The following is a 144,179-nucleotide window of genomic DNA, read 5'->3' as shown; positions in this document are numbered from 1 at the left end:
GTTTGAGGCCTATGCTGGAAAAGGAATTATCTTCACATAAAAACTGAACAGAAGCATTCTCAGAAACTTCTTTGTGTTGAGTGCATTCAACTCACAGACTTGAACTTCCCTATAGAAAGAGCAGTTTTGAAACACTCTTTTGGTAAAATCTGCAAGTGGTTATTTGGAGCACTTCGAGGCCTGTGCTGGGATATGGAATATCTTCACCTAAAAACTACAGAGAAGCATTCTCAGAAAGTTCTTCACGATGCATTCATTCAACTCACAGAGTTGAACCTTCCTTTTGATAGAACAGTTTTGAAACAATCTTTTTGTAGAGTCTGCAAGAGGATATTTGGAGCATTCGGAGGCCTATGCTGGAAAAGGAAATATCTTCACATAAAAACTAGACAGAAGCATTCTCAGAAACTTCTTTGTGATGAGTGCATTCAACTCACAGACTTGAACGTTCCTCTCGAAAGAGCAGTTTTGAAACACTCCTTTTGTAGAATCTGCAAGTGTTTATTTGGAGCGCTTTGAGGCCTATGTTCGAAAAGGAAATATCTTCACATAAAAACTAGACAGAAGCATTCTCAGAAACTTCTTTGTGATGAGTGCATTCTACTCACAGTGTTGAAGCTTGCTTTTGATAGAGCAGTTTTGAAACACTCTTTTGGTAGAATCTGCAAGTGGATATTTGGAGCGCTTTGAGGCCTATGCTGGAAAAGGAAATGTCTTCACATAAAAACTAGACAGAAGCATTCCAGGAAACTTCTGTATGATAAGTGCATTCAACTCACAGACTTGAACGTTCCTTTTGATAGAACTCTTTTGAAACACTCCTTTTGTAGAATTTGCAAGTGTTCATTTGGAGCGCTTTGAGGCCTAAGCTGGAAAAGGAAATATCTTCACGTAAGAACTAGACAGAAGCATTCTCAGAAACTTCTTTCTGATGAGTGCATTCAACACACAGACTTGAACCTTGCTTTTGAAAGAGCAGCTTTGAAACACTCTTTTCGTAGAATCTGCAAGTGGATATTTGGAGGGCTTTGAGGCCTATGCTGGGAAATGAAATCTCTTCACCTAAAAACTAAACAGAAGCATTCTGAGAAACTTCTGTGTGATGAGTGCATTCAACTCACAGACTTGAACGTTCCCTTTGATAGAACAGTTTTGAAACACTCCTTTTGTAGAATCTGCATGTGTTTATTTGGAGCGCTTTGAGGCCTATGTTGGAAAAGGAAATATCTTCATATAGAAACTAGACAGAAGCATTCTCAGAAACTTCTTTGTGATGAATGCATTCAACTCACAGACTTGAAGCTTCCTTTTGAAAGAGCAGTTTGGAAACACTCTTCTTGTAGAATCTTCAAGTGGATATTTGGAGCGCTTTGAGGCCTATGCTGGGAAATGAAATCTCTTCACCTAAAAACTAGACAGAAGCATTCTGAGAAACTTCTGTGTGATGAGTGCATTCAACTCACAGACTTGAACGTTCCCTTTGATAGAACAGTTTTGAAACACTCCTTTTGTAGAATCTGCATGTGTTTATTTGGAGCGCTTTGTGGCCTATGTTGGAAAAGGAAATATCTTCATATAGAAACTAGACGGAAGCATTCTCAGAAACTTCTTTGTGATGAATGCATTCAACTCACAGACTTGAGGCTTCCTTTTGAAAGAGCAGTTTGGAAACACTCTTCTTATAGAATCTTCAAGTGGATATTTGGAGCGCTTTGAGGCCTATGCTGGGAAATGAAATCTCTTCACCTATAAACTAGACAGAAACATTCTGAGAAACTTCTTTGCAAAGGGTGCATTCAACTCACAGACTTGAACGTTCCTTTTGATAGAACAGTTTTGAAACATTACGTTTGTAGAATCTGCAAGTGTTTATTCGGAGCACCTTGAGGCCTATGTTGGAAAAGGAAATATCTTCACATAAAAACTAGAGAGAAGGATTCTCAGAAACTTCTTTGTGATGAGTTCATTCAACTCACAGAGTTGAACCTACCAATTGATAGAGAAGTTTGGAAACACTCTTTTTGTAGAATCTGCAAGTGGATATTTGGAGCCGTTTGAAGCCTATGCTGGAAAAGGAAATATCTTCACATAAAAACTGAACAGAAGCATTCTCAGAAACTTCTTTGTGTTGAGTGCATTCAACTCACAGACTTGAACTTCCCTATAGAAAGAGCAGTTTTGAAACACTCTTTTGGTAAAATCTGCAAGTGGTTATTTGGAGCACTTCGAGGCCCGTGCTGGGATATGGAATATCTTCACCTAAAAACTACAGAGAAGCATTCTCAGAAAGTTCTTCACGATGCATTCATTCAACTCACAGAGTTGAACCTTCCTTTTGATAGAACAGTTTTGAAACAATCTTTTTGTAGAATCTGCAAGAGGATATTTGGAGCGTTCGGAGGCCTATGCTGGAAAAGGAAATATCTTCACATAAAAACTAGACAGAAGCATTCTCAGAAACTTCTGTGTGATGAGTGCATTCAACTCACAGACTTGAACGTTCCTCTCGAAAGAGCAGTTTTGAAACACTCCTTTTGTAGAATCTGCAAGTGTTTATTTGGAGCGCTTTGAGGCCTATGTTCGAAAAGGAAATATCTTCACATAAAAACTAGACAGAAGCATTCTCAGAAACTTCTTTGTGATGAGTGCATTCTACTCACAGTGTTGAAGCTTGCTTTTGATAGAGCAGTTTTGAAACACTCTTTTGGTAGAATCTGCAAGTGGATATTTGGAGCGCTTTGAGGCCTATGCTGGAAAAGGAAATGTCTTCACATAAAAACTAGACAGAAGCATTCCAGGAAACTTCTGTATGATAAGTGCATTCAACTCACAGACTTGAACGTTCCTTTTGATAGAACTCTTTTGAAACACTCCTTTTGTAGAATTTGCAAGTGTTCATTTGGAGCGCTTTGAGGCCTAAGCTGGAAAAGGAAATATCTTCACGTAAGAACTAGACAGAAGCATTCTCAGAAACTTCTTTCTGATGAGTGCATTCAACACACAGACTTGAACCTTGCATTTGAAAGAGCAGCTTTGAAACACTCTTTTCGTAGAATCTGCAAGTGGATATTTGGAGGGCTTTGAGGCCTATGCTGGGAAATGAAATCTCTTCACCTAAAAACTAGACAGAAGCATTCTGAGAAACTTCTGTGTGATGAGTGCATTCAACTGAGAGACTTGAACGTTCCCTTTGATAGAACAGTTTTGAAACACTCCTTTTGTAGAATCTGCATGTGTTTATTTGGAGCGATTTGAGGCCTATGTTGGAAAAGGAAATATCTTCATATAGAAACTAGACGGAAGCATTCTCAGAAACTTCTTTGTGATGAATGCATTCAACTCACAGACTTGAGGCTGCCTTTTGAAAGAGCAGTTTGGAAACACTCTTCTTATAGAATCTTCAAGTGGATATTTGGAGCGCTTTGAGGCCTATGCTGGGAAATGAAATCTCTTCACCTAAAAACTAGACAGAAACATTCTGAGAAACTTCTTTGCAATGAGTGCATTCAACTCACAGACTTGAACGTTCCTTTTGATAGAACAGTTTTGAAACATTACGTTTGTAGAGTCTGCAAGTGTTTATTCGGAGCACCTTGAGGCCTGTGATGGAAAAGGAAATATCTTCACATAAAAACTAGAGAGAAGGATTCTCAGAAACTTCTTTGTGATGAGTTCATTCAACTCACAGAGTTGAACCTAACAATTGATAGAGAAGTTTGGAAACACTGTTTTTGTAGAATGTGCAAGTGGATAGTTGGAGCCGTTTGAGGCCTATGCTGGGAAAGGAAATATCTTCACATAAAAACTGAACAGAAGCATTCTCAGAAACTTCTTTGTGTTGAGTGCATTCAACTCACAGACTTGAACTTCCCTATAGAAAGAGGAGTTTTGAAACACTCTTTTGGTAAAATCTGCAAGTGGTTATTTGGAGCACTTCGAGGCCTGTGCTGGGATATGGAATATCTTCACCTAAAAACTACAGAGAAGCATTCTCAGAAAGTTCTTCACGATGCATTCATTCAATTCACAGAGTTGAACCTTCCTTTTGATAGAACAGTTTTGAAACACTCTTTTTGTAGAATCTGCAAGAGGATACTTGGAGCGAACGGAGGCCTATGCTGGAAAAGGAAATATCTTCACATAAAAACTGGACAGAAGCATTCTCAGAAACTTCTGTGTGATGAGTGCATTCAACTCACAGACTTGAACGTTCCTCTCAAAAGAGCAGTTTTGAAACACTCCTTTTGTAGAATCTGCAAGTGTTTATTTGGAGCGCTTTGAGGCCTATGTTGGAAAAGGAAATATCTGCACATAAAAACTAGACAGAAGCATTCTCAGAAACTTCTTTGTGATGAGTGCATTCTACTCACAGTGTTGAAGCTTGCTTTTGATAGAGCAGTTTTGAAACACTCTTTTGGTAGAATCTGCAAGTGGATATTTGGAGCGCTTTGAGGCCTATGCTGGAAAAAGAAATGTCTTCACATAAAAACTAGACAGAAGGATTCCAGGAAACTTCTGTATGATAAGTGCATTCAACTCACAGACTTGAACGTTCCTTTTGATAGAACTCTTTTGAAACACTCCTTTTGTAGAATTTGCAAGTGTTCATTTGGAGCGCTTTGAGGCCTAAGCTGGAAAAGGAAATATCTTCACGTAAGAACTAGACAGAAGCATTCTCAGAAACTTCTTTCTGATGAGTGCATTCAACACACAGACTTGAACCTTGCTTTTGAAAGAGCAGCTTTGAAACACTCTTTTCGTAGAATCTGCAAGTGGATATTTGGAGCGCTTTGAGGCCTATGCTGGGAAATGAAATCTCTTCACCTAAAAACTAGACAGAAGCATTCTGAGAAACTTCTGTGTGATGAGTGCATTCAACTCACAGACTTGAACGTTCCCTTTGATAGAACAGTTTTGAAACACTCCTTTTGTAGAATCTGCATGTGTTTATTTGGAGCGCTTTGAGGCCTATGTTGGAAAAGGAAATATCTTCATATAGAAACTAGACGGAAGCATTCTCAGAAACTTCTTTGTGATGAATGCATTCAACTCACAGACTTGAGGCTGCCTTTTGAAAGAGCAGTTTGGAAACACTCTTCTTATAGAATCTTCAAGTGGATATTTGGAGCGCTTTGAGGCCTATGCTGGGAAATGAAATCTCTTCACCTAAAAACTAGACAGAAACATTCTGAGAAACTTCTTTGCAATGAGTGCATTCAACTCACAGACTTGAACGTTCCTTTTGATAGAACAGTTTTGAAACATTACGTTTGTAGAGTCTGCAAGTGTTTATTCGGAGCACCTTGAGGCCTGTGATGGAAAAGGAAATATCTTCACATAAAAACTAGAGAGAAGGATTCTCAGAAACTTCTTTGTGATGAGTTCATTCAACTCACAGAGTTGAACCTACCAATTGATAGAGAAGTTTGGAAACACTCTTTTTGTAGAATGTGCAAGTGGATAGTTGGAGCCGTTTGAGGCCTATGCTGGGAAAGGAAATATCTTCACATAAAAACTGAACAGAAGCATTCTCAGAAACTTCTTTGTGTTGAGTGCATTCAACTCACAGACTTGAACTTCCCTATAGAAAGAACAGTTTTGAAACACTCTTTTGGTAAAATCTGCAAGTGGTTATTTGGAGCACTTCGAGGCCTGTGCTGGGATATGGAATATCTTCACCTAAAAACTACAGAGAAGCATTCTCAGAAAGTTCTTCACGATGCATTCATTCAATTCACAGAGTTGAACCTTCCTTTTGATAGAACAGTTTTGAAACACTCTTTTTGTAGAATCTGCAAGAGGATATTTGGAGCGAACGGAGGCCTATGCTGGAAAAGGAAATATCTTCACATAAAAACTGGACAGAAGCATTCTCAGAAACTTCTGTGTGATGAGTGCATTCAACTCACAGACTTGAACGTTCCTCTCGAAAGAGCAGTTTTGAAACACTCCTTTTGTAGAATCTGCAAGTGTTTATTTGGAGCGCTTTGAGGCCTATGTTGGAAAAGGAAATATCTGCACATAAAAACTAGACAGAAGCATTCTCAGAAACTTCTTTGTGATGAGTGCATTCTACTCACAGTGTTGAAGCTTGCTTTTGATAGAGCAGTTTTGAAACACTCTTTTGGTAGAATCTGCAAGTGGATATTTGGAGCGCTTTGAGGCCTATGCTGGAAAAGGAAATGTCTTCACATAAAAACTAGACAGAAGCATTCCAGGAAACTTCTGTATGATAAGTGCATTCAACTCACAGACTTGAACGTTCCTTTTGATAGAACTCTTTTGAAACACTCCTTTTGTAGAATTTGCAAGTGTTCATTTGGAGCGCTTTGAGGCCTAAGCTGGAAAAGGAAATATCTTCACGTAAGAACTAGACAGAAGCATTCTCAGAAACTTCTTTCTGATGAGTGCATTCAACACACAGACTTGAACCTTGCTTTTGAAAGAGCAGCTTTGAAACACTCTTTTCGTAGAATCTGCAAGTGGATATTTGGAGGGCTTTGAGGCCTATGCTGGGAAATGAAATCTCTTCACCTAAAAACTAAACAGAAGCATTCTGAGAAACTTCTGTGTGATGAGTGCATTCAACTCACAGACTTGAACGTTCCCTTTGATAGAACAGTTTTGAAACACTCCTTTTGTAGAATCTGCATGTGTTTATTTGGAGCGCTTTGAGGCCTATGTTGGAAAAGGAAATATCTTCATATAGAAACTAGACAGAAGCATTCTCAGAAACTTCTTTGTGATGAATGCATTCAACTCACAGACTTGAAGCTTCCTTTTGAAAGAGCAGTTTGGAAACACTCTTCTTGTAGAATCTTCAAGTGGATATTTGGAGCGCTTTGAGGCCTATGCTGGGAAATGAAATCTCTTCACCTAAAAACTAGACAGAAGCATTCTGAGAAACTTCTGTGTGATGAGTGCATTCAACTCACAGACTTGAACGTTCCCTTTGATAGAACAGTTTTGAAACACTCCTTTTGTAGAATCTGCATGTGTTTATTTGGAGCGCTTTGTGGCCTATGTTGGAAAAGGAAATATCTTCATATAGAAACTAGACGGAAGCATTCTCAGAAACTTCTTTGTGATGAATGCATTCAACTCACAGACTTGAGGCTTCCTTTTGAAAGAGCAGTTTGGAAACACTCTTCTTATAGAATCTTCAAGTGCATATTTGGAGCGCTTTGAGGCCTATGCTGGGAAATGAAATCTCTTCACCTATAAACTAGACAGAAACATTCTGAGAAACTTCTTTGCAAAGGGTGCATTCAACTCACAGACTTGAACGTTCCTTTTGATAGAACAGTTTTGAAACATTACGTTTCTAGAATCTGCAAGTGTTTATTCGGAGCACCTTGAGGCCTATGTTGGAAAAGGAAATATCTTCACATAAAAACTAGAGAGAAGGATTCTCAGAAACTTCTTTGTGATGAGTTCATTCAACTCACAGAGTTGAACCTACCAATTGATAGAGAAGTTTGGAAACACTCTTTTTGTAGAATCTGCAAGTGGATATTTGGAGCCGTTTGAGGCCTATGCTGGAAAAGGAAATATCTTCACATAAAAACTGAACAGAAGCATTCTCAGAAACTTCTTTGTGTTGAGTGCATTCAACTCACAGACTTGAACTTCCCTATAGAAAGAGCAGTTTTGAAACACTCTTTTGGTAAAATCTGCAAGTGGTTATTTGGAGCACTTCGAGGCCCGTGCTGGGATATGGAATATCTTCACCTAAAAACTACAGAGAAGCATTCTCAGAAAGTTCTTCACGATGCATTCATTCAACTCACAGAGTTGAACCTTCCTTTTGATAGAACAGTTTTGAAACAATCTTTTTGTAGAATCTGCAAGAGGATATTTGGAGCGTTCGGAGGCCTATGCTGGAAAAGGAAATATCTTCACATAAAAACTAGACAGAAGCATTCTCAGAAACTTCTGTGTGATGAGTGCATTCAACTCACAGACTTGAACGTTCCTCTCGAAAGAGCAGTTTTGAAACACTCCTTTTGTAGAATCTGCAAGTGTTTATTTGGAGCGCTTTGAGGCCTATGTTCGAAAAGGAAATATCTTCACATAAAAACTAGACAGAAGCATTCTCAGAAACTTCTTTGTGATGAGTGCATTCTACTCACAGTGTTGAAGCTTGCTTTTGATAGAGCAGTTTTGAAACACTCTTTTGGTAGAATCTGCAAGTGGATATTTGGAGCGCTTTGAGGCCTATGCTGGAAAAGGAAATGTCTTCACATAAAAACTAGACAGAAGCATTCCAGGAAACTTCTGTATGATAAGTGCATTCAACTCACAGACTTGAACGTTCCTTTTGATAGAACTCTTTTGAAACACTCCTTTTGTAGAATTTGCAAGTGTTCATTTGGAGCGCTTTGAGGCCTAAGCTGGAAAAGGAAATATCTTCACGTAAGAACTAGACAGAAGCATTCTCAGAAACTTCTTTCTGATGAGTGCATTCAACACACAGACTTAAACCTTGCATTTGAAAGAGCAGCTTTGAAACACTCTTTTCGTAGAATCTGCAAGTGGATATTTGGAGGGCTTTGAGGCCTATGCTGGGAAATGAAATCTCTTCACCTAAAAACTAGACAGAAGCATTCTGAGAAACTTCTGTGTGATGAGTGCATTCAACTGACAGACTTGAACGTTCCCTTTGATAGAACAGTTTTGAAACACTCCTTTTGTAGAATCTGCATGTGTTTATTTGGAGCGATTTGAGGCCTATGTTGGAAAAGGAAATATCTTCATATAGAAACTAGACGGAAGCATTCTCAGAAACTTCTTTGTGATGAATGCATTCAACTCACAGACTTGAGGCTGCCTTTTGAAAGAGCAGTTTGGAAACACTCTTCTTATAGAATCTTCAAGTGGATATTTGGAGCGCTTTGAAGCCTATGCTGGGAAATGAAATCTCTTCACCTAAAAACTAGACAGAAACATTCTGAGAAACTTCTTTGCAATGAGTGCATTCAACTCACAGACTTGAACGTTCCTTTTGATAGAACAGTTTTGAAACATTACGTTTGTAGAGTCTGCAAGTGTTTATTCGGAGCACCTTGAGGCCTGTGATGGAAAAGGAAATATCTTCACATAAAAACTAGAGAGAAGGATTCTCAGAAACTTCTTTGTGATGAGTTCATTCAACTCACAGAGTTGAACCTAACAATTGATAGAGAAGTTTGGAAACACTGTTTTTGTAGAATGTGCAAGTGGATAGTTGGAGCCGTTTGAGGCCTATGCTGGGAAAGGAAATATCTTCACATAAAAACTGAACAGAAGCATTCTCAGAAACTTCTTTGTGTTGAGTGCATTCAACTCACAGACTTGAACTTCCCTATAGAAAGAGGAGTTTTGAAACACTCTTTTGGTAAAATCTGCAAGTGGTTATTTGGAGCACTTCGAGGCCTGTGCTGGGATATGGAATATCTTCACCTAAAAACTACAGAGAAGCATTCTCAGAAAGTTCTTCACGATGCATTCATTCAATTCACAGAGTTGAACCTTCCTTTTGATAGAACAGTTTTGAAACACTCTTTTTGTAGAATCTGCAAGAGGATACTTGGAGCGAACGGAGGCCTATGCTGGAAAAGGAAATATCTTCACATAAAAACTGGACAGAAGCATTCTCAGAAACTTCTGTGTGATGAGTGCATTCAACTCACAGACTTGAACGTTCCTCTCAAAAGAGCAGTTTTGAAACACTCCTTTTGTAGAATCTGCAAGTGTTTATTTGGAGCGCTTTGAGGCCTATGTTGGAAAAGGAAATATCTGCACATAAAAACTAGACAGAAGCATTCTCAGAAACTTCTTTGTGATGAGTGCATTCTACTCACAGTGTTGAAGCTTGCTTTTGATAGAGCAGTTTTGAAACACTCTTTTGGTAGAATCTGCAAGTGGATATTTGGAGCGCTTTGAGGCCTATGCTGGAAAAAGAAATGTCTTCACATAAAAACTAGACAGAAGGATTCCAGGAAACTTCTGTATGATAAGTGCATTCAACTCACAGACTTGAACGTTCCTTTTGATAGAACTCTTTTGAAACACTCCTTTTGTAGAATTTGCAAGTGTTCATTTGGAGCGCTTTGAGGCCTAAGCTGGAAAAGGAAATATCTTCACGTAAGAACTAGACAGAAGCATTCTCAGAAACTTCTTTCTGATGAGTGCATTCAACACACAGACTTGAACCTTGCTTTTGAAAGAGCAGCTTTGAAACACTCTTTTCGTAGAATCTGCAAGTGGATATTTGGAGCGCTTTGAGGCCTATGCTGGGAAATGAAATCTCTTCACCTAAAAACTAGACAGAAGCATTCTGAGAAACTTCTGTGTGATGAGTGCATTCAACTCACAGACTTGAACGTTCCCTTTGATAGAACAGTTTTGAAACACTCCTTTTGTAGAATCTGCATGTGTTTATTTGGAGCGCTTTGAGGCCTATGTTGGAAAAGGAAATATCTTCATATAGAAACTAGACGGAAGCATTCTCAGAAACTTCTTTGTGATGAATGCATTCAACTCACAGACTTGAGGCTGCCTTTTGAAAGAGCAGTTTGGAAACACTCTTCTTATAGAATCTTCAAGTGGATATTTGGAGCGCTTTGAGGCCTATGCTGGGAAATGAAATCTCTTCACCTAAAAACTAGACAGAAACATTCTGAGAAACTTCTTTGCAATGAGTGCATTCAACTCACAGACTTGAACGTTCCTTTTGATAGAACAGTTTTGAAACATTACGTTTGTAGAGTCTGCAAGTGTTTATTCGGAGCACCTTGAGGCCTGTGATGGAAAAGGAAATATCTTCACATAAAAACTAGAGAGAAGGATTCTCAGAAACTTCTTTGTGATGAGTTCATTCAACTCACAGAGTTGAACCTACCAATTGATAGAGAAGTTTGGAAACACTCTTTTTGTAGAATGTGCAAGTGGATAGTTGGAGCCGTTTGAGGCCTATGCTGGGAAAGGAAATATCTTCACATAAAAACTGAACAGAAGCATTCTCAGAAACTTCTTTGTGTTGAGTGCATTCAACTCACAGACTTGAACTTCCCTATAGAAAGAACAGTTTTGAAACACTCTTTTGGTAATATCTGCAAGTGGTTATTTGGAGCACTTCGAGGCCTGTGCTGGGATATGGAATATCTTCACCTAAAAACTACAGAGAAGCATTCTCAGAAAGTTCTTCACGATGCATTCATTCAATTCACAGAGTTGAACCTTCCTTTTGATAGAACAGTTTTGAAACACTCTTTTTGTAGAATCTGCAAGAGGATATTTGGAGCGAACGGAGGCCTATGCTGGAAAAGGAAATATCTTCACATAAAAACTGGACAGAAGCATTCTCAGAAACTTCTGTGTGATGAGTGCATTCAACTCACAGACTTGAACGTTCCTCTCGAAAGAGCAGTTTTGAAACACTCCTTTTGTAGAATCTGCAAGTGTTTATTTGGAGCGCTTTGAGGCCTATGTTGGAAAAGGAAATATCTGCACATAAAAACTAGACAGAAGCATTCTCAGAAACTTCTTTGTGATGAGTGCATTCTACTCACAGTGTTGAAGCTTGCTTTAGATAGAGCAGTTTTGAAACACTCTTTTGGTAGAATCTGCAAGTGGATATTTGGAGCGCTTTGAGGCCTATGCTGGAAAAGGAAATGTCTTCACATAAAAACTAGACAGAAGCATTCCAGGAAACTTCTGTATGATAAGTGCATTCAATTCACAGACTTGAACGTTCCTTTTGATAGAACTCTTTTGAAACACTCCTTTTGTAGAATTTGCAAGTGTTCATTTGGAGCGCTTTGAGGCCTAAGCTGGAAAAGGAAATATCTTCACGTAAGAACTAGACAGAAGCATTCTCAGAAACTTCTTTCTGATGAGTGCATTCAACACACAGACTTGAACCTTGCTTTTGAAAGAGCAGCTTTGAAACACTCTTTTCGTAGAATCTGCAAGTGGATATTTGGAGCGCTTTGGGGCCTATGCTGGGAAATGAAATCTCTTCACCTAAAAACTAGACAGAAGCATTCTGAGAAACTTCTGTGTGATGAGTGCATTCAACTCACAGACTTGAACGTTCCCTTTGATAGAACAGTTTTGAAACACTCCTTTTGTAGAATCTGCATGTGTTTATTTGGAGCGCTTTGAGGCCTATGTTGGAAAAGGAAATATCTTCATATAGAAACTAGACGGAAGCATTCTCAGAAACTACTTTCTGATGAATGCATTCAACTCACAGACTTGAGGCTGCCATTTGAAAGAGCAGTTTGGAAACACTCTTCTTATAGAATCTTCAAGTGGATATTTGGAGCGCTTTGAGGCCTATGCTGGGAAATGAAATCTCTTCACCTAAAAACTAGACAGAAACATTCTGAGAAACTTCTTTGCAATGAGTGCATTCAACTCACAGACTTGAACGTTCCTTTTGATAGAACAGTTTTGAAACATTACGTTTGTAGAGTCTGCAAGTGTTTATTCGGAGCACCTTGAGGCCTGTGATGGAAAAGGAAATATCTTCACATAAAAACTAGAGAGAAGGATTCTCAGAAACTTCTTTGTGATGAGTTCATTCAACTCACAGAGTTGAACCTACCAATTGATAGAGAAGTTTGGAAACACTCTTTTTGTAGAATGTGCAAGTGGATAGTTGGAGCCGTTTGAGGCCTATGCTGGGAAAGGAAATATCTTCACATAAAAACTGAACAGAAGCATTCTCAGAAACTTCTTTGTGTTGAGTGCATTCAACTCACAGACTTGAACTTCCCTATAGAAAGAGCAGTTTTGAAACACTCTTTTGGTAAAATCTGCAAGTGGTTATTTGGAGCACTTCGAGGCCTGTGCTGGGATATGGAATATCTTCACCTAAAAACTACAGAGAAGCATTCTCAGAAAGTTCTTCACGATGCATTCATTCAATTCACAGAGTTGAACCTTCCTTTTGATAGAACAGTTTTGAAACACTCCTTTTGTAGAATCTGCAAGAGGATATTTGGAGCGAACGGAGGCCTATGCTGGAAAAGGAAATATCTTCACATAAAAACTGGACAGAAGCATTCTCAGAAACTTCTGTGTGATGAGTGCATTCAACTCAGAGACTTGAACGTTCCTCTCGAAAGAGCAGTTTTGAAACACTCCTTTTGTAGAATCTGCAAGTGTTTATTTGGAGCGCTTTGAGGCCTATGTTGGAAAAGGAAATATCTGCACATAAAAACTAGACAGAAGCATTCTCAGAAACTTCTTTGTGATGAGTGCATTCTACTCACAGTGTTGAAGCTTGCTTTTGATAGAGCAGTTTTGAAACACTCTTTTGGTAGAATCTGCAAGTGGATATTTGGAGCGCTTTGAGGCCTATGCTGGAAAAGGAAATGTCTTCACATAAAAACTAGACAGAAGCATTCCAGGAAACTTCTGTATGATAAGTGCATTCAACTCACAGACTTGAACGTTCCTTTTGATAGAACTCTTTTGAAACACTCCTTTTGTAGAATTTGCAAGTGTTCATTTGGAGCGCTTTGAGGCCTAAGCTGGAAAAGGAAATATCTTCACGTAAGAACTAGACAGAAGCATTCTCAGAAACTTCTTTCTGATGAGTGCATTCAACACAGAGACTTGAACCTTGCTTTTGAAAGAGCAGCTATGAAACACTCTTTTCGTAGAATCTGCAAGTGGATATTTGGAGCGCTTTGAGGCCTATGCTGGGAAATGAAATCTCTTCACCTAAAACCTAGACAGAAGCATTCTGAGAAACTTCTGTGTGATGAGTGCATTCAACTCACAGACTTGAACGTTCCCTTTGATAGAACAGTTTTGAAACACTCCTTTTGTAGAATCTGCATGTGTTTATTTGGAGCGCTTTGAGGCCTATGTTGGAAAAGGAAATATCTTCATATAGAAACTAGACGGAAGCATTCTCAGAAACTTCTTTGTGATGAATGCATTCAACTCACAGACTTGAGGCTGCCTTTTGAAAGAGCAGTTTGGAAACACTCTTCTTATAGAATCTTCAAGTGGATATTTGGAGCGCTTTGAGGCCTATGCTGGGAAATGAAATCTCTTCACCTAAAAACTAGACAGAAACATTCTGAGAAACTTCTTTGCAATGAGTGCATTCAACTCACAGACTTGAACGTTCCTTTTGATAGAACAGTTTTGAAACATTACGTTTGTAGAGTCTGCAAGTGTTTATTCGGAGCACCTTGAGGCCTGTGATGGAAAAGGAAATATCTTCACATAAAAACTAGAGAGAAGGATTCTCAGAAACTTCTTTGTGATGAGTTCATTCAACTCACAGAGCTGAACCTACCAATTGATAGAGAAGTTTGGAAACACTCTTTTTGTAGAATGTGCAAGTGGATATTTGGAGCCGTTTGAGGCCTATGCTGGAAAAGGAAATATCTTCACATAAAAACTGAACAGAAGCATTCTCAGAAACTTCTTTGTGTTGAGTGCATTCAACTCACGGACTTGAACTTCCCTAAAGAAAGAGCAGTTTTGAAACACTCTTTTGGTAAAATCTGCAAGTGGTTATTTGGAGCACTTCGAGGCCTGTGCTGGGATATGGAATATCTTCACCTAAAAACTACAGAGAAGCATTCTCAGAAAGTTCTTCACGATGCATTCATTCAACTCACAGAGTTGAACCTTCCTTTTGATAGAACAGTTTTGAAACACTCTTTTTGTAGAATCTGCAAGAGGATATTTGGAGCGTTCGGAGGCCTATGCTGGAAAAGGAAATATCTTCACATAAAAACTAGACAGAAGCATTCTCAGAAACTTCTGTGTGATGAGTGCATTCAACTCACAGACTTGAACGTTCCTCTCGAAAGAGCAGTTTTGAAACACTCCTTTTGTAGAATCTGCAAGTGTTTATTTGGAGCGCTTTGAGGCCTATGTTGGAAAAGGAAATATCTGCACATAAAAACTAGACAGAAGCATTCTCAGAAACTTCTTTGTGATGAGTGCATTCTACTCACACTGTTGAAGCTTGCTTTTGATAGAGCAGTTTTGAAACACTCTTTTGGTAGAATCTGCAAGTGGATATTTGGAGCGCTTTGAGGCCTATGCTGGAAAAGGAAATGTCTTCACATAAAAACTAGACAGAAGCATTTCAGGAAACTTCTGTATGATAAGTGCATTCAACTCACAGACTTGAACGTTCCTTTTGATAGAACTCTTTTGAAACACTCCTTTTGTAGAATTTGCAAGTGTTCATTTGGAGCGCCTTGAGGCCTAAGCTGGAAAAGGAAATATCTTCACGTAAGAACTAGACAGAAGCATTCTCAGAAACTTCTTTCTGATGAGTGCATTCAACACACAGACTTGAAGCTTCCTTTTGAAAGAGCAGTTTGGAAACACTCTTCTTATAGAATCTTCAAGTGGATATTTGGAGGGCTTTGAGGCCTATGCTGGGAAATGAAATCTCTTCACCTAAAAACAAGACAGAAACATTCTGAGAAACTTCTTTGCAATGAGTGCATTCAACTCACAGACTTGAACGTTCCTTTTGATAGAACAGTTTTGAAACATTACGTTTGTAGAATCTGCAAGTGTTTATTCGGAGCACCTTGAGGCCTATGTTGGAAAAGGAAATATCTTCACATAAAAACTAGAGAGAAGGATTCTCAGAAACTTCTTTGTGATGAGTTCATTCAACTCACAGAGTTGAACCTACCAATTGATAGAGAAGTTTGGAAACACTCTTTTTGTAGAATCTGCAAGTGGATATTTGGAGCCGTTTGAGGCCTATGCTGGGAAAGGAAATATCTTCACATAAAAACTGAACAGAAGCATTCTCAGAAACTTCTTTGTGTTGAGTGCATTCAACTCACAGACTTGAACTTCCCTATAGAAAGAGCAGTTTTGAAACACTCTTTTGGTAAAATCTGCAATTGGTTATTTGGAGCACTTCGAGGCCCGTGCTGGGATATGGAATATCTTCACCTAAAAACTACAGAGAAGCATTCTCAGAAAGTTCTTCACGATGCATTCATTCAACTCTCAGAGTTGAACCTTCCTTTTGATAGAACAGTTTTGAAACACTCTTTTTGTAGAATCTGCAAGAGGATATTTGGAGCGTTCGGAGGCCTATGCTGGAAAAGGAAATATCTTCACATAAAAACTAGGCAGAAGCATTCTCAGAAAATTCTGTGTGATGAGTGCATTCAACTCACAGACTTGAACGTTCCTCTCGAAAGAGCAGTTTTGAAACACTCCTTTTGTAGAATCTGCAAGTGTTTATTTGGAGCGCTTTGAGGCCTCTGTTGGAAATGGAAATATCTGCACATAAAAACTAGACAGAAACATTCTCAGAAACTTCTTTGTGATGAGTGCATTCTACTCACAGTGTTGAAGCTTGCTTTTGATAGAGCAGTTTTGAAACACTCTTTTGGTAGAATCTGCAAGTGGATATTTGGAGCGCTTTGAGGCCTATGCTGGAAAAGGAAATGTCTTCACATAAAAACTAGACAGAAGCATTCCAGGAAACTTCTGTATGATAAGTGCATTCAACTCACAGACTTGAACGTTCCTTTTGATAGAACTCTTTTGAAACACTCCTTTTGTAGAATTTGCAAGTGTTCATTTGGAGCGCTTTGAGGCCTAAGCTGGAAAAGGAAATATCTTCACGTAAGAACTAGACAGAAGCATTCTCAGAAACTTCTTTCTGATGAGTGCATTCAACACACAGACTTGAACCTTGCTTTTTAAAGAGCAGCTTTGAAACACTCTTTTCGTAGAATCTGCAAGTGGATATTTGGAGGGCTTTGAGGCCTATGCTGGGAAATGAAATCTCTTCCCCTAAAAACTAGACAGAAGCATTCTGAGAAACTTCTGTGTGATGAGTGCATTCAACTCACAGACTTGAACGTTCCCTTTGATAGAACAGTTTTGAAACACTCCTTTTGTAGAATCTGCATGTGTTTATTTGGAGCGCTTTGAGGCCTATGTTGGAAAAGGAAATATCTTCATATAGAAACTAGACGGAAGCATTCTCAGAAACTTCTTTGTGATGAATGCATTCAACTCACAGACTTGAAGCTTCCTTTTGAAAGAGCAGTTTGGAAACACTCTTCTTATAGAATCTTCAAGTGGATATTTGGAGCGCTTTGAGGCCTATGCTGGGAAATGAAATCTCTTCACCTAAAAACTAGACAGAAGCATTCTGAGAAACTTCTTTGCAATGAGTGCATTCAACTCACAGACTTGAACGTTCCTTTTGATAGAACCGTTTTGAAACATTACGTTTGTAGAATCTGCAAGTGTTTATTCGGAGCAACTTGAGGCCTATGTTGGAAAAGGAAATATCTTCACATAAAAACTAGAGAGAAGGATTCTCAGAAACTTCTTTGTGATGAGTTCATTCAACTGACAGAGTTGAACCTACCAATTGATAGAGAAGTTTGGAAACACTCTTTTTGTAGAATGTGCAAGTGGATATTTGGAGCCGTTTGAGGCCTATGCTGTGAAAGGAAATATCTTCACATAAAAACTGAACAGAAGCATTCTCAGAAACTTCTTTGTGTTGAGTGCATTCCACTCACAGACTTGAACTTCAATATAGAAAGAGCAGTTTTGAAGCACTCTTTTGGTAAAATTTGCAAGTGGTTATTTGGAGCACTTCGAGGCCCGTGCTGGGATATGGAATATCTTCACCTAAAAACTACAGAGAAGCATTCTCAGAAAGTTCTTCACGATGCATTCATTCAACTCTCAGAGTTGAACCTTCCTTTTGATAGAACAGTTTTGAAACACTCTTTTTGTAGAATCTGCAAGAGGATATTTGGAGCGTTCGGAGGCCTATGCTGGAAAAGGAAATATCTTCACATAAAAACTAGACAGAAGCATTCTCAGAAACTTCTGTGTGATGAGTGCATTCAACTCACAGACTTGAACGTTCCTCTCGAAAGAGCAGTTTTGAAACACTCCTTTTGTAGAATCTGCAAGTGTTTATTTGGAGCGCTTTGAGGCCTATGTTGGAAAAGGAAATATCTGCACATAAAAACTAGACAGAAGCATTCTCAGAAACTTCTTTGTGATGAGTGCATTCTACTCACAGTGTTGAAGCTTGCTTTAGATAGAGCAGTTTTGAAACACTCTTTTGGTAGAATCTGCAAGTGGATATTTGGAGCGCTTTGAGGCCTATGCTGGAAAAGGAAATGTCTTCACATAAAAACTAGACAGAAGCATTTCAGGAAACTTCTGTATGATAAGTGCATTCAACTCACAGACTTGAACGTTCCTTTTGATAGAACTCTTTTGAAACACTCCTTTTGTAGAATTTGCAAGTGTTCATTTGGAGCGCTTTGAGGCCTAAGCTGGAAAAGGAAATATCTTCACGTAAGAGCTAGACAGAAGCATTCTCAGAAACTTCTTTCTGATGAGTGCATTCAACACACAGACTTGAACCTTGCTTTTGAAAGAGCAGCTTTGAAACACTCTTTTCGTAGAATCTGCAAGTGGATATTTGGAGCGCTTTGAGGCCTATGCTGGGAAATGAAATCTCTTCACCTAAAACCTAGACAGAAGCATTCTGAGAAACTTCTGTGTGATGAGTGCATTCAACTCACAGACTTGAACGTTCCCTTTGATAGAACAGTTTTGAAACACTCCTTTTGTAGAATCTGCATGTGTTTATTTGGAGCGGTTTGAGGCCTATGTTGGAAAAGGAAATATCTTCATATAGAAACTAGACGGAAGCATTCTCAGAAACTTCTTTGTGATGAATGCATTCAACTCACAGACTTGAGGCTGCCTTTTGAAAGAGCAGTTTGGAAACACTCTTCTTATAGAATCTTCAAGTGCATATTTGGAGCGCTTTGAGGCCTATGCTGGGAAATGAAATCTCTTCACCTAAAAACTAGACAGAAACATTCTGAGAAACTTCTTTGCAATGATTGCATTCAACCCACAGACTTGAACGTTCCTTTTGATAGAACAGTTTTGAATCATTACGTTTGTAGAGTCTGCAAGTGTTTATTCGGAGCACCTTGAGGCCTGTGATGGAAAAGGAAATATCTTCACATAAAAACTAGAGAGAAGGATTCTCAGAAACTTCTTTGTGATGAGTTCATTCAACTCACAGAGTTGAACCTACCAATTGATAGAGAAGTTTGGAAACACTCTTTTTGTAGAATGTGCAAGTGGATAGTTGGAGCCGTTTGAAGCCTATGCTGGGAAAGGAAATATCTTCACATAAAAACTGAACAGAAGCATTCTCAGAAACTTCTTTGTGTTGAGTGCATTCAACTCACAGACTTGAACTTCCCTATAGAAAGAGCAGTTTTGAAACACTCTTTTGGTAAAATCTGCAAGTGGTTATTTGGAGCACTTCGAGGCCTGTGCTGGGATATGGAATATCTTCACCTAAAAACTACAGAGAAGCATTCTCAGAAAGTTCTTCACGATGCATTCATTCAATTCACAGAGTTGAACCTTCCTTTTGATAGAACAGTTTTGAAACACTCTTTTTGTAGAATCTGCAAGAGGATATTTGGAGCGTTCGGAGGCCTATGCTGGAAAAGGAAATATCTTCACATAAAAACTGGACAGAAGCATTCTCAGAAACTTCTGTGTGATGAGTGCATTCAACTCACAGACTTGAACGTTCCTCTCGAAAGAGCAGTTTTGAAACACTCCTTTTGTAGAATCTGCAAGTGTTTATTTGGAGCGCTTTGAGGCCTATGTTGGAAAAGGAAATATCTGCACATAAAAACTAGACAGAAGCATTCTCAGAAACTTCTTTGTGATGAGTGCATTCTACTCACAGTGTTGAAGCTTGCTTTTGATAGAGCAGTTTTGAAACACTCTTTTGGTAGAATCTGCAAGTGGATATTTGGAGCGCTTTGAGGCCTATGCTGGAAAAGGAAATGTCTTCACATAAAAACTAGACAGAAGCATTCCAGGAAACTTCTGTATGATAAGTGCATTCAACTCACAGACTTGAACGTTCCTTTTGATAGAACTCTTTTGAAACACTCCTTTTGTAGAATTTGCAAGTGTTCATTTGGAGCGCTTTGAGGCCTAAGCTGGAAAAGGAAATATCTTCACGTAAGAACTAGACAGAAGCATTCTCAGAAACTTCTTTCTGATGAGTGCATTCAACACACAGACTTGAACCTTGCTTTTGAAAGAGCAGCTTTGAAACACTCTTTTCGTAGAATCTGCAAGTGGATATTTGGAGCGCTTTGGGGCCTATGCTGGGAAATGAAATCTCTTCACCTAAAAACTAGACAGAAGCATTCTGAGAAACTTCTGTGTGATGAGTGCATTCAACTCACAGACTTGAACGTTCCCTTTGATAGAACAGTTTTGAAACACTCCTTTTGTAGAATCTGCATGTGTTTATTTGGAGCGCTTTGAGGCCTATGTTGGAAAAGGAAATATCTTCATATAGAAACTAGACGGAAGCATTCTCAGAAACTTCTTTGTGATGAATGCATTCAACTCACAGACTTGAGGCTGCCTTTTGAAAGAGCAGTTTGGAAACACTCTTCTTATAGAATCTTCAAGTGGATATTTGGAGCGCTTTGAGGCCTATGCTGGGAAATGAAATCTCTTCACCTAAAAACTAGACAGAAACATTCTGAGAAACTTCTTTGCAATGAGTGCATTCAACTCACAGACTTGAACGTTCCTTTTGATAGAACAGTTTTGAAACATTACGTTTGTAGAGTCTGCAAGTGTTTATTCGGAGCACCTTGAGGCCTGTGATGGAAAAGGAAATATCTTCACATAAAAACTAGAGAGAAGGATTCTCAGAAACTTCTTTGTGATGAGTTCATTCAACTCACAGAGTTGAACCTACCAATTGATAGAGAAGTTTGGAAACACTCTTTTTGTAGAATGTGCAAGTGGATTGTTGGAGCCGTTTGAGGCCTATACTGGGAAAGGAAATATCTTCACATAAAAACTGAACAGAAGCATTCTCAGAAACTTCTTTGTGTTGAGTGCATTCAACTCACAGACTTGAACTTCCCTATAGAAAGAGCAGTTTTGAAACACTCTTTTGGTAAAATCTGCAAGTGGTTATTTGGAGCACTTCGAGGCCTGTGCTGGGATATGGAATATCTTCACCTAAAAACTACAGAGAAGCATTCTCAGAAAGTTCTTCACGATGCATTCATTCAATTCACAGAGTTGAACCTTCCTTTTGATAGAACAGTTTTGAAACACTCTTTTTGTAGAATCTGCAAGAGGATATTTGGAGCGAACGGAGGCCTATGCTGGAAAAGGAAATATCTTCACATAAAAACTGGACAGAAGCATTCTCAGAAACTTCTGTGTGATGAGTGCATTCAACTCACAGACTTGAACGTTCCTCTCGAAAGAGCAGTTTTGAAACACTCCTTTTGTAGAATCTGCAAGTGTTTATTTGGAGCGCTTTGAGGCCTATGTTGGAAAAGGAAATATCTGCACATAAAAACTAGACAGAAGCATTCTCAGAAACTTCTTTGTGATGAGTGCATTCTACTCACAGTGTTGAAGCTTGCTTTTGATAGAGCAGTTTTGAAACACTCTTTTGGTAGAATCTGCAAGTGGATATTTGGAGCGCTTTGAGGCCTATGCTGGAAAAGGAAATGTCTTCACATAAAAACTAGACAGAAGCATTCCAGGAAACTGCTGTATGATAAGTGCATTCAACTCACAGACTTGAACGTTCCTTTTGATAGAACTCTTTTGAAACACTCCTTTTGTAGAATTTGCAAGTGTTCATTTGGAGCGCTTTGAGGCCTAAGCTGGAAAAGGAAATATCTTCACGTAAGAACTAGACAGAAGCATTCTCAGAAACTTCTTTCTGATGAGTGCATTCAACACACAGACTTGAACCTTGCTTTTGAAAGAGCAGCTTTGAAACACTCTTTTCGTAGAATCTGCAAGTGGATATTTGGAGCGCTTTGAGGCCTATGCTGGGAAATGAAATCTCTTCACCTAAAAACTAGACAGAAGCATTCTGAGAAACTTCTGTGTGATGAGTGCATTCAACTCACAGACTTGAACGTTCCCTTTGATAGAACAGTTTTGAAACACTCCTTTTGTAGAATCTGCATGTGTTTATTTGGAGCGCTTTGTGGCCTATGTTGGAAAAGGAAATATCTTCATATAGAAACTAGACGGAAGCATTCTCAGAAACTTCTTTGTGATGAATGCATTCAACTCACAGACTTGAAGCTTCCTTTTGAAAGAGCAGTTTGGAAACACTCTTCTTATAGAATCTTCAAGTGGATATTTGGAGCGCTTTGAGGCCTATGCTGGGAAATGAAATCTCTTCACCTAAAAACTAGACAGAAACATTCTGAGAAACTTCTTTGCAATGAGTGCATTCAACTCACAGACTTGAACGTTCCTTTTGATAGAACAGTTTTGAAACATTACGTTTGTAGAATCTGCAAGTGTTTATTCGGAGCACCTTGAGGCCTATGTTGGAAAAGGAAATATCTTCACATAAAAACTAGAGAGAAGGATTCTCAGAAACTTCTTTGTGATGAGTTCATTCAACTCACAGAGTTGAACCTACCAATTGATAGAGAAGTTTGGAAACACTCTTTTTGTAGAATGTGCAAGTGGATATTTGGAGCCGTTTGAGGCCTATGCTGGAAAAGGAAATATCTTCACATAAAAACTGAACAGAAGCATTCTCAGAAACTTCTTTGTGTTGAGTGCATTCAACTCACAGACTTGAACTTCCCTATAGAAAGAGCAGTTTTGAAACACTCTTTTGGTAAAATCTGCAAGTGGTTATTTGGAGCACTTCGAGGCCTGTGCTGGGATATGGAATATCTTCACCTAAAAACTACAGAGAAGCATTCTCAGAAAGTTCTTCACGATGCATTCATTCAACTCACAGAGTTGAACCTTCCTTTTGATAGAACAGTTTTGAAACACTCTTTTTGTAGAATCTGCAAGAGGATATTTGGAGCGTTCGGAGGCCTATGCTGGAAAAGGAAATATCTTCACATAAAAACTAGACAGAAGCATTCTCAGAAACTTCTGTGTGATGAGTGCATTCAACTCACAGACTTGAACGTTCCTCTCGAAAGAGCAGTTTTGAAACACTCCTTTTGTAGAATCTGCAAGTGTTTATTTGGAGCGCTTTGAGGCCTCTGTTGGAAATGGAAATATCTGCACATAAAAACTAGACAGAAGCATTCTCAGAAACTTCTTTGTGATGAGTGCATTCTACTCACAGTGTTGAAGCTTGCTTTTGATAGAGCAGATTTGAAACACTCTTTTGGTAGAATCTGCAAGTGGATATTTGGAGCGCTTTGAGGCCTATGCTGGAAAAGGAAATGTCTTCACATAAAAACTAGACAGAAACATTCCAGGAAACTTCTGTATGATAAGTGCATTCAACTCACAGACTTGAACGTTCCTTTTGATAGAACTCTTTTGAAACACTCCTTTTGTAGAGTTTGCAAGTGGTCATTTGGAGCGCTTTGAGGCCTAAGCTGGAAAAGGAAATATCTTCACGTAAGAACTAGACAGAAGCATTCCCAGAAACTTTTTTCTGATGAGTGCATTCAACACACAGACTTGAACCTTGCTTTTGAAAGAGCAGCTTTGAAACACTCTTTTCGTAGAATCTGCAAGTGGATATTTGGAGGGCTTTGAGGCCTATGCTGGGAAATGAAATCTCTTCACCTAAAAACTAGACAGAAGCATTCTGAGAAACTTCTGTGTGATGAGTGCATACAACTCACAGACTTGAACGTTCCCTTTGATAGAACAGTTTTGAAACACTCCTTTTGTAGAATCTGCATGTGTTTATTTGGAGCGCTTTGAGGCCTATGTTGGAAAAGGAAATATCTTCATATAGAAACTAGACGGAAGCATTCTCAGAAACTTCTTTGTGATGAATGCATTCAACTCACAGACTTGAGGCTGCCTTTTGAAAGAGCAGTTTGGAAACACTCTTCTTATAGAATCTTCAAGTGGATATTTGGAGCGCTTTGAGGCCTATGCTGGGAAATGAAATCTCTTCACCTAAAAACTAGACAGAAACATTCTGAGAAACTTCTTTGCAATGAGTGCATTCAACTCACAGACTTGAACGTTCCTTTTGATAGAACAGTTTTGAAACATTACGTTTGTAGAGTCTGCAAGTGTTTATTCGGAGCACCTTGTGGCCTGTGATGGAAAAGGAAATATCTTCACATAAAAAGTAGAGAGAAGGATTCTCAGAAACTTCTTTGTGATGAGTTCATTCAACTCACAGAGTTGAACCTACCAATTGATAGAGAAGTTTGGAAACACTCTTTTTGTAGAATCTGCAAGTGGATATTTGGAGCCGTTTGAGGCCTATGCTGGAAAAGGAAATATCTTCACATAAAAACTGAACAGAAGCATTCTCAGAAACTTCTTTGTGTTGAGTGCATTCAACTCACAGACTTGAACTTCCCTATAGAAAGAGCAGTTTTGAAACACACTTTTGGTAAAATCTGCAAGTGGTTATTTGGAGCACTTCGAGGCCTGTGCTGGGATATGGAATATCTTCACCTAAAAACTACAGAGAAAAATTCTCAGAAATTTCTTCACGATGCATTCATTCAACTCACAGAGTTGAACCTTCCTTTTGATAGAACAGTTTTGAAACACTCTTTTTGTAGAATCTGCAAGAGGATATTTGGAGCGTTCGGAGGCCTATGCTGGAAAAGGAAATATCTTCACATTAAAACTAGACAGAAGCATTCTCAGAAACTTCTGTGTGATGAGTGCATTCAATTCACAGACTTGAACGTTCCTCTCGAAAGAGCAGTTTTGAAACACTCCTTTTGTAGAATCTGCAAGTGTTTATTTGGAGCGCTTTGAGGCCTATATTGGAAAAGGAAATATCTGCACATAAAAACTAGACAGAAGCATTCTCAGAAACTTCTTTGTGATGAGTGCATTCTACTCACAGTGTTGAAGCTTGCTTTAGATAGAGCAGTTTTGAAACACTCTTTTGGTAGAATCTGCAAGTGGATATTTGGAGCGCTTTGAGGCCTATGCTGGAAAAGGAAATGTCTTCACATAAAAACTAGACAGAAGCATTCCAGGAAACTTCTGTATGATAAGTGCATTCAACTCACAGACTTGAACGTTCCTTTTGATAGAACTCTTTTGAAACACTCCTTTTGTAGAATTTGCAAGTGTTCATTTGGAGCGCTTTGAGGCCTAAGCTGGAAAAGGAAATATCTTCACGTAAGAACTAGACAGAAGCATTCTCAGAAACTTCTTTCTGATGAGTGCATTCAACACACAGACTTGAACCTTGCTTTTGAAAGAGCAGCTTTGAAACACTCTTTTCGTAGAATCTGCAAGTGGATATTTGGAGCGCTTTGAGGCCTATGCTGGGAAATGAAATCTCTTCACCTAAAAACTAGACAGAAGCATTCTGAGAAACTTCTGTGTGATGAGTGCATTCAACTCACAGACTTGAACGTTCCCTTTGATAGAACAGCTTTGAAACACTCCTTTTGTAGAATCTGCATGTGTTTATTTGGAGCGCTTTGAGGCCTATGTTGGAAAAGGAAATATCTTCATATAGAAACTAGACGGAAGCATTCTCAGAAACTTCTTTGTGATGAATGCATTCAACTCACAGACTTGAAGCTTCCTTTTGAAAGAGCAGTTTGGAAACACTCTTCTTATAGAATCTTCAAGTGGATATTTGGAGCGCTTTGAGGCCTATGCTGGGAAATGAAATCTCTTCACCTAAAAACTAGACAGAAACATTCTGAGAAACTTCTTTGCAATGAGTGCATTCAACTCACAGACTTGAACGTTCCTTTTGATAGAACAGTTTTGAAACCTTACGTTTGTAGAATCTGCAAGTGTTTATTCGGAGCACCTTGAGGCCTATGTTGGAAAAGGAAATATCTTCACATAAAAACTAGAGAGAAGGATTCTCAGAAACTTCTTTGTGATGAGTTCATTCAACTCACAGAGTTGAACCTACCAATTGATAGAGAAGTTTGGAAACACTCTTTTTGTAGAATCTGCAAGTGGATATTTGGAGCCGTTTGAGGCCTATGCTGGGAAAGGAAATATCTTCACATAAAAACTGAACAGAAGCATTCTCAGAAACTTCTTTGTGTTGAGTGCATTCAACTCACAGACTTGAACTTCCCTATAGAAAGAGCAGTTTTGAAACACTCTTTTGGTAAAATCTGCAAGTGGTTATCTGGAGCACTTCGAGGCCCGTGCTGGGATATGGAATATCTTCACCTAAAAACTACAGAGAAGCATTCTCAGAAATTTCTTCACGATGCATTCATTCAACTCTCAGAGTTGAACCTTCCTTTTGATAGAACAGTTTTGAAGCACTCTTTTTGTAGAATCTGCAAGAGGATATTTGGAGCGTTCGGAGGCCTATGCTGGAAAAGGAAATATCTTCACATAAAAACTAGGCAGAAGCATTCTCAGAAAATTCTGTGTGATGAGTGCATTCAACTCACAGACTTGAACGTTCCTCTCGAAAGAGCAGTTTTGAAACACTCCTTTTGTAGAATCTGCAAGTGTTTATTTGGAGCGCTTTGAGGCCTATGTTGGAAAAGGAAATATCTGCACATAAAAACTAGACAGAAGCATTCTCAGAAACTTCTTTGTGATGAGTGCATTCTACTCACAGTGTTGAAGCTTGCTTTTGATAGAGCAGTTTTGAAACACTCTTTTGGTAGAATCTGCAAGTGGATATTTGGAGCGCTTTGAGGCCTATGCTGGAAAAGGAAATGTCTTCACATAAAAACTAGACAGAAGCATTCCAGGAAACTTCTGTATGATAAGTGCATTCAACTCACAGACTTGAACGTTCCTTTTGATAGAACTCTTTTGAAACACTCCTTTTGTAGAATTTGCAAGTGGTCATTTGGAGCGCTTTGAGGCCTAAGCTGGAAAAGGAAATATCTTCACGTAAGAACTAGACAGAAGCATTCTCAGAAACTTCTTTCTGATGAGTGCATTCAACACAGAGACTTGAACCTTGCATTTGAAAGAGCAGCTTTGAAACACTCTTTTCGTAGAATCTGCAAGTGGATATTTGGAGGGCTTTGAGGCCTATGCTGGGAAATGAAATCTCTTCACCTAAAAACTAGACAGAAGCATTCTGAGAAACTTCTGTGTGATGAGTGCATTCAACTCACAGACTTGAACGTTCCCTTTGATAGAACAGTTTTGAAACACTCCTTTTGTAGAATCTGCATGTGTTTATTTGGAGCGCTTTGAGGCCTATGTTGGAAAAGGAAATATCTTCATATAGAAACTAGACGGAAGCATTCTCAGAAACTTCTTTGTGATGAATGCATTCAACTCACAGACTTGAAGCTTCCTTTTGAAAGAGCAGTTTGGAAACACTCTTCTTATAGAATCTTCAAGTGGATATTTGGAGCGCTTTGAGGCCTATGCTGGGAAATGAAATCTCTTCACCTAAAAACTAGACAGAAAAATTCTGAGAAACTTCTTTGCAATGAGTGCATTCAACTCACAGACTTGAACGTTCCTTTTGATAGAACAGTTTTGAAACATTACGTTTGTAGAATCTGCAAGTGTTTATTCGGAGCACCTTGAGGCCTGTGTTGGAAAAGGAAATATCTTCACATAAAAACTAGAGAGAAGGATTCTCAGAAACTTCTTTGTGATGAGTTCATTCAACTCACAGAGTTGAACCTACCAATTGATAGAGATGTTTGGAAACACTCTTTTTGTAGAATCTGCAAGTGGATATTTGGAGCCGTTTGAGGCCTATGCTGGAAAAGGAAATATCTTCACATAAAAACTGAACAGAAGCATTCTCAGAAACTTCTTTGTGTTGAGTGCATTCAACTCACAGACTTGAACTTCCCTATAGAAAGAGCAGTTTTGAAACACTGTTTTGGTAAAATCTGCAAGTGGTTATTTGGAGCACTTCGAGGCCTGTGCTGGGATATGGAATATCTTCACCTAAAAACTACAGAGAAGCATTCTCAGAAAGTTCTTCACGATGCATTCATTCAACTCACAGAGTTGAACCTTCCTTTTGATAGAACAGTTTTGAAACAATCTTTTTGTAGTATCTGCAAGAGGATATTTGGAGCATTCGGAGGCCTATGCTGGAAAAGGAAATATCTTCACATAAAAACTAGACAGAAGCATTCTCAGAAACTTCTGTGTGATGAGTGCATTCAACTCACAGACTTGAACGTTCCTCTCGAAAGAGCAGTTTTGAAACACTCCTTTTGTAGAATCTGCAAGTGTTTATTTGGAGCGCTTTGAGGCCTATGTTGGAAAAGGAAATATCTTCACATAAAAACTAGACAGAAGCATTCTCAGAAACTTCTTTGTGATGAGTGCATTCTACTCACAGTGTTGAAGCTTGCTTTTGATAGAGCAGTTTTGAAACACTCTTTTGGTAGAATCTGCAAGTGGATATTTGGAGCGCTTTGAGGCCTATGCTGGAAAAGGAAATGTCTTCACATAAAAACTAGACAGAAGCATTCCAGGAAACTTCTGTATGATAAGTGCATTCAACTCACAGACTTGAACGTTCCTTTTGATAGAACTCTTTTGAAACACTCCTTTTGTAGAATTTGCAAGTGGTCATTTGGAGCGCTTTGAGGCCTAAGCCGGAAAAGGAAATATCTTCACGTAAGAACTAGACAGAAGCATTCTCAGAAACTTCTTTCTGATGAGTGCATTCAACACACAGACTTGAACCTTGCTTTTGAAAGAGCAGCTTTGAAACACTCTTTTCGTAGAATCTGCAAGTGGATATTTGGAGCGCTTTGAGGCCTATACTGGGAAATGAAATCTCTTCACCTAAAAACTAGACAGAAGCATTCTGAGAAACTTCTGTGTGATGAGTGCATTCAACTCACAGACTTGAACGTTCCCTTTGATAGAACAGTTTTGAAACACTCCTTTTGTAGAATCTGCATGTGTTTATTTGGAGCGCTTTGAGGCCTATGTTGGAAAAGGAAATATCTTCATATAGAAACTAGACGGAAGCATTCTCAGAAACTTCTTTGTGATGAATGCATTCAACTCACAGACTTGAAGCTTCCTTTTGAAAGAGCAGTTTGGAAACACTCTTCTTATAGAATCTTCAAGTGGATATTTGGAGCGCTTTGAGGCCTATGCTGGGAAATGAAATCTCTTCACCTAAAAACTAGACAGAAAAATTCTGAGAAACTTCTTTGCAATGAGTGCATTCAACTCACAGACTTGAACGTTCCTTTTGATAGAACAGTTTTGAAACATTACGTTTGTAGAATCTGCAAGTGTTTATTCGGAGCACCTTGAGGCCTATGTTGGAAAAGGAAATATCTTCACATAAAAACTAGAGAGAAGGATTCTCAGAAACTTCTTTGTGATGAGTTCATTCAACTCACAGAGTTGAACCTACCAATTGATAGAGAAGTTTGGAAACACTCTTTTTGTAGAATCTGCAAGTGGATATTTGGAGCCGTTTGAGGCCTATGCTGGAAAAGGAAATATCTTCACATAAAAACTGAACAGAAGCATTCTCAGAAACTTCTTTGTGTTGAGTGCATTCAACTCACAGAGTTGAACTTCCCTATAGAAAGAGCAGTTTTGAAACACACTTTTGGTAAAATCTGCAAGTGGTTATTTGGAGCACTTCGAGGCCTGTGCTGGGATATGGAATATCTTCACCTAAAAACTACAGAGAAAAATTCTCAGAAATTTCTTCACGATGCATTCATTCAACTCACAGAGTTGAACCTTCCTTTTGATAGAACAGTTTTGAAACACTCTTTTTGTAGAATCTGCAAGAGGATATTTGGAGCGTTCGGAGGCCTATGCTGGAAAAGGAAATATCTTCACATTAAAACTAGACAGAAGCATTCTCAGAAACTTCTGTGTGATGAGTGCATTCAATTCACAGACTTGAACGTTCCTCTCGAAAGAGCAGTTTTGAAACACTCCTTTTGTAGAATCTGCAAGTGTTTATTTGGAGCGCTTTGAGGCCTATATTGGAAAAGGAAATATCTGCACATAAAAACTAGACAGAAGCATTCTCAGAAACTTCTTTGTGATGAGTGCATTCTACTCACAGTGTTGAAGCTTGCTTTAGATAGAGCAGTTTTGAAACACTCTTTTGGTAGAATCTGCAAGTGGATATTTGGAGCGCTTTGAGGCCTATGCTGGAAAAGGAAATGTCTTCACATAAAAACTAGACAGAAGCATTCCAGGAAACTTCTGTATGATAAGTGCATTCAACTCACAGACTTGAACGTTCCTTTTGATAGAACTCTTTTGAAACACTCCTTTTGTAGAATTTGCAAGTGTTCATTTGGAGCGCTTTGAGGCCTAAGCTGGAAAAGGAAATATCTTCACGTAAGAACTAGACAGAAGCATTCTCAGAAACTTCTTTCTGATGAGTGCATTCAACACACAGACTTGAACCTTGCTTTTGAAAGAGCAGCTTTGAAACACTCTTTTCGTAGAATCTGCAAGTGGATATTTGGAGCGCTTTGAGGCCTATGCTGGGAAATGAAATCTCTTCACCTAAAAACTAGACAGAAGCATTCTGAGAAACTTCTGTGTGATGAGTGCATTCAACTCACAGACTTGAACGTTCCCTTTGATAGAACAGCTTTGAAACACTTCTTTTGTAGAATCTGCATGTGTTTATTTGGAGCGCTTTGAGGCCTATGTTGGAAAAGGAAATATCTTCATATAGAAACTAGACGGAAGCATTCTCAGAAACTTCTTTGTGATGAATGCATTCAACTCACAGACTTGAACGTTCCTTTTGATAGAACAGTTTTGAAACATTACGTTTGTAGAATCTGCAAGTGTTTATTCGGAGCACCTTGAGGCCTATGTTGGAAAAGGAAATATCTTCACATAAAAACTAGAGAGAAGGATTCTCAGAAACTTCTTTGTGATGAGTTCATTCAACTCACAGAGTTGAACCTACCAATTGATAGAGAAATTTGGAAACACTCTTTTTGTAGAATGTGCAAGTGGATATTTGGAGCCGTTTGAGGCCTATGCTGGAAAAGGAAATATCTTCACATAAAAACTGAACAGAAGCATTCTCAGAAACTTCTTTGTGTTGAGTGCATTCAACTCACAGACTTGAACTTCCCTATAGAAAGAGCAGTTTTGAAACACTCTTTTGGTAAAATCTGCAAGTGGTTATTTGGAGCACTTCGAGGCCTGTGCTGGGATATGGAATATCTTCACCTAAAAACTACAGAGAAGCATTCTCAGAAAGTTCTTCACGATGCATTCATTCAATTCACAGAGTTGAACCTTCCTTTTGATAGAACAGCTTTGTAACACTCTTTTTGTAGAATCTGCAAGAGGATATTTGGAGCGAACGGAAGCCTATGCTGGAAAAGGAAATATCTTCACATAAAAACTGGACAGAAGCATTCTCAGAAACTTCTGTGTGATGAGTGCATTCAACTCACAGACTTGAACGTTCCTCTCGAAAGAGCAGTTTTGAAACACTCCTTTTGTAGAATCTGCAAGTGTTTATTTGGAGCGCTTGGAGGCCTATGTTGGAAAAGGAAATATCTTCACATAAAAACTAGACAGAAGCATCCTCGGAAACTTCTTTGTGATGAGTGTATTCTACTCACAGTGTTGAAGCTTGCTTTTGATAGAGCAGTTTCGAAACACTCTTTTGGTAGAATCTGCAAGTGGATATTTGGAGCGCTTTGAGGCCTATGCTGGAAAAGGAAATGTCTTCACATAAAAACTAGACAGAAGCATTCCAGGAAACTTCTGTATGATAAGTGCATTCAACTCACAGACTTGAACGTTCCTTTTGATAGAACTCTTTTGAAACACTCCTTTTGTAGAATTTGCAAGTGTTCATTTGGAGCGCTTTGAGGCCTAAGCTGGAAAAGGAAATATCTTCACGTAAGAACTAGACAGAAGCATTCTCAGAAACTTCTTTCTGATGAGTGCATTCAACACACAGACTTGAAGCTTCCTTTTGAAAGAGCAGTTTGGAAACACTCTTCTTATAGAATCTTCAAGTGGATATTTGGAGCGCTTTGAGGCCTATGCTGGGAAATGAAATCTCTTCACCTAAAAACTAGACAGAAGCATTCTGAGAAACTTCTTTGCAATGAGTGCATTCAACTCACAGAGTTGAACGTTCCTTTTGATAGAACAGTTTTGAAACATTACGTTTGTAGAGTCTGCAAGTGTTTATTCGGAGAACCTTGAGGCCTATGTTGGAAAAGGAAATATCTTCACATAAAAACTAGAGAGAAGGATTCTCAGAAACTTCTTTGTGATGAGTTCATTCAACTCACAGAGTTGAACCTACCAATTGATAGAGAAGTTTGGAAACACTCTTTTTGTAGAATCTGCAAGTGGATATTTGGAGCCGTTTGAGGCCTATGCTGGAAAAGGAAATATCTTCACATAAAAACTGAACAGAAGCATTCTCAGAAACTTCTTTGTGTTGAGTGCATTCAACTCACAGACTTGAACTTCCCTATAGAAAGAGCAGTTTTGAAACACTCTTTTGGTAAAATCTGCAAGTGGTTATTTGGAGCACTTCGAGGCCTGTGCTGGGATATGGAATATCTTCACCTAAAAACTACAGAGAAGCATTTTCAGAAAGTTCTTCACGATGCATTCATTCAACTCACAGAGTTGAACCTTCCTTTTGATAGAACAGTTTTGAAACAGTCTTTTTGTAGAATCTGCAAGAGGATATTTGGAGCATTCGGAGGCCTATGCTGGAAAAGGAAATATCTTCACATAAAAACTAGACAGAAGCATTCTCAGAAACTTCTGTGTGAGGAGTGCATTCAACTCACAGACTTGAACGTTCCTCTCGAAAGAGCAGTTTTGAAACACTCCTTTTGTAGAATCTGCAAGTGTTTATTTGGAGCGCTTTGAGGCCTATGTTGGAAAAGGAAATATCTGCACATAAAAACTAGACAGAAGCATTCTCAGAAACTTCTTTGTGATGAGTGCATTCTACTCACAGTGTTGAAGCTTGCTTTAGATAGACCAGTTTTGAAACACTCTTTTGGTAGAATCTGCAAGTGGATATTTGGAGCGCTTTGAGGCCTATGCTGGAAAAGGAAATGTCTTCACATAAAAACTAGACAGAAGCATTCCAGGAAACTTCTGTATGATAAGTGCATTCAACTCACAGACTTGAACGTTCCTTTTGATAGAACTCTTTTGAAACACTCCTTTTGTAGAATTTGCAAGTGTTCATTTGGAGCGCTTTGAGGCCTAAGCTGGAAAAGGAAATATCTTCACGTAAGAACTAGACAGAAGCATTCTCAGAAACTTCTTTCTGATGAGTGCATTCAACACACAGACTTGAACCTTGCTTTTGAAAGAGCACCTTTGAAACACTCTTTTCGTAGAATCTGCAAGTGGATATTTGGAGGGCTTTGAGGCCTATGCTGGGAAATGAAATCTCTTCACCTAAAAACTAGACAGAAGCATTCTGAGAAACTTCTGTGTGATGAGTGCATTCAACTCCCAGACTTGAACGTTCCCTTTGATAGAACAGTTTTGAAACACTCCTTTTGTAGAATCTGCATGTGTTTATTTGGAGCGCTTTGAGGCCTATGTTGGAAAAGGAAATATCTTCATATAGAAACTAGACGGAAGCATTCTCAGAAACTTCTTTGTGATGAATGCATTCAACTCACAGACTTGAAGCCTCCTTTTGAAAGAGCAGTTTGGAAACACTCTTCTTATAGAATCTTCAAGTGGATATTTGGAGCGCTTTGAGGCCTATGTTGGGAAATGAAATCTCTTCACCTAAAAACTAGACAGAAAAATTCTGAGAAACTTCTTTGCAATGAGTGCATTCAACTCACAGACTTGAACGTTCCTTTTGATAGAACAGTTTTGAAACATTACGTTTGTAGAATCTGCAAGTGTTTATTCGGAGCACCTTGAGGCCTATGTTGGAAAAGGAAATATCTTCACATAAAAACTAGAGAGAAGGATTCTCAGAAACTTCTTTGTGATGAGTTCATTCAACTCACAGAGTTGAACCTACCAATTGATGGAGAAGTTTGGAAACACTCTTTTTGTAGAATCTGCAAGTGGATATTTGGAGCCGTTTGAGGCCTATGCTGGGAAAGGAAATGTCTTCACATAAAAACTGAACAGAAGCATTCTCAGAAACTTCTTTGTGTTGAGTGCATTCAACTCACAGACTTGAACTTCCCTATAGAAAGAGCAGTTTTGAAACACTCTTTTGGTAAAATCTGCAAGTGGTTATTTGGAGCACTTCGAGGCCCGTGCTGGGATATGGAATATCTTCACCTAAAAACTACAGAGAAGCATTCTCAGAAAGTTCTTCACGATGCATTCATTCAACTCTCAGAGTTGAACCTTCCTTTTGATAGAACAGTTTTGAAACACTCTTTTTGTAGAATCTGCAAGAGGATATTTGGAGCGTTCGGAGGCCTATGCTGGAAAAGGAAATATCTTCACATAAAAACTAGACAGAAGCATTCTCAGAAACTTCTGTGTGATGAGTGCATTCAATTCACAGACTTGAACGTTCCTCTCGAAAGAGCAGTTTTGAAACACTCCTTTTGTAGAATCTGCAAGTGTTTATTTGGAGCGCTTTGAGGCCTATATTGGAAAAGGAAATATCTGCACATAAAAACTAGACAGAAGCATTCTCAGAAACTTCTTTGTGATGAGTGCATTCTACTCACAGTGTTGAAGCTTGCTTTAGATAGAGCAGTTTTGAAACACTCTTTTGGTAGAATCTGCAAGTGGATATTTGGAGCGCTTTGAGGCCTATGCTGGAAAAGGAAATGTCTTCACATAAAAACTAGACAGAAGCATTCCAGGAAACTTCTGTATGATAAGTGCATTCAACTCACAGACTTGAACGTTCCTTTTGATAGAACTCTTTTGAAACACTCCTTTTGTAGAATTTGCAAGTGTTCATTTGGAGCGCTTTGAGGCCTAAGCTGGAAAAGGAAATATCTTCACGTAAGAACTAGACAGAAGCATTCTCAGAAACTTCTTTCTGATGAGTGCATTCAACACACAGACTTGAACCTTGCTTTTGAAAGAGCAGCTTTGAAACACTCTTTTCGTAGAATCTGCAAGTGGATATTTGGAGCGCTTTGAGGCCTATGCTGGGAAATGAAATCTCTTCACCTAAAAACTAGACAGAAGCATTCTGAGAAACTTCTGTGTGATGAGTGCATTCAACTCACAGACTTGAACGTTCCCTTTGATAGAACAGCTTTGAAACACTCCTTTTGTAGAATCTGCATGTGTTTATTTGGAGCGCTTTGAGGCCTATGTTGGAAAAGGAAATATCTTCATATAGAAACTAGACGGAAGCATTCTCAGAAACTTCTTTGTGATGAATGCATTCAACTCACAGACTTGAACGTTCCCTTTGATAGAACAGTTTTGAAACATTACGTTTGTAGAATCTGCAAGTGTTTATTCGGAGCACCTTGAGGCCTATGTTGGAAAAGGAAATATCTTCACATAAAAACTAGAGAGAAGGATTCTCAGAAACTTCTTTGTGATGAGTTCATTCAACTCACAGAGTTGAACCTACCAATTGATAGAGAAATTTGGAAACACTCTTTTTGTAGAATGTGCAAGTGGATATTTGGAGCCGTTTGAGGCCTATGCTGGAAAAGGAAATATCTTCACATAAAAACTGAACAGAAGCATTCTCAGAAACTTCTTTGTGTTGAGTGCATTCAACTCACAGACTTGAACTTCCCTATAGAAAGAGCAGTTTTGAAACACTCTTTTGGTAAAATCTGCAAGTGGTTATTTGGAGCACTTCGAGGCCTGTGCTGGGATATGGAATATCTTCACCTAAAAACTACAGAGAAGCATTCTCAGAAAGTTCTTCACGATGCATTCATTCAATTCACAGAGTTGAACCTTCCTTTTGATAGAACAGCTTTGTAACACTCTTTTTGTAGAATCTGCAAGAGGATATTTGGAGCGAACGGAAGCCTATGCTGGAAAAGGAAATATCTTCACATAAAAACTGGACAGAAGCATTCTCAGAAACTTCTGTGTGATGAGTGCATTCAACTCACAGACTTGAACGTTCCTCTCGAAAGAGCAGTTTTGAAACACTCCTTTTGTAGAATCTGCAAGTGTTTATTTGGAGCGCTTGGAGGCCTATGTTGGAAAAGGAAATATCTTCACATAAAAACTAGACAGAAGCATCCTCGGAAACTTCTTTGTGATGAGTGCATTCTACTCACAGTGTTGAAGCTTGCTTTTGATAGAGCAGTTTCGAAACACTCTTTTGGTAGAATCTGCAAGTGGATATTTGGAGCGCTTTGAGGCCTATGCTGGAAAAGGAAATGTCTTCACATAAAAACTTGACAGAAGCATTCCAGGAAACTTCTGTATGATAAGTGCATTCAACTCACAGACTTGAACGTTCCTTTTGATAGAACTCTTTTGAAACACTCCTTTTGTAGAATTTGCAAGTGTTCATTTGGAGCGCTTTGAGGCCTAAGCTGGAGAAGGAAATATCTTCACGTAAGAACTAGACAGAAGCATTCTCAGAAACTTCTTTCTGATGAGTGCATTCAACACACAGACTTGAAGATTCCTTTTGAAAGAGCAGTTTGGAAACACTCTTCTTATAGAATCTTCAAGTGGATATTTGGAGCGCTTTGAGGCCTATGCTGGGAAATGAAATCTCTTCACCTAAAAACTAGACAGAAGCATTCTGAGAAACTTCTTTGCAATGAGTGCATTCAACTCACAGACTTGGACGTTCCTTTTGATAGAACAGTTTTGAAACATTACGTTTGTAGAGTCTGCAAGTGTTTATTCGGAGAACCTTGAGGCCTATGTTGGAAAAGGAAATATCTTCACATAAAAACTAGAGAGAAGGATTCTCAGAAACTTCTTTGTGATGAGTTCATTCAACTCACAGAGTTGAACCTACCAATTGATAGAGAAGTTTGGAAACACTCTTTTTGTAGAATCTGCAAGTGGATATTTGGAGCCGTTTGAGGCCTATGCTGGAAAAGGAAATATCTTCACATAAAAACTGAACAGAAGCATTCTCAGAAACTTCTTTGTGTTGAGTGCATTCAACTTACAGACTTGAACTTCCCTATAGAAAGAGCAGTTTTGAAACACTCTTTTGGTAAAATCTGCAAGTGGTTATTTGGAGCACTTCGAGGCCTGTGCTGGGATATGGAATATCTTCACCTAAAAACTACAGAGAAGCATTCTCAGAAAGTTCTTCACGATGCATTCATTCAACTCACAGAGTTGAACCTTCCTTTTGATAGAACAGTTTTGAAACAATCTTTTTGTAGAATCTGCAAGAGGATATTTGGAGCATTCGGAGGCCTATGCTGGAAAAGGAAATATCTTCACATAAAAACTAGACAGAAGCATTCTCAGAAACTTCTGTGTGATGAGTGCATTCAACTCACAGACTTGAACGTTCCTCTCGAAAGAGCAGTTTTGAAACACTCCTTTTGTAGAATCTGCAAGTGTTTATTTGGAGCGCTTTGAGGCCTATGTTGGAAAAGGAAATATCTGCACATAAAAACTAGACAGAAGCATTCTCAGAAACTTCTTTGTGATGAGTGCATTCTACTCACAGTGTTGAAGCTTGCTTTAGATAGACCAGTTTTGAAACACTCTTTTGGTAGAATCTGCAAGTGGATATTTGGAGCGCTTTGAGGCCTATGCTGGAAAAGGAAATGTCTTCACATAAAAACTAGACAGAAGCATTCCAGGAAACTACTGTATGATAAGTGCATTCAACTCACAGACTTGAACGTTCCTTTTGATAGAACTCTTTTGAAACACTCCTTTTGTAGAATTTGCAAGTGTTCATTTGGAGCGCTTTGAGGCCTAAGCTGGAAAAGGAAATATCTTCACGTAAGAACTAGACAGAAGCATTCTCAGAAACTTCTTTCTGATGAGTGCATTCAACACACAGACTTGAACCTTGCTTTTGAAAGAGCACCTTTGAAACACTCTTTTCGTAGAATCTGCAAGTGGATATTTGGAGGGCTTTGAGGCCTATGCTGGGAAATGAAATCTCTTCACCTAAAAACTAGACAGAAGCATTCTGAGAAACTTCTGTGTGATGAGTGCATTCAACTCCCAGACTTGAACGTTCCCTTTGATAGAACAGTTTTGAAACACTCCTTTTGTAGAATCTGCATGTGTTTATTTGGAGCGCTTTGAGGCCTATGTTGGAAAAGGAAATATCTTCATATAGAAACTAGACGGAAGCATTCTCAGAAACTTCTTTGTGATGAATGCATTCAACTCACAGACTTGAAGCCTCCTTTTGAAAGAGCAGTTTGGAAACACTCTTCTTATAGAATCTTCAAGTGGATATTTGGAGCGCTTTGAGGCCTATGTTGGGAAATGAAATCTCTTCACCTAAAAACTAGACAGAAAAATTCTGAGAAACTTCTTTGCAATGAGTGCATTCAACTCACAGACTTGAACGTTCCTTTTGATAGAACAGTTTTGAAACATTACGTTTGTAGAATCTGCAAGTGTTTATTCGGAGCACCTTGAGGCCTATGTTGGAAAAGGAAATATCTTCACATAAAAACTAGAGAGAAGGATTCTCAGAAACTTCTTTGTGATGAGTTCATTCAACTCACAGAGTTGAACCTACCAATTGATGGAGAAGTTTGGAAACACTCTTTTTGTAGAATCTGCAAGTGGATATTTGGAGCCGTTTGAGGCCTATGCTGGGAAAGGAAATGTCTTCACATAAAAACTGAACAGAAGCATTCTCAGAAACTTCTTTGTGTTGAGTGCATTCAACTCACAGACTTGAACTTCCCTATAGAAAGAGCAGTTTTGAAACACTCTTTTGGTAAAATCTGCAAGTGGTTATTTGGAGCACTTCGAGGCCCGTGCTGGGATATGGAATATCTTCACCTAAAAACTACAGAGAAGCATTCTCAGAAAGTTCTTCACGATGCATTCATTCAACTCTCAGAGTTGAACCTTCCTTTTGATAGAACAGTTTTGAAACACTCTTTTTGTAGAATCTGCAAGAGGATATTTGGAGCGTTCGGAGGCCTATGCTGGAAAAGGAAATATCTTCACATAAAAACTAGGCAGAAGCATTCTCAGAAACTTCTGTGTGATGAGTGCATTCAACTCACAGACTTGAACGTTCCTCTCGAAAGAGCAGTTTTGAAACACTCCTTTTGTAGAATCTGCAAGTGTTTATTTGGAGCGCTTTGAGGCCTATGTTGGAAAAGGAAATATCTGCACATAAAAACTAGACAGAAGCATTCTCAAAAACTTCTTTGTGATGAGTGCATTCTACTCACAGTGTTGAAGCTTGCTTTTGATAGAGCAGTTTTGAAACACTCTTTTGGTAGAATCTGCAAGTGGATATTTGGAGCGCTTTGAGGCCTATGCTGGAAAAGGAAATGTCTTCACATAAAAACTAGACAGAAGCATTCCAGGAAACTTCTGTATGATAAGTGCATTCAACTCACAGACTTGAACGTTCCTTTTGATAGAACTCTTTTGAAACACTCCTTTTGTAGAATTTGCAAGTGTTCATTTGGAGCGCTTTGAGGCCTAAGCTGGAGAAGGAAATATCTTCACGTAAGAACTAGACAGAAGCATTCTCAGAAACTTCTTTCTGATGAGTGCATTCAACACACAGACTTGAAGATTCCTTTTGAAAGAGCAGTTTGGAAACACTCTTCTTATAGAATCTTCAAGTGGATATTTGGAGCGCTTTGAGGCCTATGCTGGGAAATGAAATCTCTTCACCTAAAAACTAGACAGAAGCATTCTGAGAAACTTCTTTGCAATGAGTGCATTCAACTCACAGACTTGGACGTTCCTTTTGATAGAACAGTTTTGAAACATTACGTTTGTAGAGTCTGCAAGTGTTTATTCGGAGAACCTTGAGGCCTATGTTGGAAAAGGAAATATCTTCACATAAAAACTAGAGAGAAGGATTCTCAGAAACTTCTTTGTGATGAGTTCATTCAACTCACAGAGTTGAACCTACCAATTGATAGAGAAGTTTGGAAACACTCTTTTTGTAGAATCTGCAAGTGGATATTTGGAGCCGTTTGAGGCCTATGCTGGAAAAGGAAATATCTTCACATAAAAACTGAACAGAAGCATTCTCAGAAACTTCTTTGTGTTGAGTGCATTCAACTTACAGACTTGAACTTCCCTATAGAAAGAGCAGTTTTGAAACACTCTTTTGGTAAAATCTGCAAGTGGTTATTTGGAGCACTTCGAGGCCTGTGCTGGGATATGGAATATCTTCACCTAAAAACTACAGAGAAGCATTCTCAGAAAGTTCTTCACGATGCATTCATTCAACTCACAGAGTTGAACCTTCCTTTTGATAGAACAGTTTTGAAACAATCTTTTTGTAGAATCTGCAAGAGGATATTTGGAGCATTCGGAGGCCTATGCTGGAAAAGGAAATATCTTCACATAAAAACTAGACAGAAGCATTCTCAGAAACTTCTGTGTGATGAGTGCATTCAACTCACAGACTTGAACGTTCCTCTCGAAAGAGCAGTTTTGAAACACTCCTTTTGTAGAATCTGCAAGTGTTTATTTGGAGCGCTTTGAGGCCTATGTTGGAAAAGGAAATATCTGCACATAAAAACTAGACAGAAGCATTCTCAGAAACTTCTTTGTGATGAGTGCATTCTACTCACAGTGTTGAAGCTTGCTTTAGATAGACCAGTTTTGAAACACTCTTTTGGTAGAATCTGCAAGTGGATATTTGGAGCGCTTTGAGGCCTATGCTGGAAAAGGAAATGTCTTCACATAAAAACTAGACAGAAGCATTCCAGGAAACTACTGTATGATAAGTGCATTCAACTCACAGACTTGAACGTTCCTTTTGATAGAACTCTTTTGAAACACTCCTTTTGTAGAATTTGCAAGTGTTCATTTGGAGCGCTTTGAGGCCTAAGCTGGAAAAGGAAATATCTTCACGTAAGAACTAGACAGAAGCATTCTCAGAAACTTCTTTCTGATGAGTGCATTCAACACACAGACTTGAACCTTGCTTTTGAAAGAGCACCTTTGAAACACTCTTTTCGTAGAATCTGCAAGTGGATATTTGGAGGGCTTTGAGGCCTATGCTGGGAAATGAAATCTCTTCACCTAAAAACTAGACAGAAGCATTCTGAGAAACTTCTGTGTGATGAGTGCATTCAACTCCCAGACTTGAACGTTCCCTTTGATAGAACAGTTTTGAAACACTCCTTTTGTAGAATCTGCATGTGTTTATTTGGAGCGCTTTGAGGCCTATGTTGGAAAAGGAAATATCTTCATATAGAAACTAGACGGAAGCATTCTCAGAAACTTCTTTGTGATGAATGCATTCAACTCACAGACTTGAAGCCTCCTTTTGAAAGAGCAGTTTGGAAACACTCTTCTTATAGAATCTTCAAGTGGATATTTGGAGCGCTTTGAGGCCTATGTTGGGAAATGAAATCTCTTCACCTAAAAACTAGACAGAAAAATTCTGAGAAACTTCTTTGCAATGAGTGCATTCAACTCACAGACTTGAACGTTCCTTTTGATAGAACAGTTTTGAAACATTACGTTTGTAGAATCTGCAAGTGTTTATTCGGAGCACCTTGAGGCCTATGTTGGAAAAGGAAATATCTTCACATAAAAACTAGAGAGAAGGATTCTCAGAAACTTCTTTGTGATGAGTTCATTCAACTCACAGAGTTGAACCTACCAATTGATGGAGAAGTTTGGAAACACTCTTTTTGTAGAATCTGCAAGTGGATATTTGGAGCCGTTTGAGGCCTATGCTGGGAAAGGAAATGTCTTCACATAAAAACTGAACAGAAGCATTCTCAGAAACTTCTTTGTGTTGAGTGCATTCAACTCACAGACTTGAACTTCCCTATAGAAAGAGCAGTTTTGAAACACTCTTTTGGTAAAATCTGCAAGTGGTTATTTGGAGCACTTCGAGGCCCGTGCTGGGATATGGAATATCTTCACCTAAAAACTACAGAGAAGCATTCTCAGAAAGTTCTTCACGATGCATTCATTCAACTCTCAGAGTTGAACCTTCCTTTTGATAGAACAGTTTTGAAACACTCTTTTTGTAGAATCTGCAAGAGGATATTTGGAGCGTTCGGAGGCCTATGCTGGAAAAGGAAATATCTTCACATAAAAACTAGGCAGAAGCATTCTCAGAAACTTCTGTGTGATGAGTGCATTCAACTCACAGACTTGAACGTTCCTCTCGAAAGAGCAGTTTTGAAACACTCCTTTTGTAGAATCTGCAAGTGTTTATTTGGAGCGCTTTGAGGCCTATGTTGGAAAAGGAAATATCTGCACATAAAAACTAGACAGAAGCATTCTCAAAAACTTCTTTGTGATGAGTGCATTCTACTCACAGTGTTGAAGCTTGCTTTTGATAGAGCAGTTTTGAAACACTCTTTTGGTAGAATCTGCAAGTGGATATTTGGAGCGCTTTGAGGCCTATGCTGGAAAAGGAAATGTCTTCACATAAAAACTAGACAGAAGCATTCCAGGAAACTTCTGTATGATAAGTGCATTCAACTCACAGACTTGAACGTTCCTTTTGATAGAACTCTTTTGAAACACTCCTTTTGTAGAATTTGCAAGTGTTCATTTGGAGCGCTTTGAGGCCTAAGCTGGAAAAGGAAATATCTTCACGTAAGAACTAGACAGAAGCATTCTCAGAAACTTCTTTCTGATGAGTGCATTCAACACACAGAGTTGAACCTTGCTTTTGAAAGAGCAGCTTTGAAACACTCTTTTCATAGAATCTGCAAGTGGATATTTGGAGCGCTTTGAGGCCTATGCTGGGAAATGAAATCTCTTCACCTAAAAACTAGACAGAAGCATTCTGAGAAACTTCTGTGTGATGAGTGCATTCAACTCACAGACTTGAACGTTCCCTTTGATAGAACAGTTTTGAAACACTCCTTTTGTAGAATCTGCATGTGTTTATTTGGAGCGCTTTGAGGCCTATGTTGGAAAAGGAAATATCTTCATATAGAAACTAGACGGAAGCATTCTCAGAAACTTCTTTGTGATGAATGCATTCAACTCACAGACTTGAACGTTCCCTTTGATAGAACAGTTTTGAAACATTACGTTTGTAGAATCTGCAAGTGTTTATTCGGAGCACCTTGAGGCCTATGTTGGAAAAGGAAATATCTTCACATAAAAACTAGAGAGAGGGATTCTCAGAAACTTCTTTGTGATGAGTTCATTCAACTCACAGAGTTGAACCTACCAATTGATAGAGAAATTTGGAAACACTCTTTTTGTAGAATGTGCAAGTGGATATTTGGAGCCGTTTGAGGCCTATGCTGGAAAAGGAAATATCTTCACATAAAAACTGAACAGAAGCATTCTCAGAAACTTCTTTGTGTTGAGTGCATTCAACTCACAGACTTGAACTTCCCTATAGAAAGAGCAGTTTTGAAACACTCTTTTGGTAAAATCTGCAAGTGGTTATTTGGAGCACTTCGAGGCCTGTGCTGGGATATGGAATATCTTCACCTAAAAACTACAGAGAAGCATTCTCAGAAAGTTCTTCACGATGCATTCATTCAATTCACAGAGTTGAACCTTCCTTTTGATAGAACAGCTTTGTAACACTCTTTTTGTAGAATCTGCAAGAGGATATTTGGAGCGAACGGAAGCCTATGCTGGAAAAGGAAATATCTTCACATAAAAACTGGACAGAAGCATTCTCAGAAACTTCTGTGTGATGAGTGCATTCAACTCACAGACTTGAACGTTCCTCTCGAAAGAGCAGTTTTGAAACACTCCTTTTGTAGAATCTGCAAGTGTTTATTTGGAGCGCTTTGAGGCCTATGTTGGAAAAGGAAATATCTTCACATAAAAACTAGACAGAAGCATCCTCGGAAACCTCTTTGTGATGAGTGCATTCTACTCACAGTGTTGAAGCTTGCTTTTGATAGAGCAGTTTCGAAACACTCTTTTGGTAGAATCTGCAAGTGGATATTTGGAGCGCTTTGAGGCCTATGCTGGAAAAGGAAATGTCTTCAAATAAAAACTAGACAGAAGCATTCCAGGAAACTTCTGTATGATAAGTGCATTCAACTCACAGACTTGAACGTTCCTTTTGATAGAACTCTTTTGAAACACTCCTTTTGTAGAATTTGCAAGTGTTCATTTGGAGTGCTTTGAGGCCTAAGCTGGAAAAGGAAATATCTTCACGTAAGAACTAGACAGAAGCCTTCTCAGAAACTTCTTTCTGATGAGTGCATTCAACACACAGACTTGAACGTTGCTTTTGAAAGAGCAGCTTTCAAACACTCTTTCGTAGAATCTGCAAGTGGATATTTGGAGCGCTTTGAGGCCTATGCTGGGAAATGAAATCTCTTCACCTAAAAACTAGACAGAAGCATTCTGAGAAACTTCTGTGTGATGAGTGCATTCAACTCACAGACTTGAACGTTCCCTTTGATAGAACAGTTTTGAAACACTCCTTTTGTAGAATCTGCATGTGTTTATTTGGAGCGCTTTGAGGCCTATGTTGGAAAAGGAAATATCTTCATATAGAAACTAGACGGAAGCATTCTCAGAAACTTCTTTGTGATGAATGCATTCAACTCACAGACTTTAAGCTTCCTTTTGAAAGAGCAGTTTGGAAACACTCTTCTTATAGAATCTTCAAGTGGATATTTGGAGCGCTTTGAGGCCTATGCTGGAAAAGGAAATGTCTTCACATAAAAACTAGACAGAAGCATTCCAGGAAACTTCTGTATGATAAGTGCATTCAACTCACAGACTTGAACGTTCCTTTTGATAGAACTCTTTTGAAACACTCCTTTTGTAGAATTTGCAAGTGTTCATTTGGAGCGCTTTGAGGCCTAAGATGGAAAAGGAAATACCTTCACGTAAGAACTAGACAGAAGCATTCTCAGAAACTTCTTTCTGATGAGTGCATTCAACACAAAGACTTGAAGCTTCCTTTTGAAAGAGCAGTTTGGAAACACTCTTCTTATAGAATCTTCAAGTGGATATTTGGAGCGCTTTGAGGCCTATGCTGGGAAATGAAATCTCTTCACCTAAAAACTAGACAGAAACGTTCTGAGAAACTTCTTTGCAATGAGTTCATTCAACTCACAGACTTGAACGTTCCTTTTGATAGAACAGTTTTGAAACATTACGTTTGTAGAATCTGCAAGTGTTTATTCGGAGCACCTTGAGGCCTATGTTGGAAAAGGAAATATCTTCACATAAAAACTAGAGAGAAGGATTCTCAGAAACTTCTTTGTGATGAGTTCATTCAACTCACAGAGTTGAACCAACCAATTGATAGAGAAGTTTGGAAACACTCTTTTTGTAGAATCTGCAAGTGGATATTTGGAGCCGTTTGAGGCCTATGCTGGAAAAGGAAATATCTTCACATAAAAACTGAACAGAAGCATTCTCAGAAGCTTCTTTGTGTTGAGTGCATTCAACTCACAGACTTGAACTTCCCTATAGAAAGAGCAGTTTTGAAACACTCTTTTGGTAAAATCTGCAAGTGGTTATTTGGAGCACTTCGAGGCCTGTGCTGGGATATGGAATATCTTCACCTAAAAACTACAGAGAAGCATTCTCAGAAAGTTCTTCACGATGCATTCATTCAACTCACAGAGTTGAACCTTCCTTTTGGTAGAACAGTTTTGAAACACTCTTTTTGTAGAATCTGCAAGAGGATATTTGGAGCGTTCGGAGGCCTATGCTGGAAAAGGAAATATCTTCACATAAAAACTAGACAGAAGCATTCTCAGAAACTTCTGTGTGATGAGTGCATTCAACTCACAGACTTGAACGTTCCCCTCGAAAGAGCAGTTTTGAAACACTCCTTTTGTAGAATCTGCATGTGTTTATATGGAGCGCTTTGAGGCCTCTGTTGGAAATGGAAATATCTGCACATAAAAACTAGACAGAAGCATTCTCAGAAACTTCTTTGTGATGAGTGCATTCTACTCACAGTGTTGAAGCTTGCTTTTGATAGAGCAGTTTTGAAACACTCTTTTGGTAGAATCTGCAAGTGGATATTTGGAGCGCTTTGAGGCCTATGCTGGAAAAGGAAATGTCTTCACATAAAAACTAGACAGAAACATTCCAGGAAACTTCTGTATGATAAGTGCATTCAACTCACAGACTTGAACGTTCCTTTTGATAGAACTCTTTTGAAACACTCCTTTTGTAGAATTTGCAAGTGTTCATTTGGAGCGCTTTGAGGCCTAAGCTGGAAAAGGAAATATCTTCACGTAAGAACTAGACAGAACCATTCTCAGAAACTTCTTTCTGATGAGTGCATTCAACACACAGACTTGAACCTTGCTTTTGAAAGAGCAGCTTTGAAACACTCTTTTCATAGAATCTGCAAGTGGATATTTGGAGCGCTTTGAGGCCTATGCTGGGAAATGAAATCTCTTCACCTAAAAACTAGACAGAAGCATTCTGAGAAACTTCTTTGCAATGAGTGCATTCAACTCACAGACTTGAACGTTCCTTTTGATAGAACAGTTTTGAAACATTACGTTTGTAGAATCTGCAAGTGTTTATTCGGAGCACCTTGAGGCCTATGTTGGAAAAGGAAATATCTTCACATAAAAACTAGAGAGAAGGATTCTCAGAAACTTCTTTGTGATGAGTTCATTCAACTCACAGAGTTGAACCTACCAATTGATAGAGAAGTTTGGAAACACTCTTTTTGTAGTATCTGCAAGTGGATATTTGGAGCCGTTTGAGGCCTATGCTGGGAAAGGAAATATCTTCACATAAAAACTGAACAGAAGCATTCTCAGAAACTTCTTTGTGTTGAGTGCATTCAACTCACAGACTTGAACTTCCCTATAGAAAGAGCAGTTTTGAAACACTCTTTTGGTAAAATCTGCAATTGGTTATTTGGAGCACTTCGAGGCCCGTGCTGGGATATGGAATATCTTCACCTAAAAACTACAGAGAAGCATTCTCAGAAAGTGCTTCACGATGCATTCATTCAGCTCTCAGAGTTGAACCTTCCTTTTGATAGAACAGTTTTGAAACACTCTTTTTGTAGAATCTGCAAGAGGATATTTGGAGCGTTCGGAGGCCTATGCTGGAAAAGGAAATATCTTCACATAAAACTAGGCAGAAGCATTCTCAGAAACTTCTGTGTGATGAGTGCATTCAACTCACAGACTTGAACGTTCCTCTCGAAAGAGCAGTTTTGAAACACTCCTTTTGTAGAATCTGCAAGTGTTTATTTGGAGCGCTTTGAGGCCTATGTTGGAAAAGGAAATATCTGCACATAAAAACTAGACAGAAGCATTCTCAGAAACTTCTTTGTGATGAGTGCATTCTACTCACAGTGTTGAAGCTTGCTTTATATAGAGCAGTTTTGAAACACTCTTTTGGTAGAATCTGCAAGTGGATATTTGGAGCGCTTTGAGGCCTATGCTGGAAAAGGAAATGTCTTCACATAAAAACTAGACAGAAGCATTCCAGGAAACTTCTGTATGATAAGTGCATTCAACTCACAGACTTGAACGTTCCTTTTGATAGAACTCTTTTGAAACACTCCTTTTGTAGAATTTGCAAGTGTTCATTTGGAGCGCTTTGAGGCCTAAGATGGAAAAGGAAATATCTTCACGTAAGAACTAGACAGAAGCATTCTCAGAAACTTCTTTCTGATGAGCGCATTCAACACACAGACTTGAACCTTGCTTTTGAAAGAGCAGCTTTGAAACACTCTTTTCGTAGAATCTGCAAGTGCATATTTGGAGGGCTTTGAGGCCTATGCTGGGAAATGAAATCTCTTCACCTAAAAACTAGACAGAAGCATTCTGAGAAACTTCTGTGTGATGAGTGCATTCAACTCACAGACTTGAACGTTCCCTTTGATAGAACAGTTTTGAAACACTCCTTTTGTAGAATCTGCATGTGTTTATTTGGAGCGCTTTGAGGCCTATGTTGGAAAAGGAAATATCTTCATATAGAAACTAGACGGAAGCATTCTCAGAAACTTCTTTGTGATGAATGCATTCAACTCACAGACTTGAGGCTGCCTTTTGAAAGAGCAGTTTGGAAACACTCTTCTTATAGAATCTTCAAGTGGATATTTGGAGCGCCTTGAGGCCTATGCTGGGAAATGAAATCTCTTCACCTAAAAACTAGACAGAAACATTCTGAGAAACTTCTTTGCAATGAGTGCATTCAACTCACAGACTTGAACGTTCCTTTTGATAGAACTGTTTTGAAACATTACGTTTGTAGACTCTGCAAGTGTTTATTCGGAGCACCTTGAGGCCTATGTTGGAAAAGGAAATATCTTCACATAAAAACTAGAGAGAAGGATTCTCAGAAACTTCTTTGTGATGAGTTCATTCAACTCACAGAGTTGAACCTACCAATTGATAGAGAAGTTTGGAAACACTCTTTTTGTAGAATCTGCAAGTGGATATTTGGAGCCGTTTGAGGCCTATGCTGGAAAAGGAAATATCTTCACATAAAAACTGAACAGAAGCATTCTCAGAAACTTCTTTGTGTTGAGTGCATTCAACTCACAGACTTGAACTTCCCTATAGAAAGAGCAGTTTTGAAACACTCTTTGGGTAAAATCTGCAAGTGGTTATTTGGATCACTTCGAGGCCTGTGCTGGGATATGGAATATCTTCACCTAAAAACTACAGAGAAGCATTCTCAGAAAGTTCTTCACGATGCATTCGTTCAACTCACAGAGTTGAACCTTCCTTTTGATAGAACAGTTTTGAAACACTCTTTTTGTAGAATCTGCAAGAGGATATTTGGAGCGTTCGGAGGCCTATGCTGGAAAAGGAAATATCTTCACATAAAAACTAGACAGAAGCATTCTCAGAAACTTCTGTGTGATGAGTGCATTCAACTCACAGACTTGAACGTTCCTCTCGAAAGAGCAGTTTTGAAACACTCCTTTTGTAGAATCTGCAAGTGTTTATTTGGAGCGCTTTGAGGCCTATGTTGGAAAAGGAAATATCTGCACATAAAAACTAGACAGAAGCATTCTCAGAAACTTCTTTGTGATGAGTGCATTCTACTCACAGTGTTGAAGCTTGCTTTTGATAGAGCAGTTTTGAAACACTCTTTTGGTAGAATCTGCAAGTGGATATTTGGAGCGCTTTGAGGCCTATGCTGGAAAAGGAAATGTCTTCACATAAAAACTAGACAGAAGCATTCCAGGTAACTTCTGTATGATAAGTGCATTCAACTCACAGACTTGAACGTTCCTTTTGATAGAACTCTATTGAAACACTCCTTTTGTAGAATTTGCAAGTGTTCATTTGGAGCGCTTTGAGGCCTAAGCTGGAAAAGGAAATATCTTCACGTAAGAACTAGACAGAAGCATTCTCAGAAACTTCTTTCTGATGAGTGCATTCAAGACACAGACTTGAACCTTGCTTTTGAAAGAGCAGCTTTGAAACACTCTTTTCGTAGAATCTGCAAGTGGATATTTGGAGGGCTTTGAGGCCTATGCTGGGAAATGAAATCTCTTCACCTAAAAACTAGACAGAAGCATTCTGAGAAACTTCTGTGTGATGAGTGCATTCAACTCACAGACTTGAACGTTCCCTTTGATAGAACAGTTTTGAAACACTCCTTTTGTAGAATCTGCATGTGTTTATTTGGAGCGCTTTGAGGCCTATGTTGGAAAAGGAAATATCTTCATATAGAAACTAGACGGACGCATTCTCAGAAACTTCTTTGTGATGAATGCATTCAACTCACAGACTTGAAGCTTCCTTTTGAAAGAGCAGTTTGGAAACACTCTTCTTATAGAATCTTCAAGTGGATATTTGGAGCGCTTTGAGGCCTGTGCTGGGAAATGAAATCTCTTCACCTAAAAACTAGACAGAAACATTCTGAGAAACTTCTTTGCAATGAGTGCATTCAACTCACAGACTTGAACGTTCCTTTTGATAGAACAGTTTTGAAACATTACGTTTGTAGAGTCTGCAAGTGTTTATTCGGAGCACCTTGAGGCCTATGTTGGAAAAGGAAATATCTTCACATAAAAACTAGAGAGAAGGATTCTCAGAAACTTCTTTGTGATGAGTTCATTCAACTCACAGAGTTGAACCTACCAATTGATAGAGAAGTTTGGAAACACTCTTTTTGTAGAATCTGCAAGTGGATATTTGGAGCCGTTTGAGGCCTATGCTGGAAAAGGAAATATCTTCACATAAAAACTGAACAGAAGCATTCTCAGAAACTTCTTTGTGTTGAGTGCATTCAACTCACAGACTTGAACTTCCCTATAGAAAGAGCAGTTTTGAAACACTCTTTTGGTAAAATCTGCAAGTGGTTATTTGGAGCACTTCGAGGCCTGTGCTGGGATATGGAATATCTTCACCTAAAAACTACAGAGAAGCATTCTCAGAAAATTCTTCACGATGCATTCATTCAACTCACAGAGTTGAAACTTCCTTTTGATAGAATAGTTTTGAAACACTCTTTTTGTAGAATCTGCAAGAGGATATTTGGAGCGTTCGGAGGCCTATGCTGGAAAAGGAAATATCTTCACATAAAAACTAGACAGAAGCATTCTCACAAACTTCTGTGTGATGAGTGCATTCAACTCACAGACTTGAACGTTCCTCTCGAAAGAGCAGTTTTGAAACACTCCTTTTGTAGAATCTGCAAGTGTTTATTTGGAGCGCTTTGAGGCCTCTGTTGGAAAAGGAAATATCTGCACATAAAAACTAGACAGAAGCATTCTCAGAAACTTCTTTGTGATGAGTGCATTCTACTCACAGTGTTGAAGCTTGCTTTTGATAGAGCAGTTTTGAAACACTCTTTTGGTAGAGTCTGCAAGTGGATATTTGGAGCGCTTTGAGGCCTATGCTGGAAAAGGAAATGTCTTCACATAAAAACTAGACAGAAGCATTCCAGGAAACTTCTGTATGATAAGTGCATTCAACTCACAGACTTGAACGTTCCTTTTGATAGAACTCTTTTGAAACACTCCTTTTGTAGAATTTGCAAGTGTTCATTTGGAGCGCTTTGAGGCCTAAGCTGGAAAAGGAAATATCTTCACGTAAGAACTAGACAGAAGCATTCTCAGAAACTTCTTTCTGATGAGTGCATTCAACACACAGACTTGAACCTTGCTTTTGAAAGAGCAGCTTTGAAACACTCTTTTCGTAGAATCTGCAAGTGGATATTTGGAGGGCTTTGAGGCCTATGCTGGGAAATGAAATCTCTTCACCTAAAAACTAGACAGAAGCATTCTGAGAAACTTCTGTGTGATGAGTGCATTCAACTCACAGACTTGAACGTTCCCTTTGATAGAACAGTTTTGAAACACTCCTTTTGTAGAATCTGCATGTGTTTATTTGGAGCGCTTTGAGGCCTATGTTGGAAAAGGAAATATCTTCATATAGAAACTAGACGGAAGCATTCTCAGAAACTTCTTTGTGATGAATGCATTCAACTCACAGACTTGAGGCTGCCTTTTGAAAGAGCAGTTTGGAAACACTCTTCTTATAGAATCTTCAAGTGGATATTTGGAGCGCTTTGAGGCCTGTGCTGGGAAATGAAATCTCTTCACCTAAAAACTAGACAGAAACATTCTGAGAAACTTCTTTGCAATGAGTGCATTCAACTCACAGACTTGAACGTTCCTTTTGATAGAACAGTTTTGAAACATTACGTTTGTAGAATCTGCAAGTGTTTATTCGGAGCACCTTGAGGCCTATGTTGGAAAAGGAAATATCTTCACATAAAAACTAGAGAGAATGATTCTCAGAAACTTCTTTTTGATGAGTTCATTCAACTCACAGAGTTGAACCTACCAATTGATAGAGAAGTTTGGAAACACTCTTTTTGTAGAATCTGCAAGTGGATATTTGGAGCCGTTTGAGGCCTATGCTGGAAAAGGAAATATCTTCACATAAAAACTGAACAGAAGCATTCTCAGAAACTTCTTTGTGTTGAGTGCATTCAACTCACAGACTTGAACTTCCCTATAGAAAGAGCAGTTTTGAAACACTCTTTGGGTAAAATCTGCAAGTGGTTATTTGGATCACTTCGAGGCCTGTGCTGGGATATGGAATATCTTCACCTAAAAACTACAGAGAAGCATTCTCAGAAAGTTCTTCACGATGCATTCGTTCAACTCACAGAGTTGAACCTTCCTTTTGATAGAACAGTTTTGAAACACTCTTTTTGTAGAATCTGCAAGAGGATATTTGGAGCGTTCGGAGGCCTATGCTGCAAAAGGAAATATCTTCACATAAAAACTAGACAGAAGCATTCTCAGAAACTTCTGTGTGATGAGTGCATTCAACTCACAGACTTGAACGTTCCTCTCGAAAGAGCAGTTTTGAAACACTCCTTTTGTAGAATCTGCAAGTGTTTATTTGGAGCGCTTTGAGGCCTCTGTTGGAAAAGGAAATATCTGCACATAAAAACTAGACAGAAGCATTCTCAGAAACTTCTTTGTGATGAGTGCATTCTACTCACAGTGTTGAAGCTTGCTTTTGATAGAGCAGTTTTGAAACACTCTTTTGGTAGAGTCTGCAAGTGGATATTTGGAGCGCTTTGAGGCCTATGCTGGAAAAGGAAATGTCTTCACATAAAAACTAGACAGAAGCATTCCAGGAAACTTCTGTATGATAAGTGCATTCAACTCACAGATTTGAACGTTCCTTTTGATAGAACTCTTTTGAAACACTCCTTTTGTAGAATTTGCAAGTGTTCATTTGGAGCGCTTTGAGGCCTAAGCTGGAAAAGGAAATATCTTCACGTAAGAACTAGACAGAAGCATTCTCAGAAACTTCTTTCTGATGAGTGCATTCAACACACAGACTTGAACCTTGCTTTTGAAAGAGCAGCTTTGAAACACTCTTTTCGTAGAATCTGCAAGTGGATATTTGGAGGGCTTTGAGGCCTATGCTGGGAAATGAAATCTCTTCACCTAAAAACTAGACAGAAGCATTCTGAGAAACTTCTGTGTGATGAGTGCATTCAACTCACAGACTTGAACGTTCCCTTTGATAGAACAGTTTTGAAACACTCCTTTTGTAGAATCTGCATGTGTTTATTTGGAGCGCTTTGAGGCCTATGTTGGAAAAGGAAATATCTTCATATAGAAACTAGACGGACGCATTCTCAGAAACTTCTTTGTGATGAATGCATTCAACTCACAGACTTGAAGCTTCCCTTTGAAAGAGCAGTTTGGAAACACTCTTCTTATAGAATCTTCAAGTGGATATTTGGAGCGCTTTGAGGCCTGTGCTGGGAAATGAAATCTCTTCACCTAAAAACTAGACAGAAACATTCTGAGAAACTTCTTTGCAATGAGTGCATTCAACTCACAGACTTGAACGTTCCTTTTGATAGAACAGTTTTGAAACATTACGTTTGTAGAATCTGCAAGTGTTTATTCGGAGCACCTTGAGGCCTATGTTGGAAAAGGAAATATCTTCACATAAAAACTAGAGAGAAGGATTCTCAGAAACTTCTTTGTGATGAGTTCATTCAACTCACAGAGTTGAACCTACCAATTGATAGAGAAGTTTGGAAACACTCTTTTTGTAGAATCTGCAAGTGGATATTTGGAGCCGTTTGAGGCCTATGCTGGAAAAGGAAATATCTTCACATAAAAACTGAACAGAAGCATTCTCAGAAACTTCTTTGTGTTGAGTGCATTCAACTCACAGACTTGAACTTCCCTATAGAAAGAGCAGTTTTGAAACACTCTTTTGGTAAAATCTGCAAGTGGTTATTTGGAGCACTTCGAGGCCTGTGCTGGGATATGGAATATCTTCACCTAAAAACTACAGAGAAGCATTCTCAGAAAATTCTTCACGATGCATTCATTCAACTCACAGAGTTGAAACTTCCTTTTGATAGAATAGTTTTGAAACACTCTTTTTGTAGAATCTGCAAGAGGATATTTGGAGCGTTCGGAGGCCTATGCTGGAAAAGGAAATATCTTCACATAAAAACTAGACAGAAGCATTCTCACAAACTTCTGTGTGATGAGTGCATTCAACTCACAGACTTGAACGTTCCTCTCGAAAGAGCAGTTTTGAAACACTCCTTTTGTAGAATCTGCAAGTGTTTATTTGGAGCGCTTTGAGGCCTCTGTTGGAAAAGGAAATATCTGCACATAAAAACTAGACAGAAGCATTCTCAGAAACTTCTTTGTGATGAGTGCATTCTACTCACAGTGTTGAAGCTTGCTTTTGATAGAGCAGTTTTGAAACACTCTTTTGGTAGAGTCTGCAAGTGGATATTTGGAGCGCTTTGAGGCCTATGCTGGAAAAGGAAATGTCTTCACATAAAAACTAGACAGAAGCATTCCAGGAAACTTCTGTATGATAAGTGCATTCAACTCACAGACTTGAACGTTCCTTTTGATAGAACTCTTTTGAAACACTCCTTTTGTAGAATTTGCAAGTGTTCATTTGGAGCGCTTTGAGGCCTAAGCTGGAAAAGGAAATATCTTCACGTAAGAACTAGACAGAAGCATTCTCAGAAACTTCTTTCTGATGAGTGCATTCAACACACAGACTTGAACCTTGCTTTTGAAAGAGCAGCTTTGAAACACTCTTTTCGTAGAATCTGCAAGTGGATATTTGGAGGGCTTTGAGGCCTATGCTGGGAAATGAAATCTCTTCACCTAAAAACTAGACAGAAGCATTCTGAGAAACTTCTGTGTGATGAGTGCATTCAACTCACAGACTTGAACGTTCCCTTTGATAGAACAGTTTTGAAACACTCCTTTTGTAGAATCTGCATGTGTTTATTTGGAGCGCTTTGAGGCCTATGTTGGAAAAGGAAATATCTTCATATAGAAACTAGACGGAAGCATTCTCAGAAACTTCTTTGTGATGAATGCATTCAACTCACAGACTTGAGGCTGCCTTTTGAAAGAGCAGTTTGGAAACACTCTTCTTATAGAATCTTCAAGTGGATATTTGGAGCGCTTTGAGGCCTGTGCTGGGAAATGAAATCTCTTCACCTAAAAACTAGACAGAAACATTCTGAGAAACTTCTTTGCAATGAGTGCATTCAACTCACAGACTTGAACGTTCCTTTTGATAGAACAGTTTTGAAACATTACGTTTGTAGAATCTGCAAGTGTTTATTCGGAGCACCTTGAGGCCTATGTTGGAAAAGGAAATATCTTCACATAAAAACTAGAGAGAATGATTCTCAGAAACTTCTTTTTGATGAGTTCATTCAACTCACAGAGTTGAACCTACCAATTGATAGAGAAGTTTGGAAACACTCTTTTTGTAGAATCTGCAAGTGGATATTTGGAGCCGTTTGAGGCCTATGCTGGAAAAGGAAATATCTTCACATAAAAACTGAACAGAAGCATTCTCAGAAACTTCTTTGTGTTGAGTGCATTCAACTCACAGACTTGAACTTCCCTATAGAAAGAGCAGTTTTGAAACACTCTTTGGGTAAAATCTGCAAGTGGTTATTTGGATCACTTCGAGGCCTGTGCTGGGATATGGAATATCTTCACCTAAAAACTACAGAGAAGCATTCTCAGAAAGTTCTTCACGATGCATTCGTTCAACTCACAGAGTTGAACCTTCCTTTTGATAGAACAGTTTTGAAACACTCTTTTTGTAGAATCTGCAAGAGGATATTTGGAGCGTTCGGAGGCCTATGCTGCAAAAGGAAATATCTTCACATAAAAACTAGACAGAAGCATTCTCAGAAACTTCTGTGTGATGAGTGCATTCAACTCACAGACTTGAACGTTCCTCTCGAAAGAGCAGTTTTGAAACACTCCTTTTGTAGAATCTGCAAGTGTTTATTTGGAGCGCTTTGAGGCCTCTGTTGGAAAAGGAAATATCTGCACATAAAAACTAGACAGAAGCATTCTCAGAAACTTCTTTGTGATGAGTGCATTCTACTCACAGTGTTGAAGCTTGCTTTTGATAGAGCAGTTTTGAAACACTCTTTTGGTAGAGTCTGCAAGTGGATATTTGGAGCGCTTTGAGGCCTATGCTGGAAAAGGAAATGTCTTCACATAAAAACTAGACAGAAGCATTCCAGGAAACTTCTGTATGATAAGTGCATTCAACTCACAGATTTGAACGTTCCTTTTGATAGAACTCTTTTGAAACACTCCTTTTGTAGAATTTGCAAGTGTTCATTTGGAGCGCTTTGAGGCCTAAGCTGGAAAAGGAAATATCTTCACGTAAGAACTAGACAGAAGCATTCTCAGAAACTTCTTTCTGATGAGTGCATTCAACACACAGACTTGAACCTTGCTTTTGAAAGAGCAGCTTTGAAACACTCTTTTCGTAGAATCTTCAAGTGGATATTTGGAGCGCTTTGAGGCCTATGCTGGGAAATGAAATCTCTTCACCTCAAAACTAGACAGAAGCATTCTGAGAAACTTCTGTGTGATGATTGCATTCAACTCACAGACTTGAACGTTCCCTTTGATAGAACAGTTTTGAAACACTCCTTTTGTAGAATCTGCATGTGTTTATTTGGAGCGCTTTGAGGCCTATGTTGGAAAAGGAAATATCTTCATATAGAAACTAGACGGAAGCATTCTCAGAAACTTCTCTGTGATGAATGCATTCAACTCAAAGACTTGAAGCTTCCTTTTGAAAGAGCAGTTTGGAAACACTCTTCTTATAGAATCTTCAAGTGGATATTTGGAGCGCTTTGAGGCCTATGCTGGGAAATGAAATCTCTTCACCTAAAAACTAGACAGAAACATTCTGAGAAACTTCTTTGCAATGAGTGCATTCAACTCACAGACTTGAACGTTCCTTTTGATAGAACTGTTTTGAAACATTACGTTTGTAGACTCTGCAAGTGTTTATTCGGAGCACATTGAGGCCTATGTTGGAAAAGGAAATATCTTCACATAAAAACTAGAGAGAAGGATTCTCAGAAACTTCTTTGTGATGAGTTCATTCAACTCACAGAGTTGAACCTACCAATTGATAGAGAAGTTTGGAAACACTCTTTTTGTAGAATCTGCAAGTGGATATTTGGAGCCGTTTGAGGCCTATGCTGGAAAAGGAAATATCTTCACATAAAAACTGAACAGAAGCATTCTCAGAAACTTCTTTGTGTTGAGTGCATTCAACTCACAGACTTGAACTTCCCTATAGAAAGAGCAGTTTTGAAACACTCTTTTGGTAAAATCTGCAAGTGGTTATTTGGAGCACTTCGAGGCCTGTGCTGGGATATGGAATATCTTCACCTAAAAACTACAGAGAAGCATTCTCAGAAAGTTCTTCATGATGCGTTCATTCAACTCACAGAGTTGAACCTTCCTTTTGATAGAACAGTTTTGAAACACTCTTTTTGTAGAATCTGCAAGAGGATATTTGGAGCGTTCGGAGGCCTATTCAGGAAAAGGAAATATCTTCACATAAAAACTAGACAGAAGCATTCTGAGAAATTTCTGTGTGATGAGTGCATTCAACTCACAGACTTGAACGTTCCTCTCGAAAGAGCAGTTTTGAAACACTCCTTTTGTAGAATCTGCAAGTGTTTATTTGGAGCGCCTTGAGGCCTCTGTTGGAAATGGAAATATCTGCACATAAAAACTAGACAGAAGCATTCTCAGAAACTTCTTTGTGATGAGTGCATTCTACTCACAGTGTTGAAGCTTGCTTTAGATAGAGCAGTTTTGAAACACTCTTTTGGTAGAATCTGCAAGTGGATATTTGGAGCGCTTTGAGGCCTATGCTGGAAAAGGAAATGTCTTCACATAAAAACTAGACAGAAGCATTCCAGGAAACTTCTGTATGATAAGTGCATTCAACTCACAGACTTGAACATTCCTTTTGATAGAACTCTTTTGAAACACTCCTTTTGTAGAATTTGCAAGTGTTCATTTGGAGCGCTTTGAGGCCTAAGCTGGAAAAGGAAATATCCTCACGTAAGAACTAGACAGAAGCATTCTCAGAAACTTCTTTCTGATGAGTGCATTCAACACACAGACTTGAACCTTGCTTTTGAAAGAGCAGCTTTGAAACACTCTTTTCGTAGAATCTGCAAGTGGATATTTGGAGCGCTTTGAGGCCTATGCTGGGAAATGAAATCTCTTCACCTAAAAACTAGACAGAAGCATTCTGAGAAACTTCTGTGTGATGAGTGCATTCAACTCACAGACTTGAACGTTCCCTTTGATAGAACAGTTTTGAAACACTCCTTTTGTAGAATCTGCATGTGTTTATTTGGAGCGCTTTGTGGCCTATGTTGGAAAAGGAAATATCTTCATATAGAAACTAGACGGAAGCATTCTCAGAAACTTCTTTGTGATGAATGCATTCAACTCACAGACTTGAAGCTTCCTTTTGAAAGAGCAGTTTGGAAACACTCTTCTTATAGAATCTTCAAGTGGATATTTGGAGCGCTTTGAGGCCTATGATGGGAAATGAAATCTCTTCACCTACAAACTAGACAGAAACATTCTGAGAAACTTCTTTGCAATGAGTGCATTCAACTCACAGACTTGAACGTTCCTTTTGATAGAACAGTTTTGAAACATTACGTTTGTAGAATCTGCAAGTGTTTATTCGGAGCACCTTGAGGCCTATGTTGGAAACGGAAATATCTTCACATAAAAACTAGAGAGAAGGATTCTCAGAAACTTCTTTGTGATGAGTTCATTCAACTCACAGAGTTGAACCTACCAATTGATAGAGAAGTTTGGAAACACTCTTTTTGTAGAATGTGCAAGTGGATATTTGGAGCCGTTTGAGGCCTATGCTGGGAAAGGAAATATCTTCACATAAAAACTGAACAGAAGCATTCTCAGAAACTTCTTTGTGTTGAGTGCATTCAACTCACAGACTTGAACTTCCCTATAGAAAGAGCAGTTTTGAAACACTCTTTTGGTAAAATCTGCAAGTGGTTATTTGGAGCACTTCGAGGCCCGTGCTGGGATATGGAATATCTTCACCTAAAAACTACAGAGAAGCATTCTCAGAAAGTTCTTCACGATGCAATCATTCAACTCTCAGAGTTGAACCTTCCTTTTGATAGAACAGTTTTGAAACACTCTTTTTGTAGAATCTGCAAGAGGATATTTGGAGCGTTCGGAGGCCTATGCTGGAAAAGGAAATATCTTCACATAAAAACTAGGCAGAAGCATTCTCAGAAAATTCTGTGTGATGAGTGCATTCAACTCACAGACTTGAACGTTCCTCTCGAAAGAGCAGTTTTGAAACACTCCTTTTGTAGAATCTGCAAGTGTTTATTTGGAGCGCTTTGAGGCCTCTGTTGGAAAAGGAAATATCTGCACATAAAAACTAGACAGAAGCATTCTCAGAAACTTCTTTGTGATGAGTGCATTCTACTCACAGTGTTGAAGCTTGCTTTTGATAGAGCAGTTTTGAAACACTCTTTTGGTAGAGTCTGCAAGTGGATATTTGGAGCGCTTTGAGGCCTATGCTGGAAAAGGAAATGTCTTCACATAAAAACTAGACAGAAGCATTCCAGGAAACTTCTGTATGATAAGTGCATTCAACTCACAGACTTGAACGTTCCTTTTGATAGAACTCTTTTGAAACACTCCTTTTGTAGAATTTGCAAGTGTTCATTTGGAGCGCTTTGAGGCCTAAGCTGGAAAAGGAAATATCTTCACGTAAGAACTAGACAGAAGCAATCTCAGAAACTTCTTTCTGATGAGTGCATTCAACACACAGACTTGAACCTTGCTTTTGAAAGAGCAGCTTTGAAACACTCTTTTCGTAGAATCTGCAAGTGGATATTTGGAGGGCTTTGAGGCCTATGCTGGGAAATGAAATCTCTTCACCTAAAAACTAGACAGAAGCATTCTGAGAAACTTCTGTGTGATGAGTGCATTCAACTCACAGACTTGAACGTTCCCTTTGATAGAACAGTTTTGAAACACTCCTTTTGTAGAATCTGCATGTGTTTATTTGGAGCGCTTTGAGGCCTATGTTGGAAAAGGAAATATCTTCATATAGAAACTAGACGGAAGCATTCTCAGAAACTTCTTTGTGATGAATGCATTCAACTCACAGACTTGAGGCTGCCTTTTGAAAGAGCAGTTTGGAAACACTCTTCTTATAGAATCTTCAAGTGGATATTTGGAGCGCTTTGAGGCCTGTGCTGGGAAATGAAATCTCTTCACCTAAAAACTAGACAGAAACATTCTGAGAAACTTCTTTGCAATGAGTGCATTCAACTCACAGACTTGAACGTTCCTTTTGATAGAACAGTTTTGAAACATTACGTTTGTAGAATCTGCAAGTGTTTATTCGGAGCACCGTGAGGCCTATGTTGGAAAAGGAAATATCTTCACAGAAAAACTAGAGAGAAGGATTCTCAGAAACTTCTTTTTGATGAGTTCATTCAACTCACAGAGTTGAACCTACCAATTGATAGAGAAGTTTGGAAACACTCTTTTTGTAGAATCTGCAAGTGGATATTTGGAGCCGTTTGAGGCCTATGCTGGAAAAGGAAATATCTTCACATAAAAACTGAACAGAAGCATTCTCAGAAACTTCTTTGTGTTGAGTGCATTCAACTCACAGACTTGAACTTCCCTATAGAAAGAGCAGTTTTGAAACACTCTTTGGGTAAAATCTGCAAGTGGTTATTTGGATCACTTCGAGGCCTGTGCTGGGATATGGAATATCTTCACCTAAAAACTACAGAGAAGCATTCTCAGAAAGTTCTTCACGATGCATTCGTTCAACTCACAGAGTTGAACCTTCCTTTTGATAGAACAGTTTTGAAACACTCTTTTTGTAGAATCTGCAAGAGGATATTTGGAGCGTTCGGAGGCCTATGCTGGAAAAGGAAATATCTTCACATAAAAACTAGACAGAAGCATTCTCAGAAACTTCTGTGTGATGAGTGCATTCAACTCACAGACTTGAACGTTCCTCTCGAAAGAGCAGTTTTGAAACACTCCTTTTGTAGAATCTGCAAGTGTTTATTTGGAGCGCTTTGAGGCCTATGTTGGAAAAGGAAATATCTGCACATAAAAACTAGACAGAAGCATTCTCAGAAACTTCTTTGTGATGAGTGCATTCTACTCACAGTGTTGAAGCTTGCTTTTGATAGAGCAGTTTTGAAACACTCTTTTTGTAGAATCTGCAAGAGGATATTTGGAGCGTTCGGAGGCCTATGCTGGAAAAGGAAATATCTTCACATAAAAACTAGGCAGAAGCATTCTGAGAAACTTCTGTGTGATGAGTGCATTCAACTCACAGACTTGAACGTTCCTCTCAAAAGAGCAGTTTTGAAACACTCCTTTTGTAGAATCTGCAAGTGTTTATTTGGAGCGCTTTGAGGCCTCTGTTGGAAATGGAAATATCTGCACATAAAAACTAGACAGAAGCATTCTCAGAAACTTCTTTGTGATGAGTGCATTCTACTCACAGTGTTGAAGCTTGCTTTAGATAGAGCAGTTTTGAAACACTCTTTTGGTAGAATCTGCAAGTGGATATTTGGAGCGCTTTGAGGCCTATGCTGGAAAAGGAAATGTCTTCACATAAAAACTAGACAGAAACATTCCAGGAAACTTCTGTATGATAAGTGCATTCAACTCACAGACTTGAACGTTCCTTTTGATAGAACTCTTTTGAAACACTCCTTTTGTAGAATTTGCAAGTGTTCATTTGGAGCGCTTTGAGGCCTAAGCTGGAAAAGGAAATATCTTCACGTAAGAACTAGACAGAAGCATTCTCAGAAACTTCTTTCTGATGAGTGCATTCAACACACAGACTTGAACCTTGCTTTTGAAAGAGCAGCTTTGAAACACTCTTTTCGTAGAATCTGCAAGTGGATATTTGGAGCGCTTTGAGGCCTATGCTGGGAAATGAAATCTCTTCACCTAAAAACTAGACAGAAGCATTCTGAGAAACTTCTGTGTGATGAGTGCATTCAACTCACAGACTTGAACGTTCCCTTTGATAGAACAGTTTTGAAACACTCCTTTTGTAGAATCTGCATGTGTTTATTTGGAGCGCTTTGTGGCCTATGTTGGAAAAGGAAATATCTTCATATAGAAACTAGACGGAAGCATTCTCAGAAACTTCTTTGTGATGAATGCATTCAACTCACAGACTTGAAGCTTCCTTTTGAAAGAGCAGTTTGGAAACACTCTTCTTATAGAATCTTCAAGTGGATATTTGGAGCGCTTTGAGGCCTATGATGGGAAATGAAATCTCTTCACCTAAAAACTAGACAGAAACATTCTGAGAAACTTCTTTGCAATGAGTGCATTCAACTCACAGACTTGAACGTTCCTTTTGATAGAACAGTTTTGAAACATTACGTTTGTAGAATCTGCAAGTGTTTATTCGGAGCACCTTGAGGCCTATGTTGGAAAAGGAAATATCTTCACATAAAAACTAGAGAGAAGGATTCTCAGAAACTTCTTTGTGATGAGTTCATTCAACTCACAGAGTTGAACCTACCAATTGATAGAGAAGTTTGGAAACACTCTTTTTGTAGAATGTGCAAGTGGATATTTGGAGCCGTTTGAGGCCTATGCTGGGAAAGGAAATATCTTCACATAAAAACTGAACAGAAGCATTCTCAGAAACTTCTTTGTGTTGAGTGCATTCAACTCACAGACTTGAACTTCCCTATAGAAAGAGCAGTTTTGAAACACTCTTTTGGTAAAATCTGCAAGTGGTTATTTGGAGCACTTCGAGGCCCGTGCTGGGATATGGAATATCTTCACCTAAAAACTACAGAGAAGCATTCTCAGAAAGTTCTTCACGATGCAATCATTCAACTCTCAGAGTTGAACCTTCCTTTTGATAGAACAGTTTTGAAACACTCTTTTTGTAGAATCTGCAAGAGGATATTTGGAGCGTTCGGAGGCCTATGCTGGAAAAGGAAATATCTTCACATAAAAACTAGGCAGAAGCATTCTCAGAAAATTCTGTGTGATGAGTGCATTCAACTCACAGACTTGAACGTTCCTCTCGAAAGAGCAGTTTGGAAACACTCCTTTTGTAGAATCTGCAAGTGTTTATTTGGAGCGCTTTGAGGCCTATGTTGGAAAAGGAAATATCTGCACATAAAAACTAGACAGAAGCATTCTCAGAAACTTCTTTGTGATGAGTGCATTCTACTCACAGTGTTGAAGCTTGCTTTTGATAGAGCAGTTTTGAAACACTCTTTTGGTAGAATCTGCAAGTGGATATTTGGAGCGCTTTGAGGCCTATGCTGGAAAAGGAAATGTCTTCACATAAAAACTAGACAGAAGCATTCCAGGAAACTTCTGTATGATAAGTGCATTCAACTCACAGACTTGAACGTTCCTTTTGATAGAACTCTTTTGAAACACTCCTTTTGTAGAATTTGCAAGTGTTCATTTGGAGCGCTTTGAGGCCTAAGCTGGAAAAGGAAATATCTTCACGTAAGAACTAGACAGAAGCATTCTCAGAAACTTCTTTCTGATGAGTGCATTCAACACACAGACTTGAACCTTGCTTTTGAAAGAGCAGCTTTGAAACACTCTTTTCGTAGAATCTGCAAGTGGATATTTGGAGCGCTTTGAGGCCTATGCTGGGAAATGAAATCTCTTCACCTAAAAACTAGACAGAAGCATTCTGAGAAACTTCTGTGTGATGAGTGCATTCAACTCACAGACTTGAACGTTCCCTTTGATAGAACAGTTTGGAAACACTCCTTTTGTAGAATCTGCATGTGTTTATTTGGACCGCTTTGAGGCCTATGTTGGAAAAGGAAATATCTTCATATAGAAACTAGACGGAAGCATTCTCAGAAACTTCTTTGTGATGAATGCATTCAACTCACAGACTTGAAGCTTCCTTTTGAAAGAGCAGTTTGGAAACACTCTTCTTATAGAATCTTCAAGTGGATATTTGGAGCGCTTTGAGGCCTATGCTGGGAAATGAAATCTCTTCACCTAAAAACTAGACAGAAACATTCTGAGAAACTTCTTTGCAATGAGTGCATTCAACTCACAGACTTGAACGTTCCTTTTGATAGAACAGTTTTGAAACATTACGTTTGTAGAGTCTGCAAGTGTTTATTCGGAGCACATTGAGGCCTATGTTGGAAAAGGAAATATCTTCACATAAAAACTAGAGAGAAGGATTCTCAGAAACTTCTTTGTGATGAGTTCATTCAACTCACAGAGTTGAACCTACCAATTGATAGAGAAGTTTGGAAACACTCTTTTTGTAGAATCTGCAAGTGGATATTTGGAGCCGTTTGAGGCCTATGCTGGAAAAGGAAATATCTTCACATAAAAACTGAACAGAAGCATTCTCAGAAACTTCTTTGTGTTGAGTGCATTCAACTCACAGACTTGAACTTCCCTATAGAAAGAGCAGTTTTGAAACACTCTTTTGTAAAATCTGCAAGTGGTTATTTGGAGCACTTCGAGGCCTGTGCTGGGATATGGAATATCTTCACCTAAAAACTACAGAGAAGCATTCTCAGAAAGTTCTTCACGATGCATTCATTCAACTCACAGAGTTGAACCTTCCTTTTGATAGAACAGTTTTGAAACACTCTTTTTGTAGAATCTGCAAGAGGATATTTGGAGCGTTCGGAGGCCTATGCTGCAAAAGGAAATATCTTCACATAAAAACTAGACAGAAGCATTCTCAGAAACTTCTGTGTGATGAGTGCATTCAACTCACAGACTTGAACGTTCCTCTCGAAAGAGCAGTTTTGAAACACTCCTTTTGTAGAATCTGCAAGTGTTTATTTGGAGCGCTTTGAGGCCTCTGTTGGAAATGGAAATATCTGCACATAAAAACTAGACAGAAGCATTCTCAGAAACTTCTTTGTGATGAGTGCATTCTACTCACAGTGTTGAAGCTTGCTTTAGATAGAGCAGTTTTGGAACACTCTTTTGGTAGAATCTGCAAGTGGATATTTGGAGCGCTTTGAGGCCTATGCTGGAAAAGGAAATGTCTTCACATAAAAACTAGACAGAAGCATTCCAGGAAACTTCTGTATGATAAGTGCATTCAACTCACAGACTTGAACGTTCCTTTTGATAGAACTCTTTTGAAACACTCCTTTTGTAGAATTTGCAAGTGTTCATTTGGAGCGCTTTGAGGCCTAAGCTGGAAAAGGAAATATCTTCACGTAAGAACTTGACAGAAGCATTCTCAGAAACTTCTTTCTGATGAGTGCATTCAACACACAGACTTGAACCTTGCTTTTGAAAGAGCAGCTTTGAAACACTCTTTTCGTAGAATCTGCAAGTGGATATTTGGAGCGCTTTGAGGCCTATGCTGGGAAATGAAATCTCTTCACCTAAAAACTACACAGAAGCATTCTGAGAAACTTCTGTGTGATGAGTGCATTCAACTCACAGACTTGAACGTTCCCTTTGATAGAACAGTTTGGAAACACTCCTTTTGTAGAATCTGCATGTGTTTATTTGGAGCGCTTTGAGGCCTATGTTGGAAAAGGAAATATCTTCATATAGAAACTAGACGGAAGCATTCTCAGAAACTTCTTTGTGATGAATGCATTCAACTCACAGACTTGAAGCTTCCTTCTGAAAGAGCAGTTTGGAAACACTCTTCTTATAGAATCTTCAAGTGGATATTTGGAGCGCTTTGAGGCCTATGCTGGGAAATGAAATCTCTTCACCTAAAAACTAGACAGAAACATTCTGAGAAACTTCTTTGCAATGAGTGCATTCAACTCACAGACTTAAACGTTCCTTTTGATAGAACTGTTTTGAAACATTATGTTTGTAGAATCTGCAAGTGTTTATTCGGAGCACCTTGAGGCCTATGTTGAAAAAGGAAATATCTTCACATAAAAACTAGAGAGAAGGATTCTCAGAAACTTCCTTGTGATGAGTTCATTCAACTCACAGAGTTGAACCTACCAATTGATAGAGAAGTTTGGAAACACTCTTTTTGTAGAATCTGCAAGTGGATATTTGGAGCCGTTTGAGGTCTATGCTGGAAAAGAAAATATCTTCACATAAAAACTGAACAGAAGCATTCTCAGAAGCCTCTTTGTGTTGAGTGCATTCAACTCACAGACTTGAACTTCCCTATAGAAAGAGCAGTTTTGAAACACTCTTTTGGTAAAATCTGCAAGTGGTTATTTGGAGCACTTCGAGGCCCGTGCTGGGATATGGAATATCTTCACCTAAAAACTACAGAGAAGCATTCTCAGAAAGTTCTTCACGATGCATTCATTCAACTCTCAGAGTTGAACCTTCCTTTTGATAGAACAGTTTTGAAACACTCTTTTTGTAGAATCTGCAAGAGGATATTTGGAGCGTTCGGAGGCCTATGCTGGAAAAGGAAATATCTTCACATAAAAACTAGGCAGAAGCATTCTGAGAAACTTCTGTGTGATGAGTGCATTCAACTCACAGACTTGAACGTTCCTCTCGAAAGAGCAGTTTTGAAACACTCCTTTTGTAGAATCTGCAAGTGTTTATTTGGAGCGCTTTGAGGCCTCTGTTGGAAATGGAAATATCTGCACATAAAAACTAGACAGAAGCATTCTCAGGAACTTCTTTGTGATGAGTGCATTCTACTCACAGTGTTGAAGCTTGCTTTAGATAGAGCAGTTTTGAAACACTCTTTTGGTAGAATCTGCAAGTGGATATTTGGAGCGCTTTGAGGCCTATGCTGGAAAAGGAAATGTCTTCACATAAAAACTAGACAGAAACATTCCAGGAAACTTCTGTATGATAAGTGCATTCAACTCACAGACTTGAACGTTCCTTTTGATAGAACTCTTTTGAAACACTCCTTTTGTAGAATTTGCAAGTGTTCATTTGGAGCGCTTTGAGGCCTAAGCTGGAAAAGGAAATATCTTCACGTAAGAACTAGACAGAAGCATTCTCAGAAACTTCTTTCTGATGAGTGCATTCAACACACAGACTTGAACCTTGCTTTTGAAAGAGCAGCTTTGAAACACTCTTTTCGTAGAATCTGCAAGTGGATATTTGGAGCGCTTTGAGGCCTATGCTGGGAAATGAAATCTCTTCACCTAAAAACTAGACAGAAGCATTCTGAGAAACTTCTGTGTGATGAGTGCATTCAACTCACAGACTTGAACGTTCCCTTTGATAGAACAGTTTTGAAACACTCCTTTTGTAGAATCTGCATGTGTTTATTTGGAGCGCTTTGTGGCCTATGTTGGAAAAGGAAATATCTTCATATAGAAACTAGACGGAAGCATTCTCAGAAACTTCTTTGTGATGAATGCATTCAACTCACAGACTTGAAGCTTCCTTTTGAAAGAGCAGTTTGGAAACACTCTTCTTATAGAATCTTCAAGTGGATATTTGGAGCGCTTTGAGGCCTATGATGGGAAATGAAATCTCTTCACCTACAAACTAGACAGAAACATTCTGAGAAACTTCTTTGCAATGAGTGCATTCAACTCACAGACTTGAACGTTCCTTTTGATAGAACAGTTTTGAAACATTACGTTTGTAGAATCTGCAAGTGTTTATTCGGAGCACCTTGAGGCCTATGTTGGAAAAGGAAATATCTTCACATAAAAACTAGAGAGAAGGATTCTCAGAAACTTCTTTGTGATGAGTTCATTCAACTCACAGAGTTGAACCTACCAATTGATAGAGAAGTTTGGAAACACTCTTTTTGTAGAATGTGCAATTGGATATTTGGAGCCGTTTGAGGCCTATGCTGGGAAAGGAAATATCTTCACATAAAAACTGAACAGAAGCATTCTCAGAAACTTCTTTGTGTTGAGTGCATTCAACTCACAGACTTGAACTTCCCTATAGAAAGAGCAGTTTTGAAACACTCTTTTGGTAAAATCTGCAAGTGGTTATTTGGAGCACTTCGAGGCCCGTGCTGGGATATGGAATATCTTCACCTAAAAACTACAGAGAAGCATTCTCAGAAAGTTCTTCACGATGCAATCATTCAACTCTCAGAGTTGAACCTTCCTTTTGATAGAACAGTTTTGAAACACTCTTTTTGTAGAATCTGCAAGAGGATATTTGGAGCGTTCGGAGGCCTATGCTGGAAAAGGAAATATCTTCACATAAAAACTAGGCAGAAGCATTCTCAGAAAATTCTGTGTGATGAGTGCATTCAACTCACAGACTTGAACGTTCCTCTCGAAAGAGCAGTTTGGAAACACTCCTTTTGTAGAATCTGCAAGTGTTTATTTGGAGCGCTTTGAGGCCTATGTTGGAAAAGGAAATATCTGCACATAAAAACTAGACAGAAGCATTCTCAGAAACTTCTTTGTGATGAGTGCATTCTACTCACAGTGTTGAAGCTTGCTTTTGATAGAGCAGTTTTGAAACACTCTTTTGGTAGAATCTGCAAGTGGATATTTGGAGCGCTTTGAGGCCTATGCTGGAAAAGGAAATGTCTTCACATAAAAACTAGACAGAAGCATTCCAGGAAACTTCTGTATGATAAGTGCATTCAACTCACAGACTTGAACGTTCCTTTTGATAGAACTCTTTTGAAACACTCCTTTTGTAGAATTTGCAAGTGTTCATTTGGAGCGCTTTGAGGCCTAAGCTGGAAAAGGAAATATCTTCACGTAAGAACTAGACAGAAGCATTCTCAGAAACTTCTTTCTGATGAGTGCATTCAACACACAGACTTGAACCTTGCTTTTGAAAGAGCAGCTTTGAAACACTCTTTTCGTAGAATCTGCAAGTGGATATTTGGAGCGCTTTGAGGCCTATGCTGGGAAATGAAATCTCTTCACCTAAAAACTAGACAGAAGCATTCTGAGAAACTTCTGTGTGATGAGTGCATTCAACTCACAGACTTGAACGTTCCCTTTGATAGAACAGTTTGGAAACACTCCTTTTGTAGAATCTGCATGTGTTTATTTGGACCGCTTTGAGGCCTATGTTGGAAAAGGAAATATCTTCATATAGAAACTAGACGGAAGCATTCTCAGAAACTTCTTTGTGATGAATGCATTCAACTCACAGACTTGAAGCTTCCTTTTGAAAGAGCAGTTTGGAAACACTCTTCTTATAGAATCTTCAAGTGGATATTTGGAGCGCTTTGAGGCCTATGCTGGGAAATGAAATCTCTTCACCTAAAAACTAGACAGAAACATTCTGAGAAACTTCTTTGCAATGAGTGCATTCAACTCACAGACTTGAACGTTCCTTTTGATAGAACAGTTTTGAAACATTACGTTTGTAGAATCTGCAAGTGTTTATTCGGAGCACCTTGAGGCCTATGTTGGAAAAGGAAATATCTTCACATAAAAACTAGAGAGAAGGATTCTCAGAAACTTCTTTGTGATGAGTTCATTCAACTCACAGAGTTGAACCTACCAATTGATAGAGAAGTTTGGAAACACTCTTTTTGTAGAATGTGCAATTGGATATTTGGAGCCGTTTGAGGCCTATGCTGGGAAAGGAAATATCTTCACATAAAAACTGAACAGAAGCATTCTCAGAAACTTCTTTGTGTTGAGTGCATTCAACTCACAGACTTGAACTTCCCTATAGAAAGAGCAGTTTTGAAACACTCTTTTGGTAAAATCTGCAAGTGGTTATTTGGAGCACTTCGAGGCCCGTGCTGGGATATGGAATATCTTCACCTAAAAACTACAGAGAAGCATTCTCAGAAAGTTCTTCATGATGCAATCATTCAACTCTCAGAGTTGAACCTTCCTTTTGATAGAACAGTTTTGAAACACTCTTTTTGTAGAATCTGCAAGAGGATATTTGGAGCGTTCGGAGGCCTATGCTGGAAAAGGAAATATCTTCACATAAAAACTAGGCAGAAGCATTCTCAGAAAATTCTGTGTGATGAGTGCATTCAACTCACAGACTTGAACGTTCCTCTCGAAAGAGCAGTTTGGAAACACTCCTTTTGTAGAATCTGCAAGTGTTTATTTGGAGCGCTTTGAGGCCTATGTTGGAAAAGGAAATATCTGCACATAAAAACTAGACAGAAGCATTCTCAGAAACTTCTTTGTGATGAGTGCATTCTACTCACAGTGTTGAAGCTTGCTTTTGATAGAGCAGTTTTGAAACACTCTTTTGGTAGAATCTGCAAGTGGATATTTGGAGCGCTTTGAGGCCTATGCTGGAAAAGGAAATGTCTTCACATAAAAACTAGACAGAAGCATTCCAGGAAACTTCTGTATGATAAGTGCATTCAACTCACAGACTTGAACGTTCCTTTTGATAGAACTCTTTTGAAACACTCCTTTTGTAGAATTTGCAAGTGTTCATTTGGAGCGCTTTGAGGCCTAAGCTGGAAAAGGAAATATCTTCACGTAAGAACTAGACAGAAGCATTCTCAGAAACTTCTTTCTGATGAGTGCATTCAACACACAGACTTGAACCTTGCTTTTGAAAGAGCAGCTTTGAAACACTCTTTTCGTAGAATCTGCAAGTGGATATTTGGAGCGCTTTGAGGCCTATGCTGGGAAATGAAATCTCTTCACCTAAAAACTAGACAGAAGCATTCTGAGAAACTTCTGTGTGATGAGTGCATTCAACTCACAGACTTGAACGTTCCCTTTGATAGAACAGTTTGGAAACACTCCTTTTGTAGAATCTGCATGTGTTTATTTGGACCGCTTTGAGGCATATGTTGGAAAAGGAAATATCTTCATATAGAAACTAGACGGAAGCATTCTCAGAAACTTCTTTGTGATGAATGCATTCAACTCACAGACTTGAAGCTTCCTTTTGAAAGAGCAGTTTGGAAACACTCTTCTTATAGAATCTTCAAGTGGATATTTGGAGCGCTTTGAGGCCTATGCTGGGAAATGAAATCTCTTCACCTAAAAACTAGACAGAAACATTCTGAGAAACTTCTTTGCAATGAGTGCATTCAACTCACAGACTTGAACGTTCCTTTTGATAGAACAGTTTTGAAACATTACGTTTGTAGAGTCTGCAAGTGTTTATTCGGAGCACCTTGAGGCCTATGTTGGAAAATGAAATATCTTCACATAAAAACTAGAGAGAAGGATTCTCAGAAACTTCTTTGTGATGAGTTCATTCAACTCACAGAGTTGAACCTACCAATTGATAGAGAAGTTTGGAAACACTCTTTTTGTAGAATCTGCAAGTGGATATTTGGAGCCGTTTGAGGTCTATGCTGGAAAAGAAAATATCTTCACATAAAAACTGAACAGAAGCATTCTCAGAAGCCTCTTTGTGTTGAGTGCATTCAACTCACAGACTTGAACTTCCCTATAGAAAGAGCAGTTTTGAAACACTCTTTTGGTAAAATCTGCAAGTGGTTATTTGGAGCACTTCGAGGCCCGTGCTGGGATATGGAATATCTTCACCTAAAAACTACAGAGAAGCATTCTCAGAAAGTTCTTCACGATGCATTCATTCAACTCTCAGAGTTGAACCTTCCTTTTGATAGAACAGTTTTGAAACACTCTTTTTGTAGAATCTGCAAGAGGATATTTGGAGCGTTCGGAGGCCTATGCTGGAAAAGGAAATATCTTCACATAAAAACTAGGCAGAAGCATTCTGAGAAACTTCTGTGTGATGAGTGCATTCAAATCACAGACTTGAACGTTCCTCTCGAAAGAGCAGTTTTGAAACACTCCTTTTGTAGAATCTGCAAGTGTTTATTTGGAGCGCTTTGAGGCCTCTGTTGGAAATGGAAATATCTGCACATAAAAACTAGACAGAAGCATTCTCAGGAACTTCTTTGTGATGAGTGCATTCTACTCACAGTTTTGAAGCTTGCTTTAGATAGAGCAGTTTTGAAACACTCTTTTGGTAGAATCTGCAAGTGGATATTTGGAGCGCTTTGAGGCCTATGCTGGAAAAGGAAATGTCTTCACATAAAAACTAGACAGAAACATTCCAGGAAACTTCTGTATGATAAGTGCATTCAACTCACAGACTTGAACGTTCCTTTTGATAGAACTCTTTTGAAACACTCCTTTTGTAGAATTTGCAAGTGTTCATTTGGAGCGCTTTGAGGCCTAAGCTGGAAAAGGAAATATCTTCACGTAAGAACTAGACAGAAGCATTCTCAGAAACTTCTTTCTGATGAGTGCATTCAACACACAGACTTGAACCTTGCTTTTGAAAGAGCAGCTTTGAAACACTCTTTTCGTAGAATCTGCAAGTGGATATTTGGAGCGCTTTGAGGCCTATGCTGGGAAATGAAATCTCTTCACCTAAAAACTAGACAGAAGCATTCTGAGAAACTTCTGTGTGATGAGTGCATTCAACTCACAGACTTGAACGTTCCCTTTGATAGAACAGTTTTGAAACACTCCTTTTGTAGAATCTGCATGTGTTTATTTGGAGCGCTTTGTGGCCTATGTTGGAAAAGGAAATATCTTCATATAGAAACTAGACGGAAGCATTCTCAGAAACTTCTTTGTGATGAATGCATTCAACTCACAGACTTGAAGCTTCCTTTTGAAAGAGCAGTTTGGAAACACTCTTCTTATAGAATCTTCAAGTGGATATTTGGAGCGCTTTGAGGCCTATGATGGGAAATGAAATCTCTTCACCTACAAACTAGACAGAAACATTCTGAGAAACTTCTTTGCAATGAGTGCATTCAACTCACAGACTTGAACGTTCCTTTTGATAGAACAGTTTTGAAACATTACGTTTGTAGAATCTGCAAGTGTTTATTCGGAGCACCTTGAGGCCTATGTTGGAAAAGGAAATATCTTCACATAAAAACTAGAGAGAAGGATTCTCAGAAACTTCTTTGTGATGAGTTCATTCAACTCACAGAGTTGAACCTACCAATTGATAGAGAAGTTTGGAAACACTCTTTTTGTAGAATGTGCAATTGGATATTTGGAGCCGTTTGAGGCCTATGCTGGGAAAGGAAATATCTTCACATAAAAACTGAACAGAAGCATTCTCAGAAACTTCTTTGTGTTGAGTGCATTCAACTCACAGACTTGAACTTCCCTATAGAAAGAGCAGTTTTGAAACACTCTTTTGGTAAAATCTGCAAGTGGTTATTTGGAGCACTTCGAGGCCCGTGCTGGGATATGGAATATCTTCACCTAAAAACTACAGAGAAGCATTCTCAGAAAGTTCTTCACGATGCAATCATTCAACTCTCAGAGTTGAACCTTCCTTTTGATAGAACAGTTTTGAAACACTCTTTTTGTAGAATCTGCAAGAGGATATTTGGAGCGTTCGGAGGCCTATGCTGGAAAAGGAAATATCTTCACATAAAAACTAGGCAGAAGCATTCTCAGAAAATTCTGTGTGATGAGTGCATTCAACTCACAGACTTGAACGTTCCTCTCGAAAGAGCAGTTTGGAAACACTCCTTTTGTAGAATCTGCAAGTGTTTATTTGGAGCGCTTTGAGGCCTATGTTGGAAAAGGAAATATCTGCACATAAAAACTAGACAGAAGCATTCTCAGAAACTTCTTTGTGATGAGTGCATTCTACTCACAGTGTTGAAGCTTGCTTTTGATAGAGCAGTTTTGAAACACTCTTTTGGTAGAATCTGCAAGTGGATATTTGGAGCGCTTTGAGGCCTATGCTGGAAAAGGAAATGTCTTCACATAAAAACTAGACAGAAGCATTCCAGGAAACTTCTGTATGATAAGTGCATTCAACTCACAGACTTGAACGTTCCTTTTGATAGAACTCTTTTGAAACACTCCTTTTGTAGAATTTGCAAGTGTTCATTTGGAGCGCTTTGAGGCCTAAGCTGGAAAAGGAAATATCTTCACGTAAGAACTAGACAGAAGCATTCTCAGAAACTTCTTTCTGATGAGTGCATTCAACACACAGACTTGAACCTTGCTTTTGAAAGAGCAGCTTTGAAACACTCTTTTCGTAGAATCTGCAAGTGGATATTTGGAGCGCTTTGAGGCCTATGCTGGGAAATGAAATCTCTTCACCTAAAAACTAGACAGAAGCATTCTGAGAAACTTCTGTGTGATGAGTGCATTCAACTCACAGACTTGAACGTTCCCTTTGATAGAACAGTTTGGAAACACTCCTTTTGTAGAATCTGCATGTGTTTATTTGGACCGCTTTGAGGCCTATGTTGGAAAAGGAAATATCTTCATATAGAAACTAGACGGAAGCATTCTCAGAAACTTCTTTGTGATGAATGCATTCAACTCACAGACTTGAAGCTTCCTTTTGAAAGAGCAGTTTGGAAACACTCTTCTTATAGAATCTTCAAGTGGATATTTGGAGCGCTTTGAGGCCTATGCTGGGAAATGAAATCTCTTCACCTAAAAACTAGACAGAAACATTCTGAGAAACTTCTTTGCAATGAGTGCATTCAACTCACAGACTTGAACGTTCCTTTTGATAGAACAGTTTTGAAACATTACGTTTGTAGAATCTGCAAGTGTTTATTCGGAGCACCTTGAGGCCTATGTTGGAAAAGGAAATATCTTCACATAAAAACTAGAGAGAAGGATTCTCAGAAACTTCTTTGTGATGAGTTCATTCAACTCACAGAGCTGAACCTACCAATTGATAGAGAAGTTTGGAAACACTCTTTTTGTAGAATGTGCAATTGGATATTTGGAGCCGTTTGAGGCCTATGCTGGGAAAGGAAATATCTTCACATAAAAACTGAACAGAAGCATTCTCAGAAACTTCTTTGTGTTGAGTGCATTCAACTCACAGACTTGAACTTCCCTATAGAAAGAGCAGTTTTGAAACACTCTTTTGGTAAAATCTGCAAGTGGTTATTTGGAGCACTTCGAGGCCCGTGCTGGGATATGGAATATCTTCACCTAAAAACTACAGAGAAGCATTCTCAGAAAGTTCTTCATGATGCAATCATTCAACTCTCAGAGTTGAACCTTCCTTTTGATAGAACAGTTTTGAAACACTCTTTTTGTAGAATCTGCAAGAGGATATTTGGAGCGTTCGGAGGCCTATGCTGGAAAAGGAAATATCTTCACATAAAAACTAGGCAGAAGCATTCTCAGAAAATTCTGTGTGATGAGTGCATTCAACTCACAGACTTGAACGTTCCTCTCGAAAGAGCAGTTTGGAAACACTCCTTTTGTAGAATCTGCAAGTGTTTATTTGGAGCGCTTTGAGGCCTATGTTGGAAAAGGAAATATCTGCACATAAAAACTAGACAGAAGCATTCTCAGAAACTTCTTTGTGATGAGTGCATTCTACTCACAGTGTTGAAGCTTGCTTTTGATAGAGCAGTTTTGAAACACTCTTTTGGTAGAATCTGCAAGTGGATATTTGGAGCGCTTTGAGGCCTATGCTGGAAAAGGAAATGTCTTCACATAAAAACTAGACAGAAGCATTCCAGGAAACTTCTGTATGATAAGTGCATTCAACTCACAGACTTGAACGTTCCTTTTGATAGAACTCTTTTGAAACACTCCTTTTGTAGAATTTGCAAGTGTTCATTTGGAGCGCTTTGAGGCCTAAGCTGGAAAAGGAAATATCTTCACGTAAGAACTAGACAGAAGCATTCTCAGAAACTTCTTTCTGATGAGTGCATTCAACACACAGACTTGAACCTTGCTTTTGAAAGAGCAGCTTTGAAACACTCTTTTCGTAGAATCTGCAAGTGGATATTTGGAGCGCTTTGAGGCCTATGCTGGGAAATGAAATCTCTTCACCTAAAAACTAGACAGAAGCATTCTGAGAAACTTCTGTGTGATGAGTGCATTCAACTCACAGACTTGAACGTTCCCTTTGATAGAACAGTTTTGAAACACTCCTTTTGTAGAATCTGCATGTGTTTATTTGGAGCGCTTTGAGGCCTATGTTGGAAAAGGAAATATCTTCATATAGAAACTAGACGGAAGCATTCTCAGAAACTTCTTTGTGATGAATGCATTCAACTCACAGACTTGAAGCTTCCTTTTGAAAGAGCAGTTTGGAAACACTCTTCTTATAGAATCTTCAAGTGGATATTTGGAGCGCTTTGAGGCCTATGCTGGGAAATGAAATCTCTTCACCTAAAAACTAGACAGAAACATTCTGAGAAACTTCTTTGCAATGAGTGCATTCAACTCACAGACTTGAACGTTCCTTTTGATAGAACAGTTTTGAAACATTACGTTTGTAGAGTCTGCAAGTGTTTATTCGGAGCACCTTGAGGCCTATGTTGGAAAAGGAAATATCTTCACATAAAAACTAGAGAGAAGGATTCTCAGAAACTTCTTTGTGATGAGTTCATTCAACTCACAGAGTTGAACCTACCAATTGATAGAGAAGTTTGGAAACACTCTTTTTGTAGAATCTGCAAGTGGATATTTGGAGCCGTTTGAGGTCTATGCTGGAAAAGAAAATATCTTCACATAAAAACTGAACAGAAGCATTCTCAGAAGCCTCTTTGTGTTGAGTGCATTCAACTCACAGACTTGAACTTCCCTATAGAAAGAGCAGTTTTGAAACACTCTTTTGGTAAAATCTGCAAGTGGTTATTTGGAGCACTTCGAGGCCCGTGCTGGGATATGGAATATCTTCACCTAAAAACTACAGAGAAGCATTCTCAGAAAGTTCTTCACGATGCATTCATTCAACTCTCAGAGTTGAACCTTCCTTTTGATAGAACAGTTTTGAAACACTCTTTTTGTAGAATCTGCAAGAGGATATTTGGAGCGTTCGGAGGCCTATGCTGGAAAAGGAAATATCTTCACATAAAAACTAGGCAGAAGCATTCTGAGAAACTTCTGTGTGATGAGTGCATTCAACTCACAGACTTGAACGTTCCTCTCGAAAGAGCAGTTTTGAAACACTCCTTTTGTAGAATCTGCAAGTGTTTATTTGGAGCGCTTTGAGGCCTCTGTTGGAAATGGAAATATCTGCACATAAAAACTAGACAGAAGCATTCTCAGGAACTTCTTTGTGATGAGTGCATTCTACTCACAGTGTTGAAGCTTGCTTTAGATAGAGCAGTTTTGAAACACTCTTTTGGTAGAATCTGCAAGTGGATATTTGGAGCGCTTTGAGGCCTATGCTGGAAAAGGAAATGTCTTCACATAAAAACTAGACAGAAACATTCCAGGAAACTTCTGTATGATAAGTGCATTCAACTCACAGACTTGAACGTTCCTTTTGATAGAACTCTTTTGAAACACTCCTTTTGTAGAATTTGCAAGTGTTCATTTGGAGCGCTTTGAGGCCTAAGCTGGAAAAGGAAATATCTTCACGTAAGAACTAGACAGAAGCATTCTCAGAAACTTCTTTCTGATGAGTGCATTCAACACACAGACTTGAACCTTGCTTTTGAAAGAGCAGCTTTGAAACACTCTTTTCGTAGAATCTGCAAGTGGATATTTGGAGCGCTTTGAGGCCTATGCTGGGAAATGAAATCTCTTCACCTAAAAACTAGACAGAAGCATTCTGAGAAACTTCTGTGTGATGAGTGCATTCAACTCACAGACTTGAACGTTCCCTTTGATAGAACAGTTTTGAAACACTCCTTTTGTAGAATCTGCATGTGTTTATTTGGAGCGCTTTGTGGCCTATGTTGGAAAAGGAAATATCTTCATATAGAAACTAGACGGAAGCATTCTCAGAAACTTCTTTGTGATGAATGCATTCAACTCACAGACTTGAAGCTTCCTTTTGAAAGAGCAGTTTGGAAACACTCTTCTTATAGAATCTTCAAGTGGATATTTGGAGCGCTTTGAGGCCTATGATGGGAAATGAAATCTCTTCACCTACAAACTAGACAGAAACATTCTGAGAAACTTCTTTGCAATGAGTGCATTCAACTCACAGACTTGAACGTTCCTTTTGATAGAACAGTTTTGAAACATTACGTTTGTAGAATCTGCAAGTGTTTATTCGGAGCACCTTGAGGCCTATGTTGGAAAAGGAAATATCTTCACATAAAAACTAGAGAGAAGGATTCTCAGAAACTTCTTTGTGATGAGTTCATTCAACTCACAGAGTTGAACCTACCAATTGATAGAGATGTTTGGAAACACTCTTTTTGTAGAATGTGCAATTGGATATTTGGAGCCGTTTGAGGCCTATGCTGGGAAAGGAAATATCTTCACATAAAAACTGAACAGAAGCATTCTCAGAAACTTCTTTGTGTTGAGTGCATTCAACTCACAGACTTGAACTTCCCTATAGAAAGAGCAGTTTTGAAACACTCTTTTGGTAAAATCTGCAAGTGGTTATTTGGAGCACTTCGAGGCCCGTGCTGGGATATGGAATATCTTCACCTAAAAACTACAGAGAAGCATTCTCAGAAAGTTCTTCACGATGCAATCATTCAACTCTCAGAGTTGAACCTTCCTTTTGATAGAACAGTTTTGAAACACTCTTTTTGTAGAATCTGCAAGAGGATATTTGGAGCGTTCGGAGGCCTATGCTGGAAAAGGAAATATCTTCACATAAAAACTAGGCAGAAGCATTCTCAGAAAATTCTGTGTGATGAGTGCATTCAACTCACAGACTTGAACGTTCCTCTCGAAAGAGCAGTTTGGAAACACTCCTTTTGTAGAATCTGCAAGTGTTTATTTGGAGCGCTTTGAGGCCTATGTTGGAAAAGGAAATATCTGCACATAAAAACTAGACAGAAGCATTCTCAGAAACTTCTTTGTGATGAGTGCATTCTACTCACAGTGTTGAAGCTTGCTTTTGATAGAGCAGTTTTGAAACACTCTTTTGGTAGAATCTGCAAGTGGATATTTGGAGCGCTTTGAGGCCTATGCTGGAAAAGGAAATGTCTTCACATAAAAACTAGACAGAAGCATTCCAGGAAACTTCTGTATGATAAGTGCATTCAACTCACAGGCTTGAACGTTCCTTTTGATAGAACTCTATTGAAACACTCCTTTTGTAGAATTTGCAAGTGTTCATTTGGAGCGCTTTGAGGCCTAAGCTGGAAAAGGAAATATCTTCACGTAAGAACTAGACAGAAGCATTCTCAGAAACTTCTTTCTGATGAGTGCATTCAACACACAGACTTGAACCTTGCTTTTGAAAGAGCAGCTTTGAAACACTCTTTTCGTAGAATCTGCAAGTGGATATTTGGAGGGCTTTGAGGCCTATGCTGGGAAATGAAATCTCTTCACCTAAAAACTAGACAGAAGCATTCTGAGAAACTTCTGTGTGATGAGTGCATTCAACTCACAGACTTGAACGTTCCCTTTGATAGAACAGTTTTGAAACACTCCTTTTGTAGAATCTGCATGTGTTTATTTGGAGCGCTTTGAGGCCTATGTTGGAAAAGGAAATATCCTCATATAGAAACTAGACGGACGCATTCTCAGAAACTTCTTTGTGATGAATGCATTCAACTCACAGACTTGAAGCTTCCTTTTGAAAGAGCAGTTTGGAAACACTCTTCTTATAGAATCTTCAAGTGGATATTTGGAGCGCTTTGAGGCCTGTGCTGGGAAATGAAATCTCTTCACCTAAAAACTAGACAGAAACATTCTGAGAAACTACTTTGCAATGAGTGCATTCAACTCACAGACTTGAACGTTCCTTTTGATAGAACAGTTTTGAAACATTACGTTTGTAGAATCTGCAAGTGTTTATTCGGAGCACCTTGAGGCCTATGTTGGAAAAGGAAATATCTTCACATAAAAACTAGAGAGAAGGATTCTCAGAAACTTCTTTGTGATGAGTTCATTCAACTCACAGAGTTGAACCTACCAATTGATAGAGAAGTTTGGAAACACTCTTTTTGTAGAATCTGCAAGTGGATATTTGGAGCCGTTTGAGGCCTATGCTGGAAAAGGAAATATCTTCACATAAAAACTGAACAGAAGCATTCTCAGAAACTTCTTTGTGTTGAGTGCATTCAACTCACAGACTTGAACTTCCCTATAGAAAGAGCAGTTTTGAAACACTCTTTTGGTAAAATCTGCAAGTGGTTATTTGGAGCACTTCGAGGCCTGTGCTGGGATATGGAATATCTTCACCTAAAAACTACAGAGAAGCATTCTCAGAAAATTCTTCACGATGCATTCATTCAACTCACAGAGTTGAAACTTCCTTTTGATAGAATAGTTTTGAAACACTCTTTTTGTAGAATCTGCAAGAGGATATTTGGAGCGTTCGGAGGCCTATGCTGGAAAAGGAAATATCTTCACATAAAAACTAGACAGAAGCATTCTCACAAACTTCTGTGTGATGAGTGCATTCAACTCACAGACTTGAACGTTCCTCTCGAAAGAGCAGTTTTGAAACACTCCTTTTGTAGAATCTGCAAGTGTTTATTTGGAGCGCTTTGAGGCCTCTGTTGGAAAAGGAAATATCTGCACATAAAAACTAGACAGAAGCATTCTCAGAAACTTCTTTGTGATGAGTGCATTCTACTCACAGTGTTGAAGCTTGCTTTTGATAGAGCAGTTTTGAAACACTCTTTTGTTAGAGTCTGCAAGTGGATATTTGGAGCGCTTTGAGGCCTATGCTGGAAAAGGAAATGTCTTCACATAAAAACTAGACAGAAGCATTCCAGGAAACTTCTGTATGATAAGTGCATTCAACTCACAGATTTGAACGTTCCTTTTGATAGAACTCTTTTGAAACACTCCTTTTGTAGAATTTGCAAGTGTTCATTTGGAGCGCTTTGAGGCCTAAGCTGGAAAAGGAAATATCTTCACGTAAGAACTAGACAGAAGCATTCTCAGAAACTTCTTTCTGATGAGTGCATTCAACACACAGACTTGAACCTTGCTTTTGAAAGAGCAGCTTTGAAACACTCTTTTCGTAGAATCTGCAAGTGGATATTTGGAGCGCTTTGAGGCCTATGCTGGGAAATGAAATCTCTTCACCTAAAAACTAGACAGAAGCATTCTGAGAAACTTCTGTGTGATGATTGCATTCAACTCACAGACTTGAACGTTCCCTTTGATAGAACAGTTTTGAAACACTCCTTTTGTAGAATCTGCATGTGTTTATTTGGAGCGCTTTGAGGCCTATGTTGGAAAAGGAAATATCTTCATATAGAAACTAGACGGAAGCATTCTCAGAAACTTCTCTGTGATGAATGCATTCAACTCAAAGACTTGAAGCTTCCTTTTGAAAGAGCAGTTTGGAAACACTCTTCTTATAGAATCTTCAAGTGGATATTTGGAGCGCTTTGAGGCCTATGCTGGGAAATGAAATCTCTTCACCTAAAAACTAGACAGAAACATTCTGAGAAACTTCTTTGCAATGAGTGCATTCAACTCACAGACTTGAACGTTCCTTTTGATAGAACAGTTTTGAAACATTACGTTTGTAGAGTCTGCAAGTGTTTATTCGTTGCACCTTGAGGCCTATGTTGGAAAAGGAAATATCTTCACATAAAAACTAGAGAGAAGGATTCTCAGAAACTTCTTTGTGATGAGTTCATTCAACTCACAGAGTTGAACCTACCAATTGATAGAGAAGTTTGGAAACACTCTTTTTGTAGAATCTGCAAGTGGATATTTGGAGCCGTTTGAGGCCTATGCTGGAAAAGGAAATATCTTCACATAAAAACTGAACAGAAGCATTCTCAGAAACTTCTTTGTGTTGAGTGCATTCAACTCACAGACTTGAACTTCCCTATAGAAAGAGCAGTTTTGAAACACTCTTTTGGTAAAATCTGCAAGTGGTTATTTGGAGCACTTCGAGGCCTGTGCTGGGATATGGAATATCTTCACCTAAAAACTACAGAGAAGCATTCTCAGAAAGTTCTTCACGATGCATTCATTCAACTCACAGAGTTGAACCTTCCTTTTGATAGAACAGTTTTGAAACACTCTTTTTGTAGAATCTGCAAGAGGATATTTGGAGCGTTCGGAGGCCTATGCTGCAAAAGGAAATATCTTCACATAAAAACTAGACAGAAGCATTCTCAGAAACTTCTGTGTGATGAGTGCATTCAACTCACAGACTTGAACGTTCCTCTCGAAAGAGCAGTTTTGAAACACTCCTTTTGTAGAATCTGCAAGTGTTTATTTGGAGCGCTTTGAGGCCTCTGTTGGAAATGGAAATATCTGCACATAAAAACTAGACAGAAGCATTCTCAGAAACTTCTTTGTGATGAGTGCATTCTACTCACAGTGTTGAAGCTTGCTTTAGATAGAGCAGTTTTGGAACACTCTTTTGGTAGAATCTGCAAGTGGATATTTGGAGCGCTTTGAGGCCTATGCTGGAAAAGGAAATGTCTTCACATAAAAACTAGACAGAAGCATTCCAGGAAACTTCTGTATGATAAGTGCATTCAACTCACAGACTTGAACGTTCCTTTTGATAGAACTCTTTTGAAACACTCCTTTTGTAGAATTTGCAAGTGGTCATTTGGAGCGCTTTGAGGCCTAAGCTGGAAAAGGAAATATCTTCACGTAAGAACTTGACAGAAGCATTCTCAGAAACTTCTTTCTGATGAGTGCATTCAACACACAGACTTGAACCTTGCTTTTGAAAGAGCAGCTTTGAAACACTCTTTTCGTAGAATCTGCAAGTGGATATTTGGAGCGCTTTGAGGCCTATGCTGGGAAATGAAATCTCTTCACCTAAAAACTACACAGAAGCATTCTGAGAAACTTCTGTGTGATGAGTGCATTCAACTCACAGACTTGAACGTTCCCTTTGATAGAACAGTTTGGAAACACTCCTTTTGTAGAATCTGCATGTGTTTATTTGGAGCGCTTTGAGGCCTATGTTGGAAAAGGAAATATCTTCATATAGAAACTAGACGGAAGCATTCTCAGAAACTTCTTTGTGATGAATGCATTCAACTCACAGACTTGAAGCTTCCTTCTGAAAGAGCAGTTTGGAAACACTCTTCTTATAGAATCTTCAAGTGGATATTTGGAGCGCTTTGAGGCCTATGCTGGGAAATGAAATCTCTTCACCTAAAAACTAGACAGAAACATTCTGAGAAACTTCTTTGCAATGAGTGCATTCAACTCACAGACTTAAACGTTCCTTTTGATAGAACTGTTTTGAAACATTATGTTTGTAGAATCTGCAAGTGTTTATTCGGAGCACCTTGAGGCGTATGTTGAAAAAGGAAATATCTTCACATAAAAACTAGAGAGAAGGATTCTCAGAAACTTCTTTGTGATGAGTTCATTCAACTCACAGAGTTGAACCTACCAATTGATAGAGAAGTTTGGAAACACTCTTTTTGTAGAATCTGCAAGGGGATATTTGGAGCCGTTTGAGGTCTATGCTGGAAAAGAAAATATCTTCACATAAAAACTGAACAGAAGCATTCTCAGAAGCCTCTTTGTGTTGAGTGCATTCAACTCACAGACTTGAACTTCCCTATAGAAAGAGCAGTTTTGAAACACTCTTTTGGTAAAATCTGCAAGTGGTTATTTGGAGCACTTCGAGGCCCGTGCTGGGATATGGAATATCTTCACCTAAAAACTACAGAGAAGCATTCTCAGAAAGTTCTTCACGATGCATTCATTCAACTCTCAGAGTTGAACCTTCCTTTTGATAGAACAGTTTTGAAACACTCTTTTTGTAGAATCTGCAAGAGGATATTTGGAGCGTTCGGAGGCCTATGCTGGAAAAGGAAATATCTTCACATAAAAACTAGGCAGAAGCATTCTGAGAAACTTCTGTGTGATGAGTGCATTCAACTCACAGACTTGAACGTTCCTCTCAAAAGAGCAGTTTTGAAACACTCCTTTTGTAGAATCTGCAAGTGTTTATTTGGAGCGCTTTGAGGCCTCTGTTGGAAATGGAAATATCTGCACATAAAAACTAGACAGAAGCATTCTCAGAAACTTCTTTGTGATGAGTGCATTCTACTCACAGTGTTGAAGCTTGCTTTAGATAGAGCAGTTTTGAAACACTCTTTTGGTAGAATCTGCAAGTGGATATTTGGAGCGCTTTGAGGCCTATGCTGGAAAAGGAAATGTCTTCACATAAAAACTAGACAGAAACATTCCAGGAAACTTCTGTATGATAAGTGCATTCAACTCACAGACTTGAACGTTCCTTTTGATAGAACTCTTTTGAAACACTCCTTTTGTAGAATTTGCAAGTGTTCATTTGGAGCGCTTTGAGGCCTAAGCTGGAAAAGGAAATATCTTCACGTAAGAACTAGACAGAAGCATTCTCAGAAACTTCTTTCTGATGAGTGCATTCAACACACAGACTTGAACCTTGCTTTTGAAAGAGCAGCTTTGAAACACTCTTTTCGTAGAATCTGCAAGTGGATATTTGGAGCGCTTTGAGGCCTATGCTGGGAAATGAAATCTCTTCACCTAAAAACTAGACAGAAGCATTCTGAGAAACTTCTGTGTGATGAGTGCATTCAACTCACAGACTTGAACGTTCCCTTTGATAGAACAGTTTGGAAACACTCCTTTTGTAGAATCTGCATGTGTTTATTTGGAGCGCTTTGTGGCCTATGTTGGAAAAGGAAATATCTTCATATAGAAACTAGACGGAAGCATTCTCAGAAACTTCTTTGTGATGAATGCATTCAACTCACAGACTTGAAGCTTCCTTTTGAAAGAGCAGTTTGGAAACACTCTTCTTATAGAATCTTCAAGTGGATATTTGGAGCGCTTTGAGGCCTATGATGGGAAATGAAATCTCTTCACCTACAAACTAGACAGAAACATTCTGAGAAACTTCTTTGCAATGAGTGCATTCAACTCACAGACTTGAACGTTCCTTTTGATAGAACAGTTTTGAAACATTACGTTTGTAGAATCTGCAAGTGTTTATTCGGAGCACCTTGAGGCCTATGTTGGAAAAGGAAATATCTTCACATAAAAACTAGAGAGAAGGATTCTCAGAAACTTCTTTGTGATGAGTTCATTCAACTCACAGAGTTGAACCTACCAATTGATAGAGAAGTTTGGAAACACTCTTTTTGTAGAATGTGCAATTGGATATTTGGAGCCGTTTGAGGCCTATGCTGGGAAAGGAAATATCTTCACATAAAAACTGAACAGAAGCATTCTCAGAAACTTCTTTGTGTTGAGTGCATTCAACTCACAGACTTGAACTTCCCTATAGAAAGAGCAGTTTTGAAACACTCTTTTGGTAAAATCTGCAAGTGGTTATTTGGAGCACTTCGAGGCCCGTGCTGGGATATGGAATATCTTCACCTAAAAACTACAGAGAAGCATTCTCAGAAAGTTCTTCACGATGCAATCATTCAACTCTCAGAGTTGAACCTTCCTTTTGATAGAACAGTTTTGAAACACTCTTTTTGTAGAATCTGCAAGAGGATATTTGGAGCGTTCGGAGGCCTATGCTGGAAAAGGAAATATCTTCACATAAAAACTAGGCAGAAGCATTCTCAGAAAATTCTGTGTGATGAGTGCATTCAACTCACAGACTTGAACGTTCCTCTCGAAAGAGCAGTTTGGAAACACTCCTTTTGTAGAATCTGCAAGTGTTTATTTGGAGCGCTTTGAGGCCTATGTTGGAAAAGGAAATATCTGCACATAAAAACTAGACAGAAGCATTCTCAGAAACTTCTTTGTGATGAGTGCATTCTACTCACAGTGTTGAAGCTTGCTTTTGATAGAGCAGTTTTGAAACACTCTTTTGGTAGAATCTGCAAGTGGATATTTGGAGCGCTTTGAGGCCTATGCTGGAAAAGGAAATGTCTTCACATAAAAACTAGACAGAAGCATTCCAGGAAACTTCTGTATGATAAGTGCATTCAACTCACAGACTTGAACGTTCCTTTTGATAGAACTCTTTTGAAACACTCCTTTTGTAGAATTTGCAAGTGTTCATTTGGAGCGCTTTGAGGCCTAAGCTGGAAAAGGAAATATCTTCACGTAAGAACTAGACAGAAGCATTCTCAGAAACTTCTTTCTGATGAGTGCATTCAACACACAGACTTGAACCTTGCTTTTGAAAGAGCAGCTTTGAAACACTCTTTTCGTAGAATCTGCAAGTGGATATTTGGAGCGCTTTGAGGCCTATGCTGGGAAATGAAATCTCTTCACCTAAAAACTAGACAGAAGCATTCTGAGAAACTTCTGTGTGATGAGTGCATTCAACTCACAGACTTGAACGTTCCCTTTGATAGAACAGTTTGGAAACACTCCTTTTGTAGAATCTGCATGTGTTTATTTGGACCGCTTTGAGGCCTATGTTGGAAAAGGAAATATCTTCATATAGAAACTAGACGGAAGCATTCTCAGAAACTTCTTTGTGATGAATGCATTCAACTCACAGACTTGAAGCTTCCTTTTGAAAGAGCAGTTTGGAAACACTCTTCTTATAGAATCTTCAAGTGGATATTTGGAGCGCTTTGAGGCCTATGCTGGGAAATGAAATCTCTTCACCTACAAACTAGACAGAAACATTCTGAGAAACTTCTTTGCAATGAGTGCATTCAACTCACAGACTTGAACGTTCCTTTTGATAGAACAGTTTTGAAACATTACGTTTGTAGAATCTGCAAGTGTTTATTCGGAGCACCTTGAGGCCTATGTTGGAAAAGGAAATATCTTCACATAAAAACTAGAGAGAAGGATTCTCAGAAACTTCTTTGTGATGAGTTCATTCAACTCACAGAGCTGAACCTACCAATTGATAGAGAAGTTTGGAAACACTCTTTTTGTAGAATGTGCAATTGGATATTTGGAGCCGTTTGAGGCCTATGCTGGGAAAGGAAATATCTTCACATAAAAACTGAACAGAAGCATTCTCAGAAACTTCTTTGTGTTGAGTGCATTCAACTCACAGACTTGAACTTCCCTATAGAAAGAGCAGTTTTGAAACACTCTTTTGGTAAAATCTGCAAGTGGTTATTTGGAGCACTTCGAGGCCCGTGCTGGGATATGGAATATCTTCACCTAAAAACTACAGAGAAGCATTCTCAGAAAGTTCTTCACGATGCAATCATTCAACTCTCAGAGTTGAACCTTCCTTTTGATAGAACAGTTTTGAAACACTCTTTTTGTAGAATCTGCAAGAGGATATTTGGAGCGTTCGGAGGCCTATGCTGGAAAAGGAAATATCTTCACATAAAAACTAGGCAGAAGCATTCTCAGAAAATTCTGTGTGATGAGTGCATTCAACTCACAGACTTGAACGTTCCTCTCGAAAGAGCAGTTTGGAAACACTCCTTTTGTAGAATCTGCAAGTGTTTATTTGGAGCGCTTTGAGGCCTATGTTGGAAAAGGAAATATCTGCACATAAAAACTAGACAGAAGCATTCTCAGAAACTTCTTTGTGATGAGTGCATTCTACTCACAGTGTTGAAGCTTGCTTTTGATAGAGCAGTTTTGAAACACTCTTTTGGTAGAATCTGCAAGTGGATATTTGGAGCGCTTTGAGGCCTATGCTGGAAAAGGAAATGTCTTCACATAAAAACTAGACAGAAGCATTCCAGGAAACTTCTGTATGATAAGTGCATTCAACTCACAGACTTGAACGTTCCTTTTGATAGAACTCTTTTGAAACACTCCTTTTGTAGAATTTGCAAGTGTTCATTTGGAGCGCTTTGAGGCCTAAGCTGGAAAAGGAAATATCTTCACGTAAGAACTAGACAGAAGCATTCTCAGAAACTTCTTTCTGATGAGTGCATTCAACACACAGACTTGAACCTTGCTTTTGAAAGAGCAGCTTTGAAACACTCTTTTCGTAGAATCTGCAAGTGGATATTTGGAGCGCTTTGAGGCCTATGCTGGGAAATGAAATCTCTTCACCTAAAAACTAGACAGAAGCATTCTGAGAAACTTCTGTGTGATGAGTGCATTCAACTCACAGACTTGAACGTTCCCTTTGATAGAACAGTTTTGAAACACTCCTTTTGTAGAATCTGCATGTGTTTATTTGGAGCGCTTTGAGGCCTATGTTGGAAAAGGAAATATCTTCATATAGAAACTAGACGGAAGCATTCTCAGAAACTTCTTTGTGATGAATGCATTCAACTCACAGACTTGAAGCTTCCTTTTGAAAGAGCAGTTTGGAAACACTCTTCTTATAGAATCTTCAAGTGGATATTTGGAGCGCTTTGAGGCCTATGCTGGGAAATGAAATCTCTTCACCTAAAAACTAGACAGAAACATTCTGAGAAACTTCTTTGCAATGAGTGCATTCAACTCACAGACTTGAACGTTCCTTTTGATAGAACAGTTTTGAAACATTACGTTTGTAGAGTCTGCAAGTGTTTATTCGGAGCACCTTGAGGCCTATGTTGGAAAAGGAAATATCTTCACGTAAAAACTAGAGAGAAGGATTCTCAGAAACTTCTTTGTGATGAGTTCATTCAACTCACAGAGTTGAACCTACCAATTGATAGAGAAGTTTGGAAACACTCTTTTTGTAGAATCTGCAAGTGGATATTTGGAGCCGTTTGAGGTCTATGCTGGAAAAGAAAATATCTTCACATAAAAACTGAACAGAAGCATTCTCAGAAGCCTCTTTGTGTTGAGTGCATTCAACTCACAGACTTGAACTTCCCTATAGAAAGAGCAGTTTTGAAACACTCTTTTGGTAAAATCTGCAAGTGGTTATTTGGAGCACTTCGAGGCCCGTGCTGGGATATGGAATATCTTCACCTAAAAACTACAGAGAAGCATTCTCAGAAAGTTCTTCACGATGCATTCATTCAACTCTCAGAGTTGAACCTTCCTTTTGATAGAACAGTTTTGAAACACTCTTTTTGTAGAATCTGCAAGAGGATATTTGGAGCGTTCGGAGGCCTATGCTGGAAAAGGAAATATCTTCACATAAAAACTAGGCAGAAGCATTCTGAGAAACTTCTGTGTGATGAGTGCATTCAACTCACAGACTTGAACGTTCCTCTCGAAAGAGCAGTTTTGAAACACTCCTTTTGTAGAATCTGCAAGTGTTTATTTGGAGCGCTTTGAGGCCTCTGTTGGAAATGGAAATATCTGCACATAAAAACTAGACAGAAGCATTCTCAGGAACTTCTTTGTGATGAGTGCATTCTACTCACAGTGTTGAAGCTTGCTTTAGATAGAGCAGTTTTGAAACACTCTTTTGGTAGAATCTGCAAGTGGATATTTGGAGCGCTTTGAGGCCTATGCTGGAAAAGGAAATGTCTTCACATAAAAACTAGACAGAAACATTCCAGGAAACTTCTGTATGATAAGTGCATTCAACTCACAGACTTGAACGTTCCTTTTGATAGAACTCTTTTGAAACACTCCTTTTGTAGAATTTGCAAGTGTTCATTTGGAGCGCTTTGAGGCCTAAGCTGGAAAAGGAAATATCTTCACGTAAGAACTAGACAGAAGCATTCTCAGAAACTTCTTTCTGATGAGTGCATTGAACACACAGACTTGAACCTTGCTTTTGAAAGAGCAGCTTTGAAACACTCTTTTCGTAGAATCTGCAAGTGGATATTTGGAGCGCTTTGAGGCCTATGCTGGGAAATGAAATCTCTTCACCTAAAAACTAGACAGAAGCATTCTGAGAAACTTCTGTGTGATGAGTGCATTCAACTCACAGACTTGAACGTTCCCTTTGATAGAACAGTTTTGAAACACTCCTTTTGTAGAATCTGCATGTGTTTATTTGGAGCGCTTTGTGGCCTATGTTGGAAAAGGAAATATCTTCATATAGAAACTAGACGGAAGCATTCTCAGAAACTTCTTTGTGATGAATGCATTCAACTCACAGACTTGAAGCTTCCTTTTGAAAGAGCAGTTTGGAAACACTCTTCTTATAGAATCTTCAATTGGATATTTGGAGCGCTTTGAGGCCTATGATGGGAAATGAAATCTCTTCACCTACAAACTAGACAGAAACATTCTGAGAAACTTCTTTGCAATGAGTGCATTCAACTCACAGACTTGAACGTTCCTTTTGATAGAACAGTTTTGAAACATTACGTTTGTAGAATCTGCAAGTGTTTATTCGGAGCACCTTGAGGCCTATGTTGGAAAAGGAAATATCTTCACATAAAAACTAGAGAGAAGGATTCTCAGAAACTTCTTTGTGATGAGTTCATTCAACTCACAGAGTTGAACCTACCAATTGATAGAGAAGTTTGGAAACACTCTTTTTGTAGAATGTGCAATTGGATATTTGGAGCCGTTTGAGGCCTATGCTGGGAAAGGAAATATCTTCACATAAAAACTGAACAGAAGCATTCTCAGAAACTTCTTTGTGTTGAGTGCATTCAACTCACAGACTTGAACTTCCCTATAGAAAGAGCAGTTTTGAAACACTCTTTTGGTAAAATCTGCAAGTGGTTATTTGGAGCACTTCGAGGCCCGTGCTGGGATATGGAATATCTTCACCTAAAAACTACAGAGAAGCATTCTCAGAAAGTTCTTCACGATGCAATCATTCAACTCTCAGAGTTGAACCTTCCTTTTGATAGAACAGTTTTGAAACACTCTTTTTGTAGAATCTGCAAGAGGATATTTGGAGCGTTCGGAGGCCTATGCTGGAAAAGGAAATATCTTCACATAAAAACTAGGCAGAAGCATTCTCAGAAAATTCTGTGTGTTGAGTGCATTCAACTCACAGACTTGAACGTTCCTCTCGAAAGAGCAGTTTGGAAACACTCCTTTTGTAGAATCTGCAAGTGTTTATTTGGAGCGCTTTGAGGCCTATGTTGGAAAAGGAAATATCTGCACATAAAAACTAGACAGAAGCATTCTCAGAAACTTCTTTGTGATGAGTGCATTCTACTCACAGTGTTGAAGCTTGCTTTTGATAGAGCAGTTTTGAAACACTCTTTTGGTAGAATCTGCAAGTGGATATTTGGAGCGCTTTGAGGCCTATGCTGGAAAAGGAAATGTCTTCACATAAAAACTAGACAGAAGCATTCCAGGAAACTTCTGTATGATAAGTGCATTCAACTCACAGACTTGAACGTTCCTTTTGATAGAACTCTTTTGAAACACTCCTTTTGTAGAATTTGCAAGTGTTCATTTGGAGCGCTTTGAGGCCTAAGCTGGAAAAGGAAATATCTTCACGTAAGAACTAGACAGAAGCATTCTCAGAAACTTCTTTCTGATGAGTGCATTCAACACACAGACTTGAACCTTGCTTTTGAAAGAGCAGCTTTGAAACACTCTTTTCGTAGAATCTGCAAGTGGATATTTGGAGCGCTTTGAGGCCTATGCTGGGAAATGAAATCTCTTCACCTAAAAACTAGACAGAAGCATTCTGAGAAACTTCTGTGTGATGAGTGCATTCAACTCACAGACTTGAACGTTCCCTTTGATAGAACAGTTTGGAAACACTCCTTTTGTAGAATCTGCATGTGTTTATTTGGACCGCTTTGAGGCCTATGTTGGAAAAGGAAATATCTTCATATAGAAACTAGACGGAAGCATTCTCAGAAACTTCTTTGTGATGAATGCATTCAACTCACAGACTTGAAGCTTCCTTTTGAAAGAGCAGTTTGGAAACACTCTTCTTATAGAATCTTCAAGTGGATATTTGGAGCGCTTTGAGGCCTATGCTGGGAAATGAAATCTCTTCACCTAAAAACTAGACAGAAACATTCTGAGAAACTTCTTTGCAATGAGTGCATTCAACTCACAGACTTGAACGTTCCTTTTGATAGAACAGTTTTGAAACATTACGTTTGTAGAATCTGCAAGTGTTTATTCGGAGCACCTTGAGGCCTATGTTGGAAAAGGAAATATCTTCACATAATAACTAGAGAGAAGGATTCTCAGAAACTTCTTTGTGATGAGTTCATTCAACTCACAGAGCTGAACCTACCAATTGATAGAGAAGTTTGGAAACACTCTTTTTGTAGAATGTGCAATTGGATATTTGGAGCCGTTTGAGGCCTATGCTGGGAAAGGAAATATCTTCACATAAAAACTGAACAGAAGCATTCTCAGAAACTTCTTTGTGTTGAGTGCATTCAACTCACAGACTTGAACTTCCCTATAGAAAGAGCAGTTTTGAAACACTCTTTTGGTAAAATCTGCAAGTGGTTATTTGGAGCACTTCGAGGCCCGTGCTGGGATATGGAATATCTTCACCTAAAAACTACAGAGAAGCATTCTCAGAAAGTTCTTCATGATGCAATCATTCAACTCTCAGAGTTGAACCTTCCTTTTGATAGAACAGTTTTGAAACACTCTTTTTGTAGAATCTGCAAGAGGATATTTGGAGCGTTCGGAGGCCTATGCTGGAAAAGGAAATATCTTCACATAAAAACTAGGCAGAAGCATTCTCAGAAAATTCTGTGTGATGAGTGCATTCAACTCACAGACTTGAACGTTCCTCTCGAAAGAGCAGTTTGGAAACACTCCTTTTGTAGAATCTGCAAGTGTTTATTTGGAGCGCTTTGAGGCCTATGTTGGAAAAGGAAATATCTGCACATAAAAACTAGACAGAAGCATTCTCAGAAACTTCTTTGTGATGAGTGCATTCTACTCACAGTGTTGAAGCTTGCTTTTGATAGAGCAGTTTTGAAACACTCTTTTGGTAGAATCTGCAAGTGGATATTTGGAGCGCTTTGAGGCCTATGCTGGAAAAGGAAATGTCTTCACATAAAAACTAGACAGAAGCATTCCAGGAAACTTCTGTATGATAAGTGCATTCAACTCACAGACTTGAACGTTCCTTTTGATAGAACTCTTTTGAAACACTCCTTTTGTAGAATTTGCAAGTGTTCATTTGGAGCGCTTTGAGGCCTAAGCTGGAAAAGGAAATATCTTCACGTAAGAACTAGACAGAAGCATTCTCAGAAACTTCTTTCTGATGAGTGCATTCAACACACAGACTTGAACCTTGCTTTTGAAAGAGCAGCTTTGAAACACTCTTTTCGTAGAATCTGCAAGTGGATATTTGGAGCGCTTTGAGGCCTATGCTGGGAAATGAAATCTCTTCACCTAAAAACTAGACAGAAGCATTCTGAGAAACTTCTGTGTGATGAGTGCATTCAACTCACAGACTTGAACGTTCCCTTTGATAGAACAGTTTGGAAACACTCCTTTTGTAGAATCTGCATGTGTTTATTTGGACCGCTTTGAGGCCTATGTTGGAAAAGGAAATATCTTCATATAGAAACTAGACGGAAGCATTCTCAGAAACTTCTTTGTGATGAATGCATTCAACTCACAGACTTGAAGCTTCCTTTTGAAAGAGCAGTTTGGAAACACTCTTCTTATAGAATCTTCAAGTGGATATTTGGAGCGCTTTGAGGCCTATGCTGGGAAATGAAATCTCTTCACCTAAAAACTAGACAGAAACATTCTGAGAAACTTCTTTGCAATGAGTGCATTCAACTCACAGACTTGAACGTTCCTTTTGATAGAACAGTTTTGAAACATTACGTTTGTAGAGTCTGCAAGTGTTTATTCGGAGCACCTTGAGGCCTATGTTGGAAAATGAAATATCTTCACATAAAAACTAGAGAGAAGGATTCTCAGAAACTTCTTTGTGATGAGTTCATTCAACTCACAGAGTTGAACCTACCAATTGATAGAGAAGTTTGGAAACACTCTTTTTGTAGAATCTGCAAGTGGATATTTGGAGCCGTTTGAGGTCTATGCTGGAAAAGAAAATATCTTCACATAAAAACTGAACAGAAGCATTCTCAGAAGCCTCTTTGTGTTGAGTGCATTCAACTCACAGACTTGAACTTCCCTATAGAAAGAGCAGTTTTGAAACACTCTTTTGGTAAAATCTGCAAGTGGTTATTTGGAGCACTTCGAGGCCCGTGCTGGGATATGGAATATCTTCACCTAAAAACTACAGAGAAGCATTCTCAGAAAGTTCTTCACGATGCATTCATTCAACTCTCAGAGTTGAACCTTCCTTTTGATAGAACAGTTTTGAAACACTCTTTTTGTAGAATCTGCAAGAGGATATTTGGAGCGTTCGGAGGCCTATGCTGGAAAAGGAAATATCTTCACATAAAAACTAGGCAGAAGCATTCTGAGAAACTTCTGTGTGATGAGTGCATTCAAATCACAGACTTGAACGTTCCTCTCGAAAGAGCAGTTTTGAAACACTCCTTTTGTAGAATCTGCAAGTGTTTATTTGGAGCGCTTTGAGGCCTCTGTTGGAAATGGAAATATCTGCACATAAAAACTAGACAGAAGCATTCTCAGGAACTTCTTTGTGATGAGTGCATTCTACTCACAGTTTTGAAGCTTGCTTTAGATAGAGCAGTTTTGAAACACTCTTTTGGTAGAATCTGCAAGTGGATATTTGGAGCGCTTTGAGGCCTATGCTGGAAAAGGAAATGTCTTCACATAAAAACTAGACAGAAACATTCCAGGAAACTTCTGTATGATAAGTGCATTCAACTCACAGACTTGAACGTTCCTTTTGATAGAACTCTTTTGAAACACTCCTTTTGTAGAATTTGCAAGTGTTCATTTGGAGCGCTTTGAGGCCTAAGCTGGAAAAGGAAATATCTTCACGTAAGAACTAGACAGAAGCATTCTCAGAAACTTCTTTCTGATGAGTGCATTCAACACACAGACTTGAACCTTGCTTTTGAAAGAGCAGCTTTGAAACACTCTTTTCGTAGAATCTGCAAGTGGATATTTGGAGCGCTTTGAGGCCTATGCTGGGAAATGAAATCTCTTCACCTAAAAACTAGACAGAAGCATTCTGAGAAACTTCTGTGTGATGAGTGCATTCAACTCACAGACTTGAACGTTCCCTTTGATAGAACAGTTTTGAAACACTCCTTTTGTAGAATCTGCATGTGTTTATTTGGAGCGCTTTGTGGCCTATGTTGGAAAAGGAAATATCTTCATATAGAAACTAGACGGAAGCATTCTCAGAAACTTCTTTGTGATGAATGCATTCAACTCACAGACTTGAAGCTTCCTTTTGAAAGAGCAGTTTGGAAACACTCTTCTTATAGAATCTTCAAGTGGATATTTGGAGCGCTTTGAGGCCTATGATGGGAAATGAAATCTCTTCACCTACAAACTAGACAGAAACATTCTGAGAAACTTCTTTGCAATGAGTGCATTCAACTCACAGACTTGAACGTTCCTTTTGATAGAACAGTTTTGAAACATTACGTTTGTAGAATCTGCAAGTGTTTATTCGGAGCACCTTGAGGCCTATGTTGGAAAAGGAAATATCTTCACATAAAAACTAGAGAGAAGGATTCTCAGAAACTTCTTTGTGATGAGTTCATTCAACTCACAGAGTTGAACCTACCAATTGATAGAGAAGTTTGGAAACACTCTTTTTGTAGAATGTGCAATTGGATATTTGGAGCCGTTTGAGGCCTATGCTGGGAAAGGAAATATCTTCACATAAAAACTGAACAGAAGCATTCTCAGAAACTTCTTTGTGTTGAGTGCATTCAACTCACAGACTTGAACTTCCCTATAGAAAGAGCAGTTTTGAAACACTCTTTTGGTAAAATCTGCAAGTGGTTATTTGGAGCACTTCGAGGCCCGTGCTGGGATATGGAATATCTTCACCTAAAAACTACAGAGAAGCATTCTCAGAAAGTTCTTCACGATGCAATCATTCAACTCTCAGAGTTGAACCTTCCTTTTGATAGAACAGTTTTGAAACACTCTTTTTGTAGAATCTGCAAGAGGATATTTGGAGCGTTCGGAGGCCTATGCTGGAAAAGGAAATATCTTCACATAAAAACTAGGCAGAAGCATTCTCAGAAAATTCTGTGTGATGAGTGCATTCAACTCACAGACTTGAACGTTCCTCTCGAAAGAGCAGTTTGGAAACACTCCTTTTGTAGAATCTGCAAGTGTTTATTTGGAGCGCTTTGAGGCCTATGTTGGAAAAGGAAATATCTGCACATAAAAACTAGACAGAAGCATTCTCAGAAACTTCTTTGTGATGAGTGCATTCTACTCACAGTGTTGAAGCTTGCTTTTGATAGAGCAGTTTTGAAACACTCTTTTGGTAGAATCTGCAAGTGGATATTTGGAGCGCTTTGAGGCCTATGCTGGAAAAGGAAATGTCTTCACATAAAAACTAGACAGAAGCATTCCAGGAAACTTCTGTATGATAAGTGCATTCAACTCACAGACTTGAACGTTCCTTTTGATAGAACTCTTTTGAAACACTCCTTTTGTAGAATTTGCAAGTGTTCATTTGGAGCGCTTTGAGGCCTAAGCTGGAAAAGGAAATATCTTCACGTAAGAACTAGACAGAAGCATTCTCAGAAACTTCTTTCTGATGAGTGCATTCAACACACAGACTTGAACCTTGCTTTTGAAAGAGCAGCTTTGAAACACTCTTTTCGTAGAATCTGCAAGTGGATATTTGGAGCGCTTTGAGGCCTATGCTGGGAAATGAAATCTCTTCACCTAAAAACTAGACAGAAGCATTCTGAGAAACTTCTGTGTGATGAGTGCATTCAACTCACAGACTTGAACGTTCCCTTTGATAGAACAGTTTGGAAACACTCCTTTTGTAGAATCTGCATGTGTTTATTTGGACCGCTTTGAGGCCTATGTTGGAAAAGGAAATATCTTCATATAGAAACTAGACGGAAGCATTCTCAGAAACTTCTTTGTGATGAATGCATTCAACTCACAGACTTGAAGCTTCCTTTTGAAAGAGCAGTTTGGAAACACTCTTCTTATAGAATCTTCAAGTGGATATTTGGAGCGCTTTGAGGCCTATGCTGGGAAATGAAATCTCTTCACCTAAAAACTAGACAGAAACATTCTGAGAAACTTCTTTGCAATGAGTGCATTCAACTCACAGACTTGAACGTTCCTTTTGATAGAACAGTTTTGAAACATTACGTTTGTAGAATCTGCAAGTGTTTATTCGGAGCACCTTGAGGCCTATGTTGGAAAAGGAAATATCTTCACATAAAAACTAGAGAGAAGGATTCTCAGAAACTTCTTTGTGATGAGTTCATTCAACTCACAGAGCTGAACCTACCAATTGATAGAGAAGTTTGGAAACACTCTTTTTGTAGAATGTGCAATTGGATATTTGGAGCCGTTTGAGGCCTATGCTGGGAAAGGAAATATCTTCACATAAAAACTGAACAGAAGCATTCTCAGAAACTTCTTTGTGTTGAGTGCATTCAACTCACAGACTTGAACTTCCCTATAGAAAGAGCAGTTTTGAAACACTCTTTTGGTAAAATCTGCAAGTGGTTATTTGGAGCACTTCGAGGCCCGTGCTGGGATATGGAATATCTTCACCTAAAAACTACAGAGAAGCATTCTCAGAAAGTTCTTCATGATGCAATCATTCAACTCTCAGAGTTGAACCTTCCTTTTGATAGAACAGTTTTGAAACACTCTTTTTGTAGAATCTGCAAGAGGATATTTGGAGCGTTCGGAGGCCTATGCTGGAAAAGGAAATATCTTCACATAAAAACTAGGCAGAAGCATTCTCAGAAAATTCTGTGTGATGAGTGCATTCAACTCACAGACTTGAACGTTCCTCTCGAAAGAGCAGTTTGGAAACACTCCTTTTGTAGAATCTGCAAGTGTTTATTTGGAGCGCTTTGAGGCCTATGTTGGAAAAGGAAATATCTGCACATAAAAACTAGACAGAAGCATTCTCAGAAACTTCTTTGTGATGAGTGCATTCTACTCACAGTGTTGAAGCTTGCTTTTGATAGAGCAGTTTTGAAACACTCTTTTGGTAGAATCTGCAAGTGGATATTTGGAGCGCTTTGAGGCCTATGCTGGAAAAGGAAATGTCTTCACATAAAAACTAGACAGAAGCATTCCAGGAAACTTCTGTATGATAAGTGCATTCAACTCACAGACTTGAACGTTCCTTTTGATAGAACTCTTTTGAAACACTCCTTTTGTAGAATTTGCAAGTGTTCATTTGGAGCGCTTTGAGGCCTAAGCTGGAAAAGGAAATATCTTCACGTAAGAACTAGACAGAAGCATTCTCAGAAACTTCTTTCTGATGAGTGCATTCAACACACAGACTTGAACCTTGCTTTTGAAAGAGCAGCTTTGAAACACTCTTTTCGTAGAATCTGCAAGTGGATATTTGGAGCGCTTTGAGGCCTATGCTGGGAAATGAAATCTCTTCACCTAAAAACTAGACAGAAGCATTCTGAGAAACTTCTGTGTGATGAGTGCATTCAACTCACAGACTTGAACGTTCCCTTTGATAGAACAGTTTTGAAACACTCCTTTTGTAGAATCTGCATGTGTTTATTTGGAGCGCTTTGAGGCCTATGTTGGAAAAGGAAATATCTTCATATAGAAACTAGACGGAAGCATTCTCAGAAACTTCTTTGTGATGAATGCATTCAACTCACAGACTTGAAGCTTCCTTTTGAAAGAGCAGTTTGGAAACACTCTTCTTATAGAATCTTCAAGTGGATATTTGGAGCGCTTTGAGGCCTATGCTGGGAAATGAAATCTCTTCACCTAAAAACTAGACAGAAACATTCTGAGAAACTTCTTTGCAATGAGTGCATTCAACTCACAGACTTGAACGTTCCTTTTGATAGAACAGTTTTGAAACATTACGTTTGTAGAGTCTGCAAGTGTTTATTCGGAGCACCTTGAGGCCTATGTTGGAAAAGGAAATATCTTCACATAAAAACTAGAGAGAAGGATTCTCAGAAACTTCTTTGTGATGAGTTCATTCAACTCACAGAGTTGAACCTACCAATTGATAGAGAAGTTTGGAAACACTCTTTTTGTAGAATGTGCAATTGGATATTTGGAGCCGTTTGAGGCCTATGCTGGGAAAGGAAATATCTTCACATAAAAACTGAACAGAAGCATTCTCAGAAACTTCTTTGTGTTGAGTGCATTCAACTCACAGACTTGAACTTCCCTATAGAAAGAGCAGTTTTGAAACACTCTTTTGGTAAAATCTGCAAGTGGTTATTTGGAGCACTTCGAGGCCCGTGCTGGGATATGGAATATCTTCACCTAAAAACTACAGAGAAGCATTCTCAGAAAGTTCTTCACGATGCAATCATTCAACTCTCAGAGTTGAACCTTCCTTTTGATAGAACAGTTTTGAAACACTCTTTTTGTAGAATCTGCAAGAGGATATTTGGAGCGTTCGGAGGCCTATGCTGGAAAAGGAAATATCTTCACATAAAAACTAGGCAGAAGCATTCTCAGAAAATTCTGTGTGATGAGTGCATTCAACTCACAGACTTGAACGTTCCTCTCGAAAGAGCAGTTTGGAAACACTCCTTTTGTAGAATCTGCAAGTGTTTATTTGGAGCGCTTTGAGGCCTATGTTGGAAAAGGAAATATCTGCACATAAAAACTAGACAGAAGCATTCTCAGAAACTTCTTTGTGATGAGTGCATTCTACTCACAGTGTTGAAGCTTGCTTTTGATAGAGCAGTTTTGAAACACTCTTTTGGTAGAATCTGCAAGTGGATATTTGGAGCGCTTTGAGGCCTATGCTGGAAAAGGAAATGTCTTCACATAAAAACTAGACAGAAGCATTCCAGGAAACTTCTGTATGATAAGTGCATTCAACTCACAGACTTGAACGTTCCTTTTGATAGAACTCTTTTGAAACACTCCTTTTGTAGAATTTGCAAGTGTTCATTTGGAGCGCTTTGAGGCCTAAGCTGGAAAAGGAAATATCTTCACGTAAGAACTAGACAGAAGCATTCTCAGAAACTTCTTTCTGATGAGTGCATTCAACACACAGACTTGAACCTTGCTTTTGAAAGAGCAGCTTTGAAACACTCTTTTCGTAGAATCTGCAAGTGGATATTTGGAGCGCTTTGAGGCCTATGCTGGGAAATGAAATCTCTTCACCTAAAAACTAGACAGAAGCATTCTGAGAAACTTCTGTGTGATGAGTGCATTCAACTCACAGACTTGAACGTTCCCTTTGATAGAACAGTTTGGAAACACTCCTTTTGTAGAATCTGCATGTGTTTATTTGGACCGCTTTGAGGCCTATGTTGGAAAAGGAAATATCTTCATATAGAAACTAGACGGAAGCATTCTCAGAAACTTCTTTGTGATGAATGCATTCAACTCACAGACTTGAAGCTTCCTTTTGAAAGAGCAGTTTGGAAACACTCTTCTTATAGAATCTTCAAGTGGATATTTGGAGCGCTTTGAGGCCTATGCTGGGAAATGAAATCTCTTCACCTAAAAACTAGACAGAAACATTCTGAGAAACTTCTTTGCAATGAGTGCATTCAACTCACAGACTTGAACGTTCCTTTTGATAGAACAGTTTTGAAACATTACGTTTGTAGAATCTGCAAGTGTTTATTCGGAGCACCTTGAGGCCTATGTTGGAAAAGGAAATATCTTCACATAAAAACTAGAGAGAAGGATTCTCAGAAACTTCTTTGTGATGAGTTCATTCAACTCACAGAGCTGAACCTACCAATTGATAGAGAAGTTTGGAAACACTCTTTTTGTAGAATGTGCAATTGGATATTTGGAGCCGTTTGAGGCCTATGCTGGGAAAGGAAATATCTTCACATAAAAACTGAACAGAAGCATTCTCAGAAACTTCTTTGTGTTGAGTGCATTCAACTCACAGACTTGAACTTCCCTATAGAAAGAGCAGTTTTGAAACACTCTTTTGGTAAAATCTGCAAGTGGTTATTTGGAGCACTTCGAGGCCCGTGCTGGGATATGGAATATCTTCACCTAAAAACTACAGAGAAGCATTCTCAGAAAGTTCTTCATGATGCAATCATTCAACTCTCAGAGTTGAACCTTCCTTTTGATAGAACAGTTTTGAAACACTCTTTTTGTAGAATCTGCAAGAGGATATTTGGAGCGTTCGGAGGCCTATGCTGGAAAAGGAAATATCTTCACATAAAAACTAGGCAGAAGCATTCTCAGAAAATTCTGTGTGATGAGTGCATTCAACTCACAGACTTGAACGTTCCTCTCGAAAGAGCAGTTTGGAAACACTCCTTTTGTAGAATCTGCAAGTGTTTATTTGGAGCGCTTTGAGGCCTATGTTGGAAAAGGAAATATCTGCACATAAAAACTAGACAGAAGCATTCTCAGAAACTTCTTTGTGATGAGTGCATTCTACTCACAGTGTTGAAGCTTGCTTTTGATAGAGCAGTTTTGAAACACTCTTTTGGTAGAATCTGCAAGTGGATATTTGGAGCGCTTTGAGGCCTATGCTGGAAAAGGAAATGTCTTCACATAAAAACTAGACAGAAGCATTCCAGGAAACTTCTGTATGATAAGTGCATTCAACTCACAGACTTGAACGTTCCTTTTGATAGAACTCTTTTGAAACACTCCTTTTGTAGAATTTGCAAGTGTTCATTTGGAGCGCTTTGAGGCCTAAGCTGGAAAAGGAAATATCTTCACGTAAGAACTAGACAGAAGCATTCTCAGAAACTTCTTTCTGATGAGTGCATTCAACACACAGACTTGAACCTTGCTTTTGAAAGAGCAGCTTTGAAACACTCTTTTCGTAGAATCTGCAAGTGGATATTTGGAGCGCTTTGAGGCCTATGCTGGGAAATGAAATCTCTTCACCTAAAAACTAGACAGAAGCATTCTGAGAAACTTCTGTGTGATGAGTGCATTCAACTCACAGACTTGAACGTTCCCTTTGATAGAACAGTTTTGAAACACTCCTTTTGTAGAATCTGCATGTGTTTATTTGGAGCGCTTTGAGGCCTATGTTGGAAAAGGAAATATCTTCATATAGAAACTAGACGGAAGCATTCTCAGAAACTTCTTTGTGATGAATGCATTCAACTCACAGACTTGAAGCTTCCTTTTGAAAGAGCAGTTTGGAAACACTCTTCTTATAGAATCTTCAAGTGGATATTTGGAGCGCTTTGAGGCCTATGCTGGGAAATGAAATCTCTTCACCTAAAAACTAGACAGAAACATTCTGAGAAACTTCTTTGCAATGAGTGCATTCAACTCACAGACTTGAACGTTCCTTTTGATAGAACAGTTTTGAAACATTACGTTTGTAGAGTCTGCAAGTGTTTATTCGGAGCACCTTGAGGCCTATGTTGGAAAAGGAAATATCTTCACATAAAAACTAGAGAGAAGGATTCTCAGAAACTTCTTTGTGATGAGTTCATTCAACTCACAGAGTTGAACCTACCAATTGATAGAGAAGTTTGGAAACACTCTTTTTGTAGAATCTGCAAGTGGATATTTGGAGCCGTTTGAGGTCTATGCTGGAAAAGAAAATATCTTCACATAAAAACTGAACAGAAGCATTCTCAGAAGCCTCTTTGTGTTGAGTGCATTCAACTCACAGACTTGAACTTCCCTATAGAAAGAGCAGTTTTGAAACACTCTTTTGGTAAAATCTGCAAGTGGTTATTTGGAGCACTTCGAGGCCCGTGCTGGGATATGGAATATCTTCACCTAAAAACTACAGAGAAGCATTCTCAGAAAGTTCTTCACGATGCATTCATTCAACTCTCAGAGTTGAACCTTCCTTTTGATAGAACAGTTTTGAAACACTCTTTTTGTAGAATCTGCAAGAGGATATTTGGAGCGTTCGGAGGCCTATGCTGGAAAAGGAAATATCTTCACATAAAAACTAGGCAGAAGCATTCTGAGAAACTTCTGTGTGATGAGTGCATTCAACTCACAGACTTGAACGTTCCTCTCGAAAGAGCAGTTTTGAAACACTCCTTTTGTAGAATCTGCAAGTGTTTATTTGGAGCGCTTTGAGGCCTCTGTTGGAAATGGAAATATCTGCACATAAAAACTAGACAGAAGCATTCTCAGGAACTTCTTTGTGATGAGTGCATTCTACTCACAGTGTTGAAGCTTGCTTTAGATAGAGCAGTTTTGAAACACTCTTTTGGTAGAATCTGCAAGTGGATATTTGGAGCGCTTTGAGGCCTATGCTGGAAAAGGAAATGTCTTCACATAAAAACTAGACAGAAACATTCCAGGAAACTTCTGTATGATAAGTGCATTCAACTCACAGACTTGAACGTTCCTTTTGATAGAACTCTTTTGAAACACTCCTTTTGTAGAATTTGCAAGTGTTCATTTGGAGCGCTTTGAGGCCTAAGCTGGAAAAGGAAATATCTTCACGTAAGAACTAGACAGAAGCATTCTCAGAAACTTCTTTCTGATGAGTGCATTCAACACACAGACTTGAACCTTGCTTTTGAAAGAGCAGCTTTGAAACACTCTTTTCGTAGAATCTGCAAGTGGATATTTGGAGCGCTTTGAGGCCTATGCTGGGAAATGAAATCTCTTCACCTAAAAACTAGACAGAAGCATTCTGAGAAACTTCTGTGTGATGAGTGCATTCAACTCACAGACTTGAACGTTCCCTTTGATAGAACAGTTTTGAAACACTCCTTTTGTAGAATCTGCATGTGTTTATTTGGAGCGCTTTGTGGCCTATGTTGGAAAAGGAAATATCTTCATATAGAAACTAGACGGAAGCATTCTCAGAAACTTCTTTGTGATGAATGCATTCAACTCACAGACTTGAAGCTTCCTTTTGAAAGAGCAGTTTGGAAACACTCTTCTTATAGAATCTTCAAGTGGATATTTGGAGCGCTTTGAGGCCTATGATGGGAAATGAAATCTCTTCACCTACAAACTAGACAGAAACATTCTGAGAAACTTCTTTGCAATGAGTGCATTCAACTCACAGACTTGAACGTTCCTTTTGATAGAACAGTTTTGAAACATTACGTTTGTAGAATCTGCAAGTGTTTATTCGGAGCACCTTGAGGCCTATGTTGGAAAAGGAAATATCTTCACATAAAAACTAGAGAGAAGGATTCTCAGAAACTTCTTTGTGATGAGTTCATTCAACTCACAGAGTTGAACCTACCAATTGATAGAGATGTTTGGAAACACTCTTTTTGTAGAATGTGCAATTGGATATTTGGAGCCGTTTGAGGCCTATGCTGGGAAAGGAAATATCTTCACATAAAAACTGAACAGAAGCATTCTCAGAAACTTCTTTGTGTTGAGTGCATTCAACTCACAGACTTGAACTTCCCTATAGAAAGAGCAGTTTTGAAACACTCTTTTGGTAAAATCTGCAAGTGGTTATTTGGAGCACTTCGAGGCCCGTGCTGGGATATGGAATATCTTCACCTAAAAACTACAGAGAAGCATTCTCAGAAAGTTCTTCACGATGCAATCATTCAACTCTCAGAGTTGAACCTTCCTTTTGATAGAACAGTTTTGAAACACTCTTTTTGTAGAATCTGCAAGAGGATATTTGGAGCGTTCGGAGGCCTATGCTGGAAAAGGAAATATCTTCACATAAAAACTAGGCAGAAGCATTCTCAGAAAATTCTGTGTGATGAGTGCATTCAACTCACAGACTTGAACGTTCCTCTCGAAAGAGCAGTTTGGAAACACTCCTTTTGTAGAATCTGCAAGTGTTTATTTGGAGCGCTTTGAGGCCTATGTTGGAAAAGGAAATATCTGCACATAAAAACTAGACAGAAGCATTCTCAGAAACTTCTTTGTGATGAGTGCATTCTACTCACAGTGTTGAAGCTTGCTTTTGATAGAGCAGTTTTGAAACACTCTTTTGGTAGAATCTGCAAGTGGATATTTGGAGCGCTTTGAGGCCTATGCTGGAAAAGGAAATGTCTTCACATAAAAACTAGACAGAAGCATTCCAGGAAACTTCTGTATGATAAGTGCATTCAACTCACAGGCTTGAACGTTCCTTTTGATAGAACTCTATTGAAACACTCCTTTTGTAGAATTTGCAAGTGTTCATTTGGAGCGCTTTGAGGCCTAAGCTGGAAAAGGAAATATCTTCACGTAAGAACTAGACAGAAGCATTCTCAGAAACTTCTTTCTGATGAGTGCATTCAACACACAGACTTGAACCTTGCTTTTGAAAGAGCAGCTTTGAAACACTCTTTTCGTAGAATCTGCAAGTGGATATTTGGAGGGCTTTGAGGCCTATGCTGGGAAATGAAATCTCTTCACCTAAAAACTAGACAGAAGCATTCTGAGAAACTTCTGTGTGATGAGTGCATTCAACTCACAGACTTGAACGTTCCCTTTGATAGAACAGTTTTGAAACACTCCTTTTGTAGAATCTGCATGTGTTTATTTGGAGCGCTTTGAGGCCTATGTTGGAAAAGGAAATATCCTCATATAGAAACTAGACGGACGCATTCTCAGAAACTTCTTTGTGATGAATGCATTCAACTCACAGACTTGAAGCTTCCTTTTGAAAGAGCAGTTTGGAAACACTCTTCTTATAGAATCTTCAAGTGGATATTTGGAGCGCTTTGAGGCCTGTGCTGGGAAATGAAATCTCTTCACCTAAAAACTAGACAGAAACATTCTGAGAAACTACTTTGCAATGAGTGCATTCAACTCACAGACTTGAACGTTCCTTTTGATAGAACAGTTTTGAAACATTACGTTTGTAGAATCTGCAAGTGTTTATTCGGAGCACCTTGAGGCCTATGTTGGAAAAGGAAATATCTTCACATAAAAACTAGAGAGAAGGATTCTCAGAAACTTCTTTGTGATGAGTTCATTCAACTCACAGAGTTGAACCTACCAATTGATAGAGAAGTTTGGAAACACTCTTTTTGTAGAATCTGCAAGTGGATATTTGGAGCCGTTTGAGGCCTATGCTGGAAAAGGAAATATCTTCACATAAAAACTGAACAGAAGCATTCTCAGAAACTTCTTTGTGTTGAGTGCATTCAACTCACAGACTTGAACTTCCCTATAGAAAGAGCAGTTTTGAAACACTCTTTTGGTAAAATCTGCAAGTGGTTATTTGGAGCACTTCGAGGCCTGTGCTGGGATATGGAATATCTTCACCTAAAAACTACAGAGAAGCATTCTCAGAAAATTCTTCACGATGCATTCATTCAACTCACAGAGTTGAAACTTCCTTTTGATAGAATAGTTTTGAAACACTCTTTTTGTAGAATCTGCAAGAGGATATTTGGAGCGTTCGGAGGCCTATGCTGGAAAAGGAAATATCTTCACATAAAAACTAGACAGAAGCATTCTCACAAACTTCTGTGTGATGAGTGCATTCAACTCACAGACTTGAACGTTCCTCTCGAAAGAGCAGTTTTGAAACACTCCTTTTGTAGAATCTGCAAGTGTTTATTTGGAGCGCTTTGAGGCCTCTGTTGGAAAAGGAAATATCTGCACATAAAAACTAGACAGAAGCATTCTCAGAAACTTCTTTGTGATGAGTGCATTCTACTCACAGTGTTGAAGCTTGCTTTTGATAGAGCAGTTTTGAAACACTCTTTTGTTAGAGTCTGCAAGTGGATATTTGGAGCGCTTTGAGGCCTATGCTGGAAAAGGAAATGTCTTCACATAAAAACTAGACAGAAGCATTCCAGGAAACTTCTGTATGATAAGTGCATTCAACTCACAGATTTGAACGTTCCTTTTGATAGAACTCTTTTGAAACACTCCTTTTGTAGAATTTGCAAGTGTTCATTTGGAGCGCTTTGAGGCCTAAGCTGGAAAAGGAAATATCTTCACGTAAGAACTAGACAGAAGCATTCTCAGAAACTTCTTTCTGATGAGTGCATTCAACACACAGACTTGAACCTTGCTTTTGAAAGAGCAGCTTTGAAACACTCTTTTCGTAGAATCTGCAAGTGGATATTTGGAGCGCTTTGAGGCCTATGCTGGGAAATGAAATCTCTTCACCTAAAAACTAGACAGAAGCATTCTGAGAAACTTCTGTGTGATGATTGCATTCAACTCACAGACTTGAACGTTCCCTTTGATAGAACAGTTTTGAAACACTCCTTTTGTAGAATCTGCATGTGTTTATTTGGAGCGCTTTGAGGCCTATGTTGGAAAAGGAAATATCTTCATATAGAAACTAGACGGAAGCATTCTCAGAAACTTCTCTGTGATGAATGCATTCAACTCAAAGACTTGAAGCTTCCTTTTGAAAGAGCAGTTTGGAAACACTCTTCTTATAGAATCTTCAAGTGGATATTTGGAGCGCTTTGAGGCCTATGCTGGGAAATGAAATCTCTTCACCTAAAAACTAGACAGAAACATTCTGAGAAACTTCTTTGCAATGAGTGCATTCAACTCACAGACTTGAACGTTCCTTTTGATAGAACAGTTTTGAAACATTACGTTTGTAGAGTCTGCAAGTGTTTATTCGTTGCACCTTGAGGCCTATGTTGGAAAAGGAAATATCTTCACATAAAAACTAGAGAGAAGGATTCTCAGAAACTTCTTTGTGATGAGTTCATTCAACTCACAGAGTTGAACCTACCAATTGATAGAGAAGTTTGGAAACACTCTTTTTGTAGAATCTGCAAGTGGATATTTGGAGCCGTTTGAGGCCTATGCTGGAAAAGGAAATATCTTCACATAAAAACTGAACAGAAGCATTCTCAGAAACTTCTTTGTGTTGAGTGCATTCAACTCACAGACTTGAACTTCCCTATAGAAAGAGCAGTTTTGAAACACTCTTTTGGTAAAATCTGCAAGTGGTTATTTGGAGCACTTCGAGGCCTGTGCTGGGATATGGAATATCTTCACCTAAAAACTACAGAGAAGCATTCTCAGAAAGTTCTTCACGATGCATTCATTCAACTCACAGAGTTGAACCTTCCTTTTGATAGAACAGTTTTGAAACACTCTTTTTGTAGAATCTGCAAGAGGATATTTGGAGCGTTCGGAGGCCTATGCTGCAAAAGGAAATATCTTCACATAAAAACTAGACAGAAGCATTCTCAGAAACTTCTGTGTGATGAGTGCATTCAACTCACAGACTTGAACGTTCCTCTCGAAAGAGCAGTTTTGAAACACTCCTTTTGTAGAATCTGCAAGTGTTTATTTGGAGCGCTTTGAGGCCTCTGTTGGAAATGGAAATATCTGCACATAAAAACTAGACAGAAGCATTCTCAGAAACTTCTTTGTGATGAGTGCATTCTACTCACAGTGTTGAAGCTTGCTTTAGATAGAGCAGTTTTGGAACACTCTTTTGGTAGAATCTGCAAGTGGATATTTGGAGCGCTTTGAGGCCTATGCTGGAAAAGGAAATGTCTTCACATAAAAACTAGACAGAAGCATTCCAGGAAACTTCTGTATGATAAGTGCATTCAACTCACAGACTTGAACGTTCCTTTTGATAGAACTCTTTTGAAACACTCCTTTTGTAGAATTTGCAAGTGGTCATTTGGAGCGCTTTGAGGCCTAAGCTGGAAAAGGAAATATCTTCACGTAAGAACTTGACAGAAGCATTCTCAGAAACTTCTTTCTGATGAGTGCATTCAACACACAGACTTGAACCTTGCTTTTGAAAGAGCAGCTTTGAAACACTCTTTTCGTAGAATCTGCAAGTGGATATTTGGAGCGCTTTGAGGCCTATGCTGGGAAATGAAATCTCTTCACCTAAAAACTACACAGAAGCATTCTGAGAAACTTCTGTGTGATGAGTGCATTCAACTCACAGACTTGAACGTTCCCTTTGATAGAACAGTTTGGAAACACTCCTTTTGTAGAATCTGCATGTGTTTATTTGGAGCGCTTTGAGGCCTATGTTGGAAAAGGAAATATCTTCATATAGAAACTAGACGGAAGCATTCTCAGAAACTTCTTTGTGATGAATGCATTCAACTCACAGACTTGAAGCTTCCTTCTGAAAGAGCAGTTTGGAAACACTCTTCTTATAGAATCTTCAAGTGGATATTTGGAGCGCTTTGAGGCCTATGCTGGGAAATGAAATCTCTTCACCTAAAAACTAGACAGAAACATTCTGAGAAACTTCTTTGCAATGAGTGCATTCAACTCACAGACTTAAACGTTCCTTTTGATAGAACTGTTTTGAAACATTATGTTTGTAGAATCTGCAAGTGTTTATTCGGAGCACCTTGAGGCGTATGTTGAAAAAGGAAATATCTTCACATAAAAACTAGAGAGAAGGATTCTCAGAAACTTCTTTGTGATGAGTTCATTCAACTCACAGAGTTGAACCTACCAATTGATAGAGAAGTTTGGAAACACTCTTTTTGTAGAATCTGCAAGGGGATATTTGGAGCCGTTTGAGGTCTATGCTGGAAAAGAAAATATCTTCACATAAAAACTGAACAGAAGCATTCTCAGAAGCCTCTTTGTGTTGAGTGCATTCAACTCACAGACTTGAACTTCCCTATAGAAAGAGCAGTTTTGAAACACTCTTTTGGTAAAATCTGCAAGTGGTTATTTGGAGCACTTCGAGGCCCGTGCTGGGATATGGAATATCTTCACCTAAAAACTACAGAGAAGCATTCTCAGAAAGTTCTTCACGATGCATTCATTCAACTCTCAGAGTTGAACCTTCCTTTTGATAGAACAGTTTTGAAACACTCTTTTTGTAGAATCTGCAAGAGGATATTTGGAGCGTTCGGAGGCCTATGCTGGAAAAGGAAATATCTTCACATAAAAACTAGGCAGAAGCATTCTGAGAAACTTCTGTGTGATGAGTGCATTCAACTCACAGACTTGAACGTTCCTCTCAAAAGAGCAGTTTTGAAACACTCCTTTTGTAGAATCTGCAAGTGTTTATTTGGAGCGCTTTGAGGCCTCTGTTGGAAATGGAAATATCTGCACATAAAAACTAGACAGAAGCATTCTCAGAAACTTCTTTGTGATGAGTGCATTCTACTCACAGTGTTGAAGCTTGCTTTAGATAGAGCAGTTTTGAAACACTCTTTTGGTAGAATCTGCAAGTGGATATTTGGAGCGCTTTGAGGCCTATGCTGGAAAAGGAAATGTCTTCACATAAAAACTAGACAGAAACATTCCAGGAAACTTCTGTATGATAAGTGCATTCAACTCACAGACTTGAACGTTCCTTTTGATAGAACTCTTTTGAAACACTCCTTTTGTAGAATTTGCAAGTGTTCATTTGGAGCGCTTTGAGGCCTAAGCTGGAAAAGGAAATATCTTCACGTAAGAACTAGACAGAAGCATTCTCAGAAACTTCTTTCTGATGAGTGCATTCAACACACAGACTTGAACCTTGCTTTTGAAAGAGCAGCTTTGAAACACTCTTTTCGTAGAATCTGCAAGTGGATATTTGGAGCGCTTTGAGGCCTATGCTGGGAAATGAAATCTCTTCACCTAAAAACTAGACAGAAGCATTCTGAGAAACTTCTGTGTGATGAGTGCATTCAACTCACAGACTTGAACGTTCCCTTTGATAGAACAGTTTGGAAACACTCCTTTTGTAGAATCTGCATGTGTTTATTTGGAGCGCTTTGTGGCCTATGTTGGAAAAGGAAATATCTTCATATAGAAACTAGACGGAAGCATTCTCAGAAACTTCTTTGTGATGAATGCATTCAACTCACAGACTTGAAGCTTCCTTTTGAAAGAGCAGTTTGGAAACACTCTTCTTATAGAATCTTCAAGTGGATATTTGGAGCGCTTTGAGGCCTATGATGGGAAATGAAATCTCTTCACCTACAAACTAGACAGAAACATTCTGAGAAACTTCTTTGCAATGAGTGCATTCAACTCACAGACTTGAACGTTCCTTTTGATAGAACAGTTTTGAAACATTACGTTTGTAGAATCTGCAAGTGTTTATTCGGAGCACCTTGAGGCCTATGTTGGAAAAGGAAATATCTTCACATAAAAACTAGAGAGAAGGATTCTCAGAAACTTCTTTGTGATGAGTTCATTCAACTCACAGAGTTGAACCTACCAATTGATAGAGAAGTTTGGAAACACTCTTTTTGTAGAATGTGCAATTGGATATTTGGAGCCGTTTGAGGCCTATGCTGGGAAAGGAAATATCTTCACATAAAAACTGAACAGAAGCATTCTCAGAAACTTCTTTGTGTTGAGTGCATTCAACTCACAGACTTGAACTTCCCTATAGAAAGAGCAGTTTTGAAACACTCTTTTGGTAAAATCTGCAAGTGGTTATTTGGAGCACTTCGAGGCCCGTGCTGGGATATGGAATATCTTCACCTAAAAACTACAGAGAAGCATTCTCAGAAAGTTCTTCACGATGCAATCATTCAACTCTCAGAGTTGAACCTTCCTTTTGATAGAACAGTTTTGAAACACTCTTTTTGTAGAATCTGCAAGAGGATATTTGGAGCGTTCGGAGGCCTATGCTGGAAAAGGAAATATCTTCACATAAAAACTAGGCAGAAGCATTCTCAGAAAATTCTGTGTGATGAGTGCATTCAACTCACAGACTTGAACGTTCCTCTCGAAAGAGCAGTTTGGAAACACTCCTTTTGTAGAATCTGCAAGTGTTTATTTGGAGCGCTTTGAGGCCTATGTTGGAAAAGGAAATATCTGCACATAAAAACTAGACAGAAGCATTCTCAGAAACTTCTTTGTGATGAGTGCATTCTACTCACAGTGTTGAAGCTTGCTTTTGATAGAGCAGTTTTGAAACACTCTTTTGGTAGAATCTGCAAGTGGATATTTGGAGCGCTTTGAGGCCTATGCTGGAAAAGGAAATGTCTTCACATAAAAACTAGACAGAAGCATTCCAGGAAACTTCTGTATGATAAGTGCATTCAACTCACAGACTTGAACGTTCCTTTTGATAGAACTCTTTTGAAACACTCCTTTTGTAGAATTTGCAAGTGTTCATTTGGAGCGCTTTGAGGCCTAAGCTGGAAAAGGAAATATCTTCACGTAAGAACTAGACAGAAGCATTCTCAGAAACTTCTTTCTGATGAGTGCATTCAACACACAGACTTGAACCTTGCTTTTGAAAGAGCAGCTTTGAAACACTCTTTTCGTAGAATCTGCAAGTGGATATTTGGAGCGCTTTGAGGCCTATGCTGGGAAATGAAATCTCTTCACCTAAAAACTAGACAGAAGCATTCTGAGAAACTTCTGTGTGATGAGTGCATTCAACTCACAGACTTGAACGTTCCCTTTGATAGAACAGTTTGGAAACACTCCTTTTGTAGAATCTGCATGTGTTTATTTGGACCGCTTTGAGGCCTATGTTGGAAAAGGAAATATCTTCATATAGAAACTAGACGGAAGCATTCTCAGAAACTTCTTTGTGATGAATGCATTCAACTCACAGACTTGAAGCTTCCTTTTGAAAGAGCAGTTTGGAAACACTCTTCTTATAGAATCTTCAAGTGGATATTTGGAGCGCTTTGAGGCCTATGCTGGGAAATGAAATCTCTTCACCTACAAACTAGACAGAAACATTCTGAGAAACTTCTTTGCAATGAGTGCATTCAACTCACAGACTTGAACGTTCCTTTTGATAGAACAGTTTTGAAACATTACGTTTGTAGAATCTGCAAGTGTTTATTCGGAGCACCTTGAGGCCTATGTTGGAAAAGGAAATATCTTCACATAAAAACTAGAGAGAAGGATTCTCAGAAACTTCTTTGTGATGAGTTCATTCAACTCACAGAGCTGAACCTACCAATTGATAGAGAAGTTTGGAAACACTCTTTTTGTAGAATGTGCAATTGGATATTTGGAGCCGTTTGAGGCCTATGCTGGGAAAGGAAATATCTTCACATAAAAACTGAACAGAAGCATTCTCAGAAACTTCTTTGTGTTGAGTGCATTCAACTCACAGACTTGAACTTCCCTATAGAAAGAGCAGTTTTGAAACACTCTTTTGGTAAAATCTGCAAGTGGTTATTTGGAGCACTTCGAGGCCCGTGCTGGGATATGGAATATCTTCACCTAAAAACTACAGAGAAGCATTCTCAGAAAGTTCTTCACGATGCAATCATTCAACTCTCAGAGTTGAACCTTCCTTTTGATAGAACAGTTTTGAAACACTCTTTTTGTAGAATCTGCAAGAGGATATTTGGAGCGTTCGGAGGCCTATGCTGGAAAAGGAAATATCTTCACATAAAAACTAGGCAGAAGCATTCTCAGAAAATTCTGTGTGATGAGTGCATTCAACTCACAGACTTGAACGTTCCTCTCGAAAGAGCAGTTTGGAAACACTCCTTTTGTAGAATCTGCAAGTGTTTATTTGGAGCGCTTTGAGGCCTATGTTGGAAAAGGAAATATCTGCACATAAAAACTAGACAGAAGCATTCTCAGAAACTTCTTTGTGATGAGTGCATTCTACTCACAGTGTTGAAGCTTGCTTTTGATAGAGCAGTTTTGAAACACTCTTTTGGTAGAATCTGCAAGTGGATATTTGGAGCGCTTTGAGGCCTATGCTGGAAAAGGAAATGTCTTCACATAAAAACTAGACAGAAGCATTCCAGGAAACTTCTGTATGATAAGTGCATTCAACTCACAGACTTGAACGTTCCTTTTGATAGAACTCTTTTGAAACACTCCTTTTGTAGAATTTGCAAGTGTTCATTTGGAGCGCTTTGAGGCCTAAGCTGGAAAAGGAAATATCTTCACGTAAGAACTAGACAGAAGCATTCTCAGAAACTTCTTTCTGATGAGTGCATTCAACACACAGACTTGAACCTTGCTTTTGAAAGAGCAGCTTTGAAACACTCTTTTCGTAGAATCTGCAAGTGGATATTTGGAGCGCTTTGAGGCCTATGCTGGGAAATGAAATCTCTTCACCTAAAAACTAGACAGAAGCATTCTGAGAAACTTCTGTGTGATGAGTGCATTCAACTCACAGACTTGAACGTTCCCTTTGATAGAACAGTTTTGAAACACTCCTTTTGTAGAATCTGCATGTGTTTATTTGGAGCGCTTTGAGGCCTATGTTGGAAAAGGAAATATCTTCATATAGAAACTAGACGGAAGCATTCTCAGAAACTTCTTTGTGATGAATGCATTCAACTCACAGACTTGAAGCTTCCTTTTGAAAGAGCAGTTTGGAAACACTCTTCTTATAGAATCTTCAAGTGGATATTTGGAGCGCTTTGAGGCCTATGCTGGGAAATGAAATCTCTTCACCTAAAAACTAGACAGAAACATTCTGAGAAACTTCTTTGCAATGAGTGCATTCAACTCACAGACTTGAACGTTCCTTTTGATAGAACAGTTTTGAAACATTACGTTTGTAGAGTCTGCAAGTGTTTATTCGGAGCACCTTGAGGCCTATGTTGGAAAAGGAAATATCTTCACGTAAAAACTAGAGAGAAGGATTCTCAGAAACTTCTTTGTGATGAGTTCATTCAACTCACAGAGTTGAACCTACCAATTGATAGAGAAGTTTGGAAACACTCTTTTTGTAGAATCTGCAAGTGGATATTTGGAGCCGTTTGAGGTCTATGCTGGAAAAGAAAATATCTTCACATAAAAACTGAACAGAAGCATTCTCAGAAGCCTCTTTGTGTTGAGTGCATTCAACTCACAGACTTGAACTTCCCTATAGAAAGAGCAGTTTTGAAACACTCTTTTGGTAAAATCTGCAAGTGGTTATTTGGAGCACTTCGAGGCCCGTGCTGGGATATGGAATATCTTCACCTAAAAACTACAGAGAAGCATTCTCAGAAAGTTCTTCACGATGCATTCATTCAACTCTCAGAGTTGAACCTTCCTTTTGATAGAACAGTTTTGAAACACTCTTTTTGTAGAATCTGCAAGAGGATATTTGGAGCGTTCGGAGGCCTATGCTGGAAAAGGAAATATCTTCACATAAAAACTAGGCAGAAGCATTCTGAGAAACTTCTGTGTGATGAGTGCATTCAACTCACAGACTTGAACGTTCCTCTCGAAAGAGCAGTTTTGAAACACTCCTTTTGTAGAATCTGCAAGTGTTTATTTGGAGCGCTTTGAGGCCTCTGTTGGAAATGGAAATATCTGCACATAAAAACTAGACAGAAGCATTCTCAGGAACTTCTTTGTGATGAGTGCATTCTACTCACAGTGTTGAAGCTTGCTTTAGATAGAGCAGTTTTGAAACACTCTTTTGGTAGAATCTGCAAGTGGATATTTGGAGCGCTTTGAGGCCTATGCTGGAAAAGGAAATGTCTTCACATAAAAACTAGACAGAAACATTCCAGGAAACTTCTGTATGATAAGTGCATTCAACTCACAGACTTGAACGTTCCTTTTGATAGAACTCTTTTGAAACACTCCTTTTGTAGAATTTGCAAGTGTTCATTTGGAGCGCTTTGAGGCCTAAGCTGGAAAAGGAAATATCTTCACGTAAGAACTAGACAGAAGCATTCTCAGAAACTTCTTTCTGATGAGTGCATTGAACACACAGACTTGAACCTTGCTTTTGAAAGAGCAGCTTTGAAACACTCTTTTCGTAGAATCTGCAAGTGGATATTTGGAGCGCTTTGAGGCCTATGCTGGGAAATGAAATCTCTTCACCTAAAAACTAGACAGAAGCATTCTGAGAAACTTCTGTGTGATGAGTGCATTCAACTCACAGACTTGAACGTTCCCTTTGATAGAACAGTTTTGAAACACTCCTTTTGTAGAATCTGCATGTGTTTATTTGGAGCGCTTTGTGGCCTATGTTGGAAAAGGAAATATCTTCATATAGAAACTAGACGGAAGCATTCTCAGAAACTTCTTTGTGATGAATGCATTCAACTCACAGACTTGAAGCTTCCTTTTGAAAGAGCAGTTTGGAAACACTCTTCTTATAGAATCTTCAATTGGATATTTGGAGCGCTTTGAGGCCTATGATGGGAAATGAAATCTCTTCACCTACAAACTAGACAGAAACATTCTGAGAAACTTCTTTGCAATGAGTGCATTCAACTCACAGACTTGAACGTTCCTTTTGATAGAACAGTTTTGAAACATTACGTTTGTAGAATCTGCAAGTGTTTATTCGGAGCACCTTGAGGCCTATGTTGGAAAAGGAAATATCTTCACATAAAAACTAGAGAGAAGGATTCTCAGAAACTTCTTTGTGATGAGTTCATTCAACTCACAGAGTTGAACCTACCAATTGATAGAGAAGTTTGGAAACACTCTTTTTGTAGAATGTGCAATTGGATATTTGGAGCCGTTTGAGGCCTATGCTGGGAAAGGAAATATCTTCACATAAAAACTGAACAGAAGCATTCTCAGAAACTTCTTTGTGTTGAGTGCATTCAACTCACAGACTTGAACTTCCCTATAGAAAGAGCAGTTTTGAAACACTCTTTTGGTAAAATCTGCAAGTGGTTATTTGGAGCACTTCGAGGCCCGTGCTGGGATATGGAATATCTTCACCTAAAAACTACAGAGAAGCATTCTCAGAAAGTTCTTCACGATGCAATCATTCAACTCTCAGAGTTGAACCTTCCTTTTGATAGAACAGTTTTGAAACACTCTTTTTGTAGAATCTGCAAGAGGATATTTGGAGCGTTCGGAGGCCTATGCTGGAAAAGGAAATATCTTCACATAAAAACTAGGCAGAAGCATTCTCAGAAAATTCTGTGTGTTGAGTGCATTCAACTCACAGACTTGAACGTTCCTCTCGAAAGAGCAGTTTGGAAACACTCCTTTTGTAGAATCTGCAAGTGTTTATTTGGAGCGCTTTGAGGCCTATGTTGGAAAAGGAAATATCTGCACATAAAAACTAGACAGAAGCATTCTCAGAAACTTCTTTGTGATGAGTGCATTCTACTCACAGTGTTGAAGCTTGCTTTTGATAGAGCAGTTTTGAAACACTCTTTTGGTAGAATCTGCAAGTGGATATTTGGAGCGCTTTGAGGCCTATGCTGGAAAAGGAAATGTCTTCACATAAAAACTAGACAGAAGCATTCCAGGAAACTTCTGTATGATAAGTGCATTCAACTCACAGACTTGAACGTTCCTTTTGATAGAACTCTTTTGAAACACTCCTTTTGTAGAATTTGCAAGTGTTCATTTGGAGCGCTTTGAGGCCTAAGCTGGAAAAGGAAATATCTTCACGTAAGAACTAGACAGAAGCATTCTCAGAAACTTCTTTCTGATGAGTGCATTCAACACACAGACTTGAACCTTGCTTTTGAAAGAGCAGCTTTGAAACACTCTTTTCGTAGAATCTGCAAGTGGATATTTGGAGCGCTTTGAGGCCTATGCTGGGAAATGAAATCTCTTCACCTAAAAACTAGACAGAAGCATTCTGAGAAACTTCTGTGTGATGAGTGCATTCAACTCACAGACTTGAACGTTCCCTTTGATAGAACAGTTTGGAAACACTCCTTTTGTAGAATCTGCATGTGTTTATTTGGAGCGCTTTGAGGCCTATGTTGGAAAAGGAAATATCTTCATATAGAAACTAGACGGAAGCATTCTCAGAAACTTCTTTGTGATGAATGCATTCAACTCACAGACTTGAAGCTTCCTTTTGAAAGAGCAGTTTGGAAACACTCTTCTTATAGAATCTTCAAGTGGATATTTGGAGCGCTTTGAGGCCTATGCTGGGAAATGAAATCTCTTCACCTAAAAACTAGACAGAAACATTCTGAGAAACTTCTTTGCAATGAGTGCATTCAACTCACAGACTTGAACGTTCCTTTTGATAGAACAGTTTTGAAACATTACGTTTGTAGAATCTGCAAGTGTTTATTCGGAGCACCTTGAGGCCTATGTTGGAAAAGGAAATATCTTCACATAAAAACTAGAGAGAAGGATTCTCAGAAACTTCTTTGTGATGAGTTCATTCAACTCACAAAGTTGAACCTACCAATTGATAGAGAAGTTTGGAAACACTCTTTTTGTAGAATCTGCAAGTGGATATTTGGAGCCGTTTGAGGCCTATGCTGGAAAAGGAAATATCTTCACATAAAAACTGAACAGAAGCATTCTCAGAAACTTCTTTGTGTTGAGTGCATTCAACTCACAGACTTGAACTTCCCTATAGAAAGAGCAGTTTTGAAACACTCTTTTGTAAAATCTGCAAGTGGTTATTTGGAGCACTTCGAGGCCTGTGCTGGGATATGGAATATCTTCACCTAAAAACTACAGAGAAGCATTCTCAGAAAGTTCTTCACGATGCATTCATTCAACTCACAGAGTTGAACCTTCCTTTTGATAGAACAGTTTTGAAACACTCTTTTTGTAGAATCTGCAAGAGGATATTTGGAGCGTTCGGAGGCCTATGCTGCAAAAGGAAATATCTTCACATAAAAACTAGACAGAAGCATTCTCAGAAACTTCTGTGTGATGAGTGCATTCAACTCACAGACTTGAACGTTCCTCTCAAAAGAGCAGTTTTGAAACACTCCTTTTGTAGAATCTGCAAGTGTTTATTTGGAGCGCTTTGAGGCCTCTGTTGGAAATGGAAATATCTGCACATAAAAACTAGACAGAAGCATTCTCAGAAACTTCTTTGTGATGAGTGCATTCTACTCACAGTGTTGAAGCTTGCTTTAGATAGAGCAGTTTTGGAACACTCTTTTGGTAGAATCTGCAAGTGGATATTTGGAGCGCTTTGAGGCCTATGCTGGAAAAGGAAATGTCTTCACATAAAAACTAGACAGAAGCATTCCAGGAAACTTCTGTATGATAAGTGCATTCAACTCACAGACTTGAACGTTCCTTTTGATAGAACTCTTTTGAAACACTCCTTTTGTAGAATTTGCAAGTGTTCATTTGGAGCGCTTTGAGGCCTAAGCTGGAAAAGGAAATATCTTCACGTAAGAACTTGACAGAAGCATTCTCAGAAACTTCTTTCTGATGAGTGCATTCAACACACAGACTTGAACCTTGCTTTTGAAAGAGCAGCTTTGAAACACTCTTTTCGTAGAATCTGCAAGTGGATATTTGGAGCGCTTTGAGGCCTATGCTGGGAAATGAAATCTCTTCACCTGAAAACTACACAGAAGCATTCTGAGAAACTTCTGTGTGATGAGTGCATTCAACTCACAGACTTGAACGTTCCCTTTGATAGAACAGTTTTGAAACACTCCTTTTGTAGAATCTGCATGTGTTTATTTGGAGCGCTTTGAGGCCTATGTTGGAAAAGGAAATATCTTCATATAGAAACTAGACGGAAGCATTCTCAGAAACTTCTTTGTGATGAATGCATTCAACTCACAGACTTGAAGCTTCCTTCTGAAAGAGCAGTTTGGAAACACTCTTCTTATAGAATCTTCAAGTGGATATTTGGAGCGCTTTGAGGCCTATGCTGGGAAATGAAATCTCTTCACCTAAAAACTAGACAGAAACATTCTGAGAAACTTCTTTGCAATGAGTGCATTCAACTCACAGACTTAAACGTTCCTTTTGATAGAACTGTTTTGAAACATTACGTTTGTAGAATCTGCAAGTGTTTATTCGGAGCACCTTGAGGCCTATGTTGAAAAAGGAAATATCTTCACATAAAAACTAGAGAGAAGGATTCTCAGAAACTTCTTTGTGATGAGTTCATTCAACTCACAGAGTTGAACCTACCAATTGATAGAGAAGTTTGGAAACACTCTTTTTGTAGAATCTGCAAGTGGATATTTGGAGCCGTTTGAGGTCTATGCTGGAAAAGAAAATATCTTCACATAAAAACTGAACAGAAGCATTCTCAGAAGCCTCTTTGTGTTGAGTGCATTCAACTCACAGACTTGAACTTCCCTATAGAAAGAGCAGTTTTGAAACACTCTTTTGGTAAAATCTGCAAGTGGTTATTTGGAGCACTTCGAGGCCCGTGCTGGGATATGGAATATCTTCACCTAAAAACTACAGAGAAGCATTCTCAGAAAGTTCTTCACGATGCAATCATTCAACTCTCAGAGTTGAACCTTCCTTTTGATAGAACAGTTTTGAAACACTCTTTTTGTAGAATCTGCAAGAGGATATTTGGAGCGTTCGGAGGCCTATGCTGGAAAAGGAAATATCTTCACATAAAAACTAGGCAGAAGCATTCTCAGAAAATTCTGTGTGATGAGTGCATTCAACTCACAGACTTGAACGTTCCTCTCGAAAGAGCAGTTTGGAAACACTCCTTTTGTAGAATCTGCAAGTGTTTATTTGGAGCGCTTTGAGGCCTATGTTGGAAAAGGAAATATCTGCACATAAAAACTAGACAGAAGCATTCTCAGAAACTTCTTTGTGATGAGTGCATTCTACTCACAGTGTTGAAGCTTGCTTTTGATAGAGCAGTTTTGAAACACTCTTTTGGTAGAATCTGCAAGTGGATATTTGGAGCGCTTTGAGGCCTATGCTGGAAAAGGAAATGTCTTCACATAAAAACTAGACAGAAGCATTCCAGGAAACTTCTGTATGATAAGTGCATTCAACTCACAGACTTGAACGTTCCTTTTGATAGAACTCTTTTGAAACACTCCTTTTGTAGAATTTGCAAGTGTTCATTTGGAGCGCTTTGAGGCCTAAGCTGGAAAAGGAAATATCTTCACGTAAGAACTAGACAGAAGCATTCTCAGAAACTTCTTTCTGATGAGTGCATTCAACACACAGACTTGAACCTTGCTTTTGAAAGAGCAGCTTTGAAACACTCTTTTCGTAGAATCTGCAAGTGGATATTTGGAGCGCTTTGAGGCCTATGCTGGGAAATGAAATCTCTTCACCTAAAAACTAGACAGAAGCATTCTGAGAAACTTCTGTGTGATGAGTGCATTCAACTCACAGACTTGAACGTTCCCTTTGATAGAACAGTTTTGAAACACTCCTTTTGTAGAATCTGCATGTGTTTATTTGGAGCGCTTTGAGGCCTATGTTGGAAAAGGAAATATCTTCATATAGAAACTAGACGGAAGCATTCTCAGAAACTTCTTTGTGATGAATGCATTCAACTCACAGACTTGAAGCTTCCTTTTGAAAGAGCAGTTTGGAAACACTCTTCTTATAGAATCTTCAAGTGGATATTTGGAGCGCTTTGAGGCCTATGCTGGGAAATGAAATCTCTTCACCTAAAAACTAGACAGAAACATTCTGAGAAACTTCTTTGCAATGAGTGCATTCAACTCACAGACTTGAACGTTCCTTTTGATAGAACAGTTTTGAAACATTACGTTTGTAGAATCTGCAAGTGTTTATTCGGAGCACCTTGAGGCCTATGTTGGAAAAGGAAATATCTTCACATAAAAACTAGAGAGAAGGATTCTCAGAAACTTCTTTGTGATGAGTTCATTCAACTCACAGAGTTGAACCTACCAATTGATAGAGAAGTTTGGAAACACTCTTTTTATAGAATCTGCAAGTGGATATTTGGAGCCGTTTGAGGCCTATGCTGGAAAAGGAAATATCTTCACATAAAAACTGAACAGAAGCATTCTCAGAAACTTCTTTGTGTTGAGTGCATTCAACTCACAGACTTGAACTTCCCTATAGAAAGAGCAGTTTTGAAACACTCTTTTGTAAAATCTGCAAGTGGTTATTTGGAGCACTTCGAGGCCTGTGCTGGGATATGGAATATCTTCACCTAAAAACTACAGAGAAGCATTCTCAGAAAGTTCTTCACGATGCATTCATTCAACTCACAGAGTTGAACCTTCCTTTTGATAGAACAGTTTTGAAACACTCTTTTTGTAGAATCTGCAAGAGGATATTTGGAGCGTTCGGAGGCCTATGCTGCAAAAGGAAATATCTTCACATAAAAACTAGACAGAAGCATTCTCAGAAACTTCTGTGTGATGAGTGCATTCAACTCACAGACTTGAACGTTCCTCTCAAAAGAGCAGTTTTGAAACACTCCTTTTGTAGAATCTGCAAGTGTTTATTTGGAGCGCTTTGAGGCCTCTGTTGGAAATGGAAATATCTGCACATAAAAACTAGACAGAAGCATTCTCAGAAACTTCTTTGTGATGAGTGCATTCTACTCACAGTGTTGAAGCTTGCTTTAGATAGAGCAGTTTTGGAACACTCTTTTGGTAGAATCTGCAAGTGGATATTTGGAGCGCTTTGAGGCCTATGCTGGAAAAGGAAATGTCTTCACATAAAAACTAGACAGAAGCATTCCAGGAAACTTCTGTATGATAAGTGCATTCAACTCACAGACTTGAACGTTCCTTTTGATAGAACTCTTTTGAAACACTCCTTTTGTAGAATTTGCAAGTGTTCATTTGGAGCGCTTTGAGGCCTAAGCTGGAAAAGGAAATATCTTCACGTAAGAACTTGACAGAAGCATTCTCAGAAACTTCTTTCTGATGAGTGCATTCAACACACAGACTTGAACCTTGCTTTTGAAAGAGCAGCTTTGAAACACTCTTTTCGTAGAATCTGCAAGTGGATATTTGGAGCGCTTTGAGGCCTATGCTGGGAAATGAAATCTCTTCACCTGAAAACTACACAGAAGCATTCTGAGAAACTTCTGTGTGATGAGTGCATTCAACTCACAGACTTGAACGTTCCCTTTGATAGAACAGTTTTGAAACACTCCTTTTGTAGAATCTGCATGTGTTTATTTGGAGCGCTTTGAGGCCTATGTTGGAAAAGGAAATATCTTCATATAGAAACTAGACGGAAGCATTCTCAGAAACTTCTTTGTGATGAATGCATTCAACTCACAGACTTGAAGCTTCCTTCTGAAAGAGCAGTTTGGAAACACTCTTCTTATAGAATCTTCAAGTGGATATTTGGAGCGCTTTGAGGCCTATGCTGGGAAATGAAATCTCTTCACCTAAAAACTAGACAGAAACATTCTGAGAAACTTCTTTGCAATGAGTGCATTCAACTCACAGACTTAAACGTTCCTTTTGATAGAACTGTTTTGAAACATTACGTTTGTAGAATCTGCAAGTGTTTATTCGGAGCACCTTGAGGCCTATGTTGAAAAAGGAAATATCTTCACATAAAAACTAGAGAGAAGGATTCTCAGAAACTTCTTTGTGATGAGTTCATTCAACTCACAGAGTTGAACCTACCAATTGATAGAGAAGTTTGGAAACACTCTTTTTGTAGAATCTGCAAGTGGATATTTGGAGCCGTTTGAGGTCTATGCTGGAAAAGAAAATATCTTCACATAAAAACTGAACAGAAGCATTCTCAGAAGCCTCTTTGTGTTGAGTGCATTCAACTCACAGACTTGAACTTCCCTATAGAAAGAGCAGTTTTGAAACACTCTTTTGGTAAAATCTGCAAGTGGTTATTTGGAGCACTTCGAGGCCCGTGCTGGGATATGGAATATCTTCACCTAAAAACTACAGAGAAGCATTCTCAGAAAGTTCTTCACGATGCATTCATTCAACTCTCAGAGTTGAACCTTCCTTTTGATAGAACAGTTTTGAAACACTCTTTTTGTAGAATCTGCAAGAGGATATTTGGAGCGTTCGGAGGCCTATGCTGGAAAAGGAAATATCTTCACATAAAAACTAGGCGGAAGCATTCTCAGAAAATTCTGTGTGATGAGTGCATTCAACTCACAGACTTGAACGTTCCTCTCGAAAGAGCAGTTTTGAAACACTCCTTTTGTAGAATCTGCAAGTGTTTATTTGGAGTGCTTTGAGGCCTCTGTTGGAAATGGAAATATCTGCACATAAAAACTAGACAGAAGCATTCTCAGAAACTTCTTTGTGATGAGTGCATTCTACTCACAGTGTTGAAGCTTGCTTTAGATAGAGCAGTTTTGAAACACTCTTTTGGTAGAATCTGCAAGTGGATATTTGGAGCGCTTTGAGGCCTATGCTGGAAAAGGAAATGTCTTCACATAAAAACTAGACAGAAACATTCCAGGAAACTTCTGTATGATAAGTGCATTCAACTCACAGACTTGAACGTTCCTTTTGATAGAACTCTTTTGAAACACTCCTTTTGTAGAATTTGCAAGTGTTCATTTGGAGCGCTTTGAGGCCTAAGCTGGAAAAGGAAATATCTTCACGTAAGAACTAGACAGAAGCATTCTCAGAAACTTCTTTCTGATGAGTGCATTCAACACACAGACTTGAACCTTGCTTTTGAAAGAGCAGCTTTGAAACACTCTTTTCGTAGAATCTGCAAGTGGATATTTGGAGCGCTTTGAGGCCTATGCTGGGAAATGAAATCTCTTCACCTAAAAACTAGACAGAAGCATTCTGAGAAACTTCTGTGTGATGAGTGCATTCAACTCACAGACTTGAACGTTCCCTTTGATAGAACAGTTTTGAAACACTCCTTTTGTAGAATCTGCATGTGTTTATTTGGAGCGCTTTGTGGCCTATGTTGGAAAAGGAAATATCTTCATATAGAAACTAGACGGAAGCATTCTCAGAAACTTCTTTGTGATGAATGCATTCAACTCACAGACTTGAAGCTTCCTTTTGAAAGAGCAGTTTGGAAACACTCTTCTTATAGAATCTTCAAGTGGATATTTGGAGCGCTTTGAGGCCTATGATGGGAAATGAAATCTCTTCACCTACAAACTAGACAGAAACATTCTGAGAAACTTCTTTGCAAATGAGTGCATTCAACTCACAGACTTGAACGTTCCTTTTGATAGAACAGTTTTGAAACATTACGTTTGTAGAATCTGCAAGTGTTTATTCGGAGCACCTTGAGGCCTATGTTGGAAAAGGAAATATCTTCACATAAAAACTAGAGAGAAGGATTCTCAGAAACTTCTTTGTGATGAGTTCATTCAACTCACAGAGTTGAACCTACCAATTGATAGAGAAGTTTGGAAACACTCTTTTTGTAGAATGTGCAAGTGGATATTTGGAGCCGTTTGAGGCCTATGCTGGGAAAGGAATTATCTTCACATAAAAACTGAACAGAAGCATTCTCAGAAACTTCTTTGTGTTGAGTGCATTCAACTCACAGACTTGAACTTCCCTATAGAAAGAGCAGTTTTGAAACACTCTTTTGGTAAAATCTGCAAGTGGTTATTTGGAGCACTTCGAGGCCCGTGCTGGGATATGGAATATCTTCACCTAAAAACTACAGAGAAGCATTCTCAGAAAGTTCTTCACGATGCAATCATTCAACTCTCAGAGTTGAACCTTCCTTTTGATAGAACAGTTTTGAAACACTCTTTTTGTAGAATCTGCAAGAGGATATTTGGAGCGTTCGGAGGCCTATGCTGGAAAAGGAAATATCTTCACATAAAAACTAGGCAGAAGCATTCTCAGAAAATTCTGTGTGATGAGTGCATTCAACTCACAGACTTGAACGTTCCTCTCGAAAGAGCAGTTTGGAAACACTCCTTTTGTAGAATCTGCAAGTGTTTATTTGGAGCGCTTTGAGGCCTATGTTGGAAAAGGAAATATCTGCACATAAAAACTAGACAGAAGCATTCTCAGAAACTTCTTTGTGATGAGTGCATTCTACTCACAGTGTTGAAGCTTGCTTTTGATAGAGCAGTTTTGAAACACTCTTTTGGTAGAATCTGCAAGTGGATATTTGGAGCGCTTTGAGGCCTATGCTGGAAAAGGAAATGTCTTCACATAAAAACTAGACAGAAGCATTCCAGGAAACTTCTGTATGCTAAGTGCATTCAACTCACAGACTTGAACGTTCCTTTTGATAGAACTCTTTTGAAACACTCCTTTTGTAGAATTTGCAAGTGTTCATTTGGAGCGCTTTGAGGCCTAAGCTGGAAAAGGAAATATCTTCACGTAAGAACTAGACAGAAGCATTCTCAGAAACTTCTTTCTGATGAGTGCATTCAACACACAGACTTGAACCTTGCTTTTGAAAGAGCAGCTTTGAAACACTCTTTTCGTAGAATCTGCAAGTGGATATTTGGAGCGCTTTGAGGCCTATGTTGGGAAATGAAATCTCTTCACCTAAAAACTAGACAGAAGCATTCTGAGAAACTTCTGTGTGATGAGTGCATTCAACTCACAGACTTGAACGTTCCCTTTGATAGAACAGTTTTGAAACACTCCTTTTGTAGAATCTGCATGTGTTTATTTGGAGCGCTTTGAGGCCTATGTTGGAAAAGGAAATATCTTCATATAGAAACTAGACGGAAGCATTCTCAGAAACTTCTTTGTGATGAATGCATTCAACTCACAGACTTGAAGCTTCCTTTTGAAAGAGCAGTTTGGAAACACTCTTCTTATAGAATCTTCAAGTGGATATTTGGAGCGCTTTGAGGCCTATGCTGGGAAATGAAATCTCTTCACCTAAAAACTAGACAGAAACATTCTGAGAAACTTCTTTGCAATGAGTGCATTCAACTCACAGACTTGAACGTTCCTTTTGATAGAACAGTTTTGAAACATTACGTTTGTAGAGTCTGCAAGTGTTTATTCGGAGCACCTTGAGGCCTATGTTGGAAAAGGAAATATCTTCACATAAAAACTAGAGAGAAGGATTCTCAGAAACTTCTTTGTGATGAGTTCATTCAACTCACAGAGTTGAACCTACCAATTGATAGAGAAGTTTGGAAACACTCTTTTTGTAGAATCTGCAAGTGGATATTTGGAGCCGTTTGAGGCCTATGCTGGAAAAGGAAATATCTTCACATAAAAACTGAACAGAAGCATTCTCAGAAACTTCTTTGTGTTGAGTGCATTCAACTCACAGACTTGAACTTCCCTATAGAAAGAGCAGTTTTGAAACACTCTTTTGTAAAATCTGCAAGTGGTTATTTGGAGCACTTCGAGGCCTGTGCTGGGATATGGAATATCTTCACCTAAAAACTACAGAGAAGCATTCTCAGAAAGTTCTTCACGATGCATTCATTCAACTCACAGAGTTGAACCTTCCTTTTGATAGAACAGTTTTGAAACACTCTTTTTGTAGAATCTGCAAGAGGATATTTGGAGCGTTCGGAGGCCTATGCTGCAAAAGGAAATACCTTCACATAAAAACTAGACAGAAGCATTCTCAGAAACTTCTGTGTGATGAGTGCATTCAACTCACAGACTTGAACGTTCCTCTCGAAAGAGCAGTTTTGAAACACTCCTTTTGTAGAATCTGCAAGTGTTTATTTGGAGCGCTTTGAGGCCTCTGTTGGAAATGGAAATATCTGCACATAAAAACTAGACAGAAGCATTCTCAGAAACTTCTTTGTGATGAGTGCATTCTACTCACAGTGTTGAAGCTTGCTTTAGATAGAGCAGTTTTGGAACACTCTTTTGGTAGAATCTGCAAGTGGATATTTGGAGCGCTTTGAGGCCTATGCTGGAAAAGGAAATGTCTTCACATAAAAACTAGACAGAAGCATTCCAGGAAACTTCTGTATGATAAGTGCATTCAACTCACAGACTTGAACGTTCCTTTTGATAGAACTCTTTTGAAACACTCCTTTTGTAGAATTTGCAAGTGTTCATTTGGAGCGCTTTGAGGCCTAAGCTGGAAAAGGAAATATCTTCACGTAAGAACTAGACAGAAGCATTCTCAGAAACTTCTTTCTGATGAGTGCATTCAACACACAGACTTGAACCTTGCTTTTGAAAGAGCAGCTTTGAAACACTCTTTTCGTAGAATCTGCAAGTGGATATTTGGAGCGCTTTGAGGCCTATGCTGGGAAATGAAATCTCTTCACCTAAAAACTACACAGAAGCATTCTGAGAAACTTCTGTGTGATGAGTGCATTCAACTCACAGACTTGAACGTTCCCTTTGATAGAACAGTTTGGAAACACTCCTTTTGTAGAATCTGCATGTGTTTTTTTGGAGCGCTTTGAGGCCTATGTTGGAAAAGGAAATATCTTCATATAGAAACTAGACGGAAGCATTCTCAGAAACTTCTTTGTGATGAATGCATTCAACTCACAGACTTGAAGCTTCCTTCTGAAAGAGCAGTTTGGAAACACTCTTCTTATAGAATCTTCAAGTGGATATTTGGAGCGCTTTGAGGCCTATGCTGGGAAATGAAATCTCTTCACCTAAAAACTAGACAGAAACATTCTGAGAAACTTCTTTGCAATGAGTGCATTCAACTCACAGACTTAAACGTTCCTTTTGATAGAACTGTTTTGAAACATTATGTTTGTAGAATCTGCAAGTGTTTATTCGGAGCACCTTGAGGCCTATGTTGAAAAAGGAAATATCTTCACATAAAAACTAGAGAGAAGGATTCTCAGAAACTTCTTTGTGATGAGTTCATTCAACTCACAGAGTTGAACCTACCAATTGATAGAGAAGTTTGGAAACACTCTTTTTGTAGAATCTGCAAGTGGATATTTGGAGCCGTTTGAGGTCTATGCTGGAAAAGAAAATATCTTCACATAAAAACTGAACAGAAGCATTCTCAGAAGCCTCTTTGTGTTGAGTGCATTCAACTCACAGACTTGAACTTCCCTATAGAAAGAGCAGTTTTGAAACACTCTTTTGGTAAAATCTGCAAGTGGTTATTTGGAGCACTTCGAGGCCCGTGCTGGGATATGGAATATCTTCACCTAAAAACTACAGAGAAGCATTCTCAGAAAGTTCTTCACGATGCATTCATTCAACTCTCAGAGTTGAACCTTCCTTTTGATAGAACAGTTTTGAAACACTCTTTTTGTAGAATCTGCAAGAGGATATTTGGAGCGTTCGGAGGCCTATGCTGGAAAAGGAAATATCTTCACATAAAAACTAGGCAGAAGCATTCTGAGAAACTTCTGTGTGATGAGTGCATTCAACTCACAGACTTGAACGTTCCTCTCGAAAGAGCAGTTTTGAAACACTCCTTTTGTAGAATCTGCAAGTGTTTATTTGGAGCGCTTTGAGGCCTCTGTTGGAAATGGAAATATCTGCACATAAAAACTAGACAGAAGCATTCTCAGAAACTTCTTTGTGATGAGTGCATTCTACTCACAGTGTTGAAGCTTGCTTTAGATAGAGCAGTTTTGAAACACTCTTTTGGTAGAATCTGCAAGTGGATATTTGGAGCGCTTTGAGGCCTATGCTGGAAAAGGAAATGTCTTCACATAAAAACTAGACAGAAACATTCCAGGAAACTTCTGTATGCTAAGTGCATTCAACTCACAGACTTGAACGTTCCTTTTGATAGAACTCTTTTGAAACACTCCTTTTGTAGAATTTGCAAGTGTTCATTTGGAGCGCTTTGAGGCCTAAGCTGGAAAAGGAAATATCTTCACGTAAGAACTAGACAGAAGCATTCTCAGAAACTTCTTTCTGATGAGTGCATTCAACACACAGACTTGAACCTTGCTTTTGAAAGAGCAGCTTTGAAACACTCTTTTCGTAGAATCTGCAAGTGGATATTTGGAGCGCTTTGAGGCCTATGCTGGGAAATGAAATCTCTTCACCTAAAAACTAGACAGAAGCATTCTGAGAAACTTCTGTGTGATGAGTGCATTCAACTCACAGACTTGAACGTTCCCTTTGATAGAACAGTTTTGAAACACTCCTTTTGTAGAATCTGCATGTGTTTATTTGGAGCGCTTTGTGGCCTATGTTGGAAAAGGAAATATCTTCATATAGAAACTAGACGGAAGCATTCTCAGAAACTTCTTTGTGATGAATGCATTCAACTCACAGACTTGAAGCTTCCTTTTGAAAGAGCAGTTTGGAAACACTCTTCTTATAGAATCTTCAAGTGGATATTTGGAGCGCTTTGAGGCCTATGATGGGAAATGAAATCTCTTCACCTACAAACTAGACGGAAACATTCTGAGAAACTTCTTTGCAATGAGTGCATTCAACTCACAGACTTGAACGTTCCTTTTGATAGAACAGTTTTGAAACATTACGTTTGTAGAATCTGCAAGTGTTTATTCGGAGCACCATGAGGCCTATGTTGGAAAAGGAAATATCTTCACATAAAAACTAGAGAGAAGGATTCTCAGAAACTTCTTTGTGATGAGTTCATTCAACTCACAGAGTTGAACCTACCAATTGATAGAGAAGTTTGGAAACACTCTTTTTGTAGAATGTGCAAGTGGATATTTGGAGCCGTTTGAGGCCTATGCTGGGAAAGGAAATATCTTCACATAAAAACTGAACAGAAGCATTCTCAGAAACTTCTTTGTGTTGAGTGCATTCAACTCACAGACTTGAACTTCCCTATAGAAAGAGCAGTTTTGAAACACTCTTTTGGTAAAATCTGCAAGTGGTTATTTGGAGCACTTCGAGGCCCGTGCTGGGATATGGAATATCTTCACCTAAAAACTACAGAGAAGCATTCTCAGAAAGTTCTTCACGATGCAATCATTCAACTCTCAGAGTTGAACCTTCCTTTTGATAGAACAGTTTTGAAACACTCTTTTTGTAGAATCTGCAAGAGGATATTTGGAGCGTTCGGAGGCCTATGCTGGAAAAGGAAATATCTTCACATAAAAACTAGGCAGAAGCATTCTGAGAAACTTCTGTGTGATGAGTGCATTCAACTCACAGACTTGAACGTTCCTCTCGAAAGAGCAGTTTTGAAACACTCCTTTTGTAGAATCTGCAAGTGTTTATTTGGAGCGCTTTGAGGCCTCTGTTGGAAATGGAAATATCTGCACATAAAAACTAGACAGAAGCATTCTCAGAAACTTCTTTGTGATGAGTGCATTCTACTCACAGTGTTGAAGCTTGCTTTAGATAGAGCAGTTTTGAAACACTCTTTTGGTAGAATCTGCAAGTGGATATTTGGAGCGCTTTGAGGCCTATGCTGGAAAAGGAAATGTCTTCACATAAAAACTAGACAGAAACATTCCAGGAAACTTCTGTATGATAAGTGCATTCAACTCACAGACTTGAACGTTCCTTTTGATAGAACTCTTTTGAAACACTCCTTTTGTAGAATTTGCAAGTGTTCATTTGGAGCGCTTTGAGGCCTAAGCTGGAAAAGGAAATACCTTCACGTAAGAACTAGACAGAAGCATTCTCAGAAACTTCTTTCTGATGAGTGCATTCAACACACAGACTTGAACCTTGCTTTTGAAAGAGCAGCTTTGAAACACTCTTTTCGTAGAATCTGCAAGTGGATATTTGGAGCGCTTTGAGGCCTATGCTGGGAAATGAAATCTCTTCACCTAAAAACTAGACAGAAGCATTCTGAGAAACTTCTGTGTGATGAGTGCATTCAACTCACAGACTTGAACGTTCCCTTTGATAGAACAGTTTTGAAACACTCCTTTTGTAGAATCTGCATGTGTTTATTTGGAGCGCTTTGTGGCCTATGTTGGAAAAGGAAATATCTTCATATAGAAACTAGACGGAAGCATTCTCAGAAACTTCTTTGTGATGAATGCATTCAACTCACAGACTTGAAGCTTCCTTTTGAAAGAGCAGTTTGGAAACACTCTTCTTATAGAATCTTCAAGTGGATATTTGGAGCGCTTTGAGGCCTATGATGGGAAATGAAATCTCTTCACCTACAAACTAGACGGAAACATTCTGAGAAACTTCTTTGCAATGAGTGCATTCAACTCACAGACTTGAACGTTCCTTTTGATAGAACAGTTTTGAAACATTACGTTTGTAGAATCTGCAAGTGTTTATTCGGAGCACCTTGAGGCCTATGTTGGAAAAGGAAATATCTTCACATAAAAACTAGAGAGAAGGATTCTCAGAAACTTCTTTGTGATGAGTTCATTCAACTCACAGAGTTGAACCTACCAATTGATAGAGAAGTTTGGAAACACTCTTTTTGTAGAATGTGCAAGTGGATATTTGGAGCCGTTTGAGGCCTATGCTGGGAAAGGAAATATCTTCACATAAAAACTGAACAGAAGCATTCTCAGAAACTTCTTTGTGTTGAGTGCATTCAACTCACAGACTTGAACTTCCCTATAGAAAGAGCAGTTTTGAAACACTCTTTTGGTAAAATCTGCAAGTGGTTATTTGGAGCACTTCGAGGCCCGTGCTGGGATATGGAATATCTTCACCTAAAAACTACAGAGAAGCATTCTCAGAAAGTTCTTCATGATGCAATCATTCAACTCTCAGAGTTGAACCTTCCTTTTGATAGAACAGTTTTGAAACACTCTTTTTGTAGAATCTGCAAGAGGATATTTGGAGCGTTCGGAGGCCTATGCTGGAAAAGGAAATATCTTCACATAAAAACTAGGCAGAAGCATTCTCAGAAAATTCTGTGTGATGAGTGCATTCAACTCACAGACTTGAACGTTCCTCTCGAAAGAGCAGTTTGGAAACACTCCTTTTGTAGAATCTGCAAGTGTTTATTTGGAGCGCTTTGAGGCCTCTGTTGGAAATGGAAATATCTGCACATAAAAACTAGACAGAAGCATTCTCAGAAACTTCTTTGTGATGAGTGCATTCTACTCACAGTGTTGAAGCTTGCTTTAGATAGAGCAGTTTTGGAACACTCTTTTGGTAGAATCTGCAAGTGGATATTTGGAGCGCTTTGAGGCCTATGCTGGAAAAGGAAATGTCTTCACATAAAAACTAGACAGAAGCATTCCAGGAAACTTCTGTATGATAAGTGCATTCAACTCACAGACTTGAACGTTCCTTTTGATAGAACTCTTTTGAAACACTCCTTTTGTAGAATTTGCAAGTGTTCATTTGGAGCGCTTTGAGGCCTAAGCTGGAAAAGGAAATATCTTCACGTAAGAACTAGACAGAAGCATTCTCAGAAACTTCTTTCTGATGAGTGCATTCAACACACAGACTTGAACCTTGCTTTTGAAAGAGCAGCTTTGAAACACTCTTTTCGTAGAATCTGCAAGTGGATATTTGGAGCGCTTTGAGGCCTATGCTGGGAAATGAAATCTCTTCACCTAAAAACTACACAGAAGCATTCTGAGAAACTTCTGTGTGATGAGTGCATTCAACTCACAGACTTGAACGTTCCCTTTGATAGAACAGTTTGGAAACACTCCTTTTGTAGAATCTGCATGTGTTTATTTGGAGCGCTTTGAGGCCTATGTTGGAAAAGGAAATATCTTCATATAGAAACTAGACGGAAGCATTCTCAGAAACTTCTTTGTGATGAATGCATTCAACTCACAGACTTGAAGCTTCCTTCTGAAAGAGCAGTTTGGAAACACTCTTCTTATAGAATCTTCAAGTGGATATTTGGAGCGCTTTGTGGCCTATGCTGGGAAATGAAATCTCTTCACCTAAAAACTAGACAGAAACATTCTGAGAAACTTCTTTGCAATGAGTGCATTCAACTCACAGACTTAAACGTTCCTTTTGATAGAACTGTTTTGAAACATTATGTTTGTAGAATCTGCAAGTGTTTATTCGGAGCACCTTGAGGCCTATGTTGAAAAAGGAAATATCTTCACATAAAAACTAGAGAGAAGGATTCTCAGAAACTTCTTTGTGATGAGTTCATTCAACTCACAGAGTTGAACCTACCAATTGATAGAGAAGTTTGGAAACACTCTTTTTGTAGAATCTGCAAGTGGATATTTGGAGCCGTTTGAGGTCTATGCTGGAAAAGAAAATATCTTCACATAAAAACTGAACAGAAGCATTCTCAGAAGCCTCTTTGTGTTGAGTGCATTCAACTCACAGACTTGAACTTCCCTATAGAAAGAGCAGTTTTGAAACACTCTTTTGGTAAAATCTGCAAGTGGTTATTTGGAGCACTTCGAGGCCCGTGCTGGGATATGGAATATCTTCACCTAAAAACTACAGAGAAGCATTCTCAGAAAGTTCTTCACGATGCATTCATTCAACTCTCAGAGTTGAACCTTCCTTTTGATAGAACAGTTTTGAAACACTCTTTTTGTAGAATCTGCAAGAGGATATTTGGAGCGTTCGGAGGCCTATGCTGGAAAAGGAAATATCTTCACATAAAAACTAGGCAGAAGCATTCTGAGAAACTTCTGTGTGATGAGTGCATTCAACTCACAGACTTGAACGTTCCTCTTGAAAGAGCAGTTTTGAAACACTCCTTTTGTAGAATCTGCAAGTGTTTATTTGGAGCGCTTTGAGGCCTCTGTTGGAAATGGAAATATCTGCACATAAAAACTAGACAGAAGCATTCTCAGAAACTTCTTTGTGATGAGTGCATTCTACTCACAGTGTTGAAGCTTGCTTTAGATAGAGCAGTTTTGAAACACTCTTTTGGTAGAATCTGCAAGTGGATATTTGGAGCGCTTTGAGGCCTATGCTGGAAAAGGAAATGTCTTCACATAAAAACTAGACAGAAACATTCCAGGAAACTTCTGTATGATAAGTGCATTCAACTCACAGACTTGAACGTTCCTTTTGATAGAACTCTTTTGAAACACTCCTTTTGTAGAATTTGCAAGTGTTCATTTGGAGCGCTTTGAGGCCTAAGCTGGAAAAGGAAATATCTTCACGTAAGAACTAGACAGAAGCATTCTCAGAAACTTCTTTCTGATGAGTGCATTCAACACACAGACTTGAACCTTGCTTTTGAAAGAGCAGCTTTGAAACACTCTTTTCGTAGAATCTGCAAGTGGATATTTGGAGCGCTTTGAGGCCTATGCTGGGAAATGAAATCTCTTCACCTAAAAACTAGACAGAAGCATTCTGAGAAACTTCTGTGTGATGAGTGCATTCAACTCACAGACTTGAACGTTCCCTTTGATAGAACAGTTTTGAAACACTCCTTTTGTAGAATCTGCATGTGTTTATTTGGAGCGCTTTGAGGCCTATGTTGGAAAAGGAAATATCTTCATATAGAAACTAGACGGAAGCATTCTCAGAAACTTCTTTGTGATGAATGCATTCAACTCACAGACTTGAAGCTTCCTTTTGAAAGAGCAGTTTGGAAACACTCTTCTTATAGAATCTTCAAGTGGATATTTGGAGCGCTTTGAGGCCTATGCTGGGAAATGAAATCTCTTCACCTAAAAACTAGACAGAAACATTCTGAGAAACTTCTTTGCAATGAGTGCATTCAACTCACAGACTTGAACGTTCCTTTTGATAGAACAGTTTTGAAACATTACGTTTGTAGAGTCTGCAAGTGTTTATTCGGAGCACCTTGAGGCCTATGTTGGAAAAGGAAATATCTTCACATAAAAACTAGAGAGAAGGATTCTCAGAAACTTCTTTGTGATGAGTTCATTCAACTCACAGAGTTGAACCTACCAATTGATAGAGAAGTTTGGAAACACTCTTTTTGTAGAATCTGCAAGTGGATATTTGGAGCCGTTTGAGGCCTATGCTGGAAAAGGAAATATCTTCACATAAAAACTGAACAGAAGCATTCTCAGAAACTTCTTTGTGTTGAGTGCATTCAACTCACAGACTTGAACTTCCCTATAGAAAGAGCAGTTTTGAAACACTCTTTTGTAAAATCTGCAAGTGGTTATTTGGAGCACTTCGAGGCCTGTGCTGGGATATGGAATATCTTCACCTAAAAACTACAGAGAAGCATTCTCAGAAAGTTCTTCACGATGCATTCATTCAACTCACAGAGTTGAACCTTCCTTTTGATAGAACAGTTTTGAAACACTCTTTTTGTAGAATCTGCAAGAGGATATTTGGAGCGTTCGGAGGCCTATGCTGCAAAAGGAAATATCTTCACATAAAAACTAGACAGAAGCATTCTCAGAAACTTCTGTGTGATGAGTGCATTCAACTCACAGACTTGAACGTTCCTCTCGAAAGAGCAGTTTTGAAACACTCCTTTTGTAGAATCTGCAAGTGTTTATTTGGAGCGCTTTGAGGCCTCTGTTGGAAATGGAAATATCTGCACATAAAAACTAGAAAGAAGCATTCTCAGAAACTTCTTTGTGATGAGTGCATTCTACTCACAGTGTTGAAGCTTGCTTTAGATAGAGCAGTTTTGGAACACTCTTTTGGTAAAATCTGCAAGTGGTTATTTGGAGCACTTCGAGGCCCGTGCTGGGATATGGAATATCTTCACCTAAAAACTACAGAGAAGCATTCTCAGAAAGTTCTTCACGATGCAATCATTCAACTCTCAGAGTTGAACCTTCCTTTTGATAGAACAGTTTTGAAACACTCTTTTTGTAGAATCTGCAAGAGGATATTTGGAGCGTTCGGAGGCCTATGCTGGAAAAGGAAATATCTTCACATAAAAACTAGGCAGAAGCATTCTCAGAAAATTCTGTGTGATGAGTGCATTCAACTCACAGACTTGAACGTTCCTCTCGAAAGAGCAGTTTGGAAACACTCCTTTTGTAGAATCTGCAAGTGTTTATTTGGAGCGCTTTGAGGCCTATGTTGGAAAAGGAAATATCTGCACATAAAAACTAGACAGAAGCATTCTCAGAAACTTCTTTGTGATGAGTGCATTCTACTCACAGTGTTGAAGCTTGCTTTTGATAGAGCAGTTTTGAAACACTCTTTTGGTAGAATCTGCAAGTGGATATTTGGAGCGCTTTGAGGCCTATGCTGGAAAAGGAAATGTCTTCACATAAAAACTAGACAGAAGCATTCCAGGAAACTTCTGTATGATAAGTGCATTCAACTCACAGACTTGAACGTTCCTTTTGATAGAACTCTTTTGAAACACTCCTTTTGTAGAATTTGCAAGTGTTCATTTGGAGCGCTTTGAGGCCTAAGCTGGAAAAGGAAATATCTTCACGTAAGAACTAGACAGAAGCATTCTCAGAAACTTCTTTCTGATGAGTGCATTCAACACACAGACTTGAACCTTGCTTTTGAAAGAGCAGCTTTGAAACACTCTTTTCGTAGAATCTGCAAGTGGATATTTGGAGCGCTTTGAGGCCTATGCTGGGAAATGAAATCTCTTCACCTAAAAACTAGACAGAAGCATTCTGAGAAACTTCTGTGTGATGAGTGCATTCAACTCACAGACTTGAACGTTCCCTTTGATAGAACAGTTTTGAAACACTCCTTTTGTAGAATCTGCATGTGTTTATTTGGAGCGCTTTGAGGCCTATGTTGGAAAAGGAAATATCTTCATATAGAAACTAGACGGAAGCATTCTCAGAAACTTCTTTGTGATGAATGCATTCAACTCACAGACTTGAAGCTTCCTTTTCAAAGAGCAGTTTGGAAACACTCTTCTTATAGAATCTTCAAGTGGATATTTGGAGCGCTTTGAGGCCTATGCTGGGAAATGAAATCTCTTCACCTACAAACTAGACAGAAACATTCTGAGAAACTTCTTTGCAATGAGTGCATTCAACTCACAGACTTGAACGTTCCTTTTGATAGAACAGTTTTGACACATTACGTTTGTAGAATCTTCAAGTGTTTATTCGGAGCACCTTGAGGCCTATGTTGGAAAAGGAAATATCTTCACATAAAAACTAGAGAGAAGGATTCTCAGAAACTTCTTTGTGATGAGTTCATTCAACTCACAGAGTTGAACCTACCAATTGATAGAGAAGTTTGGAAACACTCTTTTTGTAGAATCTGCAAGTGGATATTTGGAGCCGTTTGAGGCCTATGCTGGAAAAGGAAATATCTTCACATAAAAACTGAACAGAAGCATTCTCAGAAACTTCTTTGTGTTGAGTGCATTCAACTCACAGACTTGAACTTCCCTATAGAAAGAGCAGTTTTGTAACACTCTTTTGGTAAAATCTGCAAGTGGTTATTTGGAGCACTTCGAGGCCCGTGCTTTGATATGGAATATCTTCACCTAAAAACTACAGAGAAGCATTCTCAGAAAGTTCTTCACGATGCATTCATTCAACTCTCAGAGTTGAACCTTCCTTTTGATAGAACAGTTTTGAAACACTCTTTTTGTAGAATCTGCAAGAGGATATTTGGAGCGTTCGGAGGCCTATGCTGGAAAAGGAAATATCTTCACATAAAAACTAGGCAGAAGCATTCTGAGAAACTTCTGTGTGATGAGTGCATTCAACTCACAGACTTGAACGTTCCTCTCGAAAGAGCAGTTTTGAAACACTCCTTTTGTAGAATCTGCAAGTGTTTATTTGGAGCGCTTTGAGGCCTCTGTTGGAAATGGAAATATCTGCACATAAAAACTAGACAGAAGCATTCTCAGAAACTTCTTTGTGATGAGTGCATTCTACTCACAGTGTTGAAGCTTGCTTTTGATAGAGCAGTTTTGAAACACTCTTTTGGTAGAATCTGCAAGTGGATATTTGGAGCGCTTTGAGGCCTATGCTGGAAAAGGAAATGTCTTCACATAAAAACTAGACAGAAGCATTCCAGGAAAGTCCTGTATGATAAGTGCATTCAACTCACAGACTTGAACGTTCCTTTTGATAGAACTCTTTTGAAACACTCCTTTTGTAGAATTTGCAAGTGTTCATTTGGAGCGCTTTGAGGCCTAAGCTGGAAAAGGAAATATCTTCACGTAAGAACTAGACAGAAGCATTCTCAGAAACTTCTTTCTGATGAGTGCATTCAACACACAGACTTGAACCTTGCTTTTGAAAGAGCAGCTTTGAAACACTCTTTTCGTAGAATCTGCAAGTGGATATTTGGAGCGCTTTCAGGCCTATGCTGGGAAATGAAATCTCTTCACCTAAAAACTAGACAGAAGCATTCTGAGAAACTTCTGTGTGATGAGTGCATTCAACTCACAGACTTGAACGTTCCCTTTGATAGAACAGTTTTGAAACACTCCTTTTGTAGAATCTGCATGTGTTTATTTGGAGCGCTTTGAGGCCTATGTTGGAAAAGGAAATATCTTCATATAGAAACTAGACGGAAGCATTCTCAGAAACTTCTTTGTGATGAATGCATTCAACTCACAGACTTGAAGCTTCCTTCTGAAAGAGCAGTTTGGAAACACTCTTCTTATAGAATCTTCAAGTGGATATTTGGAGCGCTTTGAGGCCTATGCTGGGAAATGAAATCTCTTCACCTAAAAACTAGACAGAAACATTCTGAGAAACTTCTTTGCAATGAGTGCATTCAACTCACAGACTTAAACGTTCCTTTTGATAGAACTGTTTTGAAACATTATGTTTGTAGAATCTGCAAGTGTTTATTCGGAGCACCTTGAGGCCTACGTTGAAAAAGGAAATATCTTCACATAAAAACTAGAGAGAAGGATTCTCAGAAACTTCTTTGTGATGAGTTCATTCAACTCACAGAGTTGAACCTACCAATTGATAGAGAAGTTTGGAAACACTCTTTTTGTAGAATCTGCAAGTGGATATTTGGAGCCGTTTGAGGTCTATGCTGGAAAAGAAAATATCTTCACATAAAAACTGAACAGAAGCATTCTCAGAAGCCTCTTTGTGTTGAGTGCATTCAACTCACAGACTTGAACTTCCCTATAGAAAGAGCAGTTTTGAAACACTCTTTTGGTAAAATCTGCAAGTGGTTATTTGGAGCACTTCGAGGCCCGTGCTGGGATATGGAATATCTTCACCTAAAAACTACAGAGAAGCATTCTCAGAAAGTTCTTCACGATGCATTCATTCAACTCTCAGAGTTGAACCTTCCTTTTGATAGAACAGTTTTGAAACACTCTTTTTGTAGAATCTGCAAGAGGATATTTGGAGCGTTCGGAGGCCTATGCTGGAAAAGGAAATATCTTCACATAAAAACTAGGCAGAAGCATTCTGAGAAACTTCTGTGTGATGAGTGCATTCAACTCACAGACTTGAACGTTCCTCTCGAAAGAGCAGTTTTGAAACACTCCTTTTGTAGAATCTGCAAGTGTTTATTTGGAGCGCTTTGAGGCCTCTGTTGGAAATGGAAATATCTGCACATAAAAACTAGACAGAATCATTCTCAGAAACTTCTTTGTGATGAGTGCATTCTACTCACAGTGTTGAAGCTTGCTTTAGATAGAGCAGTTTTGAAACACTCTTTTGGTAGAATCTGCAAGTGGATATTTGGAGCGCTTTGAGGCCTATGCTGGAAAAGGAAATGTCTTCACATAAAAACTAGACAGAAACATTCCAGGAAACTTCTGTATGATAAGTGCATTCAACTCACAGACTTGAACGTTCCTTTTGATAGAACTCTTTTGAAACACTCCTTTTGTAGAATTTGCAAGTGTTCATTTGGAGCGCTTTGAGGCCTAAGCTGGAAAAGGAAATATCTTCACGTAAGAACTAGACAGAAGCATTCTCAGAAACTTCTTTCTGATGAGTGCATTCAACACACAGACTTGAACCTTGCTTTTGAAAGAGCAGCTTTGAAACACTCTTTTCGTAGAATCTGCAAGTGGATATTTGGAGCGCTTTGAGGCCTATGCTGGGAAATGAAATCTCTTCACCTAAAAACTAGACAGAAGCATTCTGAGAAACTTCTGTGTGATGAGTGCATTCAACTCACAGACTTGAACGTTCCCTTTGATAGAACAGTTTTGAAACACTCCTTTTGTAGAATCTGCATGTGTTTATTTGGAGCGCTTTGTGGCCTATGTTGGAAAAGGAAATATCTTCATATAGAAACTAGACGGAAGCATTCTCAGAAACTTCTTTGTGATGAATGCATTCAACTCACAGACTTGAAGCTTCCTTTTGAAAGAGCAGTTTGGAAACACTCTTCTTATAGAATCTTCAAGTGGATATTTGGAGCGCTTTGAGGCCTATGATGGGAAATGAAATCTCTTCACCTACAAACTAGACAGAAACATTCTGAGAAACTTCTTTGCAATGAGTGCATTCAACTCACAGACTTGAACGTTCCTTTTGATAGAACAGTTTTGAAACATTACGTTTGTAGAATCTGCAAGTGTTTATTCGGAGCACCTTGAGGCCTATGTTGGAAAAGGAAATATCTTCACATAAAAACTAGAGAGAAGGATTCTCAGAAACTTCTTTGTGATGAGTTCATTCAACTCACAGAGTTGAACCTACCAATTGATAGAGAAGTTTGGAAACACTCTTTTTGTAGAATGTGCAAGTGGAAATTTGGAGCCGTTTGAGGCCTATGCTGGGAAAGGAAATATCTTCACATAAAAACTGAACAGAAGCATTCTCAGAAACTTCTTTGTGTTGAGTGCATTCAACTCACAGACTTGAACTTCCCTATAGAAACAGCAGTTTTGAAACACTCTTTTGGTAAAATCTGCAAGTGGTTATTTGGAGCACTTCGAGGCCCGTGCTGGGATATGGAATATCTTCACCTAAAAACTACAGAGAAGCATTCTCAGAAAGTTCTTCACGATGCAATCATTCAACTCTCAGAGTTGAACCTTCCTTTTGATAGAACAGTTTTGAAACACTCTTTTTGTAGAATCTGCAAGAGGATATTTGGAGCGTTCGGAGGCCTATGCTGGAAAAGGAAATATCTTCACATAAAAACTAGGCAGAAGCATTCTCAGAAAATTCTGTGTGATGAATGCATTCAACTCACAGACTTGAACGTTCCTCTCGAAAGAGCAGTTTGGAAACACTCCTTTTGTAGAATCTGCAAGTGTTTATTTGGAGCGCTTTGAGGCCTATGTTGGAAAAGGAAATATCTGCACATAAAAACTAGACAGAAGCATTCTCAGAAACTTCTTTGTGATGAGTGCATTCTACTCACAGTGTTGAAGCTTGCTTTTGATAGAGCAGTTTTGAAACACTCTTTTGGTAGAATCTGCAAGTGGATATTTGGAGCGCTTTGAGGCCTATGCTGGAAAAGGAAATGTCTTCACATAAAAACTAGACAGAAGCATTCCAGGAAACTTCTGTATGATAAGTGCATTCAACTCACAGACTTGAACGTTCCTTTTGATAGAACTCTTTTGAAACACTCCTTTTGTAGAATTTGCAAGTGTTCATTTGGAGCGCTTTGAGGCCTAAGCTGGAAAAGGAAATATCTTCACGTAAGAACTAGACAGAAGCATTCTCAGAAACTTCTTTCTGATGAGTGCATTCAACACACAGACTTGAACCTTGCTTTTGAAAGAGCAGCTTTGAAACACTCTTTTCGTAGAATCTGCAAGTGGATATTTGGAGCGCTTTGAGGCCTATGCTGGGAAATGAAATCTCTTCACCTAAAAACTAGACAGAAGCATTCTGAGAAACTTCTGTGTGATGAGTGCATTCAACTCACAGACTTGAACGTTCCCTTTGATAGAACAGTTTTGAAACACTCCTTTTGTAGAATCTGCATGTGTTTATTTGGAGCGCTTTGTGGCCTATGTTGGAAAAGGAAATATCTTCATATAGAAACTAGACGGAAGCATTCTCAGAAACTTCTTTGTGATGAATGCATTCAACTCACAGACTTGAAGCTTCCTTTTGAAAGAGCAGTTTGGAAACACTCTTCTTATAGAATCTTCAAGTGGATATTTGGAGCGCTTTGAGGCCTATGATGGGAAATGAAATCTCTTCACCTACAAACTAGACAGAAACATTCTGAGAAACTTCTTTGCAATGAGTGCATTCAACTCACAGACTTGAACGTTCCTTTTGATAGAACAGTTTTGAAACATTACGTTTGTAGAATCTGCAAGTGTTTATTCGGAGCACCTTGAGGCCTATGTTGGAAAAGGAAATATCTTCACATAAAAACTAGAGAGAAGGATTCTCAGAAACTTCTTTGTGATGAGTTCATTCAACTCACAGAGTTGAACCTACCAATTGATAGAGAAGTTTGGAAACACTCTTTTTGTAGAATGTGCAAGTGGAAATTTGGAGCCGTTTGAGGCCTATGCTGGGAAAGGAAATATCTTCACATAAAAACTGAACAGAAGCATTCTCAGAAACTTCTTTGTGTTGAGTGCATTCAACTCACAGACTTGAACTTCCCTATAGAAACAGCAGTTTTGAAACACTCTTTTGGTAAAATCTGCAAGTGGTTATTTGGAGCACTTCGAGGCCCGTGCTGGGATATGGAATATCTTCACCTAAAAACTACAGAGAAGCATTCTCAGAAAGTTCTTCACGATGCAATCATTCAACTCTCAGAGTTGAACCTTCCTTTTGATAGAACAGTTTTGAAACACTCTTTTTGTAGAATCTGCAAGAGGATATTTGGAGCGTTCGGAGGCCTATGCTGGAAAAGGAAATATCTTCACATAAAAACTAGGCAGAAGCATTCTCAGAAAATTCTGTGTGATGAGTGCATTCAACTCACAGACTTGAACGTTCCTCTCGAAAGAGCAGTTTGGAAACACTCCTTTTGTAGAATCTGCAAGTGTTTATTTGGAGCGCTTTGAGGCCTATGTTGGAAAAGGAAATATCTGCACATAAAAACTAGACAGAAGCATTCTCAGAAACTTCTTTGTGATGAGTGCATTCTACTCACAGTGTTGAAGCTTGCTTTTGATAGAGCAGTTTTGAAACACTCTTTTGGTAGAATCTGCAAGTGGATATTTGGAGCGCTTTGAGGCCTATGCTGGAAAAGGAAATGTCTTCACATAAAAACTAGACAGAAGCATTCCAGGAAACTTCTGTATGATAAGTGCATTCAACTCACAGACTTGAACGTTCCTTTTGATAGAACTCTTTTGAAACACTCCTTTTGTAGAATTTGCAAGTGTTCATTTGGAGCGCTTTGAGGCCTAAGCTGGAAAAGGAAATATCTTCACGTAAGAACTAGACAGAAGCATTCTCAGAAACTTCTTTCTGATGAGTGCATTCAACACACAGACTTGAACCTTGCTTTTGAAAGAGCAGCTTTGAAACACTCTTTTCGTAGAATCTGCAAGTGGATATTTGGAGCGCTTTGAGGCCTATGCTGGGAAATGAAATCTCTTCACCTAAAAACTAGACAGAAGCATTCTGAGAAACTTCTGTGTGATGAGTGCATTCAACTCACAGACTTGAACGTTCCCTTTGATAGAACAGTTTTGAAACACTCCTTTTGTAGAATCTGCATGTGTTTATTTGGAGCGCTTTGAGGCCTATGTTGGAAAAGGAAATATCTTCATATAGAAACTAGATGGAAGCATTCTCAGAAACTTCTTTGTGATGAATGCATTCAACTCACAGACTTGAAGCTTCCTTTTCAAAGAGCAGTTTGGAAACACTCTTCTTATAGAATCTTCAAGTGGATATTTGGAGCGCTTTGAGGCCTATGCTGGGAAATGAAATCTCTTCACCTAAAAACTAGACAGAAACATTCTGAGAAACTTCTTTGCAATGAGTGCATTCAACTCACAGACTTGAACGTTCCTTTTGATAGAACAGTTTTGAAACATTACGTTTGTAGAGTCTGCAAGTGTTTATTCGGAGCACCTTGAGGCCTATGTTGGAAAAGGAAATATCTTCACATAAAAACTAGAGAGAAGGATTCTCAGAAACTTCTTTGTGATGAGTTCATTCAACTCACAGAGTTGAACCTACCAATTGATAGAGAAGTTTGGAAACACTCTTTTTGTAGAATCTGCAAGTGGATATTTGGAGCCGTTTGAGGCCTATGCTGGAAAAGGAAATATCTTCACATAAAAACTGAACAGAAGCATTCTCAGAAACTTCTTTGTGTTGAGTGCATTCAACTCACAGACTTGAGCTTCCCTAAAGAAAGAGCAGTTTTGAAACACTCTTTTGTAAAATCTGCAAGTGGTTATTTGGAGCACTTCGAGGCCTGTGCTGGGATATGGAATATCTTCACCTAAAAACTACAGAGAAGCATTCTCAGAAAGTTCTTCACGATGCATTCATTCAACTCACAGAGTTGAACCTTCCTTTTGATAGAACAGTTTTGAAACACTCTTTTTGTAGAATCTGCAAGAGGATATTTGGAGCGTTCGGAGGCCTATGCTGCAAAAGGAAATATCTTCACATAAAAACTAGACAGAAGCATTCTCAGAAACTTCTGTGTGATGAGTGCATTCAACTCACAGACTTGAACGTTCCTCTCGAAAGAGCAGTTTTGAAACACTCCTTTTGTAGAATCTGCAAGTGTTTATTTGGAGCGCTTTGAGGCCTCTGTTGGAAATGGAAATATCTGCACATAAAAACTAGACAGAAGCATTCTCAGAAACTTCTTTGTGATGAGTGCATTCTACTCACAGTGTTGAAGCTTGCTTTAGATAGAGCAGTTTTGGAACACTCTTTTGGTAGAATCTGCAAGTGGATATTTGGAGCGCTTTGAGGCCTATGCTGGAAAAGGAAATGTCTTCACATAAAAACTAGACAGAAGCATTCCAGGAAACTTCTGTATGATAAGTGCATTCAACTCACAGACTTGAACGTTCCTTTTGATAGAACTCTTTTGAAACACTCCTTTTGTAGAATTTGCAAGTGTTCATTTGGAGCGCTTTGAGGCCTAAGCTGGAAAAGGAAATATCTT

This window comes from Pongo pygmaeus, chromosome 21 (genome assembly GCF_028885625.2).
Source record: "Pongo pygmaeus isolate AG05252 chromosome 21, NHGRI_mPonPyg2-v2.0_pri, whole genome shotgun sequence".
In the NCBI taxonomy this organism is placed as follows: domain Eukaryota; kingdom Metazoa; phylum Chordata; class Mammalia; order Primates; family Hominidae; genus Pongo; species Pongo pygmaeus.
This window is presented reverse-complemented; position numbering follows the sequence as displayed.